At 41.5% G+C, this 144,179-nt stretch overlaps 4 protein-coding genes and 2 long non-coding RNA genes across 9 annotated transcripts in view; 3 read left to right on the forward strand and 3 right to left on the reverse strand.

Moving 5' to 3' along the window:
• Nucleotides 1–15,234: 15,234 nt before the first annotated feature.
• On the reverse strand, nucleotides 15,235–32,286 carry LOC125298262 (beta-1,4-galactosyltransferase 1-like). The gene is made up of 4 exons (XM_048248965.1): nucleotides 31,844–32,286; nucleotides 30,369–30,604; nucleotides 15,990–16,177; nucleotides 15,235–15,301 (listed from the first exon to the last, which is right to left on the reverse strand). The coding sequence occupies exons 1-4, from the start codon at nucleotides 32,118–32,120 to the stop codon at nucleotides 15,235–15,237; spliced, it is 768 nt and encodes a 255-aa protein (XP_048104922.1). The 5' UTR covers nucleotides 32,121–32,286.
• Nucleotides 32,287–53,184: 20,898 nt separating this feature from the next.
• LOC125297230 (beta-1,4-galactosyltransferase 1-like) lies at nucleotides 53,185–80,819 on the reverse strand. 3 transcript variants are annotated; one of them, XM_048247435.1, is made up of 7 exons: nucleotides 80,420–80,506; nucleotides 78,322–78,544; nucleotides 68,501–68,736; nucleotides 66,238–66,425; nucleotides 55,227–55,349; nucleotides 54,196–54,300; nucleotides 53,185–53,423 (listed from the first exon to the last, which is right to left on the reverse strand). In XM_048247435.1, coding segments are annotated over exons 2-7 (783 nt in total). In that variant the 5' UTR covers nucleotides 78,323–78,544; nucleotides 80,420–80,506; the 3' UTR covers nucleotides 53,185–53,293. The 3 variants fall into 3 exon arrangements, with proteins under 3 accessions (XP_048103392.1, XP_048103393.1, XP_048103390.1); XM_048247436.1 differs by lacking the exons at nucleotides 78,322–78,544; nucleotides 80,420–80,506 and adding exons at nucleotides 68,983–69,072; nucleotides 71,429–72,850; XM_048247433.1 differs by lacking the exon at nucleotides 78,322–78,544 and having other exon boundaries at nucleotides 80,420–80,819.
• A 17,609-nt stretch (nucleotides 80,820–98,428) lies between these two features.
• Nucleotides 98,429–99,585, forward strand: LOC125296989. The gene is made up of 3 exons (XR_007193910.1): nucleotides 98,429–98,880; nucleotides 99,128–99,178; nucleotides 99,547–99,585. It is a non-coding gene; the product is annotated as an uncharacterized LOC125296989 (long non-coding RNA).
• Nucleotides 99,586–106,590: 7,005 nt separating this feature from the next.
• LOC125296988 lies at nucleotides 106,591–108,638 on the forward strand. Its single transcript, XR_007193909.1, has 2 exons — nucleotides 106,591–107,815; nucleotides 108,212–108,638. It is a non-coding gene; the product is annotated as an uncharacterized LOC125296988 (long non-coding RNA).
• A 1,034-nt stretch (nucleotides 108,639–109,672) lies between these two features.
• LOC125298263 lies at nucleotides 109,673–111,528 on the reverse strand. Its single transcript, XM_048248966.1, has 4 exons — nucleotides 111,357–111,528; nucleotides 110,984–111,249; nucleotides 110,698–110,885; nucleotides 109,673–110,441 (listed from the first exon to the last, which is right to left on the reverse strand). The coding sequence occupies exons 1-4, from the start codon at nucleotides 111,526–111,528 to the stop codon at nucleotides 109,718–109,720; spliced, it is 1,350 nt and encodes a 449-aa protein (XP_048104923.1). The 3' UTR covers nucleotides 109,673–109,717.
• A 24,287-nt stretch (nucleotides 111,529–135,815) lies between these two features.
• LOC125298427 (GDP-L-fucose synthase-like) overlaps nucleotides 135,816–144,179 on the forward strand; it is a 22,923-nt gene continuing 14,559 nt past the window's right edge. Inside the window, exons 1-5 of one of the 2 annotated variants that reach the window (XM_048249147.1) lie at nucleotides 135,816–135,915; nucleotides 136,839–136,971; nucleotides 140,789–140,828; nucleotides 141,347–141,509; nucleotides 142,601–142,715. In XM_048249147.1, coding sequence (XP_048105104.1) covers nucleotides 141,361–141,509; nucleotides 142,601–142,715 — 264 coding nt within the window. In that variant the 5' untranslated portion in view covers nucleotides 135,816–135,915; nucleotides 136,839–136,971; nucleotides 140,789–140,828; nucleotides 141,347–141,360. Of the gene's footprint in view, nucleotides 135,916–136,838; nucleotides 136,972–137,391; nucleotides 137,488–140,788; nucleotides 140,829–141,346; nucleotides 141,510–142,600; nucleotides 142,716–144,179 lie in introns of those variants that run through there. The other variant, XM_048249148.1, reaches the window with a different exon arrangement.

The raw sequence follows: 144,179 nt of genomic DNA on the forward strand, positions 1-144,179 counted from the left end.
AATGTCATCAGTTGTGGTGTAATGAAATGGATATGTTTTTAGGTAGTGAGCTATAGCAGGGTGTGTCAGTGTAAATGTGATGCTATTAATGAGCAGTTTTCCACTGTATCTCGTAGTTGTTTGTGGGCATGAGAAATTTGCACTTTGGGCAAAGGTGTTTTAGATTTGTGGGTGTGAAGTCTGTTTGTGTAGTGTTGCAGTGTGTACAGATGGTTTTCTTGTCTACATGTAGGCCATTTAATTTTGGCATGGTTACCAAAAACAGGTTATTGCAGCAGAATCATGCTGTTTGACAAAAGTTCATGGGCTGCCGATGTCCACTGTGACGTTTGTGTAAAGAGGGTTCTTCTCGACACTCACGACACGGTACTGCAGAGAACTGAGACCGTCGCTGTTGATGGTTTGTCCAGTGAGTCTTAAGTTGTCAAACCTGCACCAGAAGAAAAGGCAATACATCAGGGAATGGTGTGTGTGTGTACAGTAGGACTCAACCAGCCACCATCCCCACCACTCACATTACGTACAGTACTGTGTTTAGGATACCAAGTGCCAGAATCTTTCCAATTACAGTTTTTTTTCAATCGCTAACAAGCACTTACCCATACTTCAGATACTTTTTCTAAACTCTTAACACCGACTCTCACCTACAAAACACAATTGGCCAAATGGATAATTTTTTTAATTCTCTTCTAACTCTTCATTTAAAAATAGAACACATTTTTCTCTGCACACACTAACTTTACCAAAACACTGGAAATCTGACTCGAAATTAAATTATTCTGTCAAAGAATAACACTTGTTTTCATTTCACAAGGTACATGCAGTCAATCAAAGTACATCAGGTTTCAAATGGCTATTGTTGACATTACAACTGCATAGGCTTTTATGTTTCAGTTTTACAGGTATTTGCATGCAAAACATGCAATCCACCGTTTTTTACACTAAATTTCTTGGTTGAGAACCATATGTCCACATGTAATGTTCACATTCAAAAGTATTCCAGTAAAAAGCAAATCATTTTTTCCCTTTACTCTTTACTTCTATCCTGGCGGGCCACCCTATATCATTGAAATGTATAGTCTGGAATCGACCCATTTACCTTGCTTAATCCAAGGGGCGGGCAGAGAATTGTCTTTCAAACTGCCTAGGCATGCAATAGGCCAGCGCTACGACCAATCAGAACAAAGATCCGGTCGGCAAAACGGCAAATACATCCTCCTTCGAAAGGAATGACTTAAGTGCATTGTGTTGCTCAACTTTCAAAGAAAAGCACAAGTCTAACTCCTCCAAAGTTGACGCCAACGCCGATTCAAATAACCGCTCTTCGTTCGCCATAGCCACCTTCCTTGTTGTTCACCGTCGCAGGACTGTCGTCATCCTGTTAAGCCCGCCTTAAGACTCTAACAAAATAGAGCGCTGTGATTGGATGACGTCCACGGCGTCAGCCAATAGAAATCCCTATGGTTTGCTACTAGATGTACAGGCTGAGCAAATTAATTTGCCGCCGCTAGGGTGCGTCTAGATTTCTAGGCTAGTTTACTTCAGGAGGTACAGTAGAAATACTGTTTACAGTATGATAGAACAGAAAAAGTTTTACAGTATTGCTTACAGTGAACAAAATATCCATGAAACACACAAGCATTCTGAACAAAAAAACAAAAGAAAAAAAAACACAAAATTACTGTATCTAATATTTGCGATCTTCAGGGTTAGGCCACATGTTTTCATCAACATCACATTGACTACATGGTCAATGATAGTGGCACGAATTTCCTCACTGACAACTGTTTTGGAATGCCACCACCACACATTCTTACACCATACCTGGCCCTCTCCTTGGGCCTGCTCTTCTCCCTGCATCTCTCACTGCTCCTGCACCTCTCACTGTATCTCTCACTGCTCCTGCACCTCTCCCTGCATCTCTCACTGGGCCTGCTCTTCTCCCTGGGCCCCTTGCTCTTACTCTTCCTTGTCCAGACATTACAGTGTTTGTCTTTTTCTGTTTCTGTTTCCAAAAACATCACTCCTTTGATCCACAATTGATTTATGTTGGGTAAATTGGGCCAACCATACCCGATTCCAGTCTGGCTTAGACTCAGTGGCAGGGGTTATTTTTTTCTAATACATTGACACGTACACAGTAAAAGGAGGACTTTGAGGAGTGATGTTTTTAGAAACAGAAACAGAAAAAGACAAACACTGTAATGTCTGGATGAGGAAGAGTAAGAGCAAGGGGCCCAGGGAAAAGAGCAGGAGCAGTGAGAGGAGCAGTGAGAGATGCAGGAGCAGTAAGAGGAGCAGGGCCAGGGAAAAGAGCAGGCCCAAAGAGAGGGCAAGGTAGAGGTGTAAGAATGCGTGGTGGTGGCATTCCAAAGGTTGCAAGTGATGAAATTCGTGCCACTATCATTGACCATGTAATCACGCGATGTTGATGAAAACATGTGGCCTAACCCTGAAGATCGCAGAGATTAGATGCAGTAATTTTGTGCTTTTTAGTCCCCCTCCTTTTTATCTGGGCTTTTTGCTGTTGTTTTTTTGTTCGGAATGCTCTTGTGTTGTTTACTGAAAGCAATACTGTAAAACTTTTTCTGTTCTATCATACTCTACAGACACTTCAGGTAGGGGCGGCCACAGCCTAACCTCAGTGAAATGTTTGTAAAACTTAACCATGATACTAAATGGCTTGGGCAACGGTAGCATGATAACATGGTAGCCAGACAACATGAACCGCTATGTTAACTTGTTCCACTTATAACAACGTTATTTGACTTCTTTTAATCATACAACTACAGTAAATTTCTCTGAATGCTGTCAGCTGGTTCGTGGCGCAAGTGGATAGACGCCTGACTGCCAAGCAATCAGGTCAATTTATTCATGGTTAAATACCCACCTGAAGTTAATTTATGCTATTTAGGTGTTTTTTGGGTGGCATATTCATGGTCCAGTGCATGTAGTGCTACAGAGGGTCCCCGTTAAAAATTGACACTTCATTCACGATAATGGTGATTCACGCAGCTGGGTGACATGTGATGTAAGTACAACTGCAGCCGCTTAGGGGCAGCATAGTCCGCTGTGGCGTTCAACGGTCGAACTGGACGGCGCATTCGACAGCAAGGGCTGTGATTGGCCGAGTTTTCAGTGCGTTTCTCTGTTTTTAGCAGCCCCTGCAACATGCTAATCCACTGTAGCCTAAGCTTTGTCCATAATGTTAAACATAGTTTTGGATTCAGTGGCAAGATTTCTTGATTGTATAGTGCCTGTCTCTCAGTAATGTTTTAAAATGAGAGCTTCGTCAGCTGGCAGTAGGCTACTTTGTCGGTAGTCATGAGAAGTTCGCTTGCTAACAGAACATAAAAATGCTGCCCAGAAACCTTGTGAATAGTTCTGACACTAACGAACGAGGTTGAAATATAGCCTTTGCCCACAGCATCTCCTTAACAGTAAAGTTAACAAAATGACAGCATTCATATGACAAAGGAAAACTAATCCGGTCACTCAAGACTGTGCCGCAGCCGTGGGGCAGAAGACGCTTGGTGGCCGTCCACAACGTTATAAACTTAACCTAAATAGTCGGCTGCTGTAAGCTACAATCGGATTTTATTGTATATCCCTGTTGTCTCAATGATGATAACATCTCATTTCCGACTATATTTCAACGTGTGCCGTTCATTTGCATTATTAACATAACATCATTATTTTTGTCATTTTTGGCGAAGACATGCATTCCGTTAGGGATATTGAACATATTTAACATTCTCTAACCATCATTGATTTGAATTGGTGCAGTTGTCAGCACAAAAACTCATTTTATTCTTTTGCTCTTTTGCATTGCTCTATGCTGTTCTATGGTGCTTTCTGCCTCTTGGTTGCGCACGCGTGTTTTCATGGCGTTTCATAGAAATCCATATATAATGGCGATAAAACGACTTGTTGGCGTTTTGGGATATTAATCTACATGTAGGCTACGTTAAGCTTTAAGGATTGTATGTCCTTAATTTATTTATATAGGCCTATTTAGGCTACTTGCGCAAACCCTGGATACTTTTATTGCCACACAACAATATTGGTGGTATTTGTTACATTAGCTTCAAAAGGCACCGCTTCAGAAAGCTGCACTGTTTGTGAAAGAAGGGGGTGGGGGAGGGGAGCTTGCAGCCAAGTGTCGGAAAAATGCATAGCCTACAACACAGAACCCGCTTCTCGCATTAGTCACTGACAGTAGACACGCTTCCAGCCTAATGACTTTCACACATTTTGAATGATTTACAGTAGGCCTAGACACATTAGCGCTCCACGTGTAGAGACTGTGCAGAATACAATGTGTGAATGATGCTCAATGATTTGCCAATAGCCTATAATAGTCTTCTGCTGGGTTGCATGTACTGTATAGCCTACAGTTTTACTGTACATTTTTTCAGCCTTTATTGGTTAAATGACCATTTTTATTACGAAAATATTTCTTAACTTCAAAAACTCAGTGTCTAAAACTCGGTGTCATTCAGACTCAACCCTCTTGACGTTTGGTGATTAATTGACAGCTGTTTTGGGACACGTTAAACTTTCTTTATAATGAGCGCATAAAACGACTCGTTGTTTGGGACATTAAGCTACGTTAAGCTTTTTTCACGTTAAGGGTCCTTAATTTATTTATATATTTAGGCTACTTTGCGCAAAACCCTGGATACTTTTATTGCCACACAACAATATTGGTGGTATTTGTTACATTAGCTTCAAAAGGCACCGCTTCAGAAAGCTGCACTGCTTGTGAAAGAAGGGGGTGGGGGAGGGGAGCTTGCAGCCAAGTGTCGGAAAAATGCATAGCCTACAACACAGAACCCGCTTCTCGCATTAGTCACTGACAGTAGACACACTTCCAGCCCTGACTTTCACACATTTTGAATGATTTACAGTATGCCTAGACACATTAGCGCTCCACGTGTAGAGACTGTGCAGAATACAATGTGTGAATATATCGTTTCATCGAAGCCCAGACTAACTCTATGGGGTTCAGATCCGGCGACTCTGCCGGTGTTGGCACCCAGTTGATCCCCTCACTCTGAATGCAGGCTCTGACACTGGTAGCGGTGTGTTTTGGATCATTGTCTTGGAAGAATCTATGTGTAGACATGAGGAAACGCTCTCTCAAGTATGGACCGGCAACTTTTTTGATGATCTCTTCCGCGTAAAACTGTTGATCCATAATACCATCAAAAATGAGGAGTGGGCCCGGGCCACAACGCGAAATTCCACCCCAGACGTGCAGTTTGACTGGGTGCTTAACTCTAGGTTTTGCCATGCCCCTAAAGTTTGTCTTTCTCCAGCACTGCAATGCAAAACGTTCCAATGCCACTGTTGACTCATCGGTGAAGAGAATGTCATCAGACTTTTCACCAGCAGTCCTCCATTCTTGCGCTTGACGTAGACGCAATTCTTTGTTTTTTTCCCGGGTCATTGGGATAAATCTGGGCTTCCCAAAGTGCCAGCCAAGAGCCCGGACTGCCTTTCTCACTGGTTGAATGCGTGATGTTGGTCCCGAAGACCACGCTAAGATTCACCAACAGAGCTACGGCCAAGTGGGCAGATACGGATGCCTGCTCTTCAGGTCCATCGTCACAGAGGAACACTATAAAGTTCCCTGCTATGGGGAGGAGTGAACTGAAGGACTGCATCAATAAGATCAACGAATTCCTCCGCACAACACGCAGATCTTCCCAGGGATTCAACGTGCTTTAAATTTAGACTGTAGAATGTAGAATGTAGACTGTTCATTATTTCAATAAATACGTTTTCTCTGAAGCACTTTCCCGACTTCGTGTTTCTATAGGCTAAGCATATCATGGAGATAGAGTAGAAAACTGGATTTAACTAAACAAATGTAACTAAGTAAACTGATTGTTTACTCTACAGTAGGCTATGTTCCCCCTCTCAGGCTGTACAGTAGGCCTATTGAAAGTAGGCTAATGAGCTCAATAGACACGTTAGCGCTTCCATTAGGAAACTTTCGTTGCAGACTTTCACAACTGATTGTTTAGCCTACAGTAGCCTACTGTAGGCCTACTCTACAGTAGCCTAGGCTATAGGTTATGTTCCCCCTCTCAGGCTGTACAGTAGGCCTATTGAAAGTAGATCACATGAATGATTTACAGTAGACACATTAGCGCTCCACGCAGTGGCGTAACTAGGCCTAGTAGGTGCAGCAAGTGCAGTCGCACCAGGGCCTGTGACCTCCGTCGCTACCCCCGCAATGCAATTGCTGGAAAATTCTATACCGGTCCTTTCTGACTACCTGCGTGCCTTTGATCAGGCCTAGACTACAGCGCAGACACTCGCAAATAAATGGGGGTTCAGAGTACATTTGAAAATGTGAAGAGTGAAGCGTCACTTTGATTAACTATCGGAAGATGAACGCTGAACCGATGCAGAGAGATACTTCAAAGTGCAGGTATTTAATGCAACTCTAGACATCATAATCAGTCAGCTCTCCCAAAGATGTGCAAGCATGCGGGAAACTTGTTATGTGTTTGAGTCTTTACGTCCTATGATCCTTCAACTCGCAGGTGATGATGAACTGCTTGAAAAGGCAGTACGTTTGTCAGACCATTATAGCATGGACATTGCACCGACATTCCCAACACAACTCCTCTCATTTAGGTCTTGCTTTAAAGCAGAGATTTCACAGAAGTCATCTATTTTTCAACTTGCCAAAAGGCTGGTGGTAGATTATGACAGTGTAACATCCACATTTGGGGAAGTGTGTACTGCTCTCATGTTGTTTCTACATTGCCTGTGACTGTGGCAACAGCTGAGCCGATCTTTTTCCAAATGTTCAACAATTGCTGGTGTACAGGCTATAATCAATTAGCTAAATCATTTGTCCAGCTGTTTAAACATTTTTTCGTGTTACATTCAAATGCAAAAGGTGCTTTGATATATTTTGTTTAAACGTCGGCAAGCAGGCATGCTGCGGTTGCAATGAATGAGGATAATTGGTTTTGCATTCATGTGTTATTTTTTTGCATTTTGAATATGACTCGGCCCAGCACGTCTACTTTTTGCACGGTGCTTTCTTAAAGGAGCTGCACCATCTTACAACAATTGCATCTACATTATCATATTAGAATGTTTTGTCAAGTGTGTTTAAACTACCGTGATCAAATTAAGTTTCCGTGCCCTCGCTGAAAGTCTCTTATGCTCTTATGTTTTTATCGTTACACTATCAAATCTATAAGTAACCCGTGACAAATAGGGTATAAGATATATAAACTCACGCATTATTGTATTATCATATATGTTTGGTAATGGTTCAGCTTTTCTGATTGTTCTACTGACTTGGAAACTGCATGATGGAAGCAGTAAGTCAAGTCGCATCAAAATAGTAGTGGCAGAACTCCAAAGTGACACCTTGTGGTTGTTTGTGTCAACTGCAGTTTGTGCCATTTCTGCTGAGAAAATGGGGATCGTGATTCCTGAAGGAACCCGTCCAAACTTAACCACCTTAGTCCAGACTACTGAAGTTTTGTAAACTATCATGGTCCAAACTTACAAAGTACTATGTAAGTACGACAGTTTTGGGAAACGGTCGTAACTTACATGTTGGTAAGTTGAACGATGCATCCTGTTAGTAAAAAGCTAACCTCCGTAGTTGTACGGGAAACGCATTCCAGATCAGCTTGTAGGCCATTAGCAATCTGTTTATTTTATTTTTGTAACACCGACCTTAACACAATGCGCCACAGAATTATGTGCAGGTGCCCGTTCATGTGCTACTAAACGTCATTAACCACCTTAGTCCAGACTACTGAAGTTTTGTAAACAATCATGGTCCAAACTTACAAAAGTACTATGTAAGTCACGACAGTTTTGGGAAACAGTCGTAACTTACATGTTGGTAAGTTGAACGATGCATCCTGTTAGTAAAAAGCTAACCTCCGTAGTTGTACGGGAAACGCATTCCAGATCAGCTTGTAGGCCATTAGCAATCTGTTTATTTTATTTTATGAAGCCTATACATTAGATCACTTGCCACATTCTCACTTTCAATAGACAGATACAATAGCCATTGGTCAAGTATTGAGTATAAAGCAATTAAGATAGTAGCCTATACAAAAAGTACTTTATACTATCATAAAAACTCGTTAAAATGAATAGCATTTTGCAACTTGACAAAACACTGGATTAAATATTGTAGGCACAGGAGAAAACTTGTACATCCATTAGCCCGTGGGGAGATCACATGCCAGTTGCCTCTCCCTTCAGTGCTATGACTCTGTTGATGACTTTGTCCAGATGGTCTATGTATTTATTGCAACGTTTGGCTGTGAGTTTGTTTCCCCCAAAAAACTATTGCAGATATCAATGCGTCTTTGTTCATGGGTTTGGCCTCACAGCAGAGGCTTAAACAACTATGACCCACGTTTTGGTTTCGTATATTAATTTGCCCTACTTATTGACTTCAATGTAGTCAATTGACAGGTTATTTTTATTTTTATCTTTCTGTACAATAAACAAATACATCTGCTTTATGCTGCAGAATTACGCACTTGGCCAGCCTATAGAACGGGCACATTTTGGAGAGAATAGAGAATGTACGCACGCAAGAATCTGTAGGCTATTTGTGGCTGTTTACCAGCAAACAATGTTTAATGCATTAACTTAAGACGTCAAACGTTTTCTAAACAATACAAACAGAGAGGATGCAGCAGGCAGCAAATGTAGAAGAGTAATTTCCAGTGGAAGAACAAAATGCTGAATGAAGCCCAAAGATATGAAGGCATATCTGGCAAGTTGTTATTTTTTGAAGACGTAAATGGTTGGGCTATAGGCCTAGTTTGCAAGAAGGAGACATAAAGCGTGAGCATGTCACACTATCCACAGCTGTGGTAGCGGGGGTATAGGAGGATTACTGTTAGCGCAGGATTTATATAAAATTCTTCAACAGAAGGCCTGCCTCGAATGCAGGCTTGCCCAAAAAAAAAAGACCTGTGGTTTGTGCAGCCTACAGTAAGTAGGTCTTAGTGAGTTAGGAGTCCTCTCGACTTCTTTTAAGCTGTCTCAGAGGTGGAAAGTTGCGTTCGTTGGGGGCAGGGCCGGATTAACAATTCATAGACCCTTGGGAACAAATGTCTGATGGGCCCCCCCTGCCCCCCAGCCAACGTGAATCAGGCGGTCGGTTAATAGGCCTATATCGTGAAGATTTTGTCGTGGAAAAACTATCCACTTCCCAAAACCTCCAATCTAACTAGCACTCTGATGTCAAAGACCCGAAGGAGAACACCAAGACGAGAGAAGCTGAAGACTGTTGATCCTTTATTCACCGTATTGCAGTGATAATACAATCCAAACAGCGTCAGGACTGGACCGTCAGGCAATAGAGTGAAGAGTGGCAGCTGCTACCCCGATGAGATCTGATCTAAATGTGCCTGAGCTCTCTCTTTTATGCTCCCAGGGGCCTGGGAGGCGTTCCTATCCCCAGGAACGTCACCAGGCCCCTTCTAGCCAATCAGAACGTTTTGGGACCTGAGATATTGGTGGAAACTCCTCCTTATACAAACATTAAAAAATGTGCGTTGTCAGGCAGAATTCATGTATCCAGGTTCTATGTGTCCACTCTTAGCCTTTGACCGTCCAGTCTCATGACTTCCAGTAAATGCTTACCTCCACTCTTAGCCTTTGGCCGTCCAGTCTCCTGACTTAAGCATTATTTCTCATGACTTAAGCATTATTTCTCATGACTTAAGCATAATTAATAACATGCCTACACATGTCCAGACAAAGTCACCCCATGTCCAGATATGTCCAGATAAAATCACCACATATTATATAAAATCACCACAATTTTTATTGCCATTTAAGGCACGAGCGCATCTGTGAGGCCAAGCCTCACCAAGTGGCCCGTTTGTTTACAACTAACATTACATTTAATTAAACTGCTTATAGGCTATGCCGAAATAGTTTCAACATTTTGAATATCAGTGTCGGGTGAATTAGGAAATGTTCTCAAAGTAGCCTTATGGCTGAAAGCTGCTTGGGATCCCCCCTGTCAAGCAATAACCATACAAAAAGTTAAAAACAGATGACATGATGCTGGCCACTGACATAATGCTAAATAATATAGCTTAGATATTCCAATATATTCGAATACATGTGTTTATTTTAGAGGGGATATTCGAACGCCATTTTGAGCAATTTTGACAGCCCTAGTCCACTGTAGACTACGCCAATCGCCTATTAACACCTTCCACCTAACCCCGTGAGTGGGGGTCGCTATAATCGCGTGTGAAATAGCACCATTGAGTAGCCTATGCGAAATAGCCTTAAAATCGTCCGGTTGTGTGCCTTCTGGTTTCTCCACCTACTGGTTTCCTTTGCGCATGCATGCGCTGCAGCAGTTGTCAGACATTCACAAACAAGTTGTTTTAGGCAGTTTGAAGTCGCTTTTCACGCCATGAGCCGGCTACATTACAGCCACGGACAAAAGACATGTAAAAAAATATATGTTTTGAAAACTAGCATTAAACTGGATTCGATCCCGCAAAAGCAACACACGCGTGACTCTCTCCAGCCTGATTCCCTACTCTTTGAGCCAACTAATATGTTATGCGATACAATTAACTATTGTAGGCTACCATCAATTAATAACGTAGGCAACACCCAGGTAACATGTTGTCCAGGCTATCTGAAACAAGTGGTTGCCCTGCATCTACAACAACTGGTTACCTTGGGCTGCTACAGTAGTCAGTGCACTGTGCACAGTAGGCCTATGCTACTCTTTGTGGTTGATCAACTAAAAATAAAAGATGTATTTGGTGATGACGTTATTGTAGGCCTAGTAGACCTAAATTCTGAGATTCTCTCTATCTGCTTTACTTTTGTGAGTTGCGACCACCTAGGCTATGTTATAGACGTTCTATGAGGTACCAGTGTTTAGCTGTGTCACAAAACAATAAGCTTTGTCAGACTACTTTTAAAATGATATTCAGGGCTATATACATTTTAAAACATTCGGGCTGAAGACCACAAAGCCTTTATGCTAATTCTTCAGGTGGGAAGTGTCATGAATTTGGCAGGAATTTTCATACAAGAGACGCTCTCATTGGTGGTTAGTATATGGAGTAGGGGATTGACAGCAACATACACTGTAGCCAATCACATTATGAGAGATGCTGAATTTAACATTAACTGCAATGTTTGATTTTAACCCTTAAACAGGCAACGTGCACTACGAGATACATACTTTTTAACATCCTGTATGGGGCACAATATTTTTTTTCAAATCAAGTTATCAGATATCAAAAGTCTTGTCTGTTATCAGTATCTAGGTCACATGATTTGGTTCAGGTTATCTGTCATCGTTTCGTCAGCCTGATCAGAAATCAAAATGGCCGCCAGTGTTGGAGCTATGCTGACCATGAGGTGAGTAATTATGTATAAATCATAGTTATTTTCAATAAAACAATCATATTAACTCATATAACTGATTATAACAATTGTCAAAATAGATTGATGAAGGAAAACAAAGTCTGTTAGGTGTTAGTTTAGCTATTTTGAAATGTATGTTTCCCACAAGATAAATTGCCAGATTAGCGGTATAACATTTGGTCAATGTGTATTCTGTGCAGTATTGAAAGTTTAGTTTCAGACAGGAAGATACGTTGCCAGATTAGCGGTAGGAAGATATACTAATATACACTGCAAAAACAAATGTTATCAGGTACAGGTATGTACATTATGACAGTGTAACCATATATTTCCCCACAGAGTATCACAGTTAGTTCTTTTTATGGCAACAAAAGATGTGTGAGAGTGATAGAGGAGATCCCAGAGGACTCAGGCAGTAGTGATGAGGATGAAGATGAGGGAGCAATTATGAGGCAGAATGAGGAAATAGAGAAGCAAAATAGTTCTGCTGAGGAGGAGGAGGAAGAGGCGATGGAACAAGCTCCCAAAAAAGCCAAGGAGTTTAGGTGACAGTGCATTCATTGGAGGGACATTTGGTCATATTTACTGAAGTGAGCAGGCAAACCATCTTAACCAATATGCTGTCCCTTATTGGTGTGGATGGCTCGCTAAAACTTAATTTCCCTTGTCTTATACACACAGCACAACACTGTTAGAGTTTATAACGGCTATATTTTGCTATTATTTTGGTATGAGGCAGATTAATGTACACAAATACTGACAAATGACCAAGTTAACTAATTTCATAACTGTGTGTGTGTGTGTGCAACCTGTGTTTTTTTATACAGTTGGAGGAAGAAAAGATTTGAGCACCAATCCTCAGCCAGTCAGACAGAATTCAGAGCACCTGATGAGATGTCTTCTCCTTGTAGCTACTTTGCCAGATTTTTCGATGACAATCTCTTCCATCTTATTGCTGAACAGACAAATCTCTACAGTTGTCAACAGATTGGATGCAGCATTAACACCACTGTAGATGAGGTCAAGTCATATGTTGGCATTAAGTTAATCATGGGAGTGGTGAAAATGCCATCTATGGATGATTATTGGGCAGAGGCCACACGTTTTCCCAAGGTCGCTGATGTGATGCCAGTTAAAAGGTTTAAATGCCTCTCAAGATTCATCCACTTTCAAGATAACGACATGTCTGACCCTGCCCAGGATCGTCTCTGCAAAGTCACACCAGTTCTGGAGCATGTAAGAAAGAAATGTCTTGAAATTGAGAGTGAGAACCAATTCTCAATAGATGAAATGATGGTTCCCTACAAGGGAATAAAGGCTGGGTCCCTCCGACAATATCTTCCGAGCAAACCTCACCATTGGGGCTTCAAGATCTTTGTTCGAGCACGTGTATCTGGGATAGTGTATGATTTCCTGCCATACACTGGAAAAAGCACATTTCACTCAGGAGAGGGTACTATCAAAGGAGTTGGGGCCAGTGTTGTGGTTGAACTCTGCAAGACAATCAAGAACCCATCAGAATGTGTTGTCTACTTTGACAACTTCTTCACATCCATACCACTCATTGTGCATCTAAAAGAGACCTTAGGCTTGCAGAGTCTGGGAACCATTCGCAAAAACAGGCTGACAGGATGCAGCCTTGAGGATGACCGTGCCCTGCAGAAGCAAGGAAGGGGCAGCTATGATTACAGGGTGGATAATGAGGCAAAAGTGGCTGTGGTGAAATGGGTTGACAACAAAGCGGTCACTCTAGCTAGCTCCTGTGCTGCTATAAGCCCGGTTAAAGAAGTCAGGCATTTCTCCAAAGAGCAGAAAACAAACATTGTGTCACAATACAACGTCCACATGGGCGGAGTAGATCTTGCGGACATGATAGTGGCCTTGTACCGTACCCCTGCAAAGTCCCACCGTTGGTCCATTAACAATGCATGGCTGCTATATCGCCGGGATGCCAAAACTGCTTCCTAAAGTTTCACAGGAAGTGAGAGCAAAGTGTTGCATTTCTTACTTGTTCATTTGTTCATTCTGTGTTTTTCAATCAGTTGAAACATAACTAAATCAATGTTAGAACTGATTTGATCGGTTATTTTAAAAACAAGATATAAAACAAAATATTACTATTTAGAATAAAACATTAAAATATTTGTATACGATTTGTCCTTTTGACAGTTCATAGAGGAAATGGGCCATTGTGTGATCATCAGGTTTGTTTTTTAAACTTGAATTTTTAAAAATATATTTAAAAAAAAAAACGCTTTTTAAAGTATGTTGCTATTCATACATTATAGAAGAACTTGATGAAATATTGAATGAAATCCATTTTAAAAATCATATTTGTGAAATAAATGACCAAGAAAATAAATATTGTATCAGTTTTGTTTATGAAATAAAGCATTAAAATGTTTACCATTTTGACTCTTTTTATACCTTAATAGGGCAACGTATCCTGGGAGATACAACTCATAAAATCCAAAATATACAACATATTTCAAAAATGAGTGTGGGAATAATTTTCTTAGGGGCAAAAGAGACAAATAATAACATGAAATGATTTTTCTCAACTCTTTTTTTTTCACTTCTGCCTGTTTAAGGGTTATGTTAATGTAAATTTAGCCGGGACTGTAAGCTGGCACACGTGGGTGCTCAATGTTTTCCGTGGGTGCTCGAGCGACAGAGCACCCACGGTATCGGCGCCTATGACAAGCGTATCTCGCGGTTGCATCCATTACAAACAAACATGCAATGTGAATGTCTGGGATAGGGAAGAGCACTAAATGCTCTACTGAATAAGCACAAAGTCAAGCCTTTAAATGAAAAACACTCTTTAATAATCAAAAAAATAAACGCTAATGAAGTAAACTTGTGACCATCAAAAATCGTTAATCGCCTGTAACTCCGTGATAACAGGAAGGTATTTGGCTGAGCAACGGAGGTTGATATGCTCTATATTTTGTCCAAATGATGTCTGTCTATCATCGTTGCACTCGGAGAAAACCATAATGTTTAATTTGTCCTGCGTTTCTTCTACGGCTGCAAACGGGATTCACTAACAGTTAACCAAATATTTCTTTATTAGGGCAGGGCAGGCATATTTCTGGCTATTAAATTATTTCTAAACCAGTCTGCTAAAGTCTGTAGTGAAGTCTGTGTAGGGTTTTCCAGGCTCCATTTTTTTTCACGAGACACCCTGCTCACTTGAGACATCTGCCGGTTGTTTGGGTTGTTGCAGCGTCACTGGAAAAATACAAATTAAAGTCGCGTGATACTGCATGATCCCGCGGTGCGCGGACCACGAGGGAAGCTGGCCAAGTTGAAGCACTGCCCACTGTACATGTCTGTGTGCGCGCGTGCGTGTGTGTGACTGCAAAATCTACCTATTAGGGTTGGGTGCGTTGTGAGCCTCCTTATGATGTTTGATCATACGGCATCTCCCAGTTTGACCATCAGGCCTGGAGATGAACATGCCCCTCATGGAGACCCTAGAGGGATGACAAACAGTATGATTTATTCTGTATTTGTGTGTGTGTGTGTGTGTGTGTTCGTGTTCAGCTCTGTCTTGTCTACCTTTGGGAGACATCATCTTCTCCTCCCCAACTCCAGTAGTTGTTAGGGTAGCCGTTTTATAATGTTTGTATTGTGTGGCTGTGTGTGTGTGTGTGTGTGTGTGTGTGTGTGTGTGTTGTGTTCTACGTGTTCAGCTCTGTCTTGTCCACCTTTGGGAGACGCCATCATCTTTCCTCCCCAACCCCAGTAGTTGTTGGGGTAGCCGTTGATCTTCATGCCTGTGGAACTGCTGCAGGCTCAGCCTGCCACCACCTACCCACCTACACACACACACACACACAGTCCGTCCACACCACCAAAGATCTGCATGTATGGCAGCCTTGAATAATGGCAGAAAAATTCAGCAGCAAAGTTTTATAATGTTTGACATTTTTTGATAACATTACTCTTGTGAAATGTTAAATATTTGAAAGTTTATTCTAATGAAAGGTAGCAGCAAGTCGGATGGCAGCTAGTAGCTGTGTGCGCGTGGAACGTTAGTAAACCTCACTCCCCAATGCATCAAGAGTGCTGCTGGCATGAGAGCTAGCAGCCTGGGCTTTCAGCTCAATTGTCAGCACGCTCGACTCCTGATCCGAGGTGCTGCTGTTTCGCGGGTTCTAGTCCTGGCGTGAGGTTAAGGGGGGTGAGTGTAACGGCTGCCAGCTAGTATCTGTGTGCATGTGGAACGTTAGTAAAACCTCCAGGCGTGTGCAGGGCTGAATCACACAGGTTCAACACAACGCAGGTTACTCAAGCATCAGAAGAAAAATAAAACAGCTGCTGAGGGTAGTTTCATGATCAGGCTAAGCGCTTGACATTTTCTGCATATCTGTGTATCTCAAAATATGTGATTATGTTAGATAACTATGTTGTTAGGAACACCTTGGCAATTGGAAAAATAAGAAATATTATAATGACATAAGTATCAGAAATATAGTTGACCCGGTTGAACTCCCTGGCATTCCTTGATGGACCCAAACAAACAATAAATGGCACGTACAGCACGTCAAACTGATTCTGCCTACCGAAACCCAAACTTGTCGATAGCCACAGAAAGGTGCCTTGGTTGACTGTAGCACTTGTAGACGTTTCGGTCGTCCATGGGGACGATGTCCACGTCACTGAAGACGAAGCACCCGTAGTCATACTGCTTCCGGGCTTCTGCATAGCCCACGTTCATCAGCTTGCCCCGGTTGAATGTCGTTTCTCCATACTGCAATTAATTAATTAAATTAAGTCAAAATTATCTTTTGAGAGAGTTGCTAGGCAAGTCTCCTGATTACCATTTATAAACACAGCATGTAAAATCAAATAATGGGTCATATTCTGCTTTCCGTTTGTATTGTCAAAACAAAGAACGGATAACAGGTTGTTTCTCAAGATGTTTGTCGATTTTGGTTTTCCCATTTCAAAATGGAAATTAAAAGTACATAGACTGTATGAACGGCTCACATTGACATTACAAATTGCAACACCTGAGATTGCATTGCACATACATGACGTTACATGAAAGTCCAGTGCATTGAAATGTGACAAGTGGTCCTGATTTCTGACCAAGCATCCATGTGTTGTACCATCATGTTTTCAATTAACATGCTGAATATGTTGCTGTTGCTGAAGCATAGTATGTCAATAAATATTAAGACACTAAGGCAGCCCTAAGTTTTCTTTGATTGGAACAATAGTAATGGGTGGTAATCCTCTATCTGATGGTCAAATTCCTCAATTGCCTCTCCCACTTTTCCCCATGAGGGGTATACAAAGCAAGTTTACTGGCTTACCCAGGTAACATCAGGAGTAACCACTATTCCATCTGAGTTTGTTAATAACCTTGAGCAGAGGGAAACTCTGGGTTTCCTGTTCAAGTATAAGTATTTTTCTCTACCTCTCTTTATTCTCCATGCACTCCTTTTTCTACCTCTCATTATTCTCCATGCACTCCTTTCTCTACCTTTCACTTTCTTTCTTTTTATGGTTCAGTTTTGGGGCATTTTGAGAAGCAGTCTCTCTCACATGTTCGCAGTGGAACATTTTCGGAAACAGTTTATCTTTCACACTCTCTCCACCCACCCTCCCTCTCTATCTCTCTCACCCTCCATCTCTCACACACACACATGCATTTCCTGTTGTTAACACGGATCAAACACATCCAACAAACAGGTTTGTATAAGTAAGTATAAGTATATACTTTTTTGATCCCGTGAGGGAAATTTGGTCTCTGCATTTATCCCAATCCGTAAATAAGTGAAACACACTCGGCACACAGTGAACACACAGTGAGGTGAAGCACACACTAATCCCGGTGCAGTGAGCTGCCTGCAACAACAGCGGTGCTCGGGGAGCAGTGAGGGGTTAGGTGCCTTGCTCAAAGGCATTTCAGCCGTGCCTACTGGTCGGGGTTTGAACCGGCAACCCTCCGGTTACAAGTCTGAGGCGCTAACCAGTAGGCCACGGCTGAACAAAGTAAGACACTGAACTCAAACTTTTAATCAGTTACTACAGTTACTGACTCAGTGAACATAGCCGGTACCTAGCACATTTTATTGAACAAACCCAGCGTTTCTCCCTATATCCTCCCTCCTACTGACTGTTATTGGACATGGGTTGCCATTTTCTCCTCTATCAGTCCGACACAAGCCAAATTAATTTGCATTTAATTACCAGTTGCCATGGCGACTCGTCATTTCTGAGCTCCATTGATGAAGGCTTTTCATAGTCATCGGGCAGAGTAAACAAGCTCAAAGATGGATTGAACTAATCCATAGATATCAGCTGTTTTGGAAGTCAAACGTCAAAGAGATCAGGGTTAGACAGAGATTTTGTTAAACCTCCTTTCTGGAATACCCCCCTGATGGCCAGACACAGCAGTCAAATCCCAAGCAAGTTTCCATTACGGAAGGAGCTGTGCGTCACTGACCGCAGTATACAATTTCACTCTCCCAAAAAGAAAGAGCAGAGACTTCTCCCATACAAATGACTGACTGAATATAATCACTGTAGCACTCGGCTCAGAAAATATTGTTTAATTATCTAAATTAGTCTTATAGAGTGTCTGGACCAGTTCTATCAGAAGATTTCAATGTTAGACTGCTGGAGGTAGAAGGTTGCAATGCAATGACTCAGAACACGTGAATGGTGTACTAGTACATTTCTGTATTGTATTTAAATATAAAACGTGAGTTTTATTAAATAAGATATAAATAGTAATATACAAATATCATCAATTCATAAATCTTACCGTAGTAAAACAGGTCTATCCTAAGTTGGGTGCACCCTCTAAGCTACTGTAAGTTGTTAGGTTGACTAGTCCTAATCAAAATTTTAAGATGACAAAATTGTCCCCACCAATGTTTCAGCGAACTCATTTGTGCTGCTGATCATTCGGACAGCCAGCACGACAGTCGTCATTTGATGGGCTGAAAAACCGAGGGGGGGTTATCTGACATGCACGCTACACGCACGGAGAGTGTCAAAGCACAGGCTACTGTGAATGTATGTGTGTGTGTGAATATCTGTTTATGCACATGTGTGCATATGGAATTGGTTAACATGACCCCTGGAGGCAAGCATATGCAAAAAATTGGTCATCCTAGGCCCTACGGTTCTCAAGATATTCACAGAAAACTCTGTTGGTGTACGGTCACGGCCCCCCATTAACGAAAGTCCACGAAACTTGGCATGCATTCAGAGAGTGTCATAATGATCCTACACTTTCAATTTTGTGCAGTTTTGACCATGTCAGCCAGAGATATTGGGATTACAACACCTAATATTTTGCTTTTTAATTTTTAACTAGGTGGCGCTATACATGAATTGAGTGGTAATGGGATGGGTTGACATGGCCCCTTAAGACCAACATACACAAAAAAGGTGGTCCTTCTAGGCCCTACGGTTCTCGAGATATTCACAGAAAACTGTGTCCGGCCACTAACAGGCCAGTTGGTGTTTCATTTATTATATGGCCCCCCATGAACGGAATTCCACGAAACTTGGCGTGCATTCAGAGGGTTTCATAGCGATCCTACACTTCCAATTTTGTGCAGTTTTGACCATGTTAGGTCACAGATACCTGCGATTACAACACCTCATTTTTGCTTTTTCGTTTTTAACTAGGTGGCGCTATACATGAAATGAGTGGTTATGGAATGGGTTGACATAGCCCCTTAAGACCAACATACAAAAAAAGGTGGTCTTCCTAAACCCTACGGTTCTCGAGATATTCACAGAAAACTGTGTCTGCCCTACCCTCCTTTCAGGGGGTCCAGTCCAGCGGGGGGGCTACAGATCAAAAAGAAAAACAATAGTTCCATGCTATCCATGTGGGGCTACATGCTCACCAAGTTTCGTGCACCCAGGTCTTTTTAGTGTCCCGGGAATCTTTGACGGAAAATTGGCCATGCGAAAAAGAAAAAAAAAAAAAAAAGAAAAAAATCTGACTAAACCTATATGATTGCCGCTTCGCTGCGGTCATAATAACTAGCCATACAAACTGGCAACTGATGACCAGGCTTTCAAATGTGGATTTTACTGTGTAAAATAGCATTAGCTGTTAGGATATTACCCAGGATATTGTCACAGCTAAACCTAGCTTCTGTAGATGGATAGATAGATATACTGTAGATAGATAGATAGATAGATAGATAGATAGATAGATAGATAGATACTTTATTGATCCCTAAGGGAAATTCAAGGTCACAGTAGCATACAGACAACATACAGTAAGCAATAAGGACTGCAGAAGATAAAGAATATACTAAAATACAAATTATACTAAATAAAAACGTAATCTAAATCAATTCTAAAAAACAGTTTCCACATAGTGGGTGATTAATCAATCAGGTGCGCTTGCAATGACTGAAGCAAGGACTGAGCCTGAGGTCCTCTGTGCATAAGGTAAGGTAAGGTGCTCTTTGTGAATGAGTGTCATGGTGATGGTGCAAATGAGTAAGTCAAACAGTGCAACAGTGCAAGAATAAAGTCTATATATCTATGTATAAATAACTATATTAAGAAGGTATAAGTGTGGTCACAGTTCGGCTGTGGCATGGAGGGAGGGGTTGTGCATATGTGCTAATATAGCACGCAAACAGTGAGGCAGAAGACAGTGGTAAAAAGTGGCTAGTGGACAGACAGTTCAAGACATGGAGGTGGTGAAGAGGCAAACAGACTATGCAGAGAAGTCTATTTCTCCTCTTCCCTTAAGTGAAGCATTGAACAGTTCAATGGCCCTGGGGACGAATGACTTCCTCAGTCTGTCTGTTGTGCAAGGTAGTGGCAGAAGTCTCCAGCTGATCAGGCTCTTCTGCTTAACAATAGTGTTGTGGAGTGGATGACACTCATTGTCCAAGATGTTGATCAGTTTGTTCAGGGTCCTTTTGTCAGATATTGAAGTGATGCACTTCAGTTCAGCTCCCACTACAGAGCCAGCTTTCCTTACCAGCCTGTCAAGTCGCCCCGCATCCTTCTTCTTTGTGCTTCCTCCCCAGCATACCACTGCATAGAAGAGGACGCTGGCAACAGACTGGTAGAACATCCTGAGGAGCTTGCACTGGTGGACACATTGAAGGACCGCAGCCTCCTCAGGAAGTACAGCCTGCTCTGCCCTTTCTTGTAGAGTGTGTCAGTGTTGGCTGACCAGTCCAGTTTATTGTCCAGGTGGAGACCCAGGTACTTGTAGGTGCTTACCACCTCGACATTGACCCCATCAATGGAGACTGGTAGCAGAGTGGGCCTTTAGACCTGCGGAAATCCACCACCATCTCCTTGGTCTTTGAAGTGTTGAGTTGGAGATGATTGAGTTTGCACCATTGCACAAAGTCCTCCACCAGGTTCCTATACTGTGCATCCTCCTGCCCGTTCCTGATACACCCCACAATTGCAGTATTGTCAGAAAACTTCTGCATGTGGCATGACTCAGTGTTGTAGCAGAAGAAAGATGTGTACAAGGTGAACAGGACTGGAGAGAGCACAGTTCCCTGTGGCGCTCCGGTGCTGCTGATCACAGTGTCAGAGAGACAGTTCTTCAGTCTGACGAACTGTGGTCGCTCCGTCAGGTAATCTGTGATCCAGGTTACCAGGTGAACGTCCACACCCATCTGCAAGAGCTTGTCTCCCAGTCTGAGGGGTTGGATTGTGTTAAAAGCACTTGAGAAATCAAAGAACATGATTCTCACAGCACTTTTTCCCTTGTCCAGGTGAGAATGTGTCCTGTGTAGAAGATAAGTGATGACATCGTCCACGCCCACTTTCTCCTGGTATGCAAACTGTAACGGGTCTAGTGCATGGCGTACCTGGGGTCTGAGCATACCTAAGACGAGTCGCTCCATTGTCTTCATCACATGTGATGTTAGAGCGACAGGTCTGTAGTCATTAAGCTCACTAGGATGTGGCTTTTTAGGAACAGGGGTGAGACATGATGGCTCCCCCAGCTTAGCAGCACAGGCCTTGAGTAGTCTTGGACACAGTCTGTCAGGCCCCGCTGCCTTACTCGTGTACAGTTTCTTTAGTTTAGCGCTCACTTGTTTTCCTGTGATGATGGGGGGTGTAGGGGAGGGGTGCATCTGGGATCTGTGTGTCTGATGGCTGTTGACTGAGGTCGTTGTCGCCTCATTGTTCGTTGTTGTGGGGGAGGGGTGCAATATCCTGTGATGGTGGAGGTGAGTGTTGCACTGGTGTTGAGGGGGTGTGGTGGTGGGGGCTTGGGGATGACCACCTCCTTGATGTCCCTGTCAAGGCTGCCAGAGTCGTGGACGCCTCAGCAGGCACAGGCAAGGAGGAGTCAGGCGGGGGCAGGGTGTGAGGTGGTGATGGTTTAGGTCGTTGGGCATAAGGTGGTGATGGTTTAGGTCGAATTTTCATGCCAACCCATGACTCCTTCATGTTGTTTTCCTGCCACTTCTGTTCCGCCTTCCTTCTGTAGTCCTCCTTAGCCTCCTTCAGCTTGACTTTGAGTTCCCCTTGCACGCGCCTCAGCTCTGTCATGTCCCCCTCTCTGTACGCCATCTTTTTCCTATTAAGAAAGGTCTTGACACTGCTGGTTATCCAAGGCTTGTTATTGGGAAAGCAGCGTACAGTTCTGGTGGGAACAACAATGTCCATACAGAAATTCAGGTAGTCAGTTGTGCACTGTGTGACCTCCTCTAAGTCCTCTCCATTCTGTAACACACTCCAGTCAGTACACTAAAAGCAGTCTCTCAGAGCCTCATCAGCTCCAGGTGTCCACTTTCTGAAGGTGCGTGTGGCAGCTGGTAGCCTCTGTACTTTGGGCTTGTACATTGGCTGGAGATGAATGAGGTTGTGGTCTGACTTTCCCAGAGGGGGAAGGGGGTTTGCACTGTATACATCCCTCAAGTTTGCATACATGAGGTCTATTGTCCTGTTTTTCCTTGTAGGGCAGTCAACAAACTGGTAGAAATTTGTGAGTGTGGAATCCAGCGTTATGTGATTGAAGTCGCCAGAGATCACAAAAAAGGCATCACAGTGTTGGGTTTGAAGCCTTGCGATTGTGGAGTGGATGACGTCACATGCTGTATCCGGGAGAGCTTGAGGTGGAACGTAAACACAGACAGCAATTGCGTCCGAGAACTCCCTCGGCATTTAGTACGGACGGAGACTAACCGCTAATAACTCCACATCCTTGCAGCATACAGTTTTCCTTCACTGTAACATGTCCGGGGTTGCACCATCTATTGTTTATGTACAGCACCAGTCCACCACCCTTCATTTTGCCAGAAAGTTTCTCTGTCCAAACGAGCTACACTGAAGCTGGGCAGCTCAACGTTAGAAGTGGGGATATGGCTAGTTAGCCACATCTCCGTAAAGCATAGCAAACTACATTCCCTGTATAATCTCTGGTTTCTTACCAGGGCAGCCAGTTCGTCAGTCTTGTTAGCCAGTGAGTTCACGTTTCCCATCACAATCAATGGAACTGAGGGCTTGTATCTCCATTTCTTCTCCCGGCGCCTCATCTTCACTTTTACTCCCGCTCTGCAACCCTGAAAGCACCACAGTTCCTCTGGGATGTTGTCGCGAACACAGCCAGCATTCCGTCGTAGTGCGATCAGCTGATTCCTTGTGTACACAAGTTTGCTGCCGCTGGAGCGTTGCAATATGTCCGTATCCATAGGATAGAATAAAGAAACACTCCTCAAAGTGTGTATAAATCCAAAAAGTTGCGAAGTAAAAAGTAAGCAAAAAACATAGAAAAAAACACAGACACAGAGCTACTTGACGTGCTGCCACTCTCGTCGGCGCCGGAACCGGATGTTCCGGTAATCTTTCAACCAAAGTTATGTTGAATAATGGTGTGCCGCACGGACAGTTGTATAGCACAGAATAGAAGTCACCATCACTGACTGTTAATTAGGCTTCCAATCTTGCAGTCGCAATAAACAATGGATCCGAGACATTTTCCTGTTCCTATATTCTGTTTATGTAGGCTAATGTATTTATGAATGTAACCTGCACAATGCAAAGAAATAAAAGATAAACTATGGTGCATTTCCATACTCATAGAAATAAACATTGCGAGACACCAGATATCTCTTCTATGATCTCATCCCAGAAAGATGTTCTTTGATTTGTTAGTTTTTTGAACATTTATTTATAGGGATTGTCATCTACTTCCTGAATTTTTGGTCAACGATACCCGGGACACCGAACCACCGGGGCATATGAAATTTGGTGGGTATGTAGCCCCACTAGACTTCCGCGCTGGGCCCCCCGGAACCCAAAAAATCCTAAATAACTACCTGAACCGTGGCACAGAGGATGAAGACATTTTTTATGGTATGTTGGTCTCAAGGGCCCACATCAACCTAGCCCATAATCACTCATTTGGATTTGCACTCCCCCGGTAAAAAATTAAAATGCAACATCATTCTGCTTTAATCGCCCCTCTCTTCAGTTAAGATGTTCAGAACTGCACCAAATTTTATGTGTTTGATTAACCTGACATTCTCTGGGGGTTTGCCAAGTTTCATAGAATTTCATCCATGGGGGGTCTAAAAAAATTAAGTTATGTGTATATTTAGTGACTGTACACTCATTGGCCTGTAGATGGTGGTGCACACATGTACATACACACACACACACAGGCACGCACATACCATCAGTATCTGCAATTAGAACGGCCGACACATAATTACAAATTAAAGGAAAACAAAATATTCATCATAATAATTTGGCTGCATTTCCAGTATTGGCGTCACATAGTCGTTTGTCCACCAGATGGCGCATCGTTGCAGTGAGACGTAATTTTGTTGGAAGTTAATCTAAAGTGGGTTGGAAAGACACTACGCCTCCTACAAGGACAAGACTGTAGTTTACCGCAGAGAACGTCTAATAAGGGTAGGATGATTTCTGCATGACATGTAATTCCCATTTCTTCTTGAAGCTTGATTTTTACTGCAGGTAGGCTATGTTAATCTTAAGTTATATCAATAGCCTTGAGTAGGTAAAACTAAAAATAAATCACGCTGAAAGGCATATATGATTCTAACTGTCTCACTAAATTGCATTATGCACACTCAATTCTCACTGGTATCTGCTAGACAACAAGTACCAAAACATGATTAGTTCATAGATTTCACATGTAAAATTCATTTTATACAACCCCACCCCCATCTTGCCTGTTCATAATTATGAGAAATTCTTGAATTGTGTGCAAGTGTGCGTGTACATGTTTATGTTTATGTGTGTGCGTGCTTGTGTGTGTGCCTGCGTATGTGCCTGTGTGTGTGCATGTGCATGCATGCGTACATATGTCTACGGTGTGAGTATGTGTCATACGTATGATAACTGTGAATGTATTTGTGTGCGTGTGTATCTGTTTATGCACATGTGTGCACATGGAATGGGTTAACATGACCCCTAGAGGCAAACGTCCGCAAAAAAAATTGGTCATCCTAGGCCCCACGGTTCTCAAGATATTCACAGAAAACTCTGTTGGTGTACGGTCACTAAATGTACACATAAATAATTTTATTGTAAGGCCCCCCATGAACGGAAAGTTCACGGAACTTGGCATGCCTCATCTGTAAGCTCCATGGTAGGAAAACCGCTGAGCAAAAAATGGCAGACCTGCCAGAAGAGAGAGTGGTATCTGATCTTCCCGCCATTTACTAACGTTGGCGACAAAATTGAAATTGATGCAAGTCACCGGGCCAGTTGGCGTGAAAAAGAGGGCACTAGCATCGTGAAAGGTATGGATGTAGTATTTACTTCCCCATGACAAGCAGGGCCTGGTGGCACCTGGAAGTGGCCTATTCTCTGGACACAGACTCATGCAATCTGCTGCTTTAACTTGCACCCACTATGGTTCATCTGTCAAAAGAAGGACAAGTCTCGCGACTAGTTTTTTTATTGACTGTCTATGAGATCCGACAATGGCACCAACTTTGTGGGTGCAGTAAAAAGGACCTCGTGAGAAGCCTTAGCCTCTTTGAATCACTTTGACGACCGCTTTGAAAAGGTATGGAGTAGTATTTATTGAAAGCAGGGCCTTGTCCATTCTCTGGACAAGGGAATCAAGTGGAGTTCATCTGTCAAAGAGGACAAGTCTGCCTCCAGCACCAACTTTTGTGGGGTCACTTTGAATCCGCGACCCGGTGGAGCCTTTGGGAGGGAATCAAGTGGAGCTTTAACCCTCCATGATATGGATGATCAGGAAGATTTTGTGCTCTGTCAGCAAACCTTGGATGACGAAGGGTTCCATACAGTGCTCTGTGAGGCTGAAGCTATGCTCAACGATCGCCCCATCACAAGGCTGTCGGAGGACCCCAACGACCTTGAGGCGTTGACGCCAAACCATCTGCTACTCCTCAAAGGAAAACCAGTTCTCCCACCAGGACTGTTCGACAAAGGGGATGTTTACGCAAGGAGAAGGTGGAAACAAACACAGTACATCTCAGATCTCTTTTGGAAGAGGTGGATCCGCGAATACTTACCGCTTTTACAGGAGCGTCAAAAATGGAACCAGGAGAAGAGGAGTTTTGTTCCTGGAGACCTGGTCATGGTTGCGGACTCCACAGCACCACGTGGGTTATGGATGCTAGGAAGAGTCCTGGAAACCTTCCCTGATAAGAGAGGTCTGGTACGTGTGGTTCATTTGAAGACCAAGACAAACATCATTGAACGACCCATAACCAAAATATGCTTGCTTAATGAAGCTAAAGAGTAATTGGTTCTATTGGTAACTTTTTTTTTTTTATGGCTTTTTGAATTTGGGGTAATTGCTCTGGCAGACGCAATTAGGGGCTGGAGTGTATGAGCCATATTCATTTTGTATTATTTAATTTCATTTTGCTCGGTGCCACTAGGGGGCTGTATGTGCTTTGTGGCTCAGCCGACCTCGGGTCAGCCCAGGTAGGCCATTTAACCTACAGGAAACCCAGACACAGGTGTTGCTAATTTGGGAAGCAAACAGTTTTTGACTGTGCCTTTGTGCCTAGCCTTTGTGGTGAGCAATTTGGTTTGTTATTTTGGTTACATGTATTATGAGTTAAAGTTATTGCCACTGTATGATATATGGATGTAAAATAAATCTGCGAGATAATTGTAACAATTAATTAACTCTCTGTTTGCTATGTTCGAGCGCACTGGGCACACGTCTAAACTTAATCCGCTGTATTAGCAACCATTACTAGACTTCATTTAGGACTTAGTCAGTACAGCACCTTTAAACACCACAAATGTGATGATATTAAAGTGTAACCTAATAATTTAAATATCAATACGATGATGTATTCAAATTACTAAATATGTTTAGATATTAGTAATTATGCAGATCACAAAGTACTATAACTAGATGTACCACATAGCGGTACAAAATATGACCGCCGCTTAGTCCTGTACATCCGTTCCGCAAAAATAAATCACACTTCAATTTGTCTCCATCTTTTACTCCATCCCCCACTCTTGAAACTTTTGTGTATGCTTGTTTGGCATGCCTGAGTGTGTGTGTGCGGCTGCACAGAAAGTAGCCTACTGGTGCTGAAAAGGTGAATAGATTGTAGAATAGCCAAAGATGTAGTAGCATTGTTTAGAGATTGTAAAGGTTTTATAACAATCACAAGTAGGGCAGTTCTTCAAAGTTCATCCATTGCAACTGGATTGATGAAAGGTCACATACACCTGTAGGCTACATTGTATTTGGGAAAAGCAAAAGGTATCAGCATAATGTTATTTATTTATTTATTTATAAACAAAAACATCTGTCAGTTCCATGCCGTTTTCAACAGCTATCAAAAACAAAAGGTCATTTTTGGATGGATGGATTTTTTGTGAATGTTTCTTCTTCTACATAAGATTTAAGTCATCTTTAGTTCATGTGATACTTTATTGTCAATGCACAAATTAAGTAACAGTAGTCTGAAACGTTATTGTTAATGCACAAATTAAGTAACAGTAGTCTGAAACGAAATGCTGTTTTACATCTAACCAGAGGTGCAAATAACTGACATGTCCAAATGGGCCTTGATGAAATCAATGGCTAGACTGTTCATACACATTTTAGCGGGCCAAAGTTGAAGAGCTGTTGTCCGTTATTGTTAGGTGCAAATATAGGCTGATTAATGTTCCCTTGCATTGTGTAACTGAGGTCCATGGCTAGTCTGGCTTTCACCAGACCAAGCTCAATCTTTTATGAAATCAAAAAATAAATAGTGGGCAGATCAGGCTGGGTTCACCCATAGGCACCCGATATTGTTTAATTTTCCGATTGAGATATCCACGCTCTTGGCTATTCTGAATGCAAAAATGCATCAGGGAGTTATGACAAAACTGTAACTAACAAACTAGAAAAGTTTCACCATTTTGATTATTTGTATACCTTAATAGGGCAACGTATCTCAGGAGATACAACTCATAAAATCCAAAATATCCAACATTTTTCAAAAATGAGTGTGGAAATGTTTTCCTTAGGTACAAATGAGACAGAATGTAACATACAATTATTCTCTATTTTTTCACTCTTGCCTGTTTAAGGATTAAAAAATTTTAAAAAATATTTTCCTGTGTCATAGCTGGTTGGAGATGTCCTGACAGAGATGGGCCTCAGGCAGACAAACCTGTTTAGTTCAGATGATTTAGAGAGGGGGGGTCAGTGTGTGTGTGTGTTTAGGGTTCAGTGATGTGTCATTTGTGTGTGTGTGTGTGAGGGAGAGCCAGGTGTGTCAGTGTGTGTGGAGAGAGAGAGAGAGAGAGAGAGGGGTGAGAGAAAGAGAGAGTGTATGTGTCAGTGTGTGTGTGTGTGTGAGAGAGAGAGAGAGAGAAAAAGATAAAGTGTGTGTGTATGTGTCTTTGAGGAGGTGTTAAACAGGACAGTAGTAGAGAGTGAGAAATCTGTTTAGATATTACAGAGAGTGGAGGGGCTAGTTAGGGAGGGTGACGACATCCTAACAGAGGCAAACCTGTTTAGCAAGTTGTCTTACCAAAGATCAAACCTGACTGTAGCCCCTTAACCTTGTTGCTAAGCGACACCTTGGTCCCAGCGCTTATAGAAGATATGGTACAGTGATATGGTAGTGCTTAAGTTGAAAATCAAGACATACCTGAGCACTGAGAGGGTGCTGCTCCGGTGTGTGTGTGTGTGTATCAGGGAAGTACCTGAGCACTGAGAGGGTGCTGCTCCAGTGTGTGTGTGTGTATGTGTTTGAATTACCAGTTGTCGGGTTTTCCAAACCCAGTATTTGGGTTGCATTGAGAGAAAATGGGCAACAGCCATGCAATGAAATAAAACAGTTCAACATAATTATTTATTTGACAGTTTACTTTATTTTTGAACGGATAGCCTACTCTAAAAGCAGCATCAGTATGTGATAAGTTACTTCCATGAAGACAGCTAGATTCCGCCGGTCCATTTGGGGGTCAGCCCTGCCAATCGAAGAAAGAAAAAGAGTGAATTAATCACTGCTATTTACAGAACTTTATATCAAGACTTTCAGGAACCATTATCAGTGAATGATGTTGACAAACATTAAAAATCCCCCAGGAGACAAAATATTAGCGCGACACACTCGGAAACAACCACCTCATGGAGTCGTTTAACAGCAGACTGACAAACATAGGTCCAGTAATGTTAACGTTAGTGGCAGTGATACTGTTAGCTAACGTTAACCTATAGCCAGCTCATGTTAACACATTCAGTTAGTTAAATCCAAGTTGTGTGTAACGTTAATGTTACCACCAAATACCACCCAGTAAGTTACATGGCTATAATATGAAGCTACCCTGAATGAATTAATACGTTGCTTGGCATGATGATTACCGTACGTGTAAAGAGACTACTTTGACTGTATACATTAGCGGACACTGCTGCACTACCACAAATTATATTTAATTAACGTTAGCATACCAACCGTATGCTAACGTTAACCTAGCCAGCTGTTGGTATGCCAATTTTAGTTTGTTGTAAAAGTTTGTTTTGTTTCTATTCAGCAGTTCAAACACAGAACTATGTTTTTAAGAGTCTGTCTTTGTGTAGATTTAACATTAACATGAGCAGTAATTGTAATGTTAGCTGGCTTGAATGACTCATTTCTTAACGCGCTTGAGGCAGAACAAAATTGGCAGGCAGAATATCCATTCACATCACGAAGGGTGTCTCTGGGTGGACTTTTAAAATCCGTTTGAAAAAAAAAAAGTTAAAAGCAGATACATACCTTCAGAAATCACCTGATTTCCACTGCATGTTGACAGCTGCTGGACTGCATGGACGGTTGAAAGAATAACGATTTCCTCCCAACTCTCAAATACAATAACTATGCAGCTGTGTTAAAGTTACCCTGGTGCTGGGTAGTGTGCTCACGTCAGGTGGGGGAGAGGAAGGGCGCTGTCCTAAACTATCAACCCAACAAGCTGGGTTACAGAAAATAACCCAAAATGAGTAAAACAACCCCACACAATGACCCAACAGTTTCAACCCAGCGTTTGGGTTGAGAAAATAACCCAGCATTTTTTAGAGTGTATGGCATCCGTCTGAGGAACCATTTATTTTTTCAGAGTGACACAAAGCTAGATAAACGTTAGATAAAACAGTGTTTCTCAAACTTTTTCAGACCAAGGACCACTTAACCAATAAAAAAACTCACGGACCACCTAGCTAAAATAAAAACCAGTAGACCTACTTCAGCAGTATCAGCGCATCAGTACACAATAGGCCTACTCGCTGAACCACCTTGTTTATTGTCTTTGAACCTTGCTTATTGTGTCAGGATTCATATGATTTAAACTGGCGTAGCTTACATAGGCAGTGTTGCAGAACTGTTTGGATTTACATACAAGTTGGTTCAATATGGCAAACAACTCATCTATATTATATTTTACTACATCTGCTCGCGGACCACTTAGGATAGCTTGCGGACCACACTTTGAGAAACACTGAGATAAAACACCTAGCTCATTACCTGATTGATGACATAGATGCCATAGTCCAGCTGCTGTTTCTGCAGGATGGGATGGAGGTAGTGGAGCCAGTACTTGAGGTGGAACTCACGGTGTCTGAAGGGGATGATGACTGCTACCTTCTGCCGGGCAATGCAGTCTCTGGGCCACCAGCGACCCCCTTCCACGACCTCAGAGTTGTCTTTCTGCATTATCTCTAATTGTATTGGGTGTGTGAAATTTATGTTCATTGGACCCACTAGCAAAGAGATGGAGAGAGAGAGTGTGTGTGTAAAGGAGGGAGAAAGAGAGTGAATGAGAGTGTGTGTGTGTGTGTTTAAAAGGAGGGATAAAGAGAGATAAAGACAGAGAGAGAGTGTGTGTGTAAAGGAGGGAGAAAGAGAGTGAATGAGAGTGTGTTTAAAAGGAGGGAGAAAGAGATAAAGACAGAGAGAGAGTGTGTGTGCGTGTGTGTAAAGGAGGGATAAAGAGAGATAAAGACAGAGAGAGAGTGTGTGTGCGTGTGTGTAAAGGAGGGAGAAAGAGAGAGTAAATGACGGAGGAAGAGAGAGGGAGAGAGTGTGTAAAGGAGGAAGAGAGAGGGAGAGAGAAAAACATTTATTAAAACAAAGCTGCTACACCAATACTCTTTAGTTTCTTTTATTACAAATAAGTTTGACAAACATTAATCAAATATGCCACCAGTTTTTTCATTTTTTTACCAAACGAGTTCATTTTCTTAGCTCACAAAGGCTGCTCTGCTGGTAATTGTTTTTTGTTGCCCGAAGGTTCCTTTGTTTGGCAAGGCAAGGCTGCTTCATTTGTAGTGCATTTCCTAAGGCAACTCAATGTGCTTTACGTCATCAGAGAACATCATATAAAAATAATAACAAAATCATCAGAGAACATAATATAAAAATAAGTAAAAGCATAAGTTTGAAATTAACCGGAGCCATCTTCATGAAAATGGCGTTTAATGGGTACCATGAAATACCATGCTCGTTTCCGGCACCAGCTAGAATTAGCCAATTAGATTCCACGTTACAGATGGAGACAAGGTAAGGTACAACACAGTATGTCGTTGATGAAGATTGGACATTCCCTCAGAGGAAAAGAAGTTGTTTGAGAAAGCGCTTCACCTACTCTTGTTATAGGCACAAATTTATTTTATTGGTTGGGATAACATTTTGGGAATGGTGGTAGAAGTTTGCCCTGTGTCTAGGCTGTCCTAGGCTGTAATGTGATAATAAACAATGTGAATCAATATTGAGTAAGGATTCACTTTAGGCTCCACAAATAATGATCCTTAAATGCTATTTGGACAGGCTGTAGGCTATTAAGTGCGCAATGTGTAGGCTATCCAACGAAAATCACTATAATTAAGTAGACATGGGATGTAAAAAACTTGTGGATAGCTGTGATTTTTGCTGCACCCAGTATGAATTTGCAGCTTGTTAAACCTATAGGCTACATTTCAAGTTGCTTTCTAAAGACTTACCCAAATGTGGAGGATATTTCGGACAAATCGACAACCCTGAGATTTGGCCCTCTGCCGCCCCCGACACGTTGTCCATTTCCGTCGCTGAGTTTGCGTCATACATACTCCAGTCTGACGGCAGGCTGGTGACTTTGAGCGAAGCTGTGTTGAAAAATGGCAGAAACGACTTGATTTCCATGTGGCACAGGACGTGGAGCAAGACCACGACCAGATGGACGACCCCCAGGACCACGACCAGGAGCCAGGGCCGTCTGAAGCTATTTGCCAAAAGATACATGCCTGCTCACGTCCAATTGGAGTAGTGAAGTCGGGGAGTAGTAAACAAATAAACAAATTAAATAAATAAACATGAGCCGTTCTCTCTTGGACACAGCATGTCCCGGTCACTCAACTTTCTTGGCTTTTGCACTTGTGAGAAACAGGCCAGAGAGAGAGAGAGATCATATTTTGTAGGAGTCACCTGTCTGTGTTTTTAAACCAACTGAACAGGTCTTGGGATGAGTAAAGGGTGGGGCCAGCCTCAAGCATGTCACTCACACACACACAAACTCAGAGGCACACTGTAAAAAATGGCTGTGAAATCATCCTGGAAGTCATCTGTGCCCGCCCTGGACAAGCTTGGCTGGCTGCACCAACCCCTGTTTTGATTCTTTGTTTTCTTACATTTTAGCTATCCCCTTCACATTTTAGTCCTTCTCTTTTAATTAAAACTATTTTATTTGCCCTTCCCTTTTTATACAAGTCATTTTACCCACACCTTTTCTTTGCCCCTTCTATTTCTGTTCACCTGCTCACCTATAACTACACACATTTACTTTAGTCTCATATACCCCCCATGGATTAGCCTAGCCTTACACTCACAGCCCTTTTCTTTACTTTTTCTTTTTTCTTTTTTCTTTTATTCCACCACTCACTTTAACTTCCTCCCTTCCCCACTCTTTAACCCTACACCACACACACACACACACACACACACACACACACACACACACACACACACACACACACACACACACACACACACACACACACACACACACACACACACACACAAACACACACTCTTCTTTCTTTCTCTCCTAATCCCTACCCCACATACATCTACACTTCTTATATTTTACTTCTATCTTCCTTTTTTAATCTATTTTAATTATTTCTTTGTTTTTTTACTGCATGTTTTGTCTCCATCCACCCATAACATATCATGTCTGCCACGGTTCCCCCTCCCAAACACTTAGCTAGACCCACTCCTAGACATCCCCCCCTTAGACCCCAACCCCATCCTAGACCTACCGCACTCCTACCCACCCCCCTCACACTTACAGAAATGCAATTTCCAACCCCACACATAGAGGCTTTCCCTTACAATACCCTACCCATTCCTACCTTCACATAACACGTCCTCTCCTACCTATGCCCCCACCCAACACCAGATACATTCACACACATAGACCCCCTAGGCCCACACATACACACACATATGCATCCACCTTAACCTCCACTAGACCCCCCTCTTCACACACACGCACACACCCTACTCCACCACCAGACATATACACAAACACTCTCAGACACGAACCAGATCCCCTCACACGCCAGCAAGCCAAACATTACTTTAAATTAATCCAAGTCACACATCACAAACAGATTACACATACAGCTCTGGACACACACACTTTCCCCACAGGCATGCACAGACAGGTCACCAAACTCACAGAATTTATCAAACCAGCTGCCACCACACCCCAGACACTAGAAATACTCAGAAACAACACTCCTATCCCTTCCACGCCCCACACCGCACCACACACCATCTCCAACCTCCTCTTACCCCAACCCACACCACCCACTACACACCTCTTCCACCCCACTTACCACCGTGCCCTCAGAAACAAACTGGAAGAATGGTCAATTTCAATACACAAACCACTAGTTTTCATAGGAGATTCCAATCTCAACAGGATTTCCCCCTTCACCCATCCCGATATACAAATTGACAGTTACCCTGGAGCCACCACCTACCACTTTGCCAAACTCTTACAGAAAACCACCCCCTTCCCCAAGTGAAGTCGGTGGTCTTGTCAGTGGGCCTCAACAACAAGGACCACGACCCCAAAAACACCAGCATCAGACAGTTCCTCATCCTCTACAAACATGCTTCTACAGTTTTCCCCGATGCAATCATACACATTCCCCTCATTAACTTTTCACCCCGCCTCACAACCCAACAGCAGGCCAATCTCACTCACATTAACAACTTTATAACTTCCCACTTCCCCCACATCCCCACTATCCCCCCAGACACCTTCCACACCACCCAAGATAACATACACTGGACACCCCATACAACTCATACAATCTTTACACATTGGTGGCAATATTTACATTTTCAATAACTCCACCCATAACCCTGGCCCCCCCAACTCCCACCCCCACCCCCCCTCCTGCACACTCACCCCCTCCACCCACTCCCACCCTCCCTCATGATTTAACCATGAACCTTTCCACCCTTTTCCAACCCACTTCCCCACAACGCTCTCTGTTGGAAAGGGGGCTTACATTCATTCCACACACCACTCGCATGGACCGGGAGGAACTCCAGAGGGTTTTCCTACCCCTATTCCCTTCCTTGTTGGTGTGGTTGGATCCAATCGGCCAGTGCACTCACAGTCACCCACTCCACCAAATATCATGTTCCCCTAACCCAACCCTGACCCCAACCCAGATCCTAATCCCAACCCTTTTCCTAACCCCAACCCCCTTCCTAACCCTAACCACACCCCTTTTCCTAACCCTAACCCCAATCCCAACCCTCTTCCTAACCCTAAACCCAACCCTTTTCCTAACCCTAACCCCAACCCTCTTCCTAATCCCAACCCTGACCCACCCCATCTCCTGCCCCTTATTGGCACCTATGCACACGGCATACAACACCTACACCACACACTGAAACAACATTATACTGAATTCCAACTGTTCGTACACATTTTAACGGGCCAAAGTTGAAGAGCTGTTTTCCGTTATTGTTTGTGCAAATATAGGCTGATTCATGTTCCCTTGCATTGTGTAACTGAGGTCCATGGCTTGTCTGGCTTTCACCAGACCAAGCTCAATCTTTTAAGATATCAAAAAATAAATAGCGGGCATCAGGCTGGGTTCACCCAGCCTAGTCCATAGGCACCCGATATTGTTTAATTTTCCGGGATTGAGATATCCACGCCTGGCTATTCTAAATGCAAAAATGCATCAGGGACTTATGACAAAACTGTAACTAACAAACTAGATCCTAATAGAAAGCTGTTAGCTTCCCTAAGCTACAGGTAGGTTTATAAGGTAGGCCTATTTTACAACATAAATGGTCAATAGGCTATGCTGGCTAATACACAAATAAAATCTCCAATGGCTTATGCCTTTACAGTATCAAGCGGACTTAAACTGCCATATTGTGGCGAAAAGTTGTAATAAAATTCACGCAGCTCCATGAGTCAAGGAAAGCGAATGAAGTAGCCACTTCTAAATGGGACCCACTACACAGTAGCTTAAGGTGTGTTGCTAAAGCAGCCATAATGAAATGAAGGTGTCATTGGATACTTCACACACATGTGCTTTTTAATTTCACAGACTACAACTACCAAGCTGGAATCAAAGCACATCGATTCCCCTCTCACACCCTGCACGCACTTAACAAAATAAACAGGCATCTCAGTCTCACGCATGTATAGGCAAAACTGTATCAGACCGGTGTAACGTTGGTAAATCTTCCATTGCACAGAATGATTTTTGTAGCACGTGCAACAAATGACAGTCGAAAGATACAATTACAGTGCTGCTATCAATTTGCTTGGTATAACCTCATTTATAGTTTTCTACAAATGCAATCAATCAAATTGGCCTCCATCACTCAACCAACACTAACGGTAACATTACCTAGGTCCTTATTGATATTATAAGATTAACGTACCTGCAGTAAAAACCAAGCATGTCTGATAAACATCCTCAGATTTATTTCGGCTTCAAGAAGAAATGGAAATTACATTTCATGGGAACATCATCCTATCCTTATTAGACGTTCTTGCGGTAAACTACACTCCTTGTATGAAGGCCCATTGTTTTTTCCAACCCACTTTTAACTTCCAACAAAATTACGTCTCACTGCAACGACGCGCCATCTAGTGGACAAACGACTACTTATCGCCAATACTGGAAATGCAGCCATGATGATGATGATGAATATTTATTTTGGCTTTCTTTTAATCCTACTGAATTTGTAATTATGTATTGGCCGTTCTAATACCGATAATATGTGGGTGCCTGTGTGTGTGTGTGCATGTGTATATGTGTGCACCGCCATCTACAGGCCAATGAGTGTACAGTCACTAAATGTACACATAAACTAATTTTTTTTAGACCCCCCCATGGATGAAATTCTACGAAACTTGGCATACCCCCAGAGAATGCCAGGTCAATCATACACATAAAATTTAGTGCAGTTCTGAACATCTTAACTGAAGATAGGGGCGATTAAAGCAGAATAATATTGCATTTTCATTTTTTACCGGGGGGGTGGGGGGGTGGGGGGTGCAAATCACAAATGAGTGACTATGGGCCAGATTGATGTGGGCCCTTGAGACCAACATACCATAAAAGATTCTTCATCCTCAGTGCCACGGTTCAGGTAGTTATTTAGGAAAAACTGCTTTTTTTCTAAGTTTCTACTATGACTATATGATTAAATGAAAAAACATGCATGTGATTACATGGTTAAAGGAATTATGTGTGTAATTATATATGATTAATATAAAAAACATACATGTAAGTATAACCTTCCACATCCCTACACATTTCTAGGCTTCTTGCAGAATTGTGTTGTCCATACTGCCTATAGCGTATCAATAGTAGATCATTATTAATAATATGAATTAATATAGTTATCACATCATATCCTCATCAACGTGCCATGTGGGTCACACGGCTTCACATGTTACCATATCATTCATCATCATGTACACTAACAGCTATTAGTTACTTGAATTTGTTCGACCTTTCATATTGGTGGTGGTGGAAACTCATCGCACACATATTTTATGTCCATTTTGTTTGCAAAACCCTAATTTCCATATACTTACTTTGGTCAACCTTCCCTTCAACTAAATGAGTGTTTTCTTCTACTTCATTTAACACATTAAGTTGTTTAGACACAGTGTCTGAGCAATACTGTCCCATACATGGCAATAAACAACAAATCACACATTTCATATGGCTTATTCACTGTCATCGTCATCGGTGGTCCAGTATTGGACCATCTCCTCCAGCTCCTTCCAATCCAGTCCAGTATAGCTGCACCTGGCCAGGTCTCTTGGACTCTTGCTATGTGGGCTGCGGCTGGGCTGCCGCCGTGTGCTGGTTTGTTGAAACAATGTCAGGGAAAAAGGGGCTAAAGTTCTGGTTGCTGTCCTCCCCAAAGAATGTAGCTGAGGATGACAGGGCCGATGGTGGTGTACTGTTCTGGAGAGTGAGGCCCCTCTGGCTCTGCGTGCTGTTCGTCGGATAGGCAAAGGCTGTGCTTGATTCTGGTTCTGGCTCCGATTCCTGGGATTGGTGGGGCTGCTGTTCCTGTTGGCGTTGCTCGTTGATGTGTTGTTCTTCCCTTGGATGTTCTGCTGCCTCCTGGAACCCTGAGTCCTCCCACTAAACAGGAGTGGTGGTTGTGGGAGCTGGTGTGACTGCCATGGCTTCTGGCGTTTGGAGCTCCTTGCTGAGAAGACTGCAGTGATGTCTGAGTGACCAGCGGGCTCACCCCCAGTGTGAGCATCCTGGCTGAGGTTGTTGGTCGGGTGTGGTTCCCCTCAGACCTCTGGTTCTTCTGCATCAGCACCGCTGTTGGGATGGCCTGGATCACCATGAATGGTCCGGTTGCCCTAGGGTCAAGGCATAACCTTTAAACATTCGCAGGTACACCAAATCTCCATGCTAAATTGGTCCGTCTGTGGTCATCCTGTCCAACCATTCTTCATTGTTTTTCTTTTCACTAAAGAATTCCTGGTGAATATGAGACAGTTGTTTAACATAATATCTGATTTCTTGTATTTTGCTGCTTTATCTTCCCCCCTTGTGCAATGATCAGATGATCATGCGCAACTTACAGTCCATGAGGAGGGTAAGCAATTACCGATCTGGGGCTATCGCGAGACCATTATGCTTTCTCTAGATCCCATCGGGTCCTTATTTAGCACCTTCGTCATGCCATTTTTTATTTATATATTTTTTTTCTCCACCTTTTCCCATTCAGTAGCGTGTTCCTGCATTATTTAAATCTTTGTCAGTAGTGAGACGGGGTTGTATTATGGTAACATTAACATTCCATCATCCAGGTGACCTACTGGTGCTTATATAGCTCCGGTGCCTGTGGGGTCATCTACTAATTGAAACAGTAAGTCTTAGGGATAATGGGGTTATTTAGTAGGTTAAAACAATTGCTTACACAGTCCTCACTGTCTCACAATCATCACAATCATCACTGTCAAGAAGCTCTTGCATTAGTGGAATTGAGTTCTGAATGACACATCAACCTTGTTCCACAAGTGCTGTAGTGGCATCCATATTGTAAACCATACTGTCTGTAATCCTAAATAAATTCACAGGGAGTTAGAACGCTCATCTTTTTTGAACTTCAGAGCGTTATTTTATTTTCAGAGTGTCAGATTGAATTTACAAACGCACCCTTAGTCTTGAGTGTGATGTTACATGCTCTCCATATGGCCCCACCATGCCAAATGCAGCTATTGCCTTTCCTATTCTCCTCTTAACATCCCCTTCTGATCCGCCATCACTCGCTACCATGTGAGATCATCTGCAAAGTCTAGGTTGTCCAGTTGTGTAAACAGGGTCCATTTGGCACCTGTTGTCAGAGGCCTTGTCTAACTCCTGTTGTGTTATGATTCTACATCACTCATTGCTCTTACAGTTACTCATTAACATGTACATATTGCCCCACCCCCTAACTCCAATACTCTTGTTCATAGGTTTTTAGTCAGGATTAAATCTGACTCCAACAAGTGCACTGCCAAGAAGCAGATGAGCAAGACAACTGGGAGAGTGGTGAAGTGGAAGACGTCTTACATGAACCCCCATGTAATATCCTTCATCAGAGTTCTATTTGCTAACTGACTAGATGCAGGTGAGATTCTGATAACAGCTTTAATAATAATAATAATAATAATAATAATAATAATAATATATAATATAGGTATATATGGGGATGCTATAATTAATCATAATTTTATAATAATAATAATAATAATTCTTTGACAGAACTCCTACACCACCATCTTAGACCCTTATCACATGTGGTGCAATACAAAGTAATTGTACTCCATGTAATTGTTAATGTTTTTTCTTATTTAATTTTCATTATTTTTATGAAGGGGGCCACAGACCTTTATATCAAGTGGCAGGGGAATGACATTTGTAAGAAGTTTCTTTTCATTTCTGTTTTAAATGTTCATGCACATGTTCATTATTGTTCAATGTTTTATTTTATTTCAATATTGTCATTGTGTTAATCATTGCTCTTTAAAACATGCAAATAAGGTTGGTTATTTTTGACCGTATTGTATCAATTCACATTATTGTTCCATCATGTTAACTTTGGATAGTCTAATGGCGTGTCGTCCATTATCCCTAACTTATGTTCTACCTGTGTTGTCATGTTCCTGTTCACCAAATGTCTTAAATAAATAACTGTTAACAATTGTCTTGTTGTCTGCAGTTAATTGTAATATTTTAGAATATGGGTGATTCTATTAAATGATAATTAATAGCTTAAAAAATACAGCGGGTTGGGGAGGCCTTTGGACATTGATGAAGGGGCTGGGTGATGTCCATTTCTACGTAGTACACAAACGTTTCTTTAAATGGCACAAATCAGCACGCACGTAGCCCAAACGATTTTTTTGCAACTATTTTGAGGAGATTTGGACACTGATGAGGGGCTGAATGACGCCACACCTGTAACAAAGCGTGATAACTTAAAAACATAGCTGCACAAATGTTATTTTTAACGGCACAAATTTGGACATTGATGGGGGGCTGGTGACGTCACGCGAGTAATAAATAAACCATAATAACTTAGAAAACATAGTACCACAAATGTTTCTTTTGACGGCACAAATCAGCACAAACCTAGCACAAACAATTGATACCATTTTTGGAAGATTTGGACATTGATGGGGGGCTGGATGATGTCACACACGTAACAAATAACGTGGAATATCTTTAAAAACAAAGTAGCACAAATGTTACTTTTAACGGCACAAATGAGCACAAACGATTGAGGCTATTTTGGGGAAATTTGGACAAGTATGGGGGACTGAGTGACGTCACTGGCCAGAAAATACAAAGTTTAATTACTTAAAACCCTTAACAGCACAAACGTTCATTTTTACAGCATAAACGGTTACATGCAGCTATTCCGACATGCCGTTACTTAGACATTGGCGTCTAATTGTCGAAGTGGCTGCATTAACATTAATTTTCAAGCGTCCCACTACTGCGACAATTTTTTTTTCCATTGTCGGAGTAGTGACACTTGACCTTTTTTTTCAAATGTCCTGCCATTCCGACATGAGGTCATTAACAGTGGCGTAGCCAGGATTTTTCAACGGAGTGGACTTTTGCGAAGTAGGGCCTAGGCCTAGGGTGGGCCTTTATTTTTTTATTCCAATATGGGCAGTATAGCCTAGGCCTACAGTAATCCCAACTTTAAACAACACGATTTCATCACAGATCAGATGATTCATGGCAAAAAACAATAAAAGGCTACATTGATAAATAGCAGGGGCAGCAGGATTGGATTCTATAATAGCCTACGCACAATACCGAAAGGTTAGTCACGTCTCAAGGAGTCCAAGAGTGCGCCTCACACACACCAGATCGTCAGTCGGATATCCCGCCTGTCTTTGCACAATTATAGGGCCATGATAATGCATGCGCTAGCCTAGAGTCGAGAGAAAGAATACTAAATAAATATGCAGACATGTTATGTGCAATTCGACAACTGCACGCATGACATATAAAAGATATATTCCTAGCCTACATTATTGTGTAGTAAATTGAGTTTATCCAACCTGCTGGCAAGCCAAAATGCGTTGCACATGGCTTTATCATTGTCCTCTAAAATGCAATATAAGCAACTTGAATATATCGAATATATCGTTTGAACACCTTGATGGACACTGAACTCTGGGGGTTATTTGAAGTGGTTTAGGCCAGTGGTTCTCAACCTTTTTTCAGTGATGTACCCCCTGTGAAATATTTTTTCAGCCAAGTACCCCCTAACCAGTGCAAAGCATTTTTAGTTGAGAAAAAAAGACTTAAAACAGAGCACTGTGACATCAGTGTCTAATTTATTAAACTTTGGAACCACGACTCCATCTATAAACTTCAACCACGACATCATTGGATAGCCCTGTGTCTCCTCTTTCATCTGATATGCTTGTCATATCTATGCGTTCACGGGTTCGCGAGTAATTCAAACGAGAGTAATGGGTGCGCAGGTGAACGCAGAGAAGTAAAGACTGTAAATATGGTGCAATTTGATTTAATTTCATGATTTTTTTTTTATTTTCATACTTTAACGTACAGACAAGTGCGTTGTCTCGTTGGAAAGCTCCATGTCTGCTCTGTCACGCAATAAAGGTTTCATCTCGCTGCAATTAACAGTTGCGGAGCAATGTAAAAGGGAAGAAAGGGTGTGTTTTTTGACACACTTTGCGTCAATCGGGTTCTAAGGGTTAAAATATCACATACCCCCTGGAGTGCCTTCACGTACAAGAATTCTCTGACTCTCGCTAGGCAAAAGTAAATTCATCTGGCGAGAGTCAGGTTATAAGAATTCCGACCGTCTTTGCGCAATTGGCCATTGATTGACGGCCATTAACGACCGTTTTCCCCTGAGAGCTTAGAGAATAAAATGAGAGCTACCTGTGTTTTACATAATGTGTAACATTTATTCACATGTCCATTTCAAAATCACCTAAGGTTTTGACTAAAATGTGTGCCGATATCAATTATTGGGAAAAAACATTGTTTGGAGTGGATGGCGGGTGGATTGTTGATGTAGCTGCAGGTGCAGATGACATGACTACAGCTCATCCATGCATCTAGGATGTTGGAATTTGATAGGATACAGGAACTGCAGAGATAAATGAAAATGAGGATTGGTAATGTCGGAATAGCGGTACTAAAAAAATCGGAGTAGGGGCATGTCTAAATAGAGGCATGTTGTAATAACGATATGTCGTAATAGAGGGTTGTCGTAGTAACGGGATGTCGTAATAAAGAGTGAACCCCAGCACAAACCGGCACAAACATAGCACAAACGAATAGCAGTGTTTTTAATCATTTTTGAATAACATGGGGGGCCAGCTTCACGCAGGTTGCTAAATCATGTGCTCATTCAATGAAGGTAGAATTGAATAAAGACTTCTGGTGAGTTTTTTGGAAAGAAGCATTAACCCTTTGAGAACTTGAATTTGTCATTGTATCTACAGTATACATCCATCCATACATACATTTTTGTTTATTTTTCAGGACAGTATGGGATTTGTACCCATCTTGCATAGCTATGTCTCTTATGTCAGCCTTTATCAAAGGGAAACCATTTGTGTTTTTATGTCACCAGGAAGCATGTCAGTAGAAATAACTTTTCATATTTAGGTGGGATAGATTGGAATCTTGAAATATAATAATCTTGACGGTGGGATATTCTATGGCTCACCAATTTACGAGATATATGTACTGAGTGAGACAAATATTTTATTTATTAGGTTAACTACTTTATTCACTTGAGTAGTCTATTGTCACTGAAGCATTGGGCCAAGAATGTGCATGCCGAGACCAACTTTTTATTTTCTATTTTTATAAGGACAGCAAGTTCATTATTTTGGGTTGCTATTACATTATGATGGTTGGCATCTCATTGTCTGCAGCAGTCCTGTATCTTTAGAAAAAAATGTATGTGTAGCATACTCGCTCAAATTGATAACACTCATTGATAATAAGCAAATTTTTATTCATTGTTGACATGGTCCATGGAGGCTCAGATGGGTGTCTGATGAACACGCCGCTAAAATGCACAAACAAGTGCGAAAGTTGCAGCCATGACGACAGGGAAAGTGCAGGCAGCCACGAGAGTGATTGGTCGTATAAAATGAACGTTGCTGATGTCTGGGTTACACAAAGCTACAACGACACAAACATTATGTTTTCTTAACCCTCTACTGCACAACGTTGCCCTTGGGCAACACAAAGTTTATTAAAGCCCCATGTCCAGTGTTTGCCTCTTTAAATTATTAAAACCAATCAGAATAGTGAAAAAACCATCCAATCACAATCTAATGTGGTTTGGGTGCCACTATCAGGCATAATTTGAAGGCGGGACTTCCTTTTCTGATCGGCAGTCACTGGACCACATGGCAAGAAGATAAGATCATTTGCATTATTAATGGAATTTAATTTGATATAAACTTTGAAATAAAAATACCTTGTTGTGTATAAAGGTGTAAAGAAGCCTTTTGTAAGGTTTTAAGTAAGTTTTTTTTGTTTGTTTGTTTAGAAATACACTTTTTCTTTTCGTTGCTTTAAGGCAACGTTGTGCGATAAGGGGTACTTTTTTTGGATATCTTTGTTATCATTGTTTTGTTTGTGTGTGGGTGAGTCGCATTTATATACAATAAAAGCTATAAATAAGTATCTTTAACTGCTTTTTTATTTAAAATAACTTCTTTTAACACATTTTGACAGACAAAATGGACACAAGAGTATTCTATGGGAGAAAGAGGCAGGATCTTCATGTTAGGGAAATCCCATCTGAGAGTGAGGACAGTGAGGTAGAGAGCAATGCCAGTGAAGAGTTGGATACAGAAAAAGGTTTGAGCAGAAGTGGAAAAATAGGGTATTAACTACTGATTCTTGATGTTATAGATCAGGACAGCAAAAGAAAGAGGTTTCAACTACTAGGCTATTGCATTCGTATTTTCTTATTTGCTGTTTTTATCATTTCTATAGACATCCAAGATGATGAGGATGAGGAGGAAGATAGTGGCCAAGAAGGTGATCCTTCTGTAGAGAACTATACTACCCAGACCCCAAGATGGAAAACATCCCATACCACTGCCTCTTCAGTACATCCTCAATGGACAGGCATTCCCCAACCACCTGGTGATATTCAGTCACCTTATCTATACTTTAGAAAGTTTTTCTCAGACGAGATACTTGAATGCATTGTTCATGAAAGCAACCTGTACAGTGTTCAGAATAATCCTGCCAAGCCACTCAATCTCACAGTTGATGAACTTGAACAGTTCTTTGGCACAGTGTTGCATATGTCTCTCTTCGGCCTCCCAGCCACCCGTATGTTTTGGAGCGACAGTAGCCGCATTTCTCAGGTTGCAGATGTGATGCCTCTCGCACGGTGGGAGGCCATTAAAAAATGTCTCCATTTCAATGACAAACAGTGGTCAGCCCGCACGAGATATGCCAAACTATGATGAGCTCTACAAGATTCGGCCTCTCCTTGATCACATTTTACCTAAGCTGAAAGATCTTCCGATGCTGGAGACCTTATGTGTGGATGAGCAGATGGTGCCATTCAAAGGCAAAAGTAGAATAAAACAATACCTACCAAAAAAGCCAAAGAAGTGGGGATACAAAGTTCTTGTCCTTTTGGGATCAGATGGCATTCCACACAATTTGGAGGTGTATGTGGGAAGGGCTGTCCATCCACCTGATTTGCCAGATATAGTAGCAAGTGGGAACGTAGTATTGCGTCTGGCAGAACCAATTCCCAAAAATAAAAATGTCAAGGTTTTCTTCGACAAATTGGTTTACCTCTGTCCGTTTGATGCTCGTGTTGGCCCAGCAAGGCATCCATTGTGTAGGTACGGTGCGCTTGAACCGCTTGCCAGGCAGTTCTATGGTGAAGGATGAGGACCTAAAAAGGTCTGGCCGTGGGTCCTTCCAAGAAAAAAAGGCATGTGTTGGTGTCACAGAGCTGTATGCTGTCAAATGGTATGACAATAGGTCAGTTACCCTCCTCAGTACCTATGTAGGAGCTCAGCCCTTGTCCCAGGTTGACCGATGGGACAAACGGCAAAAAAAAATCATTAAGGTCCCACGTCCTGCAATCGTGTCCACATATAATCAGCATATGGGAGGTGTCGACTTGCTGGATTCCCTGATTGCCTTGTACCGCACAAACATACGATCAAAAAAGTGGTATCATCGCCTTGTCTTCCACATGATTGACCTGGTGGTGGTGACATGTTGGCTCATCTACCGGCGGGATTGTGCTGACAATGGAATGACGGGAAGTGACCACATGCGACTGTATGCCTTCAAGTCACAGATTGCACACAGTCTCTGCAAATAGCAAAAAGATGGAAGAAAAAGAGGGCGACCCAGTAGTGGAATGTCTCAGCAGTACGAGGAGAAGAGGAAGAAGCAGGGACCCACGGCTCCCATCCCCAACCAAGACATCCGCTTGGACCAAACCTCCCACTGGCCAATGATGTCTGAAAAAAAGGGAAGATGTAGGGTTCCTGGGTGCACAGGAACACCCAAAGTTGTGTGTAGAAAGTGTAATGTGCACCTCTGCTTTACTGCGCAAAGTAATTGTTTTGTTACATTTCACACTGAATAAAATAAGAATGTTAGGCCTACATGATGAATAATCCAGTGTGTCATATGTCACAATGTGTTACAAGTGTTCTTTTTTCTAAGTTGTATGATAATGTCAAAGAATTATAAAGTTATACTGCTTTCTAGACATTATCGCACAACGTTGCCCTTAGGCAACGAAAAAATATTTTGGGGGGGTCCAAAAAAAAAACTTTTTAATCAATAAAATGTCCCAAAATGAACCAAGAAATGAACTGGAATATTTTTTATCATGCAAAATCAACTTTTGTGCAGTAGAGGGTTAATGACCGACAGTTTAGTTTAGTTTATAAATAAAATACACTGTTAAAGTGCCATAAGTAGGCTGGTTTACTAAATGACAGACAGTTGAATTTCTGAATAAAAAGAATTTTGGTGCAGTTTTGAAATCTTAAACGTGTAACCCCACATAAGCGCACAAGCATAACGTGGTTGCACTTGCAGGGAAGGGATGTCCTATTTTGGAATTATACCCGGACACAACGAACACTATTTTTTTTTTGGATGTCGGTGGCTATTTTTTTTTATTATTATTTGGCTGGTGAGTGCTCTGGTGAGTGAAGTCTCTACCAGCTTTCGGAAAATCAGATCATGCCGCTGTTTTCCTACTGCCTCTGCCAAACAGAGAAGTCGGACGGACCCCCCAGTGACGAAGGAGGTCAAGCGCTGGACTGACCAATCGGAAGCCAGGCTACAGGACGCCCTTAGCAACGTTGACTGGGAGATGTTCAAGACGAACTCTGCTGACATCAATGAGTTTACAGAAGTATCATTGAGTTACATCAATATGCTAACTGATTCCATCATCCCAACTGTAAAGATCCGAAGCTTCCCTAACCAGAAGCCATGGGTGGATAGAGAAGTGAGAACGGCATTAAAGACACGCACCATGACTTATAATGCTGGGCTTATTTCAGGGGATATGACGGATTACAAAGCAGCATCTTATAGTTTTTAGAGCTATTAAAGATGCTAAGCGGCGCTTATAGAGACAGAGTTGAAGCTGATTTCTTGGAGGGTGACCCAGCACGAAAGTGTGGAAAGGACTCGAACCATCACTGGCTTTGAAAGAAAGTCCCCTCCTATGATGAATGTGAGTAAAGCCCTCCCTGATGAACTTAATGCTTTTATGCTCGCTTTGACATGAAAAACAAAGACTATATTGGACTAGCTGCAGCATATGAAGCAAATGAGGATGCACCTTTCTGTGTCTCTGAGGTCGATGTGAGCAATGCCTTTAGGAGGGTAAATTGTAGAAAAGCTACTGGACCGGATGGAATTTCTAACAGGGTTTTGAAATCCTGCGCTGCTCAGTTAGCTCCTGTGTTCACTTATATCTTTAACACATCATTGGCTCAAGAGACAGTTCCTACTTGCCTCAAGCAGTCTGTTATTGTTCCAGTACCGAAAAACAAAAGTCCATCATGTCTGAATGACTACCGCCCAGTAGCCCTGGCGTTTACAGTGATGAAGTGTTTTGAGAAGCTTGTGAAAAACATTATCTGCTCATCCCTCCCTGCCTCCTTGACCCCTCCAATTTGCTTACAGAGCCAACAGGTCTACAGAGGATGCCATCTCAAACCTCATGCACACCACCTTAACTCACCTGGAGGGGAATGGGAATTATGTGAGGATGCTGTTCATTGACTTTAGTTCAGCATTCAACCGCGATAGTACCTCTCACCTTGGTCACAAAGATGAAGGCCTTAGGACTGAACACCACCCTGTGTCACTGGATATTTGACTTCCTCACCAACCGTTCACAAGTGGTTAGAGTGGGGGGTCTGACATCTGACTCATTAACCATCAGCACTGGTGCTCCCCAAGGCTGTGTTTTGAGTCCACTGCTGTACAACATCTACACATATGACTGCAAAGCCAACAGTAGTCATACCTCCATCATCAAGTTTGCAGATGACATAGTGATCTTGGGCCTGATTAGTAACAACAATGAACAGCTCTACTTGGATCAGGTTGATGAGGTGGCACAGTGGTGTCAATCTAACAGCTTGACACTGAATATCAATAAAACCTTCGCCAGCTAAGGAAATTCAAAGTTTCTACATCCATCATGAAGGCCTTCTACACTTCAGCGGTTGAGTGTTCTAACTGGTAGCATCATCACCTGGTATGGGAACTCCACAGTTAGAGATTGTAGTACTCTGCAGAGAGTAGTGCGCTCAGCTGAACGTACTATAAGAACTCAACTCCCTGCTCTACAAGATATCTATTCCAGAAGAGTACTCCTAAGAGCCCAAAAGATTCTGAAGGACTCTTCTCATCCTAACAATGGATTATTCCTACCGCTGAAATCAAGAAGACGCCTATGTAGTCACAAAGCCAGAACTGAGAGACTCAGGAGAAGTTTTTATCCCCAGGCCATCCGAACTCTGAACTCACACTATACTGACTTTGCACACATTCACTCCTCAGCACTCTCAAACATTTCCCAACTCTGAACTCACACTATACTGACTTTGCACTCATTCACTCCTCAGCACTCATGCCCCCCACACACACACCACACACACCTACAAGACTTTTAGCACTTTTACATCCCTCTCCCTATGCTACAGACCTTTTATTTATTTTCTTATTTCATCACTGCGTCAAAAACACACACACACACATATCTGACTTTCTCCAACTTTTTGCACACTTTTTATTTATTATTTTTGATTTCTCCTCCATCTACCCATGTCCTTGATTGCCTAGCCTTTCTGCCCCCCCCCCCCCCCCCACCCCCAACACACACACTTACATCATCACTGTCATCGCTGCACACTGCCCCCCCCCCCCCACATACACAGCACATTGCCTTCAGGATCTTCTCCAACACACATCCTCTACATACTTACAGCACACTGCCCCCACCTACCCACACACACACTACACACACACACACACACTGCTCCACTCCCCTCCCGCCCACACACACACATCTTCACTGTCATCACTCACATACATTACATACAGTACTCTGCTTGAAATAGTAAGTCCCTGCCCCCCCCCTACATACACAGCACATTATTTCATCAGGAAGCTTCTCCAACACACATCCCCAACATACTTACAGCACACTGCCCCCCCCCCCAATACACAGGACATTGTCTCATGAGGAAGCTTCTCCAATACACATATTGCACACTGCCCTCTCCCCCACATACACAGCACACTATCCCATCTCCCCTGTCATCCCCAACACACACACCAAGACCCTGGCAGTTGGGTTAGCCCCTTGAGCCGTGGATCTGCCCAAGGTTTCTTCCTTGGTAAAGGAGTTTTTCCTTGCCCCTGTTGCTCTTGGGTGCTCCTTGTTGGTGCCCCCACCCAATCCCAATCCTCCCCCACCTTTTTATGCAGCCCTTGCCACTTAATCTACTAAACCCCTCTTCTACTGCACTTTTTACCCCATTAATGCACAAATAGGCTGACACCAGACATAATTTCACTGCATTTCTTACTTCCAGTAACTATATGCATGTGACAATAAACTTCCTTGTATCCTTGTATCCTTGAGTGGTAACCTGACTCTCGCCAGATGAATTCCGTTCCGCTTAGCTCCAGTGGTGCGCTAGGTCTGAACCTTGCGAGAAATCCTCTTGTATCCTTTCGCCTCTAATAACTATGCAGATACCTTGACATCCCTAGTAATATTTCTGCGTGAGAAATGCAAGGTGTGTAAACGAATTATTGAAGACTTCAAGACTTACCAGTTCCATTACACAAAGGCAAAGACAACTCTTCATATTCTTGTCCATTTTCCAAATCACAGTGAGTGCAGCCTATGTCAAAATGCCCTGGCTCTCACAGTTTATAACAGTAGTGAGTACCGGATAAATCCGTAATTTCCTCTAATCTCGTCTTTGTTTCCTTCATGATTTCCCTTCAAAGGCATACGTTTCTCTCCCTTTCATGCGCACTGAGATGCGTTCTCAATTAAATGGAGTAGGCTAGCATACAGTACGTTGGATCTTAATGGAGAGGACCCGAAAAGTATCATCTTTATGTAACATGCTGTTGATACATTTTGACATTGTAAACGTTCTCTAACAAGAATGCAAATCAGTTTGCAGTAAAGCTAATATGTATTTAATATTGGTCCTTCCTCTGTCTCTTGGTGCCCTACACACAGTGTGTGATGCGTGTGGTGGTAGCAGCAGCACTGATCACTGTGCTCTGCCTTTTTGTGTCCACTATGTGTTTTGTTTTTTTCGTCGCGAGGTCAAAGCGTCTCTGGGGTGACTGGTCCACGATCAGGAAATTCATTTTTTGACTCGAGACATGTCAAGTCATTACAAGTCAAAGAGGCAAAGTCCGACTCAAGTCTCGAGTGAATAGTATTCGAGTCCAAGTCGAGTCGCAAGTCATGCCGAATTGTATCAAGTCGAGTCTGAAATCATTAAAATCATGACTCGAGTCTGACTCGAGTCCAAGTCATGTAACTCAAGTCCACATGTCTGACACACACACATACACACTCAGAGGCACACAGGCATTCACACACACACTCAATATCTCGTATTAAATATCAAGGCCCTCAGAAGTCTAACCATAATGTATGGAGCTACTTTGAGCCTCGTAAATGGTGTAAAACAGTAATTTATTTGCATGGCTAGGCCGATGCCCGAGGCACCCCCATCAAAAAACTGTTGGTAGCATCGGCTAACTAGCGCCAGATTTCTGAGTGCAGGGGACAACCCAAGATGAGCTATGAGACATACGTTTACATTCGGTATCATGTTTCAACACACTTTAGGTCAATATCACACCGGAATTCTCCTTTAATTGAAGCTAACTACCTATGGCAAGTTGGATCTGGGGTAGCAAAAATCTAAGTTTGCCGTCTTAATGTACCGAAGATCACAGGAGCTACTTGAAGGCAGAGGGCAAAAGTGTGTTGAGCAAAACATCTAAGAGGTAACATTAACAGGTGTGATCATTCAAAAACCCCATGTTATCAGAAATCCCAACCTGCAAAAATTCATTTCAGGGAGGTACCCCCCAAAAAAAAATAAAATAAAATAAATATCAAAAATTACTTTAGCCTTCTTAAATACCGAAATAGTGATGAATAGCCAGTGTTTATTAATGAATTGTCTCTACTCAGCACACCAAATAAGGAAGGCCTAATGTAACATAGAAAAAGGTTTTAGTTAGATAAAGTATATCATTCACAAGCACAATAGCCTACCACAGATAATTTTAAAGATACACATTTCTTTCCTTTTTTTAATTAGTTTACCATAATATAACCTAAACATATTATGTTTACATGTGGCATCACGTGGGTAGACAAATCAGATGAACTGCAAGCTGTGCGTCCAGCTGGGTTTCACTTCTAAGTGACGGTCATACATTTTCCTGTCATAGAGACAGTTGACGTGCATAATTTCAGACTTATGATTCGCTGATGTTATGTTTCATGTCACTCGTGTAATCTTAACATAAAAATGCTTACACGTTGGTGGCGAGAACACGTTATCATCTGTACGTGATTTGATATGAGAAGAAGAATACATGGTGAATGAATGACACGTTACTGTTGTACTGCGTCTACTTATTACTTAGTTACTTTGCATGCATACTATCGTACACTTATTACTACTACATTACAACCTAACAGATTGCTAACAGGATTATACGCATTTCGCTGCCCCAACTGCTCTTGTCTGTTGTCTGATGCTATGTGGAGTGGATAAGCACTAAGCAGGTAGGCTACAATGTTGACATCCTGATATATATGATACAGTTGGCATAGGGTTTTTTTAACTACTTATCAATTGTCATTGAACTTATCAATTGTCATTGAACTGTCATTCGCCGGCAGACAGGGTGTACATATTCAGATGAAGACTTCATCACACGATGGAACAGATGTCACTTTGTGTAACTTATAGCTACAAACATGCAAACATTAGCAAACGGGTAACGTTAGCTAGCTAACTAGTAACACTCACCTTTTATGAAGAGATACCTATATAAAGATATTTTCACCTCCCATACGACAGTGTTATTAACCCATCCACTCTTGAAAAAAGATAGCTATCTGTACTTTTGTAGGCTTTCATTTTTTGTGCGGTGAAAGGTGGCGGATTCTCTGGTATGATAGATACTTTGCCAGCTTCAACGCAATGAAAACATCGGCGGGTGCTGTGTAACGTTATGGATCACACGTTCCGATTAACGTTATGTTAATCTTTTCTTGATATTTATTTTAACTTTTGGTGACATATGGTCTAAATAGTTAATTGATTGTAGTATTGGAAATCTGCAAGGCTGCAATTCCCCTGGCTGGCCACTGTTCGTCACCATTTTGTTAGCGTTTCTTGCCCACCAGGTATCCATGGTAATCACGTGACTGCAAAGTATGAATAGGGCCTTGCACCCTTCGGTACTTGGGCCCTAATAATAATAATCCTTACAAAAACAATAGGGCCTTGTGCCCTTCGGTGCTCGGGCCCTAAAAATGAGTGCAGAATGACTGATCTACTGTGTTTCACTGGTGCAATACGAGTAGTGACCACATGGAGGCAGCATATCTCAGGGTCCTTACAGTTTTTTTCAAATGCTTACACACTAAATATTTGCTTGTCACACAATTTTCTAATCATGTCTTCCAAACATCATAACCCCACACCAAATCTGCAAAATCATACACTAATTCTCAGTGTTTGACTCAGTTTTCAATTGACTAAAACACATTTTGCAAAACACCACACACAATTTTCTACTTAACACACAAAAATCGAACAGGAAGTAACTTGATTTCCTTTTTGAATCACAACCCATCAAAATGCCACACTAAATTACCAGTGCTTCACTCTCTCTCTTCACATGTGTAAACACTCATTACTTTACGGAACACCATCCAGTCATTGCCTTAAAACTCAAAACTTATCTTTTTTTACTATATTTTTGTGTCTTTTTTGTGTTTTTGTGTCATTTTTCTATAGACCTATGAATACACCCCCCCACACAGACACACACACATACAGACAAACACACACACACACACACACACACACATAAACACACACACACTTTTCTTTGGAAAAAGCAAAGTAATTTGATAGTAGTCAGTCATTTCCATAGGCAAAATCAGCTTTTTCAGAACTCCATGTACATCTGGTGGTCATTGCCTCATACGGTGGTCTATTTTGCTTTGCTTTGTTCTTGTTGGCTGTAAAATACTGTATTCACAAGTTCACAACAGCAAATTATTTGGGAAAAATCACTATTTTTTGGTTTCAATATTGCTTGCATTTTTACTGTGATTTTCAACTTCTCTCTGTAGATACCATAACTTTAATTCTTGTATGGAAATACATAAAGCCTATGAAAGACAGAATAGTGTTAGGTTTTGAGCAACAGTGTGTACATGATGCATCCAAAATGTCATATTATGACAAAAGTGTTTGTAATGTGAGGCGAATGTTTGATTTAAAGATGTGTTTATGACATTTTGAATGTTGTGTGTCATTTTGCTGGATATTTGAGGCATTTTGCATTTTGTGTGAGCAATTGTTGGTTTTGTGTGTGGAGTTTTGAAAACGTGTGTAAACAGTTGTAAAAAACTGTAAATAACATGACTTATTAATGTTTTCAAAAATGGATTCATAACGTTTTGGAAAAGAGCTCTTTATTTGTACCACCCCATAAGTTGTCTCGAGACATTACGACAAACTGATAGAGGTGGCTTATTGCAGCAGCATCATGCTGTTTGACAAAAGTTCATGGGCTGCCGATGTCCACTGTGACGTTCGTGTAAAGAGGGTTCTTCTCGACACTAATGACACGGTACTGCAGGGAACTGAGACCGTCGCTGTTGATGGTTTGTCCAGTGAGTCTTAAGTTGTCGAACCTGCACCAGAAGAAATGGCAATACATCAGGGAATGGTGTGTGTATGTGTGTGTGTGTGTCAACCAGCCACCACCCTCACCATTTACATTACATACTGTGTGTAGGGTACCAAGTGCCACTTCCACCACTCGCATTACCTACTGTGTATAAGTTGTAAGTGCCAGAGGTAATTATTTCCAATTAATTAGTAGTTTTATGTTTATTATATTTATATCTAAATGTATCAGCAGACACTTTTTTTCCCAACACATTGTACATTATCTTTTAACCAAGAAACATGGTTAAAGATGTAGCTCACCCCTACCTTCAGTATTTCCAGAGAAACTCTACACAGGGTTTTATTTTTGTTTATTTCCAGTTTTCAGAATCTGGGCTGCCTACAGAGAAGCTGTTTTTACAGTGTACCCACAGAATGGGCAGCTAGTAGGTTGTGAGATGACTGCTGAATGTGACCAACAATATTATGGGCGTGAAGTTGCGTAGAATCGCTGACTGTACCTTTAATTCAGACTGCTTGTCATTCTTACTCAAGAACATTTACAATTTAAAATGTACTTGCATATTGGGCTGCATAGGTGCCACTCGTATTAATAATAAGTTGTTTTTATTCACATGTGCACAGCACCAAGCCAAAAAGATTGTCTGCTTTGGCTACATAAACATACTGAAGGTGTTACATTGGGCTCTGGTTCATATGTCAACAGATCTTGACTATGTGTGTGTGTGTGTGTGTGTGTGTGTGTGTGTGCGGTCGGGCGACTGCAGGACTTGCCTCTTTGGGTTGGGTTCATTGTGAGCCTCACTATGGTGTTTGATCATACGGCATCTCCCAGTTTGACCATCAGGCCTGGAGATGGACATGCCCCTCATGGAGACCCTAGAGGGATGACAAACATCATAATTTATTCTGTATGTGTGTGTGTGTGTGTGTGAGAGAGAAAGAAAGAACAAAAGAAAGAAAGAAAGAGTGAGAGAGAGTGTGTACTTTGTCAGTTTTGTTAGAAATATTATTGATGAATTCAAATAAAGTATTCAAGTGTGTGTGTTGCAGTTGTGATTATCATAAATGTATTGCGTGTGTACATTAAGTCTTGCTGTTAGAGCATGAATGCACACATGTGACTTCATGCTTAGTTCTATTCTGAAGACCTGTTGTACACATCGTCACAATACACAACCCCAGTAGTTGTTTGGGTAGCCGTTGCTTATATTGTGTGTGTGTGTGTTCGTGTTCGGCTTTGTCTTGTCTACCTTTAGGGGAGATATCGTCATCTTCTCTTCCCCAACCACAGTAGCCATTGATTGTATTGTGTGTGTGTTCGTGTTCAGCTCTGTCTTGTCTACCTTTTAGAGACGTCATCATCTTCTCCCCAACTCCAGTAGTTGTTAGGGTAGCCGTTGCTTGTATTGTATGGCTGTGTGTGTGTGTGTGTGTGTGTGTGTTCGTGTTCAGCTCTGTCTTGTCTACCTTTGGGAGACGTCATCATCTTCTCCTCCAGTAGTTGTTAGGGTAGCCGTTGCTTGTATTGTGTGGCTGTGTGTGTGTGTGTGTGTGTTCGTGTTCAGCTCTGTCTTGTCTACCTTTGGGAGACGTCATCATCTTCTCCTCCAGCAGTTGTTAGGGTAGCCGTTGCTTGTATTGTGTGTGTGTGTGTGTGTGTGTGTGTGTTCGTGTTCAGCTCTGTCTTGTCTACCTTTGGGAGACGTCATCATCTTCTCCTCCAGTAGTTGTTAGGGTAGCCGTTGCTTGTATTGTGTGGCTGTGTGTGTGTGTGTGTTCGTGTTCAGCTCTGTCTTGTCTACCTTTGGGAGACGTCATCATCTTCTCCTCCCCAACCCCAGTAGTTGTTGGGGTAGCCGTTGATCTTCGTGAACTGCTCCAAGCTCAGCGCCGTCACACCACCGAAGATCTGCATGTATGGCAGCCTTGCAAGAGCAAATTCAATAACAACAAATTTAATAGCACATTTTGTATATTGTTTGAAATGTTTTTATAACATTACCCTTGTTAGTGAAGCGGTTAAGCTCAAATTTGCAATTGAAGAGTTCAGATGCAAAAACAGTTAAGTCCATCTTCATAAATGTGCAAAATCTGCATGTGTTTTTTGTCAATTCCAGATAATTTCTATCAAATTTCCATTTGGTTGTATATATATATATATATATATACCATAATACTCACACTATTATTGTTCAAAAAAATAATGTAGATGTGATTGGAGTGTGGGCACTCTGAAAAAAAATAGTACCGTAAAACTTCAAATAATAGCGTGGCTACAGGTTTGGGTTAAAGGCCGGTCTCCAGTAGAGGCCTGGTCTGTTTTTTAGCTTCGGGTTGTATTTAATCGTCTAAAAAAAAAAAGGCCAATTCACACCAAAGATGTGCAATGACACGAAACCGTTGCAGAAAGGAGTTGCAGCGGTGTGAATTAGATGTTGCACGTCGTTGCAAGCAATCGCAAAGCATTCACCATGTCTGGTCACAGTTGCAAGGTTTTAGAATGTTGCATCAAGTTGCTGGTTAATAGAATGTTGCAGCTCATCTCGTCACGAATCTTTGGTGTGATTTGGGCTTAAGCATGGTGCAGTCTATGCAGGGACGGTTCTAGGGGCGGGGCCACAGGGGCCCGGGCCCCATCTGAAATGTCATTGGCCCCTGACTGGCCCCTGTACCGTCAATCATCAATAAGTGTCAAACTTGTTGAGAACGACGATCAGAGATGCAATTCCATTCCCAAACAACTGGTGGCAGTAATGCACCTATGAACCTTGAAAGCTAAAGCAAACAGTGAACTGTAAAAGAAACAATACATTTGGCCAGAGCCATAGAGAGAAAGAGTTGCAACACTCCCATTGGACTCCGTTGTACGCTTTTTGCCGCCTACTTCCGGGGTATGCAGCCTCGCGTAGTTCCAAAAAGCCATTCTATGGCGTTGGACATCATTCACTTCCATTGCTGACTGTCGAGTAACTTCTGAGGTAAGTTGATTAAATAGCTACCTGTTTTGAATTGTCAACTGTCTATATTGTATCATAGGCCCTTTATGATGCATATACTGATCTTTTGTTGTATGTACACAGCGTAATTATATATATATTTTTTTATCTTGGTAGACGACCGATTGCCGGCTAGTTTGTTAGCTTGACTTGCCTTCTGTGAAGGTAACGTTATATCCAGGGGTAAATTGATTAAATAGCTACCTCTTTTGAACTGTCAACTGTCTATATTTTATCAGAGGCCCTTTATGATGCATATACTGATCTTTATTTGCATGTACACAGCGTAATTATATATATGTTTTATCTTGGTAGACCACCGATTGCCTGCTAGTTTGTTAGCTTGACTTCGCCCTCTGTAAAGGTAACGTTAACGTTATATCCAGGCGTAAATTGATTAAATAGCTACCTCTTTTGAATTGTCAACTCTGTATATTATATAAATAGGCCCTTTATGGTGCATATGCTTATATTTATTTGTATGTGCACAGTGCAATTTATATATATTTTCTTAACTTGGTAGACAACCGATTTTCAGTCATTGCCTGCTACTTAGTTAAGTTATCTCGATTTTGCGAGCTGTGAAGAAGGTATCGCTACACCAAAAATTACGAAGTTCAGTAGTGAATCTCTGTCATATTTTATTTAGTAAATTATTGATGTTAGATTACTAGGATCTTTAAGGTTGATTAAGGACGGGTTTTTTTAGGTTGTATCTGCTGAACCTGGCGGTGTTAGCTAGTCAGCTGAGTACTGTGTATCTGATGCTAGTAGAAATAAGGTTTGTTTAATTACACCCTTGAAATGGCTGTTGGATTGCATGTAGGAATACAAATTATTACACACAAAAAAATATCATAAGCCATAATGAGCTTTAAAATGTTTATTACTCAGACAGTAGTGTGACTAATTTGTTCCCCAAACACTGCTGCTGCAGGCGGCTGCTGCTGGAGGCGATGACTGCTTGAGCTGGCTGGTGTTGGAGAAGGATGGTGATGGCGGCTGCTGCTGGTTATGGTGGCTGTTGCTGCTGGTGGCGGCTGCTGGTAATGGTGGTGGCTGCTGCTGGTAGCTGCTACTGCTGGTGGCGGCTGCTGCTGGTGGTGGCTGCTGCTGGTGGCGGCTACTGCTGCTGCTGCTGGTGGCGGCTGCTGGTAATGGCTGCTGGTAATGGTGGCTGGTGCTGGCCATGGCTGCTGGTGGTGTCTGTCCATTGTTGAATCTATTGTCGCCCTATTTCACTTTATCTGCTTTTTAGTGTCCAGGACACAGATGAAGAGGATGTTAATATGCGTTGTCGAGAGGAACTGCCCTGCAGTGACTGGCCATAGTGTATAGTGGAACTCCACAGGTGTGAGTCTGATGTATGCAAGAGAAAGTATTTTCTAGGCAGTTTGTGCCCGTCTCAACAGATCTTGCTGGACCACCAGTATCGTTGTTGTGGCCACTGTACGTATGTTTGTTGATATTATTCATGCTTGTTCCTTGTTCATGCTTGTTCCCATTTTTTTTTGTTCCACACTGTTCATTTTTATCTTATGCCAGGTACCTTTATTATGAATGTTGTCCTTCCTTTCAGCCCTGATGCACTCTGAAGCCTGATTTGTGGAGGATTTTCTTAAAATGTATAAATCACTTATAATATTCCTCCCTGTTCCTTCACTTTGTTCTTGTTTTTCCAGTTAGATACACACATTTACACACACACACACACACACATCTTGTTGTCTCACTCAGTATTTTTTATTAAACAATATTTGATTCATTCATCCAAGCTTAATGAGTTGTTATTCTTTAATATATTTGATTCTTTGTACATTGCTTAGTATTAAAATGATCATGGTTGTGTGGTCAACTCCTGCCTCATCAGAAGAAGTGGGTGTAAATGCAGAATGGACTGTTCTTTCTCAAAAAAGCAAAAAGGTACAACGGAGTCCAATGGGAGTGTCGCCTGTCACTGTTCTCTATCACTCTCTCTGCAGCTAACATTACTCTTACTCTGTGCATTAACCCAGAGCCGTAGAGAAAAATCATAGCTCTGCACTTACCTATAGACCCAAACATATTAGCATAATGCTTTTGATAATATGTGAATGGCTTAATAATAATAATAATAATATTAATTGAATTGAATGGCTTAATAATAATAATAATAATAATAACTGGTTTTACAGTTGCCAGACGACATGCTGAATACAAGCATGGCTTTTGTGAAACACGCATTTGTGTTTCACCTACAGACTGGGATGGAGCTGGTGACTTCAACCCACAGTCTTCAGAACCACCAGTCACCAAGCATTGCTGGTCCTAATGGTATGATGCTATTTCCTATTGCCACTACAGTGAGCATATTTTGTCATTCATTTTAGAAACGCCAGGTTGACAGTGGGTTATGCAAGTTAATAACAATTAAGTTACTCAAACTTGTTTCATGTTCTTCTCTCCAGACATTTCCCATTCTAGAGCAGATGGTTCTGTGCAACCTCTCCTAAACTGGTATTCCACAAGATGCAGCCCGGAAAAAGGAACACTCAATGACTTCTGATACAAAGACTTCAAATGGTTGGAATATTCCATCTTTAGTGTTTTGCTACCCCTTCCGTAATTTTCGCTTTCAAATGACCTATCGTCAGTCTTCAAATCAGAATCAGGCTTTTCTAACTGGAAGCAAGACGCTGGCTTCAAAGACCATTCCAAACAAGACCATTGTAAAAATAGTTGTTGAAAAAATTGTGTAAATATGATGTAGTTGTTGCTCACATGCTGTGTGTGTGTGTGTGTGTGTGTTTGTTTTAATGTACGCAAACTGGCAGTGAAAGTGGTTTCTCTTATCAACAAAAGGGGAAACAGTTAAAGTAAAACTTGTTTAATTGAACGAAAAATGTGTGTATGATGATGCATGATTTGTGTTTAAAATTGCAATGTATTTCCACTGAAGTGTCTATTATATTTTAGTTTTATATTGTGTTTTCAATGCACATTATAAATAAATGGGAAAATTGTTAAGAATTGTATTGGCTTTTTTGTTTTTTAGCATTTAGCATTCAAGTATTTGAACAAGTTAAGACTGGTGAAATGTATGCACCTTACTGCTGTGGTGTAGTCTAGTTAGCTGTAGTGGGTATACTGTGATGAACCCCAAATATTAATACCTATCCTTGTCTGTTTTAAGTGGGTATACTGAGATGGTGATGCTTTTTAAGTGGGTATATCAGAGACTTTCTAATGAGGAGACACAGCACTCAAAAAATCCTCCATAGAAATGCATGGGGCTAGTTTGTAACGCCAATGGCGTTGTCTACACATCCCACCCCTTCCTCGGCAAAACGTCAACATGTGAATACATTGAGCCAATCATGTGGTGTGATGTGAATACATTGAGCCAATCATATGGTGTGTTGTGAAGATATCGTGCCAATCATGTGTTGTGAACTTGCCGCTGGAGCAAGATTGGTGTCGTGAAGCCTTGCGCACGCATATTTCTGCCGAATAGGATGCCCGATGAGTGACCAAAAAGCGTTGCAATATGGCCGTCGAGTGGAGGGACTTGCCTAAAAGGACTTTGGGTATACCGCGTATAGTCCTGCATATCACGTAGACAACGTGCCTCTGCCTTACTGAAGAGATTTTCTGTGTATGGATGTTGACCGGTTCTTGGCCCCTCAGTGTATGATGTGGCCCCTTTATGGCCCCCTGTCAGAAAAATCCTAGAACCGCCACTGAGTCTATGCACGTTATGAGATGGCATTAAAAGACTGCGTTGGGGAAAAGCTAGAGTTCCAAATTGTATAACTTTTTTCAATATGAACTATGCCCATACAGTATGTCCGACTTCGTCATCGTTCAATTCATCCCTTGTGTTTAAAATGTGCAGATAGGCCGATGGTAGCCTAAGCTTGTTTTTATGCTAGCAACAAAACAAAATGGTTCGCGAACATTATTCTTTATTCTAAATGCGTACTGCCATGGCAATAACGAGAAAGAAGTCAGAAAAGGATTTTACCTTAGGTTAATGATGTAAAGTCAAGTGCGCTTCTATGGGTCTGGTGTGTGCAAGCGCAGTTTTTATTGATGAGTTGGAGTGGCAAGTTGCAGTGGAATTTGGCTGCCCAGGGCATTATAAAACTTCACTTTTAGGCCTACTCATACACGGCGCTGAAATTGCATATTTAGCTGTCTAAATTCGAATCATATGGGGGAGAAATCGTCGGACATCCATGATTTTGTTATTCAGCACCCCTGGTCAAAAATGTTTCCACGCGCCTGGAAGTATAGGCTATGATTTGAAATGTAGACGGTTGTCAAATATGGCAAATAAAATACGGGAGAAACGATATGGTTCCTGCTCTCTCATGCTGTTTCATTCATGCGGAAAGGAAGGGAGAATGAAACATACGCACGTTCCACTTTTGCATGAATAATTCCTTAACGGTTTTGGTCGGGGCTGATAATGCAACTGTATTTGACAAAGGACCGATATAGGATATTTGCTAGTGACAAAATATGAGCTTTCAGTGTGATACGATCTCTTTGTAATTAATGATTAAAACATGTTTCATCTGTTCTGGCTATCCCTGCTATTTGGATCTTATTGTAGCCTCTCTCACTTAATGAACAACATCTCAACACTAAATGAATGATCAGTGGCGATTCTAGACATGTTTAACAAGGGTGGCACTAGTGAGGCACTGATTAATTCAAGGGTGGCATGAGGCAAAACATCCAGATAAACAGAAACAGGCTCAAGATGTGAAATTAGCACAAGTACATTAGGGAAACCAGATGCAAACACCATACTCATAAATTGAAGGACAAAAAAACACAAATACCTTACTCTCACATAAAATTTCTTTGTACTTGAATAAAATGTAATACAAACATATTAAAGTTAATTATCAAAGTTGTCTGTCACTGGGCTATGCTGTGCTAAAACAAATTCCATCATGGGGACATTAAAATCATGAAGATATACAAATATACTCCCCCACAATAACTTATATCTATGGCCATCTATTTTTGTAGCTGTTAAAATATTTTGACCTGCTTTTTTGTCTACTTGTTTATTTTCTTTAAAGTTCTCAAGAAACTTGAGATTGGTATGGAGTGTGTTGTGTATGTGAGCAATTTGATCTCAATATTATGATCACAACAAATCTGGGCAAATTATTAATTACATTTTCACGTAGGGTAACTTGTTGCAGGGCAACCACACATAAACAGTCTTCCGATTGGATGATTAATGATCAGTTTCTTGAGAACTGATCTCAAGAGTTCTCAGTAAACTTGAGGTTGGTATGAAGGAGTGTATTGTGTACTGTATGTGAGCAAACATTTTTTACGTTGCACATGATGCAACTTCTTGCAGGGCAACCACATAACCGGTTCCATATCTTCCAATTGGACGATTAAAGGTCTCAAGAAACTTTAGGCTGGTATCAGGACCGCTGCTGGTCATTTGGGTGGCCTAAGCAGAAAAAATAAAGTAGTAGTTTGATGCTGTTTAATTACATAATACTGAGCCTTTTTATTTATTTTAGTGTGGCAGCAATACGTTTCGTATTTTACCTTATTTATAAATGGTGCACTGTCACTTTATCACTGGTTATGTAGACTCACATTGAGTCTACATCAGGGGCGATTCTAGACCTAGAGCTTTGCTGGGGCACAGGCCCCCAACACCCAATACATAAAAAAAAACATTTAAATGTGCACGCAATATGAAATAAATGGCTTTTACATCTAGCACCCATCATGTCCTCATCCATTTCTTGCCTGTCTCTCCTCCTCCTCCTCCTCCTGTCTGGTACTGGACTGCCCAGCCTGTGCTCTTTCTCCCCTCTCTTCTTCTTTTTGACCTTCTTCTCCTCCTCCTTCTCCAGCACTCTCTCCCTCAATTGTTGTAGCAGCCACTGCAGCAACATCCAAACACAGAGGCATAAGTTGGCCTACTGTATACTCACTGTATGAATTTAATAGGCTTTCCTACACAAGGGAAGCTTATTTTTAGTCAAAATTAAGATATACTTCCCTCCCAGGCAAGGGTCCTGTAGTCATCCTGGCAATACTGCAGTTCTTTGTAGCTTAAATAGCCTACTAAAGCCTTCATACTGATTTTTGGTGAATTTGCAAATATAGCCTAATAATGTACACGGAAGTCTACTACTAGATGCTAATTATCTTATTATGCTAACCACCAACCTCCTCCACGCAGAACTGCAGACACAAGCCGTTCCTTTGCTGTACAGCCTGAGGAGGAGGAAGAGGAAGTGTGGCCTGACCCTCCAGTACGGTGCAAGCCTGAGGAGGAACTGCATGAAAGCATGTACAACCTAAAGTTTGAGGCACCAAAGCCAGACTACGGCCAACCCTCCTATGACTCATTAGAACCTGCGTACACGCCTGCACCTCCAATGCAGTCTTACCCCCTACCTCTCATGTCTGCGCCTCGTAGAAAGGTACTAGCCTACTATACTCATGCACAGTACCCCCAACCTCAACCTCCTGTGTCTTTCTCACAGCCACTCGCTCATCCTGCTCCAGTCTATGCCAGGCCATGGCCTGCAGTGCCCAGCTCAGCCTTCCCTCCAGCATCAGCCCACAGAGTGGGACCTGCTGCGCCTACACCTTACCTAACTCTGCCTTCCTCAGTGCCTGAAGAACATTATAGGGGTCCAAAACCCACTATCCCCAAGTTTGCTCGCCCAGACCCTAGTGACTTTGCTCGGCTACGTATAGCCCTGGGGAACCTGCTCCCATCTAATGCTACAGAGCTCTTTAAGTATCAAATACTTGTAGACCACCTGAAGCTAGATGAAGCTAAGCTCATTGCTGATGCCTACCTAAATTCACCAACACCTTACTCTGACACAATGGCTGCTTTACATGACAAATTCGGCCAACCTCATCAGCTTGCCCTGAGAAGAATAAGGAGTGTGCTGGGGTCCCCTGAAGTCAAGCGCGGTGACCTAGCCGCCTTCGAGGCGTTCTCACTCCAGATCCAGTCACTCGTGGGCCTATTGCAGACAGTATGACCCGAAGGGGAGATTGAACTCCACTGCGGCTCACATGTAGCCAACCTTCTGAGCAAGCTCCCTCCTGAACTACGAGCTAACTTTCGCCGATATCAGTTAAAGCACTCCAGAGCCGTACACACGTTGTACAACCTGTCAGAGTGGCTCCGCCACGAATCATGGTGTCAAGGCAGCGACGAGCTGGCCCCTGAGAAATGCAGTAAGGAGAAGCAGAACACAAAGAGTGACTGCCGTCAGGCAAAGAAAATAGTGTCAGTCCTGCATGGTGCTGGTGAGGTTCCACAGTCCGCCTCCCAGTCACAAGAAGAAAGCAAAGAACAAAGCCTACTGTGCCTACTGTGAGAGCACTACCTCAGTCAGTGCACTGACGTTGCCAAGCTCTCCAAGGATCCAAGTCAACAAGCGCTGCTGGCGCTGCGCACGAGCACACCAGGCAGCACAGTGTACGCTCACGAAACCCTGCAACCTCTGTCAAGGGAAGCATCTCCTCGCCCTCCACGAGATAAACGTGAGGACGGACAAGGCTCAGAGAAACGTGTCAGCTAAAGAAGATAGCGCCGTAAACAGTCCTGCCTCTGACACGCTCTACCTCGACAGACCTGGAGCAAGCAACCGTGCCCTGCTGAAGGTTGTGCCTGTGCTCGTGCACTGCGGTGGAAGGACCTTCGACACCTTTGCGATCCTCGATGACGGGTCTGAGAGGACAATGCTGTTGCCCTCCGCAGCAAAGTCCCTCGCCATACGGGGAACTCCTGAAGTCCTACCACTACGCACAGTCCGTCAGGACATCCAGGTACTCCACGGGCATTCACTCACAGATCCTGGCGGACCACTTCTGGTCCCGATTCATTAGAGACTACCTCCCCAGCCTGCAGACCAGACAGAAATGGCACTCCTCTCCTCCCGAGCTCCAGGACAATGCTGTGGTCATGATGGTCGACCCGCAGCTTCCCCGGGCCTTGTGGCCCATTGGCCGCGTGACCCAGGTTCATCGCGGCGATGACGGCTACATCAGGTCCGCTGATGTTCTCATCAATGGACACTCCTATACCCAACCAGTGGCCCGGTTGGTGATGCTGCCAGCCCTCCCGTCTGGGGAGGACGATGCTTCGCCAACCACTGACCCCCCTGCCTCCTGACTGAGTATCCCTTTATTGGTAGCAAATGTGCTCTGCACATTTGAGGGCGGCTGTATAAAAGGCCGGGACTTTTATTTAGTTATACTTCCGGTGAAATATCTTGATCTCGTCATTGTGTTTCCTAATTCACCTACCTGTTCTAGAAACGGAGCTGTCCACGCTTGGCAGGCTCCGAGTTAAAGTTTAGAATTACCTTTTAAGTGAAGTTGCCTTTAGTTTCCAAGTCTTCATGGTACATTCCCTCACAGTCAATGATGAAACGTAAGTCATGCTGTTGAATTTGTGTCTATTTCCGTTTCTGTTTGCTTGTTGTAAATCCGTATGTATGCTAAGTTAGTCAGGATATTCTCTGAATATATTGTGTAGCATACATTTCCTAATGTGCCTAAAATGTGTTGAGTATAATGCCTACACGTATCTAAGTTGCATGTTATTAGCGTTTTAGCACTATTTGCCTCGTTGTTGTTTGAGAATACTTCGGGTAAAAGTTTTCCTTCGTCCTCGTGAGATTCACGTGTACTCGTTCTAACTGCGCTACCTCTTTGGCCACTAGGAGGCTCCAGAGACTGTATAATGTCTGCTCAATGACTGAGCTGTCTTTCCTATGAGAAATCACCAGTGTTTATGTTGTATTGGTGGTGTGACTCAGGCACTTATCTGTTAATGTAACTGCAGATCCTTATTTGTATTTTATAGTGCCTTATTTCTATTTTTTCTTGTTTCCCTTTCCTTTTCAGACTGTGTCTGGATTTGTGTATTTGTGAATATATGTGAATTTGGACCTGAGCTATTTGAGAACCTTTAAGAATACAAGTCAATAATTACACCCCATCGTCTCCTCATCATTCCTCTACCTGGCATTCTAACCGATGCCCCATCTTGGATAACTCCTAACACCTAAAACGAACCAGCTATCCCTGTAGCCTCCCCAATATGAACGATTTTCATAGGTTGTTGCGTTCAATCTTACCCAGCTACAGAGGTGCTATTTCCTGATTGGCTATTATGGCCCCTTTCTTTTTTCCTTGTTTTTTTATTGGCTGGTAAGTGACAGGCTCGAGTCATGACTAAAGCAGGCACCTGTGAATGATTATCCTTAATTCATCAGAGTCATCAGATAGCCTAGTCATATAGGTAGACATTCAGTGTGTTTGAACTAATTAATTTGATAATATTTTCCATCTTTGCAAAGGAAAAGTTTTGTGTAAAGGGAATTAAAGGCCTGTCTAATATAGACGCCTGTCTCTAATACTAGCCGGTGCAGTTTGGCGATTTGGGAAAATAAAAGCCCTGGCTATTATTTGGAGTTTTACGGTAGATACTACATACATGTGTGGTATAATGAATAATTGGTAATTAGGCCACAATGGTTTAACCTAATCACAACCAGCTAATGTGAGAACCAACCAGCAATGAAGCTCACAGCATTTTAGTGACATATTGCTGAAGTGTCAGTCCTGGTGTGAAGCCCTCCTTGTGTGAAGACTTTGCAGGTAAAGACAAGCAAGTTTAAGGTCTTTTTTATTCATTATTTCTATTTCAGCATAAGATGCTCAATTTAATCCTCTCAGAATAGCCTTGAGCATTCCTGATGGACCCAAACAAACAATAAATGGAGGTACAGCACGTCAAACTGATTCTACCTACCGAAACCCAAACTTGTCGATAGCCACAGAAAGGTGCCTTGGTTGACTGTAGCACTTGTAGAAGTTTCGGTCGTCCATGGGGATGATGTCCACGTCACTGAAGACGAAGCACCCGTAGTCATACTGCTTCCGGGCTTCTGCATAGCCCACGTTCATCAACTTGCCCCGGTTGAATGTCGTTTCTCCATACTGCAATGACACACACACACCCACCCACACACACACAAACATGCATGTTCTCTTATCTCTTGCATAATTATGTCTGTATGTGAAACACAATTCACAGCAAATCACTCTTTTTTTTTTCAAAATCAGAGACCTGCACCCCTCAGAGTTGAGTTGTAATCTACTGCCATAGATAAACATAGTATACTGAAGCCGACAAAAAAAAAAAAAATGTCATGGAACAGGCTAGTTTTGAATAAAACACAACCTTATTGTGTTCAAATGGTCATTCCAATTGAGCAATCCATTTTTTCTTTTTGAATCACATAATGTAAGCATAATATATACTAAAAATAAAAGAGGGATTGTCACATAATTACTAAACCACATAAAATCAAATTAAACAAACTCATGTTTTTCTTTCAAACACAATGTATTACATTGAACTGACATATTATACCACAGCAATGAATATATCCAACAGAATCATGTAAGATCAATGTGAACCACCGAAGTACTGGCAGCTGGCAGTCAAACTGATATATATATATCTAGGGGGAATCGTTTGCCAAACCCAAACTTCAAAACAGCAGCGTTCAGAACTCGGACCAAAGTACAGTAGCCTTGATGTTGCCGCTCCCTTGTGTTACCGACAAGATCTGCTTTACGAAAAATATTCAAATTAAAAACCCACGCAAGCTACATATTAATTTGAAGACAGTTAAAGAAAAAGTTCGGTGTGATATTGACCTAAAGTGTGTTGAAACATGATACCAAGTGTGACCTTTTGTCTCATCTCGGCTTGTCCCCTGCACTCCGATATCTGGTGCTAGGTAGCCGATGGTACCAACAGGTTTTCAATGGGGGTGCCATGGGCATCGGGCTAGCCATGCAAATAAATCACTGTTTTACACCATTTACGAGGTTCAAAGTAGCTCCACACTTCATTGGTAGACTTCCGAGGGCCCTGACATTTAAAACGAGACATTGAGAACTTTGAAAAAACACTGGTAGTTTATTTACAAGACGATTTATACAGACAGTACCTTCAGGAAGTTTACCGTTCACTGGCGTCTTGAATTTAGCAGAGCCGGACAGTAATGGAGTACATTTTTTGAGTACAGAACTTGAGTACAGTATTTGAGTACAATTTTGAGGGATCTGTACTTTACTCGAGTATAATTTTTGGGGAGTACTCATGACTTAACTCAAGTACATTTAAGAGACAAATATTGTACTCTTTACTCCACTACATTTCTATCCATAACGGTGAGTACCCGTTAGGCTACTTCTTCTAAAAAAAAAAAAAAGAAAAGAAAAATCTCGGAAACCTTCAATTTGTTGTTTCCCTCTCAAACGTGATTGGGTTGTGCAGGCAACACTGATTGGGGCAGCCTATCAGCAATCACCTTCAGCTTTCCGCCAAGCATGGTCAGATTTAGATAAGAGACGAAACCATGGACGAAACAATGGATGAAGACGCAGCAGGTCCATCCCGGGAATGTGCCAACCCGTGGCCCCACCTCGCCAGACTATTTAAATTTTCTGAACATGTTAATGATAGTTCAAGTGTTTCAATTACAAAATATTATTTTATATTTGAAATACGTATTTTAAATACATGTATTAGAAATACTGCCCATCCCTGGCAACAATTAGTAATTAGTCAAAGAGCCATTGCATTCTGTGTAATATAGAGGTTAACAAAGATTGAAATTTCTTTTAAAATATACATTTTGGAGACAAATGGAGTCATACCACAGGTCTATGTCCAGGAATGGATTACTGAATGGGCCTACTGGGCCCAAGAGCTCAGGGGGCCCTGAAGCCCAAGTGTGTGCAGTTGCTTCGTCTCCACCCTTCTCTTCTCTTTCCACAAAACTCAGCAGAAGTCATCATTTAAAGGGTCATTTTTAAAAAAAGGCGGTTTTGATTTTTAATAATATTTTTGCATGGCAGGAAATGTATTGAAATTCTTGACATCATGACTACGGCCTTGCCCTGAACATGTATAGATCATATAACCATGGGCGTTCAAACATACAGTAGTAAAACATAATAAAAACCAGTCAAACATAATAAAACGTCTAGCTCATTACCTGATTGATGACATAGATGCCATAGTCCAGCTGCTGTCTCTGCAGGATGGGATGGAGGTAGTAGAGCCAGTACTTGAGGTGGAACTCACGGTGTCTGAAGGGGATGATGACGGCTACCTTCTGCCGGGCAATGCAGTCTCTGGGCCACCAGCGACCCCCTTCCACGACCTCAGAGTTGTCTTTCTGCATTATCTCTAATTGTATTGGGTGTGTGAAATTTATGTTCATTGGACCCACTAGCAGAGAAGGAGGGAGAGACAAAAGTTTACTGGGTCAGAGATCGCTTTGAAAGAGAGAGACTAAAACTAATTCATCTCTTACTTTAGTTCCTTTTATACTCATCTCACAGGCTACTCTATCTGTAATGTTTTTGGCACACAAAGGTTGATTTGTTGGTGATGTTTTGTTGTGTTGTGTTGTCCTTCATCGTGTTGTGCATTGTTCCATAGGTTAGTTATTGGCCACTGTGGAAAATTACCTACCTACAGCACAATGAATACAACACCTCTCCTGTGTTTATCTGAAATGGTTGATTTGTTGGTGATGTTTTGTTGTGTTGGCCATTCGGGCTACTGGAAGCACATGTGACACATGTATCAAGACACAAGAAAAATGGCCCATCCAACAGCAATATATAGTATGCGGCATGTCATTGGGGTTATCAAGTGGGCACCGCCATTCACCAATGTTTCGTTAAGTTAGGTCCACGACACCTCATGAAGGCTTAACAGTGAAACCAGCGTCCTGGAGACACTCCCCTCCATGCTGCCACCACATTGAAATATCCAATACCCAAAATACTCTGAACCAGCCCAGGCATGGTCAAGGTTGGCTAGGTTGGTCCGTCCCGTTGATGTGGACTGAACCATAGCCATAAAACCCCTGGCCAACCAACCATCAACATAGGCACAGCCCATCACAAACACAAAACAAATTAGCCAGTTAGCTTAGGCCCCATCACAAACACAAAACAAATTAGCCAGTTAGCTTACGCCCCATGTTGCCACCATATTACCACAATAAACTAATACCCTTAAGAGACCGTTCGTTATTTATAAACGGGGTCACCGGAGGGATTTTGAGTGCTTCAATCAAAAGTTGCATGACCCTCCCCTGCCTGCAAGAATTTTTTCAACGACCCTTCAGCAGTCTTTTCAAAAAAGACATGGCCCTCCCCGGCCAATTGTCGATACCTTCCGCCCACGCTATAAAACGCTATGAAAACACATCGACTTAAGCTATTGTTCTAAACTAACCCTCTGCTTTCTGATATTACACATCACACTTTACCAAGATGGTGGCCATTTCAGTAGATTTACTCACTAACATTGTTGTGGAAACACAATAAGCATGGAAACTAAATGCACACTTCCTGCAACTGCATTTGCCTACTTGAAATAAGTTACTCCTCCAGTAAGTATTCATACATGAAATAAAACAATAAAACATTGAGACCATTCAACAAAGCACACTGGGTAATAACAAATTCAACACACAAACTTGTTGCTATGGACTCGTCTCTAGGCTTCCTCAGTCATTGTAAAGCTGCCAAAGCTGAACATTATCCAAAACTCAATTTCTCAGACGAGCGTCAATGCCAACATGCCAACTTTTTCCGGGTTTAGGCCTATATTCCGGGTTATATCCCATATTACTGTAATACTCTCATAACATTAGTCCTGCATTCTGGCCTGTCTCTGTGTTGTCCTGTTGTTACCCCTTGCCCTTCCAGAGAAACATATGCATTCAAATCATCGTTTTGCTTGCTTGAATGTGAACTCAGAGTGATGTTAACCTACAGTAGGCCTATTTAAGTTAACAACGTGGTTGTCATTGAGAGCACGATTCATTGGCTTGCAGTGTTGGCCGTAGGCTATGTCTACGTCGCATCTGCCAGGCTAAGAGCCAAAAATCCCCTGTATATTCACTCCAAGTTGGCCTACCATAACTTACCAACTCTACACTGTAGACCATAAACTGGCTATTTATATGACCAATGTATTTGTTCAACTTTATGAAGCAGAATTACGCGACTGCTACTTGGGCGTAACACATTTTGTTGGCAGGAGAGAGAATGACAGCGATGAACAAATTGCACTTGTTGCTGGTTACCAATAAATAGGGCCTACTATATATTTTTTTGCAAACAACAACAACAGAGCTGTCTGAGAGACAGCAAAGCTAGAGATGGGCAGGAACAAGGTCAATTGGTAGAAATGCTTGTCAAAACGTTAGGAGCTGGATGTGTGGATGAATGAAGCACAAGTATGCTTTATAAGCATGCACACTGTTTAAAGTTAGACTAGGCTACACGGTAAACCAAAGTTAAATTTAGCTTTTTTAGGGCTGGATAAAGTTGACCAAATGGATATAGGCTGTTAGGCGTGAATAAAGTAGGCTACTTTGTTGCTCCAACCCTTCCAACGTTAATGGGGACGGATGTTGACATTTTCCATTATTTTTGCGGAGAAACCCGGAAATCTCCCTTATTTTCATTGTTCAATGTTGACAGAGCTATGGAACGAAAGAGAACGTTATATGGTGACAGAAATCAACAATCAAATAAGCCACTTTGATTTTTTGCTGTTTTCATTAATACAAAAGATGGATGACCCCCCCTCCTAGACAAAAAAAAGTTAGGTGACCCTCCCCTCAACAAAGAATAAAAAGACATGACCCTCCCCTATTTTCCTCCGGTGGCCCCGTTTATAAATAACTAACAGTCCCTAACCAAACTAGACATGGTCTAGGTTGGCTAGGTTGGTCCGTCCCGTTGATGCCGACTGAACCATAACCATAACAAACGCTAGCCAACCGCCATCAACCCAGGCACAGCCCATCACAAACACAAAACAAATTAGCCAGTTAGCTTATGCCCCATGCTGCCACCATATTACCACAACAAACATCCAAATACCCTTAACCAACCTAGGCATGGTCTAAGTTGGCTAGGTTGGTCCGTCCCGTTGATGCGGACTGAACCCCTACGAAAAAATGAACTGTAAAATTTCACAGTAAAACAATTAAATTTACAGTTCAACTTAAATTTGTTATAGTTCTACCATTGCCTTTACAGTTCGACCATGAATATATCATAACTTGACTATGAACTCTCCCATTACTATGAATGTCATGGTCGCACATCTGATGCAGACTTTAAAGTTTACAGATAATAAGTAAAGATGATGATTGACTGCAATTTGTTTATAGTCAGACTGAGGTTTTCATAATTATGAGGTTTACTATAAAGTTTACAGTTCAACTAAACATTTTCAACTTCAAAAGTAAATCACATTTCTGGGATAATACCAGACTGTATGAAATAAAACATGAATTCCCTCTTTTTATATCCTTCACATTCCTGTGCTACCTCATTCCTGTGCTTCCTAGGCTACTTTTAAGCCTATGCCATGTTTGATGTGGTCATCAAATAGGCTATGTTTACTTACTCAGATGTTAGGCTACTTGTATCGACTAAAGTTTAACAACATGACAGAAAAACAAACTTGATTAAAGAACACAGTGTCATCCATTATCACTTATCATGAACACATTAAAAGCGGTCATGGTTGAACTGTTAAAGATCCATAAGTTGACAGTGTTACTATGAACTATCATAGTGAATTTTACAGTAAAACCATCAAATTACCACAAATAAATTAATGAGAATAGCAGCTCTCTTTTTATGGAAGCCTTAGCTATGTAGCTATGACACCATGTGTGCAGGACCATCTTACTCAATTTAGCTCTAATATTCTCAGGGTCCTTGACTCTATATAGTATAATAGCACCTGCCAAGGTTAGAAAGACTTCAGTAAACCTAAAACACCATGGAGGAATATCACAACAGTAGCAAATCAGAAGAGAGAATGTAGGAAAGCTGAACGTAAATGGAGAAACACTAAGCTTCAGATTAACTCATCTTCAAAAAGAGACTCCACATTTATAACTCTGAGTTATGTATAGGGCCAGGCATTCTTCATTAATTGTATTATTAACACATTAATAACTCCCCTGCTCTTTTTGCCATTGTTGATAAGTTAACAAATTCCCCAACAGAGCTACCTCAAGATTTCAAGTCAACAAAAAATGACTTTGGTTCTTTTTTTCATCACAAAATTGTGAACCATTCTCAGCTCAGGCATTTTCCCAGCAGCACTTAAGACTGCAGTTATAAAACCTCTCCTGTTGTGTTTGCGGTCAAATGTGACCGATTGACAATTCTTTTCTCTCAAAAATATTGTTACCTTATTCTGACTACCATGAGGCGCCATGACTTAATACAGGGCATCGGAACACACAAAATAATTTTTTATTAATTCTCATGACAATTTGAGTGTTTTATTTAACACCCATGTGTATTCCCGGTCTCATATATGACCGGCCATTAGAAATGAATGGGTGAGAAAATGGTCAGTGTATAAAATTTAATCCAGACACTTATGAATCCACTTATTGAATCCATACGTATTGATTAGATGGACTGTATGTATGCTTCTGTACATTAAAACACCCTCACTCCCCCTCTCTGCTTGTGGAATTGCCCCTCAGCAACAGAGACATGAAACTGCCCCAACTGGTCCTTGACAATTCAAGAACTTCAGTGCATTCTCCTCCAAGCACTATGGGATGTCTGGAGCCCATAATTGTCCCCAAATATGTTGCATGGTTGCACTGCATTGTAAGCCATTTTAAGCTGTTACACACCCCAAAGCTGTTTTGTCATTTAAAATAGTTCTGCATGGACATTGTTGTTCCCACCAAAACTGTACGCTGCTTTCCCAACAACAAGCCTTGGATAACCAGCAATGTCAAGACCCTTCTTAACAGGAAAAAGATGGCGTTCAAAGAGGGGGACATGGCAGAGCTGAGGCGCGTGCAAGGGGAACTCAAATTCAAGCTGAAGGAAGCTGAGGAGGATTACAGAAAGAAGGTGGAACAGAAGCTGCAGGAAAACAACTTGAAGGAGACATGGGACTGCATGAAGGTTATCACTGGCCTGAAGAAGAACAGCAGCTCTGTGGAGGGGGACCTGGACAGGGCGAACCAGTTGAACCACTTCTACAACAGGTTTGACTGCCCTGCTCCAGCTCAAATGGCGGTGGTCTGTCCACCATCCCCCACCCTCACATCCCCACAATACCAGCGCAACACTCACCTCCATCATCACAGGCTATCGTACCCCCACCGTCACTGGATTTTGCACCCCTCCCCCACATGGCGATCACGAACAATGAGGTGACAACGACCTCAGTCAACAGCCATCAGACACACAGATCCCAGATGCACCCCTCCCTCTCCCCTCCCCTTACACCCCTCACCATTACAACAGATCAAGTGATAGTCCAACTTAAGAAATTGCGCAGCAATAAGGCAGCTGGGCCTGACAGACTGTGTCCAAGGCTACTCAAGGCTTGTGCTGCTGAACTGGGGGAGCCACTGAAGCACATCTTCAATTTGAGCCTACGCCTTGGACAAGTTCCAACACTGTGGAAGACATCATGTCTTACCCCTGTCCCTAAGAAGCCACACCCTAGTGAGCTTAATGACTACAGACCTGTCGCTCTTACATCACATGTGATGAAGACAATGGAGCGATTGGTCTTAGGCATGCTCAGACCCCAGGTACGCCATGCACTAGACCCGTTACAGTTTGCTTACCAGGAGAAAGTGGGCGTGGACGATGCCATCACTTATCTTCTACACAGGACACATTGCCACCTGGACAAGGGGAAAAGTGCTGTGAGAATCATGTTCTTTGATTTCTCAAGTGCTTTTAACACCATCCAGCCCCTCAGATTGGGAGACAAGCTCTTGCAGATGGGTGTGGACGCTCACCTGGTAACCTGGATTACAGATTACCTGACTGAGCGACCACAGTTCGTCAGACTGAAGAAGTGTCTCTCTGACACGGTGATCTGCAGCACCGGAGCGCCACAGGGAACTGTGCTCTCTCCAGTCCTGTTAACCCTGTACACATCTGACTTCTGCTACAACACAGAGTCATGCCACATGCAGAAGTTTTCTGATGATAATGCAATTGTGGGGTGTATCAGGAACGGGCAGGAGGAGGAGTACAGGAGCTTGGTGGAGGACTTTGTGCAATGGTGCAAACTCAATCATCTTCAACTTAACACTTCAAAGACCAAGGAGATGGTGGTGGATTTCCGTAGGTCTAAGCCCACTCTGCTACCAGTCCACATTGATGGGGTCAATGTGGAGGTGGTTAGCACCTACAAGTATCTGGGTCTCCACCTGGACAATAAACTGGACTGGTCAGCCAACACTGATGCACTCTACAAGAAAGGGCAGAGCAGGCTGTACTTCCTGAGGAGGCTGCGGTCCTTCAATGTGTGCAGTAAGCTCCTCAGGATGTTCTACCATGTCTGTTGTTGCCAGCGTCCTCTTCTATGCAGTAGTATGTTGGGGAGGAAGCACAAGGAAGAAGGATGTGGGGTGAATTGACAGGCTGGTAAGGAAAGCAGGCTCTGTAGTGGGAGCTGAACTGGAGTGCATCACTTCACTATCTGACAAAAGGACCCTGAACAAACTGATCAACATCTTGGACAATGTCACCCACTCCACAGCACTATTGTTAAGCAGAAGAGCCTGATCAGCTGGAGACTTCGCTCACTGCCTTGCACAACTGACAGACTGAGAAAGTCATTTGTCCCCAGGGCCATTGAACTGTTCAATGCCTCACTTAAGGGAAGAGGAGAGATAGATTTCCCAATAACGATGGAGACACGCACTTACGAGGGTTTTCTACGATTCATCTTACGGTCGTTCGCTTGGTTTTTCCAACTGTTTCCCGAACATGCTCGACATAGTGAACGTGCGTGCACTGCTGTCCACGTCAATAGTTCTGAAATATCCTCTAATTTGATGGTGATGTCAGGTGAGTGCACGTCACAGCTAGGCCTACCGTTTCAAATTCGGATCTACACATTAATTCACACCAATACGAACTTTGACAAGCATCCCAAGTAGGGTATATACCACACACAGACATATATAGTAATTATTTAAAGGGGTGATAGAATGATGATATAGGGTATTTTGTGCTGGTCCTTAAGGTCTCTGAATAGGGTGTGTAACATTGGTTGGGCTGAAAATGGCATATGTGCTGTTCTATGCGCCCTAATGCAAGCCTGGTTAAAAGCCCTAGAATGAAACGAGAGGCTTTCTTCCTTTTATGGTATGCTCATGAATATTTAGATGACCTGCGTGCTGATTGGTTGGTTTACAACGAGCGAAGCTCCGGAGCAAAGACGCAAACATGGCCGACAGCACTCACTGAAACAGCCAAGGTGGAAATACTATGGAGACATAGGTGTTGAACAGCATATTTGAGCCTGAATCAGAGGAAGAATCTGAAATAGAGGAGTAACCAGTCGCCCATAGATTGGAAATGACTACTTCAGAGTGGTAAGTTTTGTCATTTACTTGAGTTTGCCACACGTAGCCCAGTTAGCTAGCTGTAATACTCGCACGTTAGTGTCGTAGACTAAGCTAAACATTGTATTAGGTTCGTTTTTAGCATTGTAAGCAACAGAAGTTATTAATTTGCACACACACAAATGTTTTACAACTTGTACCCTTGTGCAATTTTTGTCAAGATGTCCAGTTAGAAGCTAGCTGAAAAGTTTGTAGCCCGTCGTGGGCAGTTCAGGCTATGCTGTAGTGAAAGGAGTGCTGCTTGCAAGGAAAGTACTCGTTTTAGTCATATTCTCCTGGTGAATAGGTCATCTGATTAGGAGTTACATACATTATTGTAGTGGTAATGTATGATCTTACAACGGGACGTCCAGTTAGCTGGGCAGGAGCTCTGTGCAGTTTGTAGCCTATGGCTGAAGTGAAACGAGGTCAACGAAAATATTACTAGGCCAATTTGTGTCAATTCAAAAACACTTATTTATCCCCAAGGGGCAATTTACATAGTAGGCTACAATGGAGTAGAGTACAATAATCAAAAATCCTATAAATATCACTGTTTAAAATACAGTAGGTACATGTAATCTTGTAACTATCCTGCTGACATCTGATTGAGATTATTACCTTCTTTCCATGTAGTAGCCTAATATGTTATCTTACAACTCTGGTAACTAAAACTGGAGACATTTGCTACTGTGTGCTACCTGCTCATTCAAAATTACGAAATAACAGCAGGGAAATTGTTTGTTTTTACAGGTTATTAAAAGAATGACCCAGGTTCCTGAGGAGCTGACCTGAATGACCATCATGGCCTCAATCTGTTGTGCCTCTATATTCTTTGCAAAATGCAATGAATATTTACAGAGCTGACCATGGCCGTTTGAGAATCAGAGGAATGGAAAGGTGAGGACAATCTGATACAAGTGTTAGCAGTTACAATATATAAAATATAGCCGCAAGCGGCAATGGCGGGCCCGAGCACCTGCAGGCCGCAACCCGTGACAAAACCTAAACCAAACAACAGAAATGTTGTAACACAAGTGAAAGTCACTTTTGCATGCACACACCAAGCTGTTAACTCACAGCAAAAGCATTTGCTAATATTCTAAGCCCTGCAAGATGCCACACTTGGAGCATCTGTTTGGCATGCTGCCGTTCTTGTAATGTTCTAAAATAAGAACGTGCAAATAAATCCATTGTATCTAGACAACACGGTTTTCAACATATCGACTAGATATCATTTGAATTGATAACGTGAAGTTGTTTCCACTTCTGACGTCAAAAACGTATGTGTTATATGGGTATTGGTTATATTACAGCTTAGCAACCAAACTATCGTGTTACTCAGCTTTAGTTAGCTATCTTGCTGAGAACCTGTCAGAGATCTCGACAAACATGCATAGTAAAATGTAGGTTAACATGACAACACAGGTTTTATCCGAATGACACAGGAAAATTAAATAGCCTTGCCAATGAACTAAATCACACATTCTACTTGCTAGATACACGTTAGCATGCCTAATAACTGTTTAGCGACAAAATAATACTTACAGCATGCGGTTGTGATGACCTTACGGTCGGAACAACCCCTCGTTTCAGTAACAGCAGCTTAGCAAATCCTGCTTAACTGTACAAGGTTTTGAAGACTGCCTTCGGTGAAATGTTTTGCAAATTAATAACGGAGTGTCGAACTTTGCAGGGATCTTCTGGTAGAAAAACATTATCCATGCCCCTCGAACTTTTGAATCCTTGAGAAGACTAAGGAAAGTCTCAGCTTTCTTTGTAGCCTAAGTTTCAGCCTGGAACACTGCATTTACGACCGTGGCTCATTTTCGATATCCTTGAAGAACTGTCTGCTTTATAATTCCAGTGGGCTGGTCTGTATGTAAATTTTGAGGCGTGACAAATGTACAGGCCAGAGCCAAATAAGGTACCACCTGCGAGTTTGCGTAAACTCGCAGCTTCGTTTGGATTCGCCTGTTTTATGGCGGGAGTTTCGAATTGTGAGATTTGCATAGGAAGGAGGTGTCGGTGGGGTTTTGAACTTCTCTGTATGTCCATTTCACCCACTGAACTATCACTATTCATCTATGACAAAGTAAACTCGGTTTTGCATTCTATGACCCCTTTAAGATTAGATTGTTGCACCTTTTATGTCTGTGTCACTTAAGAAGACGTTTGAAGATAAGAAAGAGGTCGAGTAAGAAAGAGAGGAAATGTGTAGGCAGTGTTGCCAGATTGGCAGAGGTGGAAAAAGTACTAAAATATTGTACCCAAGTAAAAGTACCAATACTTTGATGAAATATTAGGCTACTCAAGTACAAGTTAAAATACCGATCTGAAAATGTACTCAAGTAAAAGTAAAAAGTAGTTAATTTAAAATGTACTTTAAGCTGGTGTCCACGGCTGGCAAGAAGTTCCTAACTCGACGATGTCGATGCTGCCGTCTTCCGAGGATGTCATCCCTAAAGAGCGCAAACTCTCTGAGGACCTCGGAACACGACCACAGCGGCCGGGTTTCCATCGCCAGCTACGGAAGAACTTTCAGAGCGTCAGCTGCCGGTCGAGAGTGTGGTGGAGTCATAGCTGCTAGTTTGGGAGCTTGCGGTGCTGAAATATCCAATACCCAAAATATTATATACATCCTGTCAATGATGTCATGCATCCTGTAATTGATGTGTTGAAACGTGTCTGCTGTTACACCACACAGTACATGTGAATTAGTAGACCTGTTCCAAGACATCGAAGACACAACATACATGTCATATGTACATGTAAGTAATTAACTGGTACACTTAATAGGTTTATTCCACTGTATCAAAGAGTAACAAGGTTGTAGCAGCACAGCTGTTACATGTACACTGAAGACAACGAGGCTTTGACTGGAGCTAAGAATGGTTTGTATATCAAATCTATCATGACCAGATTTACCCCATCCAGCAGGTGTCAGGTCAGCTCTTTGCCTCTGATGAAAATGTAGGCAAATTGACAATGTTTTGTAAAAGCATTCAGTATTACAATGTAACAACTATATGTAGGTACTCACAAATACATTATGCAAGTACAATGATAGTACCTGATAGTACATGTTGTTACACAGGTTGTACCACTATACCTAATTAGGTAGGTACACTGTAACAGCAACACATTAAAATAAAGTGTTACCGTCAACTTAATAATACTGTATGCGGACTGAACTTAAAACTGTAAGTTATGGTCCTAACTACAGCAGTTAGCCTACTGTGTAAATGTGCCATGCATGAAGTCTAGTCCACTAAATTAAATAATTATCGATACATTATGGTCTTTAGCTTCCAGTAATAATATTTTACAGATTATCTAGATATAATAGCCTACCTGGAAAATAGATAAGTGTTGAAATGTTAGGGACGGTGTTGAATAGAGAATGTTGGTCTTGTTTTAAATAGCACTGCTAGTGTTGCCTGTTACTCATTGCTGTTGTTAAATCAGAGTGTTCAGGGTCCGTTTTCTCTTAAAAGTTATTCACAAAGACTTTCAGACTGATTGAAGTGTTCCCTTAATTTTTTTAGCAGTATATTTTTAAGTTAAAAGGACATATTTTTTTTGCAGTGGGCTGGGGCTGAGCTCACCAACGCAGAGAGATGGGCAGACGATTACTCTTATGCAAACACGCAGGTGGCAGGCAAATTTGGCAGGTAATAAGCATATTTGCTTCCTCGTATTTGTGTATTGCACTGTACTCAGGCACACCAGGGCAACTACCTGAACCTATTACCTACCTGAGTCTATTGCCTGTGCTCTCAACCTTTTTATGAGGGATCGGGATTATAACCCCAAAAAATTTTTTTCAATCTTTTTCTATCAATTTTATCAATATCAGTCAAATCCTTCCTGGCACACAGGATTAGCATTGGTGAAGACATTGCGCGCCCTGATTCAAATAATATGCAAAGACAATGAGGACCTATTGAACAAGCATGGTTTAATCACGCACATCTCCACCTTTTCCATGTTTGTGTAATGGCTGTCCACTAGCCTACTGTATTACTGCTACACTGTTAACATGCTATATTAGCACATATGCATAACCCCTTCCTCCCACAGCCTGGATTGAGGCCGTACTTAATACTTCATACTTAATACTTGATCAATGGTTGTAACCCTATTACTTCAACCTATTCTTGCACTGATATTGTTTTTTATATCACTGTCTGAGTAATTTTTTTATTGGTAAAGTGTCAAGCCCTTACAGCCCTTCCTCAGACTAATGAGGACCTATTACCTGCCTGAGTCTATTGCCTGTGGTGTCGACAGCTGGGAAGGATCAAACTATATCCTGTAACTGAATATCAAACCCTCAAGTCAATCAAGTCCTTCTTGGCACACAGAATTGGAGTTGGTAAAGGCATTGGGGGAATGCATAAACTGGAGCTCCAGGTGTGCTTGTAGTGTGAGAGCGCTGCTCCCTATAAGTCCCTATACAGTTGCCTTTTGTAGACTTACCCAAATGTGGAGGTGTTTCCGGACAAATCTCCAAGTTCTTCTCCGTTGACACGATGGCTCTGTGTATTACTGTTTCTGACGTCGTGCTGCTGTTTCCTGGCACTCTGGTGCTGTTTAAAAATGGCAGAATCGACCAGGTTTCCTCATGGTACAGGATGTAAAGCAGTTGGATAGCCCCGAGGACCATGATCAGGATGCAGACCTTTCTGAAGGTACTTGATGAAAGAGGCACGCCTGCCATACCGAGTTAAATCGTGGAATAAACAAATAAAATACATAAACATGAATGTGGCGCTCTTCTTTGGACTCAGCATGTCCCAGTCACTGTTGACTTTCTCGGCTTCTGCACTTGTAGGAAACAGGTCACATATCCTTCGGGCTCTCTCTGTGTGTGTGTGTGTGTGTGAGAGAGACAGTGAGATAGATACTGTTTTCACCTAGGTGTCATCTATCTGTGTGACGTCCTCAAACCAGTTGGACAGGCCCTGAGATGGATAAAAGCGGGTGGGGCCTGAAAAAAGCATACAAGCATGCCACGCACACATACACACATGTTTGGACACACACACACTCTCATAGCTGACACCAATATCATCTGCATTCACAAAGCTTGTAAACTTCCTCCCTTCCTGTCTGTCCAGTAGAGTAGAAGGGCTGAGGAGACAGCCAATCAAACAGCAGCATACTGTATCTCTAAAAGGTGAATACATATCAACCCTTTTTTGATTCCAGGGTCCAAAGAGAGAGATAGAGAGTGTCAAAGGCATAACATGATAGAGCCTGAACAATTGGGTGGGACAATATAAATTCCGTCCTTCTAACCAACCTTAAGGGACCTGGTTTATCTTATCTTGATCTACAAGCCACTCTTGTAGATCAAGGCCTGTACAGCCACAAAGCTACAAGATCCAACTTGCTATCATACCATTTTATACTCCAGAGATATGTAGCCCCCAATTGGTAGTGACACGCCCCTTTTTGGGCCTGTGGCTCATGTACTATTATGGAGATGCAGATTTCATTTTCCAACAGGACACAGTGCCAAAGCTACCAGTAGCTGGTTTAGGGACCATGGTGTCCCTGTTCTTAAAGGGGAACTTGGCAACTATTTCAACGTAATAAACCCGTTTAGAAATCATTCGGATGGTTAAATGACCTGTTCCGGTGAAAATGGTGACTTTCCCCGCTGCGCCTAGCGTCCCCAGGTGGAAAACCAACCAGTTGCAACATTGAGACTACCATCCCGGAAAGAGAAGTGAGAAACAAGAAACTTGTTTTAAATCGTGTTTCTTACCTTGTAACATCCACATAGTTCTGCCAAACTTATGCTAACCGTTCGCTAGCTTGTAAACAAATCCATGTGCTTTATCGTTACCTTTTCCCACAGTTTGAAATAGCATAATGCACAATGTCTCCAGCAGAGGGGGAAATCCTGCCAAGTTTCCCTTTAAGATAACATAAGATAAGATAAGACTTTATTGATCCCACAGCTGGGAAATGTACTTGTCACAACAGCCCAGTAGTATACAAATAAAAGAGTAAGAGAAAGTTGTATACAGTATGCCCAGCATACAAGCACACCTATGTTGGCAGAGTGAACCAATACATATGGTGGAGAAAAAGAAAGCTTCACTTCACATGTACAGTGGAAAATGCACATATTAACTAGATGTACCGCATAGCGCCGCTCAGTCCTGTACATCCATTCCGTGAAAATAAATCACATTAATCAATTTGTCTCCATCTTCTACTCCATCCCCCACTCTTGAAACTTTTGTGTATGCTTGTTTGGCATGTGTGTTTGCGGGCCGCACAGAAAGTAGCCTACTGGCGCTGCAAAGGAGAATAGATTTGTAACACTTGCCAAAAAAATTGTAGCATTGTTAGATCCATGCGGTTTTCAACAACTATCAAGAAGAGAGGTCATGTCATGGATTTTTGTGAATGTTTCTTCTTCTACATATGCAAGAGTTTAGTTATCTAGTTCATATGATATTCAACGTTATTGTCAATGCACAAATTAAATACCAGTAGTCTAAAACAAAATGCAGTTTTACCCAGTGGTGCAAATAACTGACATGTCCAAAAGGGCCTTCATGAAATGCGTCTCTAGACTGTTCATACACATTTTAACGTTGAAGAGCTGCTGTCCGTTATTGTTCGTGCAAATATAGGCTGATTCATGTTCCCTTGCATTTTGCAACTGTGAGGTCCATGGTTAGTCGCCAGACCAAGCTCAATCTTTTAAGAAATCGAAAAAGAAATCGCCAGCAGATCAGGCTGGGTTCACCCAGCCTAGTCCATGGTAGGCACCCGATAGAAATATTGTTTTATTTTTTTCCAATTGAGATATTCCCCGGTTTCAGAGCTATTCTAAATGCAAAAATGCATAGTTATGACAAAACCGTATGGGGTAAGGATTGTCTCAAAATGATTTAAATATATATAAAAGGATATATATACATATACACACATTTATTAATATCCAAATACAAAATACAAATATAAAAATGTGACATATAAATAATTAAACAAATTTATATAAATAAACGTGTCTTTGTAAATATATTTTCGAGATTTGAAAATAAATATGCTTGACTTTGTATGTGGAATCTGCATTTGTAAATCTCCTTTTTGCTTTCATGTCGATGACGTAATTTTGAGACATTCCTACTGCAAAAGTGCCTGTGTGTGTGTGTGCGTGTGTATATGTGTGCACCACCATCTACAGGCCAATGAGTGTACAGTCACTAATGTACACATAACTTATTTTTTTAGACCTGCATTTCCAGTATTGGCGTTACGTAGTAGTTTGTCCACCAGATGGCGCATCGTTGCAATGAGACGTAATTTTGTTGGAAGTTAATCTAAAGTGGGTTGGAAAGACAATAGACACTTCCTACAAGGACAACACAGAGTTTACCGCAGAGAACATCTAATAATGATATGGATGATTAAGGATGATTTTCACATGAAATGTAAATCTCATTTCTTCTTGAAGCCGAAATAAATCTAAGAATGTTTATCGGACATGCTTGATTTTTACTGCAGGTACGTTAATCTTATACAAGCCTAGGACCGATAGCATTGGTTGAGTGATGGAGGCCAATTTGATTATTGGTGTATTTGTAGAAAACCATAAATGCGGTAACCAAGCAAATTGATATCAGCGCTGTAATTGTATCTTTCGACTGTCATCTCATTCTTTTCTGACCAGCCTACTAAGAGGTGCTAAGTGAGTTAGCCACAACGCGTTCGCTAACACGATGGTTTTCTAATGGAAAATATACCTGAAAGATAACCTGTCTATGAAGCATCCTAAACAGGCTGGGACATTTCTGCTTGCTAAATAGGTTTTTCTGCTGTCGATTCGGTCAAAGTCCTTGGTGGCCCTGTCAGTGCTTTGTAAAATGTTGCATTAAGACCACAAAAAGTCTCAAAAAGCATCTGAGCTAACGTTCATTTCCAAACACCGCTTCAATCCCCTATTTTCAAAGGTGTTTCAAGTAAGGAAGAGCATGGCTCAACGTAAAGTAACTAGGGCTGAGACGACGCAGGCTCATTGACTAGACTAGGCCCTACATAAATTTGTCAAAGTGAATCATTTGTGTCAACTCGTCACAATGCAGATTTCTTACCGCACCAGTGATGATCTACATCTCCATTAAAACCAAATGTTTTAGAGTGCACTTTGAGAGATGTATCCAGGGCAGGGCTGTACCTGTTGCACGTGCTACAAAAATCATTCTGTGTGATGGATGATTTACCAATGTTACGTCTGATACAGTTTTTCCTATGGCTATACACATGCGTGAGACTGAGATGCTTGTTTGTTTGTTTGAAGTGCGTGTTTAGGGTGTGAGAGGGGAATCGATGTGCTTTGATTCCAGCTTGGTAGTTGTAGTCTATGCGATTAAAAAGCATGTGTGTGTGTGAAGTATCCAAACAATGATAACACTTTCATTATGGCTGCTTTAGCCACAGACCTTCAGCTACTGTATAGTGGGTCCCATTTAGAAGTGTCCACTTCATTCTCGCTTTTGTGATTCACGCAGCTGCGTGAAATGTAGGCTATTACAACTTTTCGCCAAGAAGTGGCAGCTTAAGTCCGCTTGATACTGTAAGCCAGGGGTTTTCAACCAGTGGTCCGCGGTCCTCTTGTTGACTGTGAAGACATTGCTGGTGGTCCCTGACCATGGATTCAGTAGTTGCAATGTGGGAATCAGTATTTTTCCACGAACAATAACGGACACAGCTCCTAACTTGGCCTGTTAAAATGTGAACAGTCTAGCGACGCATTTCATGAAGGCCCTTTTGGACATGTCAGTTATTTGTACCACTGGTTGTAAAAGATGTAAAACTGCATTTCGTTTTAGACTATTGGTATTTAATTTGTTCACTGACAATAAAGTTGAATATCATGTGAACTAAAGATGACTAAAATTATGTAGAAGAAGAAACACAAAATCCATGACGTGACCTCTCTTCTTGATAGCTGTTGAAAACTGCATGAAAATGACGGATTGTTTTGTTTGTAAATAAATAAATAAAAGTAAAACTGATAACTTCTGCTTTCCCCAAATACAATGTAGCCTACAGGTGTACATGACCTTTCATCAGTCCAGTTGCTATGGATGAACTGTGATGAACTGCACTACTTGTGATTGTTTAGAGATTTTAAAGGTTTTATAACAATGCTACACATTTTTTGGCTAGTGCTACAAATCTATTCACCTTTGCAGCACCAGTAGGCTACTTGCTGTGAGGCCCGCACACACACACACAGGCATGCCAAACAAGCATACACAAAAGTTTCAAGAGTGGGGGATGGAGTAGAAGATTAATACAAATTGATTAGTGAGATTTATGTTTGCGGAAGGTATGTACAGTACTGAGCGGCGGTCATATTTTGTACCACTATGCGGTACATCTAGTTCTCTTTCTGTCCCTCTCAGAAAACACACTACCCCAACAGACTACACCATAAAAAATAGCTGACGCCACGACTGTGTCATAAAAGGTCCTTAATAATGACCTGCACACACCAAAAGACCTCAGTCTTCTCAGCAAGTGGAGACGACAGTGAGAGCAGTGCTCAGCCACTTCCCCCGCCCACATTTTTCCTACTGGTCGGGGATCGAACCAGCAACCCTTCGGTTACAATCCCGAAGCCCCAACCAGTAGGCCATGGCTGCCCCAAATACCCACTGTTTGGATTCAAGCCACAGGCCTCCTTGTGTTGACTATGTATTTGTCCACCTGCATGGTCTTCAAGGCCTTGTTACCAGGGATGGTGTTAGTAAGATCCAAGAGTTTCACAAATAATCACTGTCTGTGTGGCAGGATGGACTGGGATGGACTCCAGCCATCCCCCTTCCCATTTGGTTATGGTTGGCTCTCTTCTTTTCTATCGAGTTCGTGGTTAGCTCACAGTATGTCTTTGGTGGCCAATCATGTCACGAGGGAGATGTTATAGCTCGAACATACCCTTAGGGCAGCACGCAACGCCAGAAGCTCAAATTGTTTGGGTTCACCTGATTTCCGGCTGTGTCGCATAACTCTCTGCTGTGTCGTGGCTACCAGGAGAGTTTCAATTGCATGGGAGGGACGGGGAGGGAGTAGCGAGCTAACTCTTTGTTTTGTTTGAACGTCAACAGAAGTGACGTTACCCCGACATCGCTGATACAACCTTTAACAACCGTGTGTGAGATCTTCTCAGCAGCTAACACGCACACCTGCACAGTACGTAGGGCCCCCACAGCCCACAAGGTGACATATGATTTACTTGACGTGTCAATGGGCAATAGAAAAAACGGTAGGCGCAAATGAAAGCTAACAAATAAAGCTAACAATTTTGTTTTTTTGCTGCCCTCCCAGAAGATATTATAGCCCATATGAGGGTCTGCCACTGACTACCACACACATTCACTCACAAACACACACACTAATATCTGCAACACAATTTCACTTAATTAAGAATGTACTCTCCACCACAACATTTTGAACTGTTTATTTTGTTTAGTCAGTGTTTAGCTTCAATTTTCATTTTCATTTTAACTCTTAAAAATGTAATTTTCATTTTAACTCTTAAAAAATGGCCTTAATAAGGAAAGCAAGTATTATCTAAAGCCATAGTCCACTTCTCAGTGGCAGTACTGTAGGAGGCAGTCTATCCATCATCACAGACTAATGTTGACTTGTCTGGGTTTTGTGAGGACCAACAAGAGGCTTACCTGAGATCAGGTGCAGGGCGAGGGTTAGGATGAGGAGTGGCATGTTTGTTTTAAGCCTGTCTGTATCTGTCTGTATTTGAGACTGCCTTTGTGAGAGTGCTTGAGAAGGTGTGTGTGTGCCCTTGTTCTTTATCTATAAATACAGAAAGTGGTCAGCTGGTATACCCATTGCTTCATTAAACTGAATAGAAGGTGTGAAAACCTCACAGGCCTGCATTTGTGACTACATAGGCAGAACATCCTGTTATTGCAGCCAATCTGAGGTCAAAACCTGCACCGTGCCTTTCAGACATGCAGACTACCACACTTGATGTTGTTTTGGTCTACTATATCACATACTTTACATCACCATTAGCAAGCACAAACACACATACTCACACTCACACACATACACACAGTTTACAAATGTTAACTACATCAGGGGCGCCTGCAGGAATTAATGCTATGGTACGCACACCCATTACTGACCCCGAAAAAAAAACATTTCACGCGTGGACAATATTTGTCCATTTCCCGGTTTTAGGTCCGTGGTCAACAAAAAAGTAGCATAGCAACATTCACATGCAATAATACAACAACGTCTTCAATGACCTATTCATTTGGACAACTTGATACAGCCCTATACAGGCTAAAGTTACCTTTAGTTTTGTTTTAGCTTACCGTGACGTCTGGCTTTAAACAGCTGTCTAATGCAGTCTGACAACGTTCTTGCCTACCTTGTTCTTGCCCATCTGGAATAACTCCTCTAGCTTTGCTGCATCCATCCTTTCTGTTTTCGTTGTTTAAACTTGTGATATCCATGATGAGTATTGAGTTAGTGAATTAACTCAACAATGTGTGCTGATAACCATATATAGATAGCCGAGTAAAAGAAAACAACAAGTAGCCTAGTTGCGTGCCTGCATGCGTATTTTCTCTTCCTACTCAAACAAAATGTGTGCGCGTTAATTTTGATAAGGTATTCACTAACTTCAATAGAAAATTGTAAATTGTAGCCTGATGGCATGCAGCTAATGGGAGATACTGTCCTAGTTGGGAAGGTATGGTGGGCCAATTTGGTGTGAATACACACACACACACATTTTCTCTTGGTGTTGAGTAGCCTGATGGTACGCACAGTGCGTACGGACGTACACCTGCAGGCGCGCCTGAACTACATCATTGTTTAGTTTTATATTTTAATGTTAAGCATTTTCCTCAATGTAACAGTCATCAGAAAGGAAACACATTTGGGTTGAGAGGGTATGTGAGACGAGGGTACAAATGAGCTCGGCTAGGTCTGGCTTTGCAGTGACATCATGGTCACAACAAGGTCTGCTCACACCCTCCGCTTCCTGTGTACTTCAAGGGTAGTGTGTGGGTGTGCTGCCTTTTTCTATTTATGATGTGTTGCAAATTATCAAGATATAAATGAGAGGAGGGAGGGGGAGAGAGAGAGAGAGAGGCCAGTTTCACAGTATCAGAGTACAGGCCAGTCATTCTGTTTCCTCTCTCACACAGAGAGGGGGGAGAGAGAGAGAGAGGCCAGTTTCACAGTATCAGAGTACAGGCCAGTCGTTCTGTTTCCTCTCTCACACAGAGAGGGGGTAGAGAGAGAGAGAGAGAGAGGCCAGTTTCACAGTATCAGAGTACAGGCCAGTCGTTTTGTTTCCTCTCTCACACAGAGAGGGGGAAGAACGTGTGGGGGAGGGGAGGGGGCTGTTACCGATTAATCTTTTTTTTTCAGAATCAACCCCTCTCTGAGAAGCTTTGAAGAAAGCTAAATGAAAAAAGTGAAGTTTGTGAATACAAGGAAGACAGGACAACAAGATGAAGGCAAATTTGTCTTTGTATCATATAATTAATGTTTTAAAAAGACAATGTGTCACTGACAATGCATCACCTTCAGTACTTTATACAAGGATACAAGGAAGTTTATTGTCACATGCATATAGTTATTGGAAGTAAGAAATGCAGTGTAATTATGTCTGGTGTCAGCCTATTTGTGCATTTATGGGGGGACTTTTGCATTCAACTGTGCAAATAATGTCAAGTATTGCATAGACAAAATACATTTCCAAACTTCCTTATTTGGTACAGACAGGGGAAGTCTAGTGAGTTACAACAGAAGTCAAATGGCAGGGTGTACTGTACCAACACAAGTTCTGGCTTATCTGCTGCTGATGTCAACTGAGGACTTAGAGGAGTTTGATCTGAAGAAATACCTCAGATCAGAAGGACTCCACCACGACAAACGATCAGGAAGCGGTTCTTCTTCCTACTCGGATACTAGGATCAAACACATGAAGTTGTATCTCCAAAGACATTTTGTGCAACAGTTTTGACTCGAGTTTTAGCCAGGTTTTAGCACTGTAAAGTTGAATATGGAGCATAGGGAGGGAAAGTAATCTCATCGCCATCTAGTGGTTGCGTTCCTAGAGTTTAGCGGAGTGCATGGGATTTTTTTTTTTTTGAAAAATATATCTCGGTGCACAGTGGGATCTTAATTTAATGCCTTCCATATGTTAGGCACTGGGGTCACCTCTATTGCTTCAAGTGGTCATACCTTATTTTTAGGATCAGTTGAATTGTTTTGAGTTTTTGTCGTAACACGGTGATAAGGAACTACAGCTGCATGTGGCGTCACATGTTTGGTAAGCAATCTCTAACTGATCAATACGCAATTTGCTTAACTGGCTTAACATATTTTTGTAATAACGGAACGTGATGTAAACCGCGTGGTGATAACCTTTGTCAGGATAACTGGTGTTGTGCTTCTACTCACATGAAGAGCTAGCTGTAAGTGTTAAGTGTCAATGCTAACCAGGCTAATAAACAAACCATGCTACCGTGAGTAACGTTGAAGGGTAAAGTCACGTGACTTCTTTTGTAGTTCGTTTATGAAACAAAAGGAGCAATTTCGATTTTCTTAAATAAGGCAAAATAGGGTCTGACATGAGAATATTATTACTGTATAGACAATGAAAAATATTTTTGGTGGATAAATTGGCTTCACAATATTTTTTTTAAAATAGGTCTATGGGACTTAACATTGGAGCTGCTCTTCGATAGGAACGCAACCACTTGGGGCGCTGGTTTTCACTTTCCCTCCCTATAGCACAGGCAGAATCGGATGAGGACGCACTGGAGGAAGCGTCACAGTACTGTTAGCCAATCAGAGGTGAATTCATTAGCATGTCATTAATATTCATGACTAGAGGCAAAATCCAGTCGTTCCTCCCCGCCCACCTTCCCCACCAAACTAGAACAGCATGAAACAATAATAATAATAATAATAATAAAGCTTTATTTGTATAGCACCTTTCATACACAGAATGCAGCTCAAAGTGCTTTACATTTGAAGCATGTAACACAATAATAGTCAGTCAGTCATTATCAATCACTTTTCTTTGCTGTTTATGTTATACTCAGCAACATATCAAAAATATAGAAAATGACGTCATAAGACTGGCAGCCTTAACCCTCTTACCCCCCACAAGCACGCCATATGGCAACTGTGGCAAGGAAAAACTCCCATATTCCAGGAAGAAACCTTGAGCAGAACCTGACTTAATAGGGGGAGCCCATCTGCTTCTGGCTGGCTGCGCCCTCCAATAGTAGCAGATGTAGAATAATCTGAAAATGTAGTCTACAGGATAAGATGAGTTAACTAAAAGCTTTCCTGTACAGGTATGTTTTCAGATCTTTTTAAAATATTTACTGAACTCGCATGCTTGATGTACAGAGGCAGGGTGTTCCATAGTTTGGGGCATAATGGATAAACGCAGCTTCTCCACTTTGTTTGTGGAGCACTTTTGGGTACGATTAAAAGATTAGAATTGGATGATCTAAGTTTCCTTTGTGGTTGATAAGATATTAAAAGCTCAGAGATATATGAAGGTGCTATGCCATTCAGAGCTTTGTAAGTAATTAACATAACCTTAAAATCAATTCTATAGGAAATAGGGAGCCAGTGCAGTTCAGCCAACACAGGGGTGATGTGTTCTCTCTTCTTAGTCTTAGTTAAAAAAAAGTCTAGCCGCAGAGTTCTGTATGAGTGCCAATTTCTTTAGATGTTTTTGGGAAGACCAGTGAAAAGTGCATTGCAGTAGTCTAACCTGCTAGTGATAAAGCGTGAATTAGTTTTTCTGCATCTTGTTGAGTTAAAAAGGGCGACTTTGGCAATGTTTCTCAAGTGGAAATAGGCTGTCTGAGTAACTTTACTGATATGGGGCTTAAAACTTAACTCTGCATCTAAGATGACACCGAGGCTTGTTACTTTTGGTTTGACCTGGTGTGCCAAGTTCCCCAGATTACTAAGAATAATATCTCGCTTTAGTTTTGGTCCAACCAGAAGTACCTCTGTTTTGTCATCATTTAGTTTCAAAAGTTTTTGCTCATCCACTGATTAATGGAGGTTAGGCATGCAGTGAGGGAGCAAAGGCCATCTGGGTTAGTTGGCTCCACAGAAAGATACAATTGGGTATCATTCATGTAGCTGTGGAAGTTTACATTATGCTGACTTATGGCGTTTCCCAATGGAAGCATATATAGAGAAAATAGCAGGGGACCAAGGCAGCTCCCTGGGCCACACCAAAAAAGGCAAGTCATGTTTTTCAGATACATGATCTCCTAGACTGATATAAAAATCTCTGCCAGTAATGTAGGTTTGAAACCAGTTTAGAGCATTATCAGAGAGACCCACCCATGCAAAGGCGGTGAATTAGGATGCTATGATCAATGGTGTCAAATGCCGCACTCAAATCCAGAAGAATAAGGATTGAGACTTTGTTTGAGTCGGTAGCTAGTCTGAGATCATTGACTATCTTTACTAGAGCCGTTTCTGTGCTGTGATTTGATCTAAAACCTGATTGGAATTTTTCAAGGATACTGTTTTCGTTGAGGAAGGTATTTAACTGATTGCAAACAACTTTTTCAAGTACTTTGCTCAAAAACGATAGATTTGATATAGGCCTGTAGTTGCTCAGATTGGTATGGTCAAGATTTGACTTTTTAAGTAAAGGTTTCACAACAGCGGTTTTAAAAGCAGTTGGAAATATACCTGTTTCTAATGAGGTATTTATTACCTTGAGAAAAAAGGAGCTAAGCCATCATATACTTTTTTTGAGGAATGTAGTAGGGATTGGATCTAAAACACATGTTGAGGAGCCGGTTTGAGTTATAATTTTACCAAGCTCAGATTGAGTAATAGTGCTAAAGGACCTTAATTTTGGGGGCTGTTTTGGGTGTACTATCAAACATATTACTTGTGTTACCAATAGCCTCCCTTATAGAAATGACTTTGTTTTTGAAGAAGTCTGCAAATTCTTTGCATCTTAGAGAGGATGCCTGACTGAGTGTATCAAAAGGTGTTTGATGCAATAGCCTATCAATGGTAGAGAACAACACCCTAGAGTTTCCACTGTTTTCAGCAATTACCTTAGAGAAGTGGTTCCTCCTCTCATTCGAATAGCTCTATTATAATTTGCAATTTTTCTTTTTAGAATAGCACGGTGAACCTGTAACTTAGTTTTTCTCCATGTTCTCTCAGCTTTCCTACATGATCTTTTTAGATCATGGATTTTTCTGTTCATCCAAGGTGTCAGTTTGCTACAGGGCCTTTTTTTAGTCTTTAAGGGTGCCACTCTGTCAAGCAGAGCCTAATTCACGATTAAGAGCCTCTACCATTTGATCAATGGGATGATGTAAAATATCTAAATTTATGGAGTCTATAAGAGCTATGAACTGCTGTTCTGCTCTAATGTCCAAGAGTCGCGATTTGATTGCAATTTCGGGATGAATTTTTGGAGTATGTAGTACAATATTAAAAAGATACACAATGATGATCAGACATATTTATATCATTTACTGATAAGTCTGTGACTTCTATCCCTCTGGAAATGACTAGATCGAGGGTGTTGCCAAGGTTGTGGGTGGGTCCTGTAACATGCTGCTTTAGCTCTAAACTGTCCAACACATTAAGGAACTTACTGGCTTTAGCATCAGTTGTCTTATTGACATGAATATTGAAGTCGCCATTTACAATTATCGATCATAGCTAGTGATGATGAGCGACATAAGTTCAGAAAACTGGTCGAGAAAGCCAGTCCATAGTTTAGGAGGGCGGTATAAGGTTAATAGAAGTACAGCTGGGTCAGCCTTCAGAGTGAGGGCAATATACTCAAAGGAAGCGAATTAGCCAAAGTTGACTCGTGTGCAACTATATTTGTTTGAGAGAATGGAGGCAATTCCACCACCTCGTTTGCCTTGTCTAATTGAGTGGGAAGAAATTATAATTTGGGGACAAGTCTCAACAAGAACAGCTTCGCTGTCTGAAGTCAGCCAGGTTTCAACAAGAAACAGAAAATCCAATTTTTTTCACTAATAAAATCATTGATTGCAAAGGTTTTGGTAGTAAGTGCACCTATATTTAGTAAACCCATGTTAGCTGAAAATGCCTCTGGCTTTTTGAGGAATATGCTGAGGTATGGAAAGAATATTTGTTAGGTTTCTAGTTTTAAATTTGTCTTTTCTTTTTACTATCGTTGGGTAGAAATCAACGTTGAATAGAACTATAAGCATAAGTCATGCTATTGCATGACACAGCTTGATCTATGGTAGTAGTATTGTATGTTACCCTGCAGAAAACATTCTCAGACTCATCCACATGTATAATGCCATTCGAATCAATACCTGGGGGGCGTGAATCTGTAATATTTTCTACAGACGCAGGACAGCATTTTTTTCACCAATACCGGCTCACAGGGCATCCATCAATACTACAGACCACTGCAAAATTAATGAAAAAACGATGAGATGAGACCTTTAAGAATTTCATTACTTATAATTAATTTTAAAAGTACATGACAATAAAATTACTTGAACTACTTGAACTTGATAGTTGTGCTGCTGCATCAACGGTGCAGGTGAAGGGGGCACTGAGCAAAACTAAATCTTAATGTCATTACAGGGAACTGTATATGTGCTATACCGAACGTAAATGTGTAAAACACCTTCATTAATTTCTTCATATTTTATTTCTAGGCGAGCTGACTCACTATTCTAGGCTGTATAGTGTTTGTGTTGGTGTTTCTGTCCTGAAAATTGGCATGGGGATACTTTAATGGATGGACTTTAAGGGATGGAGCAACTTTGTCTATCCACATCTACAGAGGTCTCTTGATTTAATATAGGCCTATGTGTTCACTACAGTATGAACTTATGGTACTTTCAGATAGGAAATGTGCTAGCCGCATGATCAGTGGAAAATAGTAGTTGTTACTGCGGACGAAGTTCGGAGGATTTGCTGAGTGGTGCTGCGTGTGCTGTACTTTACTCTGTGCTGCGGCAAACCGATGTTGTGGCAAGCAAGCCAATAGAAAACTAGATGTACCGCAGAGCGGTACAAAATATGACCGCCACCCAGTCCAGCACATTTTTTCCACAAAAATAAATCACGCTGAAAGGCCTATATGATTCTAACTGTCTCACTAAATTGCATTATCCACACTCAATTCTCACTGGTATCTGCTAGACAACAAGTACCAAAACATGATTAGTTCATAGATTTCACATGTAAAATTGATTTTATACAACCCCACCCCCATCTTGCCTGTTCATAATTGTGAATGTTTATGTGTGTGGGTGTGTGTGTGCGTGCTTGTGTGTTTGCCTGCGTTTGTGTATTTGTCCATGTGTATGCATGCGTACATATGTTTACTGTGTGAGTACTGTATGTGTCATACGTATGATTACTGTGAATGTATGTGTGTGCGTGTGTATCTGTTTATGCACATGTGTGCACATGGAATGGGTTAACCCTTTAGGCGCCAGAGGGTTTTTTCCGAAACGATCAATTTTGACATCTTCATTTCAAAAGGCTATATCTTAAAAGTGATAAGAGATAGAGACTTTCTGTAAATTAGAGAAATATTAAGGATGACCCAATGTTTATGTAGAGATTAAATGTTTATATCTAATTTGCATATTATGACGTCATATGGTGGTGGCCATCTTGGATTATAGAATTTTCATGAAAAGTCGCATGTTTGAATGATAAAATGCACCACTTCTTTCCCCCCAAAATGTCCCTCACCTTCTGTATACTATATTGTACAATACTGAATGCTCAGGTAAATAGTAAGTAGTGAACAAACTGTGTAAATCATTACTAATAAATGGCAGAAACAAACCAAATGCATGTAGCGGTAGACTGGCCTTTTGCTGTAGAGATTTTCCATTTACTACATACAGTAGGCACTCTGATTCCATGTATGGGGCACATATATATTATTCAGATGACACACAAACACAAGTAGACAAGACCTGTTTAGTTCAAAAGCTCATTTGCCACGGCAAGGCACAGATCAGGAGTGAGATGACGAGACAAGACAAGACAATGTTAGTATTTGTTTTCTTTTTGTTGTTTTTTTGTTTTTTTTTCTTAGCTGACAAAGACACACACATCACAAGGACATGAACACACAAAAAGGAACACATAGTGTATGTCCTAAATGATCAGGGAAATAGATAGCAAATAGTGTAACAGCAACAGTGTAAATCATTACTAATAAATGGCTGAAATTTTGTTTTTTTATGTAGCAGGCCTTTTGCTGTAGAGATAATGACTCCCTATCCCTATCCATACAGGGCGGCATTCCCATCATCTTGTGATAGACTTTGCATGACCTAATGTGTGTGTGTGTGTGTGTGTGGGAGAGGGAGAGAGCATGTCACCACCTCCACCATGCGACAGATCTGCCTCAAGCGCCAGTGGAGAGAATTTGCAGCTTTCGGACTAGGCCTACTGTCATTCTCATTGCGACTCCCCACACTGCCACTCACGTTTCCCCCTAACTGTCCTATGAGCACTTGACCTCATCTAACATACCCAGTGGCATTAGACAAAGGGTCCACCACGTTACTGTCGCTGATTGTGGAGCCCTTTTGGCGTTCAGAAGACAGAAGCTAAGCGCTATGACATTAGGCTACCTCCAGCCTCGTTCGGCCACACCACTAACACCCTGCTAACTTCCCGATGAACACTCCGAACCCGTGAAACATTATTCCACCAGTGACATTGGGCAAGCGATTCAGCGTTTGTGCTTGGTGTAAGCTAAACTATTGAGTAAACTCTCACTTTGTCCAGCTGCATCATTGCAAGGCAGGGGCGCATCTGAAGCCTCACTAAACGAATCACCGTCATTTTCTGAAGGCAGATATTCCCCTTCAGAATCAGCGTCCCATGAATAGAAGACCCAACACTTCATTTCAGGTAAACTTTTTTTTTGATGCCATTAGGCGATAATCTAATGCAAATACTTGCTGGCGTTGACAATATCGGCTCTGATAAAATAGCTCACGCACACTAGCTCGGTATTGCACACACTGATTCACTGCAGCTGTAGCGCGAAAGTTTTGTTTAAAGCATGAATTTTTTCGACTTCGGGGATGGCGTATGACATGTCTGCCATCTATTGGAGTGGAGGTCGAAGCGAAATATGACACCCTATTTATAAATCGGCCGTTTTATTCAGTACGCATCTTGTCGACTAAAAGTCGACTGTGGCACCCTAGAGGGTTAACATGACCCCTGGAGGCAAACATCTGAAAAAAATTGGTCATCCTAGGCCTTACTGTCCTCAAGATATTCACAGAAAACTGTGTCTGCCCTACCCTCCTTTCGGGGTCCAGTACAGCGGGGGGCTACAGATCAAAATGAAAACGATGGTTCCATGCTATCCATGTGGGGTTACATGCCCACCAAGTTTCGATGTACCCGGTCTTTCAGTGTCCGGAATCCTTGTTGGTGTAATCACGGATTCGCTAAATGTACACATAAATTATTTTATTGTAAGGCCTCCCATGAACGAAAGTTCACAAAACTTGGCATGCATTCGGAGGGTGTCATAATGATCCTACACTTTCAATTTCGTGCAGTTTTGACCATGTCAGCCAGAGATATTGTGATGAAAACACCTCATTTTTTGCTTTTTAATTTTTAACTAGGTGGCGCTATACATGAAATAAGTGGTAATGGGATAGGTTGACATGCCCCCTTAAGACCAACATACAAAAAAAGTGGACCTCCTAGGCCCTACGGTTCTCGAGATATTCACAGAAAACTGTCTAAGGCCACCTACAGGCCAGTTGGTGTATAGTAACATAAATTAATTTATTGTGTGGCCCCCATGAACGGAATTCCACCTAAACTTGGCGTGCATTCAGAGGGTGTCATAATGATCCTACACTTCCAATTTCGTGCAGTTTTGACTATGTTAGGTCACAGATACCTGCGATTACAACACCTCATTTTTACTTTTTTGTGTTTAACTAGGTGGCGCTATACATGAAATGAGTGGTTATGGAATGGGTTGACGGTTCTCGAGATATTAACAGAAAACTGTGTCTGCCCTACCCTCCTTTGGGGGGGTGCAGTCCAGCGGGGGGGCTACAGATCAAAACGAAAAACGATGGTTCCATGCTATCCATATGGGGTTACATGCCCACCAAGTTTCCTCTACCCCGATCTTTCAGTGTCCCGGGAATCCTTGACGGAAATTTGGTCATGCGAAAAAAAAAAAAAAAAAAAAAGCTTCGCTGCGCGGCGGTCATAATAAGGTATGAGCAGACAGCAGTGCTGTTAATATTGTATACGCCTTTACTGTAGTCTGAATCACTGTGGAGGTGCCTCTCCAAGTTAAAACGTGAAGAAGTCACAAATGCACATGTCCACATCGCCAGTCAAGAGTTACTGCTATTCTCTGCCACTGCTATTCTCCTTGGGCTTCCCTCAGTGACGGCAAGCCGGGGCTGTCTGTCAGTTTGCACTTCCCAGTTGTAATGGGTGGATTTAGTTGGGCATAGCAACAGTGGTGCTACACTCCTCCCTTACCTTAATTCCTCCTCTCTCCACTTCTCACATTTCAACAGGAACTATTAACATTGTCTGCCAAACCGGTTTGACTAGGTTCAGTATTTGTTCTCGTGTCACAGCCATGTAAAACGTCAGGCGTGACCAGAGCAATGATCTGTATGAAGGTTTGCCTTAGAGACAGTCCATGCCAACTCCATGAATAGCCAAATCTTGGATTTTCTTGAAAATGGAATAAATGTTTTTTTTTTTATTAGGAACTTTTGAAGTTTGGCCCTTTTCATCATTTGTGTGATACTTAATATGTCTGTTCTGAGCACACTGTGTACGGATATATAATATATTTATTATATTTATTGATGAAAATGATACAATGCTTCGTATTGTATGTAGATATTTGTTTCTCTCATTATTCTTAAGGTCTGTCCATGCAGCAGCGTACCAGATTAAACCAGGCTTGAGGAAGTGTGAGTGATTGATTATAAAACTTATATACAGTAAAGGTAATAGTGAAGGATAAGAGACAGAGTGTGTATCTGATGTATGTGCATGTACCTATGATGGGATTGTTTATCTGTGTAGGATCATGCGTGTGTGGGTGTGATCAGTGTCCTTTTTTTTTTTTATTGGATCCTTTTACTAAAAGGAAAAATTCCATAGTTAAAGCAACCTGGGGACTATTTTTGGATGAAAATGAGTTCAGACGTTCATTTGGGAGCAAAATTTCATTAATCAGAGGAGTTTTGAGTGAGACCTTTGAGACACAGACTAAAATGACTTTGGCTAAACTTGTCACACACACACACACACTGACACACACCACTGTGTGGTCAACTTTCTCATCTACACAGCATATTCTGATGGATCTGTTTCCCTCTGCAGATGCCTATGGGCTCTCTCTGGACCCGAACACAGCGGGCAGCTTTCTCTCCGACTGCGAGGTGGCAAACAAGAAGAAGGAGCAACTTCACCCTGGCCACCCAGAGAGATGAGTCCAACTATCAGGTGCTGTCTAGAGAAGGTCTGTCTGGACGCTACTGGGAGGCTGAGTGGAGTGGTGTACGGTGTACATTTTAGGACATCGGCTGTCAAACTCAGGTGTCAGACATCAGATGAAAAGGCATCAGGTCTCAGGAAAACCACTGTCAAGTTTAAGAAATTACACAGTCATTTCTCAGACATCAGATGAAAAGGAGTCAAGTCTCAGGAAAACCGCTGTCAGAAAAAGCGGAGTCAGACGAAAAGATCTCAGATGAAAAGTTATCAGAAGCCGAAAAAATATCCCGCGTCATCACGACTTGATACGTCATCAAAATGCGACCGCCAAACGCAGTCTACTGTGTGAGAGCGCGAAAAGAAGACGGTGATACAGAACAGTGAGTTCAATATTTTGCTTATTACATTTATTCTGTCAGTGCCATGTTGTGTTTAGCGCTTGGTTAGGGATGTAGAAATGATAAGAAATTGTAAAAAGTGATCCAATGCTATATACATTTTTAGCCAATAACGGTAACATTTGTGTTTTAACGTAGGGTAGCTAACCTTTGCTAACTTGAATTGCAGACCTGGTAAGAATTTCATGTAACGTTAACCTAATTAACTTCATGTTTATTTAATTTTTAGAAAATGGATAAAGTGCAACAATATGAGCGATTAAAAACTAACTGGAAAATGGTAAGTTTTGGGGTATTTACAATTTACTAGGACTGGACTGTCAGTCATTTGTTAACAGTAGGTACATTAGTCTACGTGTGAAAATGTGTAATGTTAGTTATCTTACAGTGATACAGTTTTTTTTTTTTAAGTTGAGCTGGCTCTTGAGCTTAAGAATTTCATTACTTATAATTAATTTTATAAGTACATGACAATAAAATTACTTGAACTACTTGAACTTGATAGTTGTGCTGCTGCATCAACGGTGCAGGTGAAGGGGGCACTGAGCAAAACTAAATCTTAATGTCAGTACAGGGAATTGTATATGTGCTATACCGAACGTAAATGTGTAAAACACCTTCATTAATTTCTTCATATTTTATTTCTAGGCGAGCTGACTCAAAAAGGGTTCGACTCAAAAGTAAAAAAAACTCCTGATGGCTTCACTGTATTGTTGTATGACTTGTAAAAACTTCTGAATTTGACTAATGTAGGATTTCCTTATTAAATAAAGAAAGAAATGTAACACAAGGACAGCATAATAACATTGACAGATGACTGTGTCAGTAATCATTTATATTCACTGACACTGACTACTCATTCCTTACCTCATATCATAACACCAGCCTTTCATATTTTAGGGGAGACCCAAGGGAGTAAGGATGCAGAGTATCTGAGTAAGCAAAGCCCATATCATGCACATTTACAGTGAGAAACTTGTTCAATAGCTTGGCTTGGAACAATTGTTCACAGAAATGTCTACCTACTGTACAGGTGTAGCAGAGGTTTTTGGCAAAGCCAAAATGTTAATGAAGCAGGAAAAAATAAAAAAAGACAGTACCCTCTTTCTACTCCAAAGTCTGATACGTCTTTAGTACTTAAAGGAATTATCCGGAGTAAAATGCACTTTAGATCAATTTACGGATGGTTGGGAGTACATACGTTGAGTTGACATCAAAATCATGTCATTCGGATGTGTTTTGAGAAAGTTCGATTTTACCGTTTTTAGTCAAAACTTGTTAGCCTGGAAGTCATTTCGCCGCTACAAAACGCTATTTTTATACCTCTTCTACAGTTCCAAACAACATTACACTTACGTGGTAGTGAGTAGAGGGTCCCTAAAGCCAAACCGAAGTATCCCGAGGTCTTTATGTGGTCGGATAGAGAGTCGAGAATGAATTTCATCAAGCCAGTACCTTTCCGTAAATGTTGCTGCTGCAGCTGGCGTCTTTAGGGGAAAGTCCGTAGGAGTCGATTGCCAAGTGTGGAGTAACACGCTCTGGAAATTCACAATTTTGTCGCCTTTTAAAAAAAAAAAAAAATAGTCCAGTCCATACAACTTCATTTCAATTTCGAAAGAAATGCTGGACTATGTTTTTTTTTTTTTTTTTTTTTAAACGGCGACGAAATTGTGAATTTTTTGCCTTTGCCATAATGTGCAACGTAACGCATGCGCTATGTGCGCACACTCACAGTTATATATAAAAAAAAATGCATTGACCATGGTGACAAGAAGTCCTCCCGGAGTTGTGCCTTTTATCATTACTTTCAGTTACAATAACTTCGTACACAAAGGAAATTTTGGAACACAAAGCGAACAGCTACATGCAAGGTGCGTGGCACCAGGATAAATTATGCCTATTTAACAACGTCTGATTTCATCAGGCATCTCCAAACGCACCCAGATAGGTCAGTCACTTAGGCCTAGCATATACACAAGTTTCCCGTTTACCAACAAAACTAGATGCGCGCGCAGCCGTGAGGCAGAAGATGCTTGGTGGCCGTCCACAACGTTATAAACTTAACCTAAATAGTCGGCTGCTGTAAGCTACAATCAGATTTTATTGTATACCCCTGTTGTCTCAATGATAATAACATGTAATTTCAGACTATATTTCAAAGTTTGCTGTTCATTTGCATTATTAATGTAACATCGTATTTTGTCATTTTTGGCGAAGACATGCATTCCGTTAGGGATATTGAACATATTTAACATTCTCTAACCATTGTGATTTCGAATTGGTGCAGTTTTCAGCACAAAAACTCATTTTATTCTTTTGCTCTTTTGCATTGCTCTATGCTGTTCTATGGTGCTTTCTGCCTCGTGGTTGCGCACGCATGTTTTTGTGTTGCATAGAAATCCATGTATATCTTAACAGGTGACAAGCTAACCATCGCAAAGTGTTGTGCTAATGCTGGGAACAGCAGGGATGGGCAAAAATACATCAGAATGTATTTCAAAATAAAATACCTAATACCCTCATTTTTAATATATCAAAATAAACTACAAAATATTATGTATCAAAATAAAATACTGTATTTTTGTATTTAGAAAATAGCCTACTCAAAATACTTTTCAAGGAAGTATAGCTATATCTATTGATGTCATTGTGGTTGAGATATCTGACATTTTTCTGTTGAAGATTGGCATGGAGACAATGGGACATGGTTGCCTTTGTCAGTGTCCTTATGTGAACTTGCACAGGTAAACTTGCTTTCGTCTTTACTTATGCATGCGACTTCACACCAGTGCTTCAGACCAGAGCTGATGGTTCAGCAATAGCCGTCACTGAAAAGCTGTAAGTGTTGTTGAACACAGCTGTTCTCACATTAGCTGATTGCGAACATAAACCATTGTTGCCTAATTACCAATTATTCATTACACCTGTGTGTAGTATCTACTTTTTTGTGTTTTTTACATATAGTATTTTGCCGTATTTTTAAAATGCAAAAATACACACCAATAAAGTATTTTGATACGAAATACAGAGCCATTTCCTTCAACCCAATGAAATACAAATGACAAAATACTATTTTGCATTTGAAATACATATTACATGTTTCCAAAATACTACCCATCCCTGGGAACAGGCAGATTACATCTTTATAGTCGCCCATATGATGACATTAATACTGTATTTCACCAGTTAGGGCACCAAAATGGCCAGCAGCTGCACTGTGTAGCCTATCTTGACATGTCTAAGTTTTGGGTTAAAATATACAGGTAGTGGGCTCTCTGTTGATTTTAATGAGTAGGCTTAAGCCTAAAGTTACAGCATTTCTATCACAATTGACCAGACTTTGACCTTTTGTCTTCTTTTAACAAAATTCTGGCTATGATTGTTCCTTGTATTGCATCATGAGCCATCACTGCGCCTATTGCATTCTACTGTTGTTAGCCTTAAGCCTAGCTCAGTCATTATGTTATACCACATCACCCTCTATTAGAAGTCCAATGAGCTGCATTGAGCATAATAAACTGCATTTAGAATTCCAAATCCATATTTCTGATATATTTTGGTAAAAGTAACTTAAAAGTAATACAATAGTAGTGTAATGCCTTACAATTCAGAGACAGTAATATTATAATGTAATGAATTACTTTGAAATGTCAGTTATACTACTTTACGATTTTGAAGTAACTTGCCCAACACTGATCTTAACCAATATATAATTGCTATTGGACAAAAAAAAAAATCTAAAAGTTGTCTGTATTATTATAATTTGCATAATTTATTATGCAATACTTTTCTATATGTATTTAACATCAATAAGAAAAATACCATTACAAAAAAACCACAAAGTTGGGTAACTTACGTAGCCATTAGATCCTTTAGGAAAGGTAAGCTTACTTCCAAGTGGCATATTCTGCCTTGGTGGGTATCTGTGAGAAGGATTAACTTTATAAACATTATATAGCTAACACACGACCAAATGGCAACGTTGCCTATAAGTTGCCATTTGGTCATGTAAACAAGTAAACAAATTACGTTGCCACGACGTAGTGGCTTGGTAATTTTGATAACGTTGCCTCTTGGTAGTGTAAGTGACGTTGCCACAACGTTGCCTACAGGAAGTTTCCATTAAGTAAACAAATTACGTTGCCGCAACGTAGTGGCTTGGTAATTTTGATAACGTTGCCTCTTGGTACTGTGAGTGACGTTGCCACAACGTTGCCTACAGGAAGTTGCCATTAAGTAAACAAATTACGTTGCCGCAACGTAGTGGCTTGGTAATTTTGCTAACTTTGCCACTTGGTAACGCAAGTAATGTTGCGGCGACGTAGTGTTGTGGTCATTTACCATGATACGTCAAAGTTCAGAATTACACCATACGAGTATTAAAGGTTGTTTCCATGTCCAGCACAAAGATTAGGTTTGAATGCTATGCTGGATATGTATGACAATTTCTAGTTTAGAATTTGTATTTCCATTTTATAGTGACAATAAAGGGCTCACCTTCAGACAGCAAAGCAAAACCCATAGGCTAACATGCTATAAAATAACAGATTTTTTTCTAAGTCAAACTATCGTCGAGCCGGAAAAATTAACCACTGGTTTGTATTGTTTATGACTTAATTCCCACAGAAACTATTTGTGCTCAACTAGGATTAATCCAGAACTACATAACAATTCTCAGTTCCACAAACTCTGACCCAGTTGAAAAAATAGCAATGACATATATTCAGATACTGAATTGATGAAGCATTTATTTTAAATGCATATACAGGGACCACATAAATAAATCACAACGACAATTATTTCTATTAAAACAACATTTGAAGTCAAATTCATGCGTTTCACAGATTGAAGTGATGTACTAACAAACCACATTGCAGGGTAGGCATTAGTCAACCAGTACAGAGCATGAAGGCCTTGGAGCGACTGAGGTGGAGAGTAGCTAAAACAGTGACTGCTAATCAGAATCCAATCCTAATGTTAATGCCGTCTAGTGCAATTTTGACTAAGATCTCCCTCTTGTTATCCAATCCAAACTCCACAATACTCATTTTGTAATCAAACAAATTACAGTAAAAAATATTGTGTCTGTATGAAAAATTGCAATGATAATACTCTGATGAGAGCACAAATGACAACATACTGCAATGTCATGAAGAATGGCCATGAAGATTATTTTTCCCTAACAGGAATCTTGATTGTACTTTGTTTCAGTCACCTCAAAACAGTCATTGATCTTGAATTTTAGTACTCCGACTAATGTTGAATACATGCTAAAAACCTTTATGTCAATCATGTCACAAATTCTATGCAAGTTCTGCAAAACACCAATGCTGTTGTGAGGTTTTTTGTTTTGTTTTCCATTTCAGAGGACAGATACTGGCACCTCAACAACCCCACACAGAGGGCAACATAAAAAAAGTTTCTATTTTACAAAGGACCAAGACCACCAAAAAAAGATGACTACACAGCATAAACTCACTTGCACACTCTAAAACTCGCCATGGTCCAAGGTCCTAGGTCAAGCTAAGCCTTATAAACACAATTTTCCACAGACCTTCCAACAAAACACACAAAGTAGCACACAGAGTAGCACTACATAGAAAGAAAGTAAACCCATCAAATGCTTCCACTTGAACAGGTAGACTAGGAATAATGGCCTGACAAGAAATGCGTTGAACAAGCTGGTGACTGTATGGACAAGGCTTGAGGTGCAGCACAAAAATACAGCCATGGGTATATCATTTACTAATCACACTCTCACGCAGGACATTTTGCCCAATTAACAGAACTATATAAGAGGCTATTTCAAAATACTATCGGAAACAACAAACAAAGACTGTGGTCGGCATCTCCGATTTAAAACAGTGATTCACAAGGCATATAAGGGACAGGGAAACACTAGACCCCAAAGGTAACTGCCCCCCAGTTTTCTATCAAGCTGGCGTTGTCCTTAAGCGCCCAGAGGGGCTGGTTCTGCTTTGCAGCTGAGGGTTGTCAAGATGTCCTTTTGCCTCAAGTCGTCTTTAAAATGGTGGATCCCAGCATCTTCAGTTCGGTTCCTGGAAAAGGAAAAAAAAAGGTAAGAATGTCTTACTTTCTGTTCACATACATACATTATGCTGAGAAACAGTTGAATAAAATATCCAGCGAAATGAAAAGTGTGCGAGGGCAGCTATAAAAGAACAATTGTGTCTAACTAGCTGGGTTTGACAAATTTGTCTTGTTTTTATGCCTGTAGCTCACAGATAAGTGTGACCAAGAAATCTCCATGCTTGGTCACAACTGAATGGTTCAAAATAGAATAATAAACAGACTAAATTAACATACAAATGAATATATAGTAATAAATATATAAGACATTTCTTAATAAATACACTTGTTACCAAAAGCCTTCAACTTTAATCATTTGTATGATCACCACTTTTAAATTAATGTTACTGCCCCTTTAAGACGCCTTCCTAGCCACGAGCTAGTATGAGTTAGACGCGAGCAAGTTCACCTAACGGAAAAGACGCAAAATCATTCATCATGGGACAACATACGGGCACCGAACTATATAGGAATTAAACACCTTTCACGTCTTTTCTATCACCAAACCGAGTCTGTTCTATCACATCTAAGCGACAATTTCGTGGTGCTTTCAATAGTATGACTGTTTTGGTGAGTTTCACTCTATTTCCTAAAGTAGGCTAGAAGCTATATCTGTAATAACGTGAGTTCAATGAAGATATTACAGAACATGCTAGCTGCTAACTGTATTCACCCCTTGCAAGTGACGTCACGTTTTGTTCGCGCCACAGCAAAATAGCCTAGTGGACGGCAAGAACACGAATCAAATCAATGGGTTTTAATGGGACATATCGCACAGCTAGGAGATTATAGTGAGATTTAACCGTAGTAATGCCCTTCCACGACTGTTGGCTTATTGTTTAAAATACAACATCCCATGTTCTTGCATAGATATATTTTGGTTTGTTTTCTTTGTGTTTCGGGAGTATTTCAACCACAATTGCATACTTATCTCCTCAGTGTATGAAGCACAGCAGCGGTTGCTATAGCAACCATAGGCTCTGAACAGGACGGCAGATAGCACTTAGGCAAAGTCTTTGGCAAGATCTGAATGTAAACAGATAATACCGTTCAAGTTTTTTTTTAATTTCCTATATTAATTTCCTATTTCTTTCAATTCTTTAACTTAAAACATGTAAGAAGTACGTTTATTCGCTGGGCAACGTACAAACTGACGAGTTACATTAGCCCTAGCACTATGAGCTACGATAAACGTTAGCTAGAATAGCTAGCTTCTAAGTGTGGCAGCTAGTTATTATTTCATGTTCTGATATGACATTCTTAACATTTTGACTATGTTACAACTGATAAAAGCAAGACAAATAAAGTAACCAAATCGCTTTGCAATATTTTAGTCCAGAAATACTTATGGGTGTTCATTTACCATAATGTTAATTACAGTAGCCTAACGTAACTTTATCTCCCCTTGCTGTTACCACCAGTTTTAATAACTTTACATTTGCGATCATGACCCATTTCATCTAACAACACCACTGGGATCTTCTTTGACTATCAGACCCCAAGCAGCAATATATTGAACTACAAAGATGTTATAGTAATGGTGTTCAGTTCATCATAATCTTTATGACATAATGTAATTTGCCGTCCGTCTCCCATCTTTTTGCCGTCACGTGACTTAAGTCACGTGTCTGCAAGGGGTGAATAAAACCATCACCATTACCCAAATACAGCTCAGTTCTGTAAGTGTTTTTATTGTTTTCTGATGTTTTTATGTTAGAAAGGGAAATGTGTTTAAGATTATTCCCTATCTTTTGACATTTCGTGGATTATTTTACGGAAGCTAGCAACAGTGTTCCGTACAGTGCTCCCTGCCATAGGGAAACGTTCATTTCGTGGGTAACAGTAATCTGTACAGTTAACCTTTTACGATCAAATGCAATTAATTATTTCCAGGTCAATAAAAACTATAAATACCTCTGACAACCTTGTCTTGTCCTCTTTGATCTCTGACCGTGGAGAGTATTTGTTGACCAGCGAACAAAGCAACTACCGAGTAAGTATGTCAACACACAGCATATTTTAGCGATACCGGAAGAATATTTAAAAATGGCGCCGGGGGAGGGTTTAACCTTCGCCCTAAATGACATAGGGGAAGACTTTAAACAAGATTTGTGAAAATATGTGGTAAAATGTATATGTGTAACGTATTGAGTTCCGGGGATGACGTTGCGGGACAGGAAACCGTGGGCAACGCCATTTTGGCAGCATTCGGCAGATTGGCAGACTGTGGTGGTGAAGAAGGCTAAACATGGTAGATAACTGTTGTGCACCAGGTTGCACAAATAAACGAGGGAAAAAGAAAGGTTTGTCGTTTTACCGCATTCCTAAAGATGTGGAGAGGCGAGCTAGGTGGATCAGTGCCATTAAAAGAGCTAGGAGCAAGCAAAACAAGGCTGAAAGATGAGACCCCCCAGCCGTTGGATTCCGCTTGTGCAGCGATCACTTCATATCAGGTAAGTTACCGAATATAAAGCTTACTAACATAAGTATCTTCATTATTTAATAGGCTATAATTGTGGTTTCTGATCAGTTTAATACTAGCTAGTTGAATTACAGCATGCAATTCGTGGGGCTAACAATGTCATATTTTGTAAGCTAGTGCTAACGTAGTAAACAAAACCCAGTTCAATACTGAAATGTTTCTATTTATTTTTGTAGGGAGAAAGAGTGATAATCCCTTGAGTCCGGACTTTGTTCCATCTATTTTCAACTACGTGCCATCTCCAGAGAAGAGGAAAAGAAAAATGAGGTTTTCAACAGACGACAGAAAGCAAAGCTACAGAAGATAGCTTTGTCTGCTCTATCTGCAAAAAGCCATCCCTCTCAGGTGAATATATTAAAGTTCCTTAACCTGTTAAACCCCACTTGCATGGACTTGGTAAAATTATAAACCAAAAAGTTTTCGCACAATATATTGTAGATTTAATAACACCCAATGAGCTAAAAACCATAACATCTGTGACTGGTTTGAAATCATCACACACACCTTTAGCGACTTGCATTTGGCAGCCACTGACTATGCATGTGATTGTCATTGTCAATGTCTATCTATGTATAATATATATTATGATGTAAATGTGCTATGCAAATACAATTTACTTACTTACTAAAGAAAGCTAGTATATACTGCAGAAAACAGAGAGTGATTGATAAAAAAAATGACAAACTGTCATCAGTAGTGTATACATATACTCTTAATATACTACTTTTGTGTTTTCACCAGAGCATCAACCGATTGTCCCCAAGACGGCAACAAGGACCCTACTGCAGACCAAACTCCCACCACAGAGCCTTTTGAATCTACCCATGAAGAACCTGGAAATGATGTCCAGCCTGTTCTCCATGAGGATGATCCAGCAACTCCACCATGCAGCACTGAAACCTGCGGTAAACGCATCCAATCTCTTGAGCAAGAATGCCAAGCTTTGAGGACTGAGAATATGTTGTTGAAAGAAAAAATTAATAGGACTACACTGAATGAGATGAGCTTGCATAACGATGATAAAAGAGTTAATACTCTCACTGGTTTATCAACATATTCAATTCTCATGGCAATTTTTCATATTGTGGCTCCTTTTCTCAAACTTAAATCTGGTTTAACATGTTTTCAGCAGTACATGTTAACTTTAATAAAGCTCAGAATGAACTTGTCCTTTGAATTTTTGGCTTTTTATTTTGGCATTGACTCAACCACTGTTTCAAAGCTCTTCAAACATTGTATTAGTGTGATGCATTGTAGACTGGTGCCAAGTCTTGTGTTGTGGCCTGGCAGAGAATACTTAAGAAAATCTCTTCCATATGCATTTCGAAACAGTAGCTTTGAAAAGACAGTTTGCATAATAGATTGTTTTGAAATATTTTTAGAGAAACCCAGTAGATTGCTAGCCAGTGCTTAGTGTTACTCATCATACAAATCACACCACACAATCAAATATTTAATTGCAATTTGCCCTCAAGGTTCCATTTGTTTCATTTCCACTGGATGGGGAGGTCGCAGAAGTGATAAGTTCATCACAGAACAAAGTAACTTTTTATCTTATTTGCTCCCAGGGGACGTAGTTTTAGCAGACAGAGGTTTACTGGTTACAGAGTCCATTCAGAGATGCCAAGCTGAATTAAAGATTCCAGCATTTACTCGGGGGAAAAAAGCAATTAGATCCAGTTGATTTGGGGAACACCAGATGTCTAGCCTCTCTTAGGATACATATTGAAAGAGTAATAATAGGAGTTCTCCGTCAAAAATGCACAGTGTTGCAAAGCACTGTCCCTATAAGTTTCACAGACATAGACAGAGAAAATGATGTGTCCTACCTTGACAAGATTGTGAGCATATGTTGTGCACTTACAAATGTGTCTGAATCTGTGGTGCTGGGGATGTACAGTAAACTGATGTGACTGGCTACAGATACAGCAAATAAACCTTTGTGACTCTCACTTGCTTGCTTGTTGTGACATTACTTTTGATCATTTTGATCACTCACTATTATAATGCGATCGCATTCTGTTTCTCTTTACAGATCAAGCTTCACCATCCACCCATTCTAACTTGAGTTTCCACCCAACCAGATATTTGTTCTGATGTGTTTAATATGAATGGCCTACCCATGTTTCATATCCCTGATTGCTACAGATACTTAATACTAATGATGGGGAACAAAACAATACTGGTTTAACAACTGTTTATTCATAAATAAGATAGCACAGTATCAGCTACTACTATTTACTCATTTCACAGTCTCCTCACTAAGGTTTTTTTCTTTTTTGGGGCATTGATTACTTTTCGGCAGCTGGGACATACCCACTGATTTGGGACCCTTTTCATGGGAAGGCAGGTTTGGTGAAACTTTTTAACTGAACAAAAACCTGATGCACAGACCAACATGTTCCCTGCTTCTGGCTCACGGCAGTAGCACCACTGTTGTTGACTATGATCAGCTGCTGCTGCTGATTTTGGCGCAGAAAAGTACTTGGCTAGCAGCTCTGGAATGATACATTTTTTAAAGAAGTCACGAGCACATTCCAATTCTTTGTCAAAGAATGCCACATCAGGTGTGATGCGTTCAACAAATAGTGAAGTGCTTCCCCTTTCAGTCCACAGAATGAAATCACAATATGGTTTGTCAGTAACAAATAGCTGCATCTGCACTTGATGATAGTATGCATGGTCCCGCTTCAGTCTAATTTTTTCTTGCGCATGTTTTTCAAGGCAAAAGTGAGCAACAGAATGTACTGCCTCATTAACAGAAAGGTCCTTTACAGAAAATGGGCACTTAATTTCTATGACACCTGAACCACAGCAGCTGCAGGAAACATATCCATCAGGTGAGGCCCCAATAAATGGGTGCAGGGGTGAAATCCTGAATCCAGCTGTTTCTACCATGACATCCGTGTGTGAGAGGCGATGCTGCATTTCATAGTATTTTCTTGCCAATTCCTCGTGCTGACATCCCCATCTGAAGAAACAACAATAACATTAGTTTTGGACAATAGTAATGCCACCCCACATTGGTACCTCCCTGCACTTTCAAAAAGGATACTACTTGGTTTTACACTCCTGCTTTTTTAGAATAGTACTTCCTGGATTTACCCTCCCTGTTCTTTTACATACATCACATTCACTTGACCATCTGGAAATGACATTTTTACACATAGGAGCAGATACACACTGCATGCCCTATTTTACCCTAATCCTTCTATGCTCATGAATACCTGGTAGCCTCACTGGTGAAACTATGGGACTTTGGGTAGCACATTTGTCTTATCAGAGACACTGCAGGCTTTCTGACATCTGTCTTTGTGGCTGCTCTGAAGGTAGATCCTGTTACCCTACCACTCCTTTGCTCAAACCAGGTTTTGGACTTGGACTGGGCTCGGGTCTCCTCCTCTAAAATATCACTCTGAAAACATGACGATCCAAACTGTTACACATAACATTTTAAGTTAGATTTCAGTTATTAGCTCCTGTTATTTTAAACAAAATAAATATGTTCTGTACCTGTTCTTTGGTCACAGTTATGTCTTTAAATAGTGCTTCTGCTCGATCTTGTAACTCTGCCAGGTTGAGGTCTCTTGCCTGCTTGTCATACAGGTTGGTGAGGGGTTCTGGTAGATCCAGCATGACAGCCTTTGGCACATAGGATGCTGCATACTCTTTGACAACAGACAGGACTACTGGTTTGATGATCTGCTCCTCTTGTGTGCGGCATTGGGAGAGGGTGTTGTAGAGTTGGGCTTGCTCAGCAGCGGTCAGAGGTGGGAAAGCTGGGGGGCAGAATGACCTTCAAGATTGTCTTTTTTATATTGTTGAGAGTTGTTAAAAATGATGTCCTTGCCCTGCTGATACTCCACTTTCTTTACAGAGTCCTCACTTGGGGTGGCCCACTTGCACTTCTTAGATGTTACAGCTATCGCTTCATTTCTGCCATTGTTATGCTGCCATATGCTGAACAACACAGCTGACACATGGGAGCAGCTCTCACCAAGTCCAGCTGTGCAATTGCAGTGGGCTCCCAAGACAACCCCATCATTCCTCACCACCATCCATGGCTTTAACTGCGGGTCATTAAGCCTTTGGGAATGATTAACCTATACGTTACATGAAATAAAAAAATGTCAGCTACCTTGGTTGAGAACATCAAAGATACAAACTAGCTACAGATAGCCAGACGCACCACGGTAGCTAGCCAAGCTAACATAAACAAACAACCCGGACCCCTACTAGCCATGCTAACGTTACACTACCGATTAAACTGGGACACTTACCCTTCCAGTAATGATAAAGCATTTTTTTGCTTGAAGATTCCACAGCTGGATGGATCGTTCTCCTCTTCATGGACCAGCATGAGGCCCATGTTGGGAAGGGGGTGGTCGACTTCTGTCGGGCCAACAGGATCGAGGTGGTGTGCCTGCCAGCGCACACCACCCATGTGCTCCAGCCACTGGACGTGGCGGTGTACGGTTCATTGAAGGCGGCGTTCTCCTGTTTGGCACGGGAGATGGGGTTGGTGCGAGGAGACCTGGTGCTGGGCAAGCGGCACTTTTCAGCGGTGCTGAAGTATGCGGTGGAGCAGGCCTGTACGCCCAATACCATCAAAAGCGGGTTCCGCTCTACAGGCCTGTTCCCGCTTGACAGGACAGCGGTGGACGACTCAAAGGTGAGTTAGCAGAAAAACAGTTTGACATTATGTGAAGTACAATTCATTGGATTAACATATTTTTCTAAACACCTACTAACAGCTCGTCAAAGGCCTCTGGGACCCAAACCATCTCCCGTCTGATACAGACGAGGACCCGGAGGACCTCCCTGACGTCTCCACCGCTGACGCCGCTGCCCACACCAGGTCTGCCACCACCTCCGCCGCCGACACTGGAACCGTCACTGTCCTAGCCTCCTCCACCCCCTGCTGCCACCATGTTCACCACCACCGCCCCGACGCCCTGGGGTCCCGCCGACCCTGCTGCCACCATGTTCACCACCACCATCCCACCACCAGTCACCTCCGCTGCTGCCGGCCCCACCACCACCACCATCGCTGCTGCCGGCCCCACCACCACCACCATCGCTGCTGCCGGCCCCACCACCACCACCTCCGCTGCTGCCGGCCCCACCACCACCACCTCCTCCTGCCACCACCACCACCACCGCTGCTGCCGGCCCCACCACCACCACCACGCTCGCTGCTGCGGCCATCGCTGCTGCCGCCCACCACCGCTGCTGATGCCCCACCCCCCACCACCACCACCTCGCTGCTGCCGGCCCCACCACCACCACCACCACCGCTCCGCTGCTGCCGGCCCCACCACCACCACCACCACCCCGCTGCTGCTGCCGCCCCACCACCACCACCACCTCCGCTGCTGCCGGCCCCACCACCGCTGCTGCTGCTGTCGCCCCCACCACCACCGCCGCTGCTGCCCCCACCACCGGGCAGTGTCCCACCTGTAGAAGGTTCCCAAATCCCCTGGTGTCGGCCGGTGTCATCCCAGCAGGGTTGGCGGACATCCTTGTGCCCCCACATTTTGACCGGCTGGCCCGGGGGAGGAGGAGAATGCCTCTGCCAGCGAGGGTCATAACTGCGGATGCCTACGCGGCCCTCCTGGCAGAGAGGGAGGAGGAGGACAGAAGAAAAGAGGCAGAGAAGAGAGAGCGGGCAGCACAGCGGCTCCTCCGGCAGCAGCAGGTGGCTGAGCGGGCAGCTGAAAGGGCAGCCCGGCAGGCAGAGAGGGCAGCTGCAAGGGCAGCCCAGCAGGAACAGAGGGAAGCACAGCAGGCGGAGAGGGCAACTGCACGGGCAGCCCAGCAGCCAGCCCAGCAGGCGGCCAGAGAGCAGCGGGGAAGCAGCCAGGCAGCGTTACGCGCTGCACGGGAGGACCCAGAGCAGTATTGCACTCTGTGCAAGGACATAGCTCCGCCTGGGTCCTCCTGTGACATTCACGAGTGGCTGCAATGCGACCTGTGCACCCTCTGGTACCACACAGAGTGCCTGGAAGTCAGTGTGGTAACAGAGGGTGAATGGTACTGTTATAAGTGCCAGGACAGTGTGTCGCTCCAGGTGGCACTGGAACTGGAGCTGTAAATATTGTATATATTGTATATATTATAAATAGTGTAAATATTGTACATACTGTATATAGTTCATTGTTTTTTATTATATATTAATATATTTTTATATTTATTTTGTTTTGTGTTGTGTTCTGGTCTTACAAAGGGCTTCTTGAAATGGCACTTAATTCAGTACACGTGTTGTGTTCTGTGTTTTAGGTCTTACAAGTGCCCACTGCTCTTTAATCTGATGCATTCTCTTACTGCCCTGTAACTGACCCTGGGCAATACTGCGCCAAACCAGAGGCGGCAGACTGTACGGAACATGGTGTCATTCGCCCCTTCCATGTACTGTGAACCAGAACTGTGTTGCGCACCCATATTTCACAAGTGTTCTTAAATGTGGCACCTTTCTATGTTCCCTTCTTTGCAGTGCCTTGATGCACTTAGTATTTTTAACAATAAAAGTGGTCACCGCCGCACTTGCAATGACTTGTGGAGTTTCCATTGACTTATTCAAGGAGAAGGCTACAGAGAAGAACATGGAAGTACCAAATGACTTGCTGGTAAGGCTAAGCTACATCTAAGATAAATCCTAAAATAATCCTTACCACGTATTGATCAACAGATATATCCATTAACTACATAATCTACCAACATCAAACAATTTAAATATACGTTATACAGTGTAAAATGTGTGTGATTAAATCTCCAAAAACCCAAAAGCGGTGTATGGAACACTGTTACTGTTGGCGAAATCAGAGAAGTGGTGTAATGGAATACTGTTAGGGGGACAAAATTTGAGGAAATCAGAGAAGCTAAATCATCCGAGAGACAATCGTGTTACCAAATAACGGAATACCTTTGCTAGCTGTGCACTTCATCTTGAACAGGAAACGAGAGAGGCAAATATCCCTCTAAATCAATTCTACGAACATGCCGACTATTAGGGAACAATTATCATATTTTTGTACACCACCTCAAAGTGATATGCAGATCCATGCCCTACTTTTTAAGCTTGTTCACAAGACGTGGTTACTCGTCTTCATCTTCAAGCAATAACCTTGGCGGCTCGACACCATTTACACGACGCTGTTTTTTTTTTTTTTAAACCGGTTATTATTTTCCCCTGTCATGATTTATGTGCACAATGTATCAGCCTTTTGTGGCCAAGTTACTGAAGCACACCATTAGCTTAACTTAGTTAAACATTAGCTAAGCTTACTACAACCTATGACTGACGCATGCTAATGTTTTCTCCAATAGTGCTCAGACCTAATGCAATACGTAGGCCTAAGCATTTGAAATTCCACATAAGTCACATACCTTGAAAATGAACTTTAGTACTTTAACAGCTGAATTGAAAACCAAATTGCATGTAGTCTCCTTTTTTCATGTGACAGCTTAACAAACTGTTTTAACAATGTTTTGTCTTCTACGCGAATTAGGCCTAAATGTGAAGCCTCTGCACGGCCTGCGGCGCCATCGACTGGTCTGGCATATGCACTACTGTACTTTTAGCCGCTTTCACCTCTGTGTGCACGCAAGTTTTTTCCTTACCGGTAGGCCTATCGTTAAAGGTGTGAAAGCGGTAAGAGGAAATACACCCGATGGTTTTGTGTAGACATAGTCCAATTCTAGGCGAGACATCTTTGTGCAACAAGCTACAAAACTCCAAAACAATTAAGCTTATAGCCAAAAACGCATGAAATCATGGTTCACTAACATTACAGCTATAGCAGCAATGTAAACTGTAGGCCTACAGTTTAGTTGCAATATGCTGGTGAATCAACACAAGATTATCTCCATGTTTATAAAGTAACTGTCAGACGTCGTACATTAAATGTGCATACCATATACCGGATCATACCGCGACCATTTCACTCTCACACTCGCGTTATATCAACGCATTTGCAATACTCAATAATGCTTCTAACGAGAACAGACTGATAACAGTATGAACTAAACTTAACAAAGGAGCAGTATCAATACTTACGGCCGGGTAGGCTATCTGAACGCACAGTTATAATAATAATATTAATACAGAAACACCATCCGCATCTCCAGTCCACTGCTCCGTTATTCCCGCGACTTGGTAGCCTACCGTCGGCGCCGGCATCCTCACACTTGATCTAGGCTACAAGTGCAAGGGCGAAGGAATGACCCAGCAGCAGCAAAAAAGTCTAGCGTAACCAGCTATTGGCATATCCTATTTTAGTTTTGACTGAATGTAAAATTAATATAAATGCACTCACCTGTTCTCTTTTATTTGTTCTTCACAGGGTCGGATGGAACAGCAGGTGGAAGACCATCCGCAAAATTGAATTTCCACATTATTTTAAATAAAATATAATTTGTTAGTGTACAGTTGTCTATTCTTTTGAATAGGCTCAACATTAGCAACAGCCAGTCAAAATGCAGGTAAAATATGAATGTGGCTTGTCTAGGCTATCTCAACTAGATTTTGTGCGTGGCAGTCATAAATTGATACTTGTTAGTGCAGCTGTCTTGAATAGGCTTGGGGGTAAACATTAGCAACAGCCACCAGAATGCAGGTATATGAATGTGACTAGATTTTGTGGATTCTATGGGCAAATGAGGACTGCACATGCAGATCCGCCCTAACGTGCTGGCGACATTATGGCAACCTTTCTCAGGAAGGTTGCTACAATGTCGCCAGTATGTCTTTTGGTTGCCGCGACGTGGCGGTTACGTGGGAGAAACGTTGCCAAGATATGTTGTGGCAACGTTAGAACTTACGTGGCGGCAACGTATGTTTGGTAATAAAGTTACGTAACCGCCACGTAACTGTGTTAGCTGGGTGTTCTGAGTTGCTCCCTCCAGCTTCTAACTAGATAAGCAATGACAAACAGGATGTTCTGGTGAACATAGGCAACTCAACTAATTCATTTTCACCTAAACAAAATGACAGTGTTGAGAGTGATCATGCTTACTGCATGTATCCCAGACGGCACACATAAATCTTACCGATGTCGGGCCGATGAATGCCGGTACAGTCTAGAAGACATCGCATAAGAAGCGTTTGCTCATTGGCAAGACATCGCCGGGATGTCGGCAAATCATTGAAAACGACAATGAGCCAATGTTTCAACGACTCATCATTTGCTCATTGGCAAGACATCGCCGGGATGTCGGCAAATAATCGAAAACGACAATGAGCCAATGTTTCAACGACTCATCAAAGCTATGCCCACCCCCGGCTTATACGACCTTTATTTATTTAGGTCGGAACTTGAGATTGCACATTTTACACTAGGCTATACATGATTAGATCTATAAAGACACAAGAAAGATGCCAGAAATATTTTCAATTAATTTCATTGAATGTTTAAAAAAGTCTGAATGATGAAAAAATGCTGTTAGAAAATGTTCCCCCAAAAATCAGGTTCTTTTCCTGCAAGAGACAAAAACAACAATTAATTCACTGCAACACTTTCATCTTTAAAGTCTACCCTTACCAAACCACTACCGAGCTTGGAGAAATAGATTTCAAACCCATTAGCATTACCTCAGCTGATATTTCAATCAAGCAGAGGCGAGGTAATGCCGTTACTTGGCTAGCGCGCTAACGCCGGCCAAAACACGAACTCTGGAAGTGACTAGAGAAAGTTGTAAACCAATCCCATAGATTGATTTTGAACACTTGTAGGCCTAGCCTATACGTTTGTCAGTCTAGCAAGTAGCAAATAAAACTTGTAAAATCTGTATTATTCCGTAGCTAATCAATCAGGAACATTAGGTAAGCCCATCACCTAAATGGAGAGGAGGTTACGTGGCGCAGTCTACTTCACTTCTGCACTAACCCCTGTCATCCGATGACAAATATAGCTTATCGGCTCGCAAGTAGGCTATATCTCATATCGTAGTTAGTAGAAGTATGCCTAGTAGTTTCTGGGTTTGTTTGATAGCGTTAACCTTTACAGTTTTTTTCTTCCGACCTAGTCGGAGAACAGGGAGCTTACCACTCCAGGGCCGAAGTTATCCGTAACTTCAGGGCTAACTCCCTAACACTCTATCTGAAAGTGGTTAGCAAATGAACGAGGATTTTGGTTTTATCTGCGGATTTATTTTTGCATTTTTATTTATATGACTAGCTCCAGTCTCAACAGCAAGCCTACTTTTTCCACACGCATCTCAGTTCTAACACACATATCCCCTCTCGCTTTCTCTCTCTCCATCCCTGCGCACAAGGCTCTCTTAAAGGAGCTGCACCATTTTACAACAATTGGATCTACATTTTCATATTGGAATGTTTTGTCAAGTGTAAGCTTAAACTACCGTGATCAAATTGAGTTCCAGTGCCACCCCTGGAAAGGTGTAATGCCCGTCCGTGAATTTGTGTCTGCCGCCGGGTCTGCTTGTACTATATGCATATTTGGAAATGTTGGGATTGCAATAACCATAATGATATCGTTATGTAACAGCCATCGTTTCGGGGACTCTGATGACAGTGAAGAGCCAGAAAATTGTGACTTTGCATCTCTGAGGTACCTTCCAACTCGCCTGGTATATCAGTTGAAGCCTCAAGCCCAAGCCAATTGCACTGGCAAGGTAAGTAATAATGTCTTAACATTGAAATAACTAAATCATAATATTAATATTAGAGATATGGTTAACATTCTTAGTGCTAAAGACATTCCCCTCTCTTTGTATCTATTCCTCCAGCTCCACCATCTCGCCGAGTGCCAGGCAGCCGAGTCACTACCCCTCAACCTGGAGAAAACTGTTAAGGTAAAGACTGATCTCTGAAATAATATTGAATACAGTGGCCCCATTCTATATTAACACAGCAGTAGTCACTCCATTTCAGATCAACAGATTGCATCTGCATTACTATCTCAGATTTTCTGCATACTTTATCCATTACTTTCAAAATCTCAGCCAAATATTTTGTCAGTTAAAACATCTGCATTCATGCAATATTGCCTGAAAAGTTCATTCATTATTATCAGATTGTATTGAAACACATTGATTTCAATGTCAATCCATTCATGGAGTTGATATAGATAGTGCATACCAAAATATTGAAACATACAAATTCATGTCCAGCATGACCAGAGATTTGTTTTTGTTTGCCATTGTTTGGCCCTGTACCTCTCAGTCTACCATGGTTAACAGATCACAACCATTTATCTCACTTAGCACCTCACCATGGGGCAGGACCGCAACACTCTTCACCACCTCAACTCCCTGCACCTGCACCTGCATTTAACACGGTCTGCCACGGACACTGAGGTCACCAAACACGCAATCAGGTGTTTCAATCGGCGGTGGATCGGGCAACGAGGAGATGTGTTCCGCCTCCATCCACACAAATGGAGTAATAGGAGAAATAAGCATTAAACAATCTTTTTATTGAACTTCTTGTCATTCACCAGTTCATTTTCTGATATTTTAGCTGTGCATAGCGCAGTATTTCATTGAAGTTGTAGCCTATTAGATAAAATATTTAATGTCTGCACTGACCTAGGCCTATAAAGCACTAAATAAGTTTTGACCACAAAATGAATGTAAAGTAGCCTAGGCAATGTAGGCTACTTAACAAAAACAGAATAGCTTATAACCTGTAACTTTCCATAAATGTCCATTTTATATTTCCATTGAGTAGTGATCACGTTTGTACAATAAATTGATGTCTTGACTTAAACCTTTTCTGTTAGGTTTATTGACAGTATTGTGAAGTTAAAAATACGAGGCAATGCAGATTAATCATAGGCCTATATTGCTGTAGTAGCCTAGGCTAGGCCTAGTGATAGTTTTACTTTTATCCTATAGTTGCCTAGTTTTATCCTACAGCAAGAACAGAAGGAATTTTGAAAATGAGATAAGCGGGTCCAAAACGGACCCGGGCCAGATGAGCCTTTGAGTCCGTTCGGGTCGCGGGCGGATGTATGTATCAATTTGCGGATCCCAAACGGACCCGCCGCGGAGGTAAGGTTTTAATCGCGGATGTGGGGTGGATGCAGTGCGGAGCCACGGCGGGTCCGCGATCCGCCTTCGTAGCGGATCCGTTCATGAGAGCATCTGGACTCCGATAAGGGTCCGTTTCGGAAGCCGTCATACCTCCGCGGCGTCCTTTTGCTGTGTGGGTAGGGCTGTAACAATACACCAACCTTACGATTCGGTTTGTATCACGATTTTTGACCCACGGTTCAATACGAATCTCGATTTTTTTTTTTTTTGGGGGCTAGACATTTTATTAAATAACATTTTAATAGCCTCCTTTAGATTAGAACACCAGAGGATTACAATATATCTATTATTTTATATCCTGATAGAAAAATATTTTTCTGAATGACTGATATTTATGACAGCACACTTTATGCAGATTAGCCTAGGCCTACTATTTTTTATTACAACTCCACCTCTTTAATTCAGCTGTCTGGTTGAAGCCTGGAAATATTGTAAACAAAGTAGCATAGTTGGCTAGCTTAGCCTATCATAGTCTACTGATTGGACTGTTCAGTTTCCCCATGTGTGTTTAAGTTTCAAGGTAACAGTTGTGCTCCTTGGGACAGGCCCTTTTGGGAAACGTTGGTATTGAGATGATCAGTCAACTTCAATGCAAGAGTTTTAAACAAATATGTGCAGCATGCTAATGATGCTAAGCAGATTTAATAGTAATTTAGCTAGTCGTCTATGCGTCCTTGCTTTCACGATTGTGAATGTTTTATTTAAAGGTCTCATTCACTGAGAAACCGTTTAATACTTGTTCCTTTCGAAATACTATAGCTCACTCCAAGTTGCATATGCATGCTGCACGTGAAAATTATCTTCTACCCCCATTGCCCGCATTAGCCAATGAAAGAAAATACATGGAAAAACAAGCAAATCAGAAAAAGCCCTTCCCTGTGACGCCGCAGGGAAAACAATTATTCATGGCCTAGCCCACCTTGGCTTGTGACCGCCCACAGGAAGATTTTGGCCAGGAGATTGTCTCTCTACAACTAGTAGGAGCTAACAGCAAGTTGTTAACATGGCGGAGCAAATTCGTGCCTGTGTTATTTGTGGCAATAACACCTCAATGTTGCATGTCTTGCCTTAGAAAGAAGAGTTGAGGAAGAAATGGTTGGAATTTATCGTTGGAACACCACCACCGAAGTAGTTTTGTGTTCCAATAATTTCGACCACACTCACTGTGCCTGCCTACAGTTAGAAAGTGGTTTTGCATCGATGTTCTGAAAACCTGGACCTGTACGTCACGACGATCGACCACCAGCTCACAGGCTGTAAGTACAAACAAACTTTTCCACCTAACAACTATTACAAAATAGCATGTTCATCTTCTTCGTTAGCATGCATGAAAAGGGCACAAGCTAGGCTTAGGCTAGCCTATATTACAGGAAGCTACACCAGGCACGTAACTGAAGTGTTCTGTTCGCGACGTGTAAAATCAGAGAATGTCTAATAGGAAGGGCTCTGGTAAAATCCATTAGAGCAATGGTCTATTTTTTGAGCGTGCCCTACTACAGGCCACTGGCGCCAGGTGTAGCTACTTCCATTGATTAGACTTATTGGAAGCTAATTGTTGCAGAAGACGCAACATGCTTCAGTTACGTGCCTGGTGTAGCTACACTCATAACAAACTGTATGACCACACTACCCAGAGATTTAGCTTGTTGAACCTATAATCTTCTAACCTAAGCGTTAAACCACAAATAATAATATTGGCAACAATATCTTATGCTCAACTAAGGACTGGTATTGTTCTAGTCTAAACAGGGAAAATCATCAATACCCAAGGCTAAGTTGCTATCACTAGAGCCCAGGTATTTACACTTCAGTCTAATTTATGTCTTCTTGCCATTATTACATTGGCCTTTGTAGGCCTACAATGATGTTTTGTTTGATTACTTGCTGTTTACTTAGTGTTTTGTATGTCTTCCAGAGCACATCCTCATGTTGGGCTACACAGCTTTCTAGCCTACATTAGGTCATCACGTTAGAAGCAAAGGTTTGGGATCTAACTTTTATTGTTGTGCTAGTTAGTTTCTAGAAGTCTTTTTCTAGTAGGCTAATACAGGTTCTTATGTGCTCATCAATGTTTGGGAAAGTCAATTCATGGGTTTCATCAGGTCACTTTCCACAGGTGTATAAAATCAAGTACCTCGATTATGAATGCAGACTGCATGGTGCTTGATTAATACACCTGTGTAAATGGACCTGATGAAACCCATGAATTGCATAACAGATATAATTGATATTACTGAATGTCTTCTTGTGGGTGTGCTACTTAGTAAATCATACGCCTTACCACAGTCACTAAAATATTTTTGTTTCCATTGTGCCAGTACAGTTTTGTGTAAGATAGTGAATGTCCTGTGTACTATTAGTATCTTGTAACTTGACAGTAATATACATTTATTTACTTTAGGTACCCAAACAGAATACTTCATGAAAAGTATGAGTATTTATACAAGCACTTCGGATACACCATGGACATAGGGGCCTTCTACCTCTACTCCCATCAAGCCTGTTCATCCAAGGCCAGCTAGAAGACCTCGGGTTGATCAAGAGGAGGAGGATGAAAGTGACATCTCCACAATAACACCTGATGGCTCCACCTATGGCCCAGCGCAATCAATGAGCAATGTAATAGAATCATCACAGCCAACGAATGTGTTTTGTGTGTTGTCCCACAACAACTCAGACCTTTTTTCCTAAATAATCCCAGCACCATCTTACAAAGGATCTGTAGGCCAGATGTCTGCATCATCTGGCAAAAAGAGGACATTGTTAATTCTGTGCATAGTTTGGATGGTCTTGTTTTGTGTTTGCATTATTTTAATAGACTGCAATATTACTATTTGTCAGTGTTTTTCAAACTTTTTCAGACCAAGGACCATTTAAACAAAAAAAAAAAAAGATCACTGACCACCTAGCAAAAAAAAAAAAAAAAACAGTAGACCTACTTCAACAGTCTATTACACAATAGGCCTTCTCACTAAACCACCTTGCTTATTGTCTTTGCACCATGCTTATGCTGTCAGAGGATTCATATGATTTAAACTGGCATACTGTGTTGCAGAACTGTTTGGATTTACTGTACATACAAGTTGGCTCAATATTGCAAACAACTCATCTATTATATTTTACCACATCTACTTGTGGAACACTTGAGAGAGCTTGCGGACCACACTTTGAGTACCACTGCTGTATGTAAATATAATAAAGCTATTTATTGAAAATTGACCTGTTTTGTATATTAGTTTTAGGAGTTGCATCAGTTTTGTCCCTTTTTAGGCTAAAGGTTTATCTTAACTTTCATATCTTCTGTCTCACAGGGGCCATAGTAGTCATAGTCAGAATCTTTTAGTGCATTTTGAAGGGAGTACATTATGTTAAGGCAGACTGGTTCTAATCCTGGGTACAGGGTCATACAGACAACAGGGGTACTGGTGTTGCCCATTTTTCTAACCACATAAGCAATCCCCTTATGAAAAAGTAGTAGGAATCTTATAGTATTTTGGGACAACATATTATAGTAATAAGGAATACGTATTTTGGGACATACTGTAGAAGTACTACTAATAACTATAATACCCTATAACTGCTATAGTGTTTCTATAGTAGTCTTATACTATAAGATTCCTATAGTACTTTTTCCTAAGGGTCATACGTGACGGAAAACAACTTGAGTAGGCTAACCTCTGCCAATGTAGGCTATTATAGCCATAGTTTATACTCATTACTGGAGAAGTCTTCCAGCACACGTTCTCTGCTTCTATAGGCATTCTGGTGCAATTCCAGCGAAATATAGGAGTAGGTAAGTGTGTTTGCATTTAGATCTATATATATATTGGGCTATGACCAAGTGGTCTTTCAATGATAGTATCATGGAATTCAAACCATAACTATCTATTCCGATAGCATACAATTAGCAGGCTAGGTCAGTGGCTGAACTGCATTTAGGGTGCACTTTTCACTTTTATTGACTGTTAGTTTACAGTTTGAGTTTAGAGATGTACTGTTTTACAGCAACAGGAATGCCAACTCCACAACTGTTGCACTTCCCAGCCAGTTGGCGTAATAGATTGCCCACTATGAATCAGTGACAATAATTCAAAGACAAACAATCCAAATGGATGACTTATTTAGAAATTTAAGCTAGGTAGCATTTCATCACAGATAAATAATTTTGTATACACCTGAAACTGGTTTTTAAATAAAAAATCAGGTTGTCACATTAATACCATCTAATCAGTTAAGCCAATTAGAAGCCAATTATTATGACATTATCAATAATTTCTTATTTAAAATGTGCAAAATTGGAAATTTCCTTGTTTGAGGTATCTTGTCAAGTAACCTGAAATATTTCACAGGTCAGAGAACATAGACAAATTTAAAGTCTAGAAAAATCAGTCCAGCAAAGGAAAATAAACTCTCTACTGAGGCAAAGGGGCTTGACCATGCAAGGGTACCACAGACAGAGACAGAGATTTTGTGCTTTATAGATAGTTAGATAGATGTCATCACAGTGTTTCACAGAAAGTATTTTACAGTATTTTGAAAATACAAAAATACACAACACTGAAGTATTTTGATACAAAATACGAATGCATTTTCATTATCTCAATAAAATACAAATTACAAAATAGTATTTTGTATTTGAAATACGTATTTTAAATACATGTATTAGAAATACTGCCCATCCCTGACCACCATCATGATGGACCACATGGCTTTTCTGGTCTAGATGTTGGCGTGGTTACAAGATTTCCTTTAGATTACATGCATGTTGCATGTTTAGGTGTCACAAGAAAGCTGTTAAATGTTTGGCTGAGAGGTCCTGAAATTTCGCTTCTCCTCTAATTTTGTTGATAGAATCTCTCAAAGCTTGATTCAGATGTGCAAATACATTCCAGTTGAGTTTGCAAGGAAGCCAAGATCTCTGAGAGACCTCGACCGCTGGAAAACATCTGAACTGAGACAGTTTATGTTGTATACTGGTTCTGTTGCACTGGTCCCATATTTAGAGAGTAATTTGTATAACAACTTTATGTTGTTTTCTACAGGTATGTGCATCCTTCTCAGTCCTCTACTGTGCTCTTCGTATAGCAATTATGCAAACACGCTGCTCAGAACATTTGTTGTCCTAGTGTATAATGTGCACGCACTGGTCCACCTATCGGCAGATGCTCAACGTTATGGTTGTTTAGACTCTTATCTCAGCTTTTCCCTTTGAGAACTATCTGTGTAAACTGAAGAGGTTTGTGAGGAAGCCAAACTTACCCTTGGCACAAATAATAAGACGTTATATGAGGTTGAAAAGATCAGTTCTGTTCAGTTGCCCCGTAAGGATTTAATGAATCAGCATAATGTCGGACCTGTTCCTGATGGCCTTCAAGTAGCAGCACAGTACAGGAGACTACAGACTGAGCAGTGGATAATGAAAGTTTCCACGGGTGACAATGTTTTTGCTATTGGTGGAGACATTTGTGTCGTACATAACATCATTCAGTCTTCGGATGGAATTGTTGTGTGTAAAGCCTTTGCAGAGATGGAAAGTTTCTTCAGCTATCCGATGAGCTCCGATTTCCTCAGTGTGTTTATTGTGTCTCAGCCTATAGGGCCATTTAAAGTAGCCAAAGTATCAGAGGTTTCTCACAAGTGTCTGCTTCTGCCTTATGAAGATAGGTATGTTGTTATGCCCCTATTGCATAGTCACAGTTGTTGTCAGACCTGTTGCTGTCCCCTTGCCCGGATTCCTGGCCCGCGCACCCTAGCGACCCACTACTTGCCCTATTGAAATTCCTGATCCCTATGGACAATTAATTCGCTACACTGGACTATTTGTACTTTCTGACACTAAATGGGATTTATGCATTCATACTAGTTATGTAACCATACTACCTCTTTGTAACACATACCTCAAGTGGCTTTAAACACCATGTTCTATTCTCTACACCTAACTAAGATATTCAGTTATCATGTATACAGACCTTACTGCCCTGTAACTGACCCTAAGCAGATGGGTCAGACCCTTGAGTAGTCTTTCTGTCAGAGGTTTCTTCCTATATGCATCTCAAATTCTAGGGAGTTTTTCCTCACCCCTGTTACTCATGGACTCTCTCTCTGAATGTTTATGTTATGAAGCTACTTTATGGAAAAAACACCTTTAAACTCAACAAGTTTTTGCAACAGTTTCAATACATTCTTAACTCTTTTTTATAGCTGCTCAGCTTCACATCCTGACTCTTTTAGAGCACATCCGAGAACAACAAATCCAACTTACTGTTACTGTAAATGTGCAGGTTTCCAGCTTGAGCTGCAGGGCAAAATCCAATCACCGGCAGATCGGTCTGGGTTTTCCCAGTCTAGCATTTTCTAACAAAAATAGGGGGAAAATGCACTTTTAAAAAACAGCTCCCTCCTTTCCTAAAAATCCTACAGATGAAATATAATTCTGGCCACTGTAAGCCTTTGGTGCTGTTGTTTGTCCTCTGGAAAAGACATGCGTTATAATTGACATGGACTGATGCTGCAACATTTTCTTTTTCAGATGTTTTTACTACTTGAATTTACAGAGAGCAAAACAGTCAATATTATCCCTGAGGCCTGGTTCGAAGATGGAACCACAAAATGGCCTCCTTATAAAAGTGATGAACGGGTCAATAGAGCAGTTATAAAGCGAGAGGAACCAGGAGAAGATTGGAGACAGTACCATGTTCGTGTTCTCTCAAAATCGGGTAAAGATATATTTTAAAGGTTAAACCCACTGACTTAGTAACTAAATTAAGTAATCAGTTTTCACAGGCGCCTAGAGTTTCAGTTGTGTTTAAGAGTGTCACAATTTTTTTTTTTTTTTTTTTTTAAATCGAAATTGATCAAAATTACATCTCAATCCCAAACTGCGAGCTCAAAGGTAGAACCGACGATGCCGCCACACCCCCAATATCACATCCAGCATGTATGCCAAGACGCAAAAACATGTGTCGAATTGCGGCGTCAACATTCCTCCAATTTTAGGTTGCTGCATCCAGTTAAAAAAAATACACATCAACTGACCCAAATCGAAGCCTCTCTTGTTACTCTGATATCACGAGTGTTTAAGTATTTTGTTGTTCCATCACGTCAGTTAGCCTGACACTAATGTAGCCTACTAACTTAGCAAGTAAACAGATGATCTAGTTAGCCTACAGTCCAAAATGACTTTAAGGCTTAAAATGCACATTGATAAGTACATATTCCATGAACACTAACCTTGGGTTTCTTCAGAGTGTGCACAAACAATCAAATTATCATTCTGTGTTGAAAAATGAAATGATATAAGGAATGCATTAATAGTAATATTTTTTAAAAAAAGATCGAAAATCGAATTTAATCAAATCTTATCGTGACTTTAAAATCGAAAAGTAAACCGAATCGAGGATTTGGAGGATCGTGACACCCCTATTTGTGTTGCTTAAAGTGATAGTCTGGAAGACTTTCAACCATGCCCCTGAGCTCTGTTGGTTGGAAAAAGAATGACAGAATTTGGCACAACTTACAACGATAGCAAACCGGCAGGTAACATTCAGTTCAGTTAGTGTTAGCTGCCAGTCCGCTATCAGGTCTCTGTTGTTATTCGACAGCAATCGTGAGCTTGAACAACAGGGTTAAGGTTGGAAGTACTCGGGACTTTCGCTTTCAGTGGCACTTCTGCTAAAAGCTGATGCAGAGCAACTACAGCTGATCTTTTACGGAAGTTGGCGTAAGTGAACTAATTGTTAATCTTTTGTGAATTCTGAGTAGCTGACTACCAAAGGGCAAGGGAGAAACTGAAGGCCTCACTGAACTGTCATACCTCCGAGCTACAAACCGTTGTCGAGGAAGAAATATCTAAGACCCCGTTTACACGAGCAGGTGTATTTTTTATAAACAAAGACATTTCCCTATGTTTGAGCCTTTCATTTAGACGCAAACGGAGAATTCGCCCCGTAAAACGGTTATCCAAAAAAAACTCCGGCCAAAGTGATTTTTTTTGGAAAACTTCGCTTATGCGTTTGGTTGTAAACTGTGGTAAACGGAGTTTTGGGCAGCCAACGTCACAGTATGCGAGAGAAGTACACCAAATGTGCGACCAGTGTTTACATTTACATGTTCTCACGTGCGACTTTTCAGGGTTCTGATTGGTTAATGTGAGCTTGAGCTTATCGTTAGACTGCCACTGTGGTTTGGCGTGCTCATGACAGCATGTATGTACACGGGTTTGTGTAAACACATTTAAAAAAAAAAAAAACGGTCTCGTGTAAATGCAGTTTTATTTGCAAACGTAGATGGCCAGATATTCGTTTAGGAAAATACCCTGCTTCGTGTAAACGTAGTCTAAGAAAAAAAAAGTGAAGCAAAGGTTTGATATTCAGAGACATGACACAAGTGTCTAATGTTTCTGAAGACCAGCACAGATATATACTTGCTTAACCACATTTGCTTGTTTTAAGAACACCAGTCTAAGTTAACTTACATTTAAAATATTTTGTTTTATATTTGGGGGGGTGGATTGCAGTGTGTCTTAGTAGTTTTGCAGTGTAGTCCTGGCATAGCTCAGAAGTCAAGGGAAACAGCAAATTTTGTCAGCATTTTTGATGCAGTGTCAACATCAGTTGGGTGCCAGTGACAAAGGAGTCTGGCAGAATGTTTTAATTTTTTAAGCATGTTTTTTTAGGCACATGTTTGGTGATACAGACTCTGACAGTGAGACAGATGAGAGGGAGAAGAGGAGACATTGTCACTTCTCGTCAACACCAAGGGTTTCTTCCCCAATACCTAACATGGTTAACGAAGATTGTGAGACCCCTCCAAGCCTTACAGGTATGTTTGTATATTTTTTGTTTAGTCATTTTGTTGACACTGGATATGTTATCGAGGTTTGTATGAAGGGCTGAAGGGGGGAGGGGTGTAAGGTGGTGGGAGTTGTCACACCTTCTCATATAGGTACAGCTATAAATCCAGTTTGTGCATGGCGTCCCACTGGCAGGATGGTTACCCACCTACCCCCAACACTCTAAATCAATTGTATGCACCATATTGCTATGTACCATAGTAATGTTATACAACATTAGAAAGGTAGGAGTTTTGGGAATGTCTTAATTAAATTTAATCAAAAATGCTCTCCTCCGCCTTTGGTGCTACCCTGACCTCTAGCTGCAGTACAGTAGGTAGATGCAAAATGTGGTTAGTTCAGAAATGCTTGCAATCTGCCAGGAAGACAAAACTATGTTAATAAGGTTTGTATGAAGGGCTGAAGTCCTGAGGTGCCAGCAGTAAAGGTGGGAGTTGTCACATCTTCTCACAGTAGACGTACAGCTATAAAACAACAACTTTTCAGTGATGCTGACGGTTGTTTATCCCTTGCCTTTAGATAATCTATCCAACGAAGACTGCCAGATGAGACCGCAGCCAAACTGGCAGTCAGAATCGTTTTCTACTGGTATGATCATCTATTTTCCTTTAATCATTTTGTAAGCACTTTACATGTAAGCAAGATTTTCCCTAAGTTTGTAAGACATTTGTGTGATCACTTTCCCCATTGTAAATCACTTTGGTAAACTACAGGTTGTTTTAATCTGCTATAGAAATAAACTATGACAGTCACTAAGGTTCAACTTCTTTTTAAGGCGAGACACTACAGGTGAATAGGGTAACATTTTTAACAAGCAGATATCACTATGAAACTTACCAAGTTGATTACTTACATTAATATGAGAAAAAAAATGTATTACAAGTTTTCTGTAATTTAATGTTTACATATGCAAATTAGGCATTATCTAATTAAATATGCGCTAATTTGCATACATTTTAAAGCAAGAAACCTGAGCGGATACAGCCAGGTTCAAAATTATGTTTTCATTGTGTTCAGATAATAGATGTTGAAAAATGTACAGAGGGATTTATGAATATCTACTTTAGTTATCCTGTAAATCAGAATATAATGTCAATAGCCCTAAAAAAAATATTTTTTCCATGTTTTTAGGCATAAAATGTCATGTACAGTGGGTCCCAGTTAAGTTTGGACGGGTTTCTTCATGAATCACGCACCCCATTTTCTCAGCAGAAATGGCACAAACTGCAGTTGACACAAACAACCACAAGGTGTCCACTTGGGAGTTCTGCCACTACTATTTTTGATGCGACTTGACTTGCTGCTTCCATGACGCAGCGGGGGCACGGGAACTTAAATTGATCACGGTAGTTTAAGCTTACACTTGACAAAACATTTTAATATGAAAATGTAGATGGAATTGTTGTAAAATGGTGCAGCTCCTTTAAGAAAGCACCGTGCGCAGGGATGGAGAGAGAGAAAGTGAGAGGGGATATGTGTGTTAGAACTTAGATGCGTGTGGAAAAAGTATGTGCTGTTGAGACCGGAGCGAGTCATATTCAAAATAATGCAAAAAATAAATCCGCAGATAAAACCAATTATCCTCATTTATTGCAACCTCAGCATGCCTGCTTGCCGACGTTCAAACGAAAAAGATATCAAAGCACCTTTTGCGTTTGAATGTAGCAAGAAAAAATGTTTAAACAGCTGGACAAATGATTTAGCTAATTGATTATAGCCTGTACACCAGCAATTGTTGAACATTTACCTGTACAAGTACATTGACAGTAACCCAGCCTAACAGCATGTAGGATACTGTAGAAATTTCACTTAAATTGCAACCGCAACATGCCTGCTTGACGTTCAAACGACAACGAAAAAGATATCAAAGCAACAAGAGGGTTGAGTCTGAATGACGCTGAGTTTTAGACGCTGAGTTTTTGAAGTTAAGAATTATTTTCGTATAAAAAAATGGCATTCTTCAATCTCCTTCACTGACGCCTATGGAAAAGGCTTAACGTCCCAAAACAACGATCAATGATCATCAAATTTCTCTCTCATATTGCTCCTCATAACCATCTATAAAAAAGTGTTTTTTATTTTCTTTTTGAGCACGTCCGAATCCCAGGACATAACGCACTGGACCTTATAATAGGCTCGAGATATAATTCCAAAGGGGGCAGATATGGGCCTACTGCACTTAAAACTTAAAAAGATTGAACGAAGCTTCCCGAACTTTGAAACTGCGATCAGTGACTGGCATCGGGTGAACAAAGCTTTTCGAAGTTGAACAGGCTATTAAAAACTATTTGCACACCTCATGTCACAGGAGAGACTGGGCTCTCCCTTCTAGGAATTGAAAAAGACGTTATAGGCTACCTGCAAACTGGCCTATTTCATTGCTGAGTTTGCGGCAAAGCAAGAAAATGTTTTTTTTTTTTTTTTTTTCCTGAGTCAGGATATGCAAGTCAGTGTCATTTATTTGTCCAATGTTAGCCTACAGACCAGTAGCCTACATCTTATCAATAGTTTGAATGTCGTGTGTGTTTCTGCTCATTGACAAATACCGTTCAGCACAATGATTCATGCCCAATGAATTCCCCCTGTTAAAGTGTTCGCCTTTGTTACACTATTTGGTTTCGTGATGTAGCCTATGATAAACACCATATGGCTAAATATGTGACTCAGCTAATGTTATAGGCTATACAATTGAATTTCCCCTCTTAAATACAAGCTGATGTAGCTTATTAGACTAGGCTACTATTAAAATAATGTGTAAAGTAAGCTATCGCATGATTTCATGCACGTAAGTGAAAAGGGCCTTGCATCTGTCAAGTTTGCACAGGGCCTCGGACCCCCTTGCGACGGCCCTGCAGCTCCTAAGACAGCGAGGAAAAAAAGTTAAAATCTGCGATAAACCCGGAAAAGTTGACAGGTTTGTTTGGTCCCGGTGATTATTTGTGAAATTGTGCAAACGACAGCCTTTTCAAGGAAGGAGTCGTAGCATGCAAGCTCCCAATTGACCCAGTAGCCTAAGGCGTCAATAAATTGTTGGGAATGGGGAGGGGCATGCGTTTTTTCTCAATCACTTTGGAGGGTCATAGAAAAAAAATTGCTGGCGAGGGAGGGTCACTGTCTTTTTTGACTAACGCTTCCAAAACTCCTCCGGTAGCCCCTTAAATAAATAACGAACAGTCCCTAATTGAGTAATAGCCTGTAGGCCTACACCAGCAATAGTTGAACATTGACCTGTACAGGACATTGACAGTAGCCCAGCCTAACAAGCAAATGTTGCAAAAGACATCAAAAGACGCAATTAATCAGAAATAAATAATGTAATCTGCATCGCTTTATTTAACAAACTGCAAGCAACAAGAGGATTAGGTTCGCTGTGAGGCCAAACCCAAGAGCAGAGCCTATCTGTTAAGGCAGTCGATAGGTTATTTGTTAACGAGCTGTGTGTGCCTGGAAAGACGATAGATGACGGCTCTGGTCATCCCATACCCTCCCCCTACTTCCTGTAGCCTACCATTATGAAGGCCTGCGGGGAGTTGCCTAAAACGACTCGTTGCCGTTTTGGGACATTAAGCTTTTTCACGTTAAGCCCCCCTCCCCCATCCCCTTCTTAAAGCAGCGGGGGAGCGCGGGGCACAAAGTAACACTTTTTGGCTTTGGCTAAATATTTCTAAAATCATTTGAGTTTCACTAGTCACATGTTTTAACAAGCAACACTTGTTATTGAACTAGATAACAGACGTCGAAAATTGACTTTATTTTCCATACGGAGAAATAACATATGCAGAGTCTAACCAAGGTCAATCTTGGCAAAAAAAGCCCTCAAACCTGAAAACACATGAGGCAAAACATCACTAAACTAACACGTTTGTATTGCAATCATTGCAGCCTACAGTTGTAACAGCGCGTTACAACTAACCCTGCTGGGTCATGTTTCTTTTAAGATAAGATAGCTCCTATGTGTTACATGTTTCAAAACGGTGTTCATTTTTAGCCTTGCCTACAAGACGATTAGTCAGTGAGCTGCACCCACAACTCAGTAATCGAAAGACAATTTGCCTACCACCTATTTACTTTGATGCCTTCGAAAGACGTTTTGCTGTAGATCTACGTGAAAACACGTCCATACGGACTGAAAATTTGTGGAACACCGTCTCATAGTAATGTGGTTAACTGACCAATATGTCCCGATCAACCATCTGCAACTAGGAAAAAAGTCCATGTTACATTTAACCCCGAGTTACTTTGTGCCCCGCGCTCCCCTGCAGCTTTCTGAAGCGGTGTTTCTGAAGCTGTAGGCCTAACAACACCCTGACGTGAAAAAGCTTAACGTAGCTTTATGTCCCAAAACGGCAACAAGTCGTTTTACTCCCCGTATGCGCTCATTATAAAGAACGTTTAACGTGTCACTAAAACAGCTATCAAATCATCAAACGTCTTATAAACAAGTCTTGCCAGGAGCAACACCTTGCAAAAAATGTTAACAAATAGGCCTAGGCCTTTATACGGCTCTGCTCCTGCCTAGATTCAAACTCAGAACTGCCTGAAAGTAGCAGACCTGTTCTGGAAATACGTGCATTAATCCACTAGACCGTCAAACAACGCTATCTGCTTCGAGTAGGCCTATTGGGTAGGACTGTAGCCTACACTGGTTGCTGTGGCACAGTCTTGAGTGACCGAATTCGTTTTCCTTTGTCATATGAATGCTGTCATTTTGTTAACATTACTGTTAAGGAGATGCTGTAGGCAAAGGCTATATTTAAACCTCGTTAGTGTAGTAAAAAAAACAGAACTATTCACGAGGTTTCTGGGCAGCATGTTCTGTTAGCAAGCGAACTTCTCATGACTGCCGACAAAGTCTACTGCCAGCTGACAAAGCTCTCATTTTAAAACATTAGGCTACTGAGACAGGCACTGTACAATCAAGAAATCTTGCCACTGAATCCAAAGCTATGTTTTACATTATGTACAACGCTTATAGGCTACAGTGGATTAGCATGTTGCAGGGGCTGCTAAAAACACAGAGAAACAAACTGAAAACTCGGCCAATCACAGCCTCTTGCTGTCCGATTCGACCGCAGTACGCCACAGCGGACTATGCTGCCCCCAAGCGGCTGCAGTTGTACTTACATTTCACCCAGCTGCGTGAATCACCTTGATCGTGAATGAAGTGTCAAATTTTAACTGGGACCCACTGTAAGTCAGGCTAGGAATAATATATCAACAAACCCCTCTGTAAATATCTTCAAAATATAGTTAGGCATAAGTCTAGAAAGTTTGGTGTATGTAAGTGCTTCTGAAGTGGAGTTTCCTTGCTCAGAGTGGGAGAGGAAACTCGTTTTGAGAAAACAGCCTTGAAAGACAGCCAATGATTCTGATTCCAGATTCTGTTCTCAGCCTAGACTCGTCTTTGTACTTTCGCGATTGGTTGCTGATACAAAGGACGTGTCCATATATGGATCACATAGCGTGATACAGGAAAAACAGAGCTTTCCAACGGTACTACACACGATATGTTTTGGGTCACAGGCGCGGGAGTGCATGCAAGGTTAGAATGCTAACTTTCGCTGAATTTAGGATAAATATGCAGGCGCGAGTAGACACAATATAATTAAATAAACACCTAAATGTGTAAATCGGACTTTTTTGTTGTAGTACCTCGCAGACATATCCCAACATTTTTAAAGAGTTCAAAGAACGACAGGTTAATAGAAAACACGACTACATGGTTAGTGCCAAGTTCTTCTCTTCTGTTTTAGTCTAGCCTAAGTGAAACGAGTAGGCCTATGGTTCTCTGGGATAAAGCGAACCTTCCTTCATCAATGAATTTTGACGAGACATAACGAGGTCATTTTGACGAGACATAACGAGCTGTAGCCTAATCATAGGGTGCTAACGTGATGAAAGCGCAACGTTCACGCCAGAATATCATTACCATAACTTGTAAACAATCTGTTTCGGTCAGTACTACTGGTAATAGTTGTCATGGCATGTAGACTGCAATTTGTTCAATAATTATTGCCCAGATGTTGGATAGGCTACCCGAAATGCGCTAATTAAAGCCCACAGCATATTACCACCGTACTTGTTGAGTCCTAATAATAGCGGCTTGTTGTTACGTGGTAGCAAATCATGTTATCAAAGAAATGGACGTAATGTAGGAATGCACACAGATATATTGCAACAGGTAATGGTAGGCTTATCTGACAAAGACTTGAGTGGTTGGAACGTCATACTTGTACACTGGGCGCAAGACTATCCTCACATTTTTCCCTTTGCAACTGTCAAAGAAATCCCATTAACACGGGAAGGCCTAGGGTAGCCTATACTGTACATCAGATGGCCTAAAGAGGCCCCTCTGCATAGCATTCAGTGATTTGCATGCAGTAGTTTCAACACTGACCTTGATCTAAGCCTAGTTTGGCTATTTAAAGCTACTTTATTGCCAAAACAAAACACTTAATCACACAAAGTATGGGAAGGGCTGAAGAATGGGCTGGGCTGGGCTGGGCTGTCTGTGTATAGGCTATGAAGGTGTGTGCATGTAACTTTTGACCCGTATGTCCGATTTTCATAAATGAGGTACCGTTGGAATCCTTGAATGAAGCCCAGTTCAATGCCTTGTCAGCACCAAGTGTAAAGGTCATGTAAAAAACTTTTTAAAAAGTGAATCCATGTTCATACAGGTCATTTAAAAAATAAAAAAACTTTTCCCCAGTCCATTCAGCCCAGTTCAATGCCCAGCTAGCTCGATTCAAACTTCATTTACTTAGAATAAATGGGGTTTACTGCCTGGTCGGGACAAATGAAACAGGTGTTTCAATCGTCCCGCCATAGACGTTTAGAATTATAGGCTGTTTTGCATCCATTACAAACAAACATGCAATGTGAACGCCTTGGGTTGAGCACGAAATGCTTTACATGAAGTCAAACATTTAAATGAAAAACACTCATAATCAAAAAAATAAACCGCTAATGAAGTAAACTTGTGACCATCAAAAATCGTTTATCGCCTGTAACTCCATGAAACCAGGACGTAACAGGAAGGCATTTTGGCTGAGCAACGGAGGTTAATATGCTCTATGTTTTGTCCAAATGATGACTGTCTATCATCGTTGCACTCGGAGAAAACCGGAATGTTTCATTCGTCCCCCGTTTCAATCGTCCCGGTTGTACCCCACTATATTTTAAGCAAATACAGTTGTATGTTTAGGATTAGTGAGTGTATGTTTTAACCTTTGTTGTGGCATCCTTGTTTGTCACACATTCCGATGGCAAAGCACATGAACACTTGCTGTCGGAAAAACAAAGTAGCCATGGGGGCGGTCCTTGTCATTCCGAGGTGCTTTGAATGCACCAATTGTGCCGAAGCAGATTGCTTCGCGGAAGTGATACAAGCTTCGGTGCCTCGGTGTCAGACTTCCCATCCCTAGTAAACAGTCCAGCCAGTTAACATGAAAGCCAGTTACCGTAAAACACCGGCAATTGTTGCCCATAGACGAGAGGGAGTCATTTATTGACAGTAAACGAACTCGAGCCCATTGAGGTATCTAGCTTTCTAATATTTATGTTGACGCAGACAGCGTTTCATGAACACGTGATCAACGCGAAACAGTCTCATTTGAAATCTGCTTGAAAGCCGGATGGTCTATCGCTTTGTCCTGGGTTGAGAGTAATAGGCCTAGAAATGGGGTGTTAGTTGCTTCAGATTCTGTATCTGCATTGATGAGCATCCAAAGCGCTATGTCTCATTCCAGGCAGGATATTGTTTTAGAAATTGTACAGATGATAAGTAGACTGTTAAATTCTGATATAAATGTAGGTTTTTTATGGGTACCAGCGCATTTAGGAGTGCAGGGAAATTAATTAGCTGATAAGAACGCTAAGGAGGCATGCAAATCTCTTGAGGTCACCATGGATATAAATCATAGTAAATCTGAAATTAAAACCATAGTCAAATCAAAGTCTAAGGGAAAATGGCAAAGTGATTGGGATAATGCTACCACTGGTAGGAAATACTACAGTATCCAGAGGTTTGTGGGCAGTGCAAGACCAACTACTAGATCTACTCATGAAGAAAACATTATCTCAAGAATGAGGTTTGGGCATACTGGTTTGGCTAGTACTTTATTTCTTTTAAAAAAGCATGCTGATGGAAAGTGTAGCGTATGTGATGCCGCTGAGACTGTAGAGCATGTTGTAGAAAAATGTAATAAGTTTAACCAGGAGAGACAGCAACTCATTCAAGAGTTGGAGAAAGAGAGTGAGTCTTTAAGAGTAAACAATTCTGCAGAAAAACTCAGTGAAGTTTGTTTTAGAGCTTTGTTTCACTTCTTGGAAGAAACTGGTCTGATTGGAAGAATATAGAGTAACCTAATTCCTTTTCTTTCTTTATTGTTTTTTTATTATTATTTTTTTTAGCTATTATTAAGATTTAAATATATCCAGACTCACACTCCATTTTGGTAGGTGGCGGTAATGCTTCCAAAAGATGTTTGCCAACCGCCATTAAAAAGGAAAAAGAAGAAGAAGAAGAAGAAGAAGACGAAGAAGCCGGCGTTTAGAAGAACTTTTATCAGGATTTTTTTTAGTTCTTTCGGAGGTAAGTCAACATACCATTGCGTGTCTAAACATAGCCAGCTCTAGGCAGCCGTTTAGCCTATGAGTTAGGCTACGCAAAGGCCTTAATATTTTTTTTATCGGGACATAGCCTAAAATGACACGTCTCGTGTTTGCTTTGCCTTCGGGGCTATCAAGTAACACTATCAACTGTTTTAGGTTTCCTCGTTATCATCTGTGTCTAGTGCTATTTCATCTTATTTTATCTATCGTAGAGGTGTCTGACTTTAAATGTGCGACTGTTTTGCAAATGCAGTTATTGAATCTGCAAGTTACGGTGGGTTTCCACACAGCGAAACACCTCACGATTTTCGGACAGCGAAATTCACCCTTTGCTAAGCCACACCGGGAAACCGCCACAGGCCAATCGTGGCTTAGCAACCCGTCACTAGGCACGGGAGGTCTGACAAGCTTTTCAAGTTTTGCCATGTTAACCCAGAGACGGTTGATAAAGCTGACTGACGTCTATGTATCATACCTTTACCTTGTACTTGCAAAGGTCAGTGCCTTTGGGAAATGTTCAGCTTTGAAGCTTTTATGCATCAGTTAAGTCTGGCATACTAAGTACCAAACTAACGTGTTAAACAGGTTTTTTACAGTTTTATTTTGGTTATGTTGACAGAAGGGATATGCTAGCCTACAAAAAGATTAATCCGCCTTTTGAATGTCTGTGTTCCTCTTTCTATTTACTCTTAGCATCAGGGTTTTCCTGATTGCAACAGTAGCATTACACCTGGCTAAAGAAACAAACGTGACTTCTATCCATAACATGACAATACAATTATTTTAATTTAAAGGAGAATTCCGGTGTGATATTGACCTAAAGTGTATTGAAACATGATACCGAGTGTGAACGTATGTCTCATAGCCCATCTCGGCTTGTCCCCTGCACTCCAAAATCTGGCGCTAGTTAGCCGATGCTACCAACAGCTTTTTCAATAGTGGTGCTTCGGCATCGGGCTAGCCATGCAAATAAATCACTGTTTTACACCCATTTACGAGGCTCAATGTATCTCCACACTTCATTGGTAGACTTCCGAGGGCCCTGACATTTAAAACGAGACATTGAGAACTTTGAAAAAGCACTGATAGTTTACTTACAAGACGATTTATACAGACAGTATCTTCACAAAGTTTAGCGTTTGCAGCCATCTTGAATTTAGTCACGATAAGTCGAGCAACGAGTAAGAATAAACAGGTATGATAAGGGATCAGATTCCAAAAATAATTCAGTGGAAATGCATGGAGGAATCCATGATTCCAAAATTAATTCAGTGGAAATGCATGGAGGAATCCATGCATTTCCACTGAATTATTTTTGGAATCTGATCCCTTATCATACCTGTTTATTCTTACTCGTCGCTCAATTAGAAATGTCAAACAAATTTCGCCTACATAGAACTCACTACTGCACAGTTTGCATACCGCTTTGTCCTTCTCCATAGTTTGATATACCCAAACCCGAAGTGCTTCCATACCGAACTCCTCAAGTTATTAGGGCCTATAACTCGTCTCTCTCATGTCGCACAGGTTGATCGCGTTGTCCTCAATTTTTTGGCAAAACACCAGCAGCACAGCAACCGATTGAAACAGCTGTTTCCGGTGCGAATTGGTGGGAATTTTCTTTTTAGCTTTCGCAATGCTTACTGCACTTCGGAATTCTTTGTTATGTTTCTGCTTGTTTGTGAGTTTTGTTACATCTAGATTTTTTACTTGTTCAATTCGTTTAAAATTAATAGTGTACATATGTCCAGGATCAATATGGCGATATTGGTCCAGGATTAACATTGTAAAGACGGTGCTGGACCAACACTCTAAAGATGGTCCTGCACAAACATGACAATGTAGGTCCTTGACCAACGTTGTAAAGACGGTCCTGGACCAACATTGTAATGATGGTCCTGGACAAACATGACAATGTGGGTCCTGGACCAACATTGTAAAGATGGTCCTGGACAAACATGACCATGTGGGTCCTGGACCAACATTGTAAAGACGGTCCTGGACCAACATTGTAAAGACGGTCCTGGACCAACATTGTAAAGGCGGTCCTGGACCAACATTCTAAAGGCGGTCCTGGAACAACATTCTAATGGCATCCTGGACCAACATGGCAACGTTGCTCCAGGACCATGTACAAACAAAAGCGACAGCTTTAGCCTATTACCAAGCTACATTAGTAGTCCAAAAGTGTGCACCTTAGCCAGTGAACTAACATTACACCAGCGTTGCATGCTGTGCCTACCTATTAGCAAGCTAATTTGGTAGCATAAATGTATGTTCCCTAGCCTAGCCTCTAACATTTGCATGAATAACAGCGGCACCAAGATTGCTAAATGAGCTTCAAAGCTACTTCAACTACTCTATCCCTTCGAAATAAATTATTTAAAAGATGTATAGCCACTGAATTACCTATTAGGAGGCTAATGTATTACAGTAAATGCATGGTCCCTAGCCTGGCAGCTAACATTACACAAACATAGAACCAAGTCAGCTAAAAAGAAAATAAAAAAAAATCTAAGGTGCATATGTTCAGATTCCACTCAAAATTATTTTATTTTACATCTTTAGAATGTTGGTCCAGGAACAACTCTTACTTGAACAAATCACGGTCACCCACTCTCCTCCCTCTTTAACTCACGCACACACTCTCCCTCACGCACACACTCTTCCTCACATACACACTCTTCCTCACATACACACACATACACTATCGTCCCTCTCTCTCCCACTCACTCTACTACTACAACACACACACACATTCACACTCCTCTCTCTTACACACACACACACACACATACTCTCCTCCCTCACACACAAACACTATGTTGATGGGTTGTTCAATGAATTTGACCCAGTTATTTTATAGATAAATTCCATACATGATTATGTGAAAGTATGGCTATCAGAAAAAAAAATATTTTACCTGTGTTGTACTAAAAAATTGACTGAATTTAAAATAATAATGGGCATACTAGTACTCTTTTGTCCAATGGTGCGACGGCATGTCCTGTGGTACAACAAATTGAATTGTGAGTGGAAAAGGTATTTTAATGAATAATTTATGTAAAAAGTGTTGGATAGTATAATAATGCTATCATTACTATGCAGCTATAAGGATGAAATGAAAATTCCTTGGGTTTTATACTAAATATAATGAATGTAACCCAGACATTTGGGTGAAGTCTGTAAGTCTGTGTACATCTTATAGTATATAAATAACATAATTCTGAATTTTTGGGGGGTATGTTTGATGTGGAAATATAATTGGGGCAAACTAATATGCCTTGGGCTCATCTATCTTATCTGTCCAATTTTGTTGCACCGGTGGACACATTTTAGGACTACCACACCAAAAAGTGAATAATATGCAAAATATATGAAGAATTAGAAATGGACACATTCAGTTTTGAATTATTCACATATAAGGGAATATAATTATGTCATTTGCCGTATATGTTTGAATTATTATTTTTTTCACTTTGAATTTGAGTTCACGTCAACCACCCACCTGCCTTTAGCTAGTAATGCCCCCTTATCGTGATGGTGATGGTGAGCAGTTCGTTTTGAGCCATAGAATACCTGCCTTTTTTCCTGTGAATGATGATGAAGAATGATGTGCTAATCTCTCTCTCTCTCTCTCTCTCTCTCTCTCTCTCTCTCTCTGCCCAGAGTGCCCCGCCTTCACACACACACACACCCTTTCTCTCGGGTTGACATTACAATGTTGCCTAAGCCCAAGTTGCAATAAAACCCCTTGTTTTTTTTCTCCCCTCTCTCTCTCATACATATATATACAGTGGGGAAGTTGGTGAATAAGAAGAGATATTAGGGAAACAGGTAAATGCTGACATGTGCTTGTTTACGGATGTGTGTGCTGTATTGAAATCGTATATACTGGCTGTGTCTCACTCTCGGTGTCTTCTGGTGTGGTTTCTTCTTACTTTCCTTTCTCTCTACACCTCTCTCCCATTTATTTCTCTCTTTCCCTCCTCATACTATCCCCCTCTTTCTCCTTTTCTCTCTCTGTATCTTTCTCCTTTTTTATCTCTGACACTTTTCTTCCTGTTAACTCTCCCCATCTTTCTCCATTTTCTTGCTCATTCTCTTTCTGTCTATTTCATTCTCTCAGTCCATTTCTTTCCCTTTTTTTCATAATTTCTTTCTCTGGTCTTTCCTTTCCCACCTTACTCTCTTTTCCTCTATCTCCCTGTCTGTCTGTCTGTTTTTTTTTTTTACAGACGTGATGGGTGTCATAACCCTCATATTATGATTACGTGTCAGAAAGAGACACAGCACAAGACTGTAGTCTAAATGTGTCTCTCTCTATGTTCTGGCCTTATTCGACCTCTCTACAGCCCCCTGCAGACTGATGGCGGAAGCAGCTGGTAGGACGTGTGTGGTGGTGACGGGCGGCTCAGGCATGGTGGGGCGAGCGATAGAGCGCGTGGTGAAGGAGGAGGGAGGAGCGCAGGAGGGAGAGGAGTGGATCTTTCTCTCCTCCAAAGACGCCGATCTCACGTGAGGCCCACACACACACACACACACACACACACACACACACACACACACACACACACACACACACACACACACAAGGGAGGGTGGGTGGGTGGGTGTCCTTGGAGATAATATTGTCTCTGGGCCTCAGCAAGACACATGGGGGGGGCCTGCATTGCAGCGCATTTGTTTATAAGAACACACACTCACACATTCATACATACACACACACATACATACACACACACACAGGCACATACATACATGCACATACACACACACACCACATATTGACACACAAACATTAATAATGCTGATCCCACACTACGAGCATACTTTTACTCCAGAGCAAAGAGGACTATACCTTCACACTCTCAATAGGCTACTTTTAATATAAAAATTAATGTAAATCAGGTTTCTCGGCCAAGTATACTAGCGTATACAAGGAATTTGGTCTCTGCATTTATCCCATCCGTGAATTAGTGAACACACAGAGCACACACAGTGAAGTGAAGCACACACTAACCCGGAGCAGTGAGCTGCCTTGCTACAGCGGCACTCGGGGAGCAGTGAGGGGTTAGGTGCCTTGCTCAAGGGCACTTCAGCCGTTCCTGCTGTTCGGGGATTGAACCGGCAACCCTTCGGTTACAAGCCCGAAGCCCTAACCAGTAGGCCACGACTGCCCAACATTCTTTTCACACTCTCAATAGGCTACTTTTTAGAGGAACAGTGCATCCTAATGTGCTAGAAGTTATTCCGGTTACGTCCCACCACTGGGCTGAACAACACACCATCAAGTAACCACAAAAAACAGCTTTAAACATCTCCATGCCATTGGGTACAAAGCAAACCCCCATTCAGCCTAGCTTGCTGGCGGAGGAGCTTTTAACCCTTTCATTCCCATGGGTTAGGTGCACCTGACCTGATAGACCACCAATCAGGTGTTGATCACCTTGACATGACTATCAAAACGGAGAGAGAAGAGGGACAAACAGAGTGCATGAGACGCAGAGATAGCCGTCAAGATTTCTGTCCACTCCACTCTCAGATCGTGTCCTTAAGCCAGCCGTGGTGTTATGTGACCTTACCTGCTTGTCTGCAATTGGTTGCAGGGACAAGGAGGCCACCAGAGCACTCTTTCAGAGACTACGCCCCACACACGTCATCCACTTGGCTGCCATGGTGGGCGGACTGTTCCGGAATATGAGACAGAACCTAGACTTCTGGGTAAGTAGAGTGACCTGTGTGTGTGTGTGTGTGTTACATGTGCTCTTGTGCAGAGTTCATTGATGTCTCAAGGGAAGTCATGAAGGCATAATAATGTCTCAATAATTAACACAGAGCATAGTACTGTTCAATGCATTCTCCAGCTCAGTCCTGGAAATAGTCATATTGATGATATGTAAGGGATAATGTATAGAACGCCGGTCATTATTGGGAAAATAAGTCCCGACAGGTCGAACTGGACCCCGACGCGCCAGCGGAGGGGTCTTGCTTCGCCCTGAAGGGACTTATTTTTCTATACATTATCCCTCTTATTATATGGCTAATTATTATTATATTATTATATGGCCAAAACGAAAAAATAAACTCCATGATATGTCTCATTTATTTGTTACCGTTTCATTGTGGCTTTTGCTTTACAGTGCGCCCATTTCACTCGCACATGCGAGTAAAAATGATGGCGTGCGAGTGCAAAAAAATATTTAGGCGCACTGGTGCGAATGACTTCTAACCATGTCAATGTTTATCTACAAAATACACCGCAACATCGAGAAACATTACCTGGTGCAAACCATAGAATCACGTCGCGAATGCAGCATAAAAACTACACCTCCCATCAACGTTAGCAGTTTCGCGTTGTGACTAGAAGCAGCAGACTAGTAAGTAGTCGCTTCTATCAAATCCAAGAGCGCGCAGAAAAAGCGGAAAGTTAGACTAGCCAGCCAAGATGCAAAGATTGAAGAAATTAGTTCTTCTATCCACCGAAGTCATCGGATATAGGAGGAACAGGATGAGATTCTGAGAATGCAGTGAGAGAAGGAAAGGTCACCTAACATGCCTTTTAGCCCAGTTGACGTATTGGCTGCAATATGCAAAATATAGCTGTAGCAAACAGGCACAAAAGTAGCCTCCCGTAATACTCCCATTTTATTCAAAGGTAGAACGCTACTGAAAACTCCAGGCTTCCACGCATGCTTGTTTGTTTACACCGAATACAAGCTGAAGTGCAAAACGAAAGTAGGTCTAACGTTTGCCTACTGCCCCCATCAATGCAGATATTTCAAATAAAAAATCAAAGTATTTTTTTTATATATATATATAAAATATGGACAGATGGATAGCTACAGATGGATTCACAAATAAATAAATTAGCCTACATTTGGCAGGATACTTGATATACAGGCTGAATGCAAATATGGCAATGTATTATATTATTTTACATTAACAAATGGAAAACGGAACAGACTGAAAATAAAATAGGCACTGATCTTTAAAATCCTGTGTCCTGTAGCCTAAATGTTGTCAGTCATTCTTAATATTCGCAATTGGTGCACTGCCATGTTTAACTGTTAGCTGCAGTGTAATGTTAGATTAAGTTAAGTACAGAACTGACTGTGCGCCCAAATTTTTGTCTGTGCTCCTAAATTTTTTAACTTGGGCGCACAAGTGCTCCTGGAAAAAAATGTT

This window comes from Alosa alosa, chromosome 7, assembly GCF_017589495.1.
Source record: "Alosa alosa isolate M-15738 ecotype Scorff River chromosome 7, AALO_Geno_1.1, whole genome shotgun sequence".
NCBI classification, from domain to species: domain Eukaryota; kingdom Metazoa; phylum Chordata; class Actinopteri; order Clupeiformes; family Clupeidae; genus Alosa; species Alosa alosa.

What these genes read in the sequence shown, in the direction of transcription:
- LOC125298262 (XM_048248965.1), bottom strand. Translation starts at nt 32,120, where the DNA reads ATGTATCTTTTGGCAAATAGCTTCAGACGGCCCTGGCTCCTGGTCGTG. An exon ending in GAAATATCCTCCACATTTGG is followed by an intron (nt 30,605 to 31,843) that starts GTAAGTCTTTAG and finishes TCTCTTTGCTAG; the next exon opens with TGGGTCCAATGAACATAAAT. An exon ending in GCATCTATGTCATCAATCAG is followed by an intron (nt 16,178 to 30,368) that starts GTAATGAGCTAG and finishes AATTAATTGCAG; the next exon opens with TATGGAGAAACGACATTCAA.
- LOC125298263 (XM_048248966.1), bottom strand. Translation starts at nt 111,528, where the DNA reads ATGGTGGTGAGGAATGATGGGGTTGTCTTGGGAGCCCACTGCAATTGC. An exon ending in TAACTGTGACCAAAGAACAG is followed by an intron (nt 110,886 to 110,983) that starts GTACAGAACATA and finishes TCATGTTTTCAG; the next exon opens with AGTGATATTTTAGAGGAGGA. An exon ending in TTCACCAGTGAGGCTACCAG is followed by an intron (nt 110,442 to 110,697) that starts GTATTCATGAGC and finishes TTGTTTCTTCAG; the next exon opens with ATGGGGATGTCAGCACGAGG.
- LOC125297230 (XM_048247433.1), bottom strand. Translation starts at nt 80,660, where the DNA reads ATGGCAGGCGTGCCTCTTTCATCAAGTACCTTCAGAAAGGTCTGCATC. An exon ending in GGAAACACCTCCACATTTGG is followed by an intron (nt 68,737 to 80,419) that starts GTAAGTCTACAA and finishes CTTCTCTGCTAG; the next exon opens with TGGGTCCAATGAACATAAAT. An exon ending in GATGATGACGTCTCCCAAAG is followed by an intron (nt 54,301 to 55,226) that starts GTAGACAAGACA and finishes TCATCCCTCTAG; the next exon opens with GGTCTCCATGAGGGGCATGT.